At 51.5% G+C, this 139,256-nt stretch overlaps 5 protein-coding genes and 1 pseudogene across 6 annotated transcripts; 5 read left to right on the forward strand and 1 right to left on the reverse strand.

Moving 5' to 3' along the window:
* The first annotated feature begins 415 nt into the window (after positions 1-415).
* Positions 416-67,080, forward strand: BLM (BLM RecQ like helicase). 2 transcript variants are annotated; one of them, XM_056124532.1, is made up of 21 exons: positions 416-518; positions 3,424-4,097; positions 6,699-6,855; positions 7,220-7,344; positions 10,370-10,499; positions 10,785-11,461; positions 14,737-14,928; positions 16,064-16,182; positions 18,230-18,343; positions 18,570-18,668; positions 19,407-19,555; positions 32,342-32,448; positions 33,651-33,811; positions 42,412-42,607; positions 44,890-45,080; positions 52,153-52,300; positions 55,333-55,532; positions 56,680-56,872; positions 60,200-60,322; positions 62,499-62,700; positions 66,566-67,080. In XM_056124532.1, exons 1-21 carry the CDS (start codon positions 421-423, stop codon positions 66,732-66,734), a joined length of 4,224 nt encoding a protein of 1,407 aa, XP_055980507.1. In that variant the 5' UTR covers positions 416-420; the 3' UTR covers positions 66,735-67,080. The 2 variants fall into 2 exon arrangements, with proteins under 2 accessions (XP_055980507.1, XP_055980506.1); XM_056124531.1 differs by lacking the exons at positions 416-518; positions 3,424-4,097; positions 6,699-6,855; ... (2 more) ...; positions 62,499-62,700; positions 66,566-67,080 and having other exon boundaries at positions 10,385-10,499; positions 56,684-56,844.
* Positions 36,525-36,600, forward strand: LOC130033217 (uncharacterized; annotated as a pseudogene).
* A 30,810-nt stretch (positions 67,081-97,890) lies between the features above and the next one.
* FURIN (furin, paired basic amino acid cleaving enzyme) lies at positions 97,891-108,031 on the forward strand. Its single transcript, XM_056124435.1, has 16 exons — positions 97,891-98,006; positions 100,710-101,047; positions 101,345-101,443; positions 101,538-101,633; positions 101,786-101,914; positions 102,003-102,079; positions 102,167-102,255; positions 102,772-102,944; positions 104,179-104,391; positions 104,574-104,674; positions 104,768-104,871; positions 104,962-105,079; positions 105,167-105,346; positions 105,540-105,664; positions 105,740-105,850; positions 105,971-108,031. The coding sequence occupies exons 2-16, from the start codon at positions 100,871-100,873 to the stop codon at positions 106,558-106,560; spliced, it is 2,382 nt and encodes a 793-aa protein (XP_055980410.1). The 5' UTR covers positions 97,891-98,006; positions 100,710-100,870; the 3' UTR covers positions 106,561-108,031.
* A 600-nt stretch (positions 108,032-108,631) lies between these two features.
* On the forward strand, positions 108,632-116,379 carry FES (FES proto-oncogene, tyrosine kinase). The gene is made up of 19 exons (XM_056124499.1): positions 108,632-108,695; positions 109,038-109,259; positions 109,412-109,585; positions 110,707-110,803; positions 110,916-111,099; positions 112,012-112,149; positions 112,219-112,338; positions 112,437-112,559; positions 112,643-112,829; positions 113,153-113,236; positions 113,663-113,872; positions 113,961-114,083; positions 114,369-114,422; positions 114,768-114,886; positions 114,996-115,090; positions 115,362-115,485; positions 115,561-115,718; positions 115,814-115,936; positions 116,157-116,379. The coding sequence occupies exons 2-19, from the start codon at positions 109,047-109,049 to the stop codon at positions 116,297-116,299; spliced, it is 2,469 nt and encodes an 822-aa protein (XP_055980474.1). The 5' UTR covers positions 108,632-108,695; positions 109,038-109,046; the 3' UTR covers positions 116,300-116,379.
* Positions 116,380-123,071: 6,692 nt separating this feature from the next.
* MAN2A2 (mannosidase alpha class 2A member 2) lies at positions 123,072-135,029 on the forward strand. Its single transcript, XM_056124265.1, has 23 exons — positions 123,072-123,264; positions 125,686-125,827; positions 126,290-126,547; positions 126,630-126,774; positions 127,000-127,200; positions 127,371-127,511; positions 127,652-127,825; positions 128,046-128,232; positions 129,571-129,748; positions 129,824-130,026; positions 130,129-130,311; positions 130,393-130,507; positions 130,605-130,672; positions 130,765-130,930; positions 131,159-131,395; positions 131,527-131,649; positions 131,789-131,903; positions 132,136-132,269; positions 132,377-132,518; positions 133,256-133,392; positions 133,475-133,669; positions 133,764-133,874; positions 134,308-135,029. The coding sequence occupies exons 2-23, from the start codon at positions 125,696-125,698 to the stop codon at positions 134,458-134,460; spliced, it is 3,498 nt and encodes a 1,165-aa protein (XP_055980240.1). The 5' UTR covers positions 123,072-123,264; positions 125,686-125,695; the 3' UTR covers positions 134,461-135,029.
* Positions 135,030-136,195: 1,166 nt separating this feature from the next.
* Positions 136,196-137,497, reverse strand: HDDC3 (HD domain containing 3). Its single transcript, XM_056124638.1, has 4 exons — positions 137,354-137,497; positions 137,008-137,063; positions 136,705-136,945; positions 136,196-136,485 (listed from the first exon to the last, which is right to left on the reverse strand). The coding sequence occupies exons 1-4, from the start codon at positions 137,463-137,465 to the stop codon at positions 136,355-136,357; spliced, it is 540 nt and encodes a 179-aa protein (XP_055980613.1). The 5' UTR covers positions 137,466-137,497; the 3' UTR covers positions 136,196-136,354.
* Positions 137,498-139,256: the final 1,759 nt, after the last annotated feature.

Consider the following 139,256-nt stretch of genomic DNA (forward strand, 5'->3'; position numbering starts at 1 on the left):
GCTGAGTTTTTCAACAGATTAATTTCTGGATGAGGCTTGTCCTGAGCAGTGGGGTCTAGCCTGGAGCATGGTGGTGATTGTGTAGTATGCGGGTTTCTCGGATGCCAAAGCTCTGTTTGGGCAGGTGCTGGGCTTGCCCACCCTACTCCGGGGTGTACCGGATGACTCAGTCTTGCATGACTCCCCCATTTTTAATATAGAATTGTTGTACTGGGGCTGAACCCAGGGCCTCACATGTGCAAAAAAATGACATTACAAAATTTAAATGTTAGCATTTCTAAATGTCAAAACAGTTTAGTGGCAAAAATCGTTGTTTCTCTGGGCACAGTTGGGACAGTGTCTTAGCCTCTAATAAGAGTCGTCATTAAGTATATAACGTCTTTAATTTTATCTTGTGATTTTGCTTGGTTTTTCAGAACCATGGCCACTGTTCCTCAGAATAACCTACAGGAGCAGCTCCAGCGTCATTCTGCCAGAAAACTTCATAATAAATTAAGTGTTTCCAAACCAAGATCTTCGTAAGTGTGTCAGTTTGCTGTCTCATAGTTACTAACTCACCATAGCATACAAATGAGATATCTTTCTTGTAAAAGATGCCCTTTTATTGTAATTGGAGACAATGGTGGAGGGAAAGTATGATGGTGGTGGAACTGGTGTTGGAATATTGAATGCCTGTAGCAAATCATCATGATCAACTTTGTAAACCACAGTGTTTATGTAAAGTGTAAGGGGAAAATTTACTGGTGTGGGCCTTATCTATTCCATTATAAACTCCAGAATATATTAACACAACTGCCTTGAAAGTGTGAAGCATGATTATTACCATAACAAGATCCAAGTATAAAATAAAATTTAACATAACATACTTTAGATTCTAGAGTTGAAGACTTATCTATAAATGAGAATAGGTATTTTTTATACTGTATTAAATGGTTTAATTTCCTTTAAAAAATAAGAGGCAAAAAATAAATTAAAAAAATAAATCCTTTTATTGTATTTATGACAGTAGAAACTAAGGCATGTTTAGCAGTACAGGTAAATTATTTGGCCCTTTTCTTGTTCTTGCTCTTTGGCCATAGCCAGCAATGACTAGAGGCTACTCCTGGTGCATTGCTAGGGGAGCCATGCAGTGCTAGGGATCACACCTTTGGCTTCCACGTGCGGAGCATGCTCTCCCTGAGCCTGTTTGATACTTTTGCGTGATGCTTCACACATAATGCTTGTTCAGGAAATATTTTTGAATGATGAATGATGTATCTTGTAAATTAGGACTGTCACTGTCCTCCCACTGTTCATTGATTTGTTCGAGTGGGCCCAGTAAATCTCCATTGTGACACATTGTTACTGTGTTTGGCATATTGGATATGTCATGGGTAGCTTGCCAGGCTTTGCTGTGTGGGAGAGATACTCTTAGTAGCTTGCCAGGCTCTCTGAGAGGGTCGGAAGAATAGAACCTGGAGCGGCCGTATGGCCGCTTGCAAAGCAAATGCCCTACCACTGTGCTATATTGGGGCCCAGGATCGATTCTCATCATCCCACGTGGTCTCCTGAGCACTGCCAGGAGTGATTCCTGGATGCAGAGCCAGGAGTCAGCCCCGAGCATCGCCGGGTATGACCCAAAAAGTCAAAAAAAAAAAAAAAGAAAAGAAAGCTGAGTGTCACACGACTGATCGCTACTGCTCCTGGCCCTGGGCTCCAGCACCTCACATCTCTCACCTTTTCTATTAAAAGGAGAATGAAAAAGAGAAGAAAGCTCACAAGAGGGCCAGGGTGCAGTTCAGTGAGAGTGTTTGCCTCACATGAGTGGGACTGGGTGAATTTAATCTCAGGCTCTACAAGAAGAGAAGATGGTCTTCCGCTTGTAGTCCAGACGGTGTAGCATGCTACCCACCCCTGAAAGCGCCCACCTGCTGATGTTTTTATAGTTTCAGTGGACCAAGACAGAGCCAATGAAGAAATAGCTTCATATTGACTGGACCGTACTGGTTGGTGGAGCCTCCTCTGCCACAGTCATCTTTATCCTCATTGTCATATTAAAGAGTATACCCCTGCATGTTATTAACTATGATTATACCTGCAAAGTATGATGATGTTCACATGTTCACATGCTCACATTTTGCCCTTATAAATATGCATGCTTTTCCCCTGAAAAATGACTAAGAATAGGTTGTTACATCATCCTAACGCTACTCGGCATAAAATCGGACCCTCACTTCTTGAGGCTTGCTCAGTAGCTAGTGTTTGTTCAACGCTTACATTGTTTTCTTGCCATTAAAGCCCCTTTGTCTAATCATTAGTTCCTGTGCTATTTTAGGTGATACATCTCTTTCTAATTTGAGCTGCCTTCCTCTCCCCTCTGGAGATGATTTTTCTGCTTTGTTGTGTTGGTTACCCCAGGCTTGGTGCTGGAAGACCTGTAGTACTTACAGTACTGAACCTCAGTCCCAGGCCTCTGACTTTCGAAGAGTGTGCTTAATGCTGGGTTTTTTGTTCTGTTTTGTTTTGTTTTGGGAGGGGGCCCTCTTGGCAGGCTCGGGGGTTACTCCTGCCTCTGTGCTCAAGAATTACTACTGTTTTCTTCAGCACAAGTCAGGTATTAAGAACAGAGCAGAAATCTTATGACTCTTATCCTAAGGATCTATAGCGGTGTGTACTGAACGATCTGTTGACCCATTCTTGAGGCAAGATATGTTGGTGAATAATTTTATTCTGTTGACTTTTGTTTGTTTTTATTTGGGGACCACACTCAGCAGTGCTCAGGGATCTTTCCTAGTGGGCTCAGAGGTCCATATGGGGTGCTGGGGACCAAATCAGCATTGACTCTATGCAAGGCAAGTACTTCAGGGTTCAAACTAGAGTCAGGCCCATGCAAGGCAAATGCCCTACCCGCAGTGCCATCGCTCCAGCTAGTACTAAGTGTTGAGCTTTCCGGCCCTCTGGTGATGGAAAGGACTATTTGCTTGAGAAAGCAGTGGGAATGGCTTAAATACTCTCAAACTGTATAATTAACCTCTGAAATGGAAGGATTAGAGCCTCTGGTGATAATTTAAGTTGCTCCATAAATTTTACCCCTTCCCTTTGTTGACATTATGTCTGAGGGGAGCACATTTAGTTGTGTTGCACTGGAGATTGCACACTGGTGGTGCCTGGGATCCCAATGACCATGCCATTAGACTCACAGCTTGGCATATGGATGGTGCATGGGATCAAACTCGTAGCCTCATGCCTGAAGACATACCACTGAGCCACATCCTTGGCTTTTACCTTATAACTTGTAAAACCAGAGAGTAAGGGATACTACGTCTTTGCTTATCTTTGCTAGGTAACGTAGTAAAAAGAAAACAAAGTACAGTTTTGATTTGTGTGGTTGGTTGGTATATTAAAATGAAACCATCTTATTTGGATTTTCAATTATTTTTTCAGAGGTTTTACTTTTAAAAAGAAATTATCTTCAGCCAGCGATGTCTCTGTGACCACTGTCTCAGCAGCAGAGACACCCAAGTTAAGTGATAAAGATGTCAACATTAGTTTGGTATTTCCCAGTGAGCCCACTCTGCCCATCTCCAGTCAACCAATGAGGGTCAGTAACTTGAATGCTCCGGAGAGCCAGCGAGGCAAGACAGTTGATTCAGAGCCATCATTGCAGGAAATGTTGTCTGCTCCACCAGAGGAATCATATTCAACACAGAACACGCCGTTTATAAAGGAACCCCGTGATGCTACTTTCAAGAAATTAGAATTTAGCTCTTCTTCAGATTCTTTTCTTACCACCGCTGGTTGGGATGATATGGATGATTTTGATATTTCTGGAGATTCAAAAGCATTTATTACCCCATCCAGAAATCACTTCATAAAAGTTAGCACTGCTCAGAAATCAAACAAATCTAAGAGAAACCTTTCAAAGGCACCACTTCATAAAACAAATACATTAAAGGCTTATTTCACTCCTTCCTCCCCTGAAAGCATGCAACAGAGAGATGATTCAGAATGGTTAAATAGCGATGTGATTTGCATTGATGACCTCCATTCCAAAGAGCTTATAGATGAAGATGTTCAGGAGAGTCAGTATTTGAAAACTCCTTTCAAAGAGGAAAAAGGTAAAAGTGTTTTATTTTTATTTATTTATTTATTTTTTGCTTTTTGGGTCACACCCGATGATGCACAGGGGTTACTCCTGGCTCTGCACTCAGAAATCATTCCTGGCGGTGCTCAGGGGACCATATGGGATGCTGGGAATCGAACCTGGGTCGGCTGCGTGCAAGGCAAACGCCCTACCCGCTGTGCTGTCTCTCCAGCCCCTTATTTTTAATACATAGATTGTTTTCTTCAGCACGAGTCAGGTATTAAGAACAGAACAGAAATATTATGACTCTTATCCTTAGGATCTATAGCAGTATGTATTGAACAATCTGTTGACCCATTCTTGAGGCAAGATATGTTGGTGAATAATTTTATTCTGTTGACTTTTGTTTGTTTTTATTTGGGAACCACACTCAGCAGTGCTCAGGGATCTTTCCTAGTGGCCTCAGTGGTCCATATGGGGTTCTGGGAATCGAATCAGCATTGACTATATGCAAGGCAAACACCCTACCTGCTGTACTATCTCTCTGCCCAATATTTTACTCTATTGAAATACTTTCAGTTTGGTTTTTTTTTTTTTTTTGGCGGGTGGAGGCAGGGTGGTATTTTCAGTGCTGGGGATCAGCCCAGGGCCACATGCATGCACAGTATAAGTCTAACCACTAAGTTACATATCCAGATTATAAAAAAATTTTATTTGTGTCTTTTTGGACTACATTCAACAGTGCTCAGGGACTATTCCCAGTTTTATGCTTATTGCTGGTAGTGATCTCAGGACCATGCAGTGCTGGGGATCAGTCATGCTTTGGTTGCATACAAAGCAAGCCCCCCTACTTTGCTTATGGCCTCACTAAAATTTTTTTTGGCTTTTTTTGTGGGGGGGGGTGGTCACACCCGGCAATGCACAGGGGTTAACTCCTGGCTCTGCACTCAGGTATTACTCCTGGTGGTGCTCAGGGGCTGGTAATCGAACCCGGGTCGGCCGCGTGCAAGGGAAACACCCTACCCACTGTGCTTTCGAGCCAGCCCCTAAAATAATTTTTAAATACGAATGAAATCTCTGATTTTACACTTAAAATAAGGTTCGGAGAGGTTAAGATGGGCCTCTGAATAGCCTGATAGTAAGTACTAGAATTGGGAAAATAACCTCTCTGTGGTGATTTCTGTATGACTTTTCTATCTTATATTAATGTATAATGTGATCTACTCAGCTATTAAAGTATTGCAGGTTACATCTAAATTATTGTGTTTCTATTTCATAGTTCTTAGATATTTAGATCATAATATATGCAAGTTTACTACCCACTTTAATGAAGCAATTTTAAGTGTGAGACTAAAATATTCAAATATTGAATCCTAGGGTAAACAGACTGACAAATGATTATAAGAAAAACTATAGTCATATAGGTTTATGTGGTAAAAAAAAGTTGATGAAAAGTAAACTAGCAGGTCCAGAGAGGTAGTACGATGGGTAAGGTGCTTACCTTGCATGCAGCTGACCTGGGTTCAATCCCCGACTTCCATTTGGTCCTCTAAGCCGGCCAGAAGTGATCCCGGAGCACAGAGCCATGAATAAGCCCTGAGCACAACCAGTTTGACCCCAAAACAATATAAACTAGAGAACTACAGCTTGGCATTGTATTTTCCCTCAGTTAAGAGACACTGAATGAGGTACACCTGAATAACCAAGTCTCCATAGTAGCAAGCCAGTATTTGCACTGTTGTCAAACTTGTTCATCATACTATATTCTTACTTAGATGAGTGATTAATAGAAAAAAATGCTAAAACATGTTTCATAATTTTTTTTTTATTGAATTACCATGAGATACAGTTACAAAGCTTTCATGTTTGAACTACTTTTGGGCATTATAATTTGCTCGAATTTTCACACCACCATTTAAGCCTGCCTGTCGGGGTGAATGCTAGGTAATTTATTTTCTTTTGCTCACTTTGAATATGAGAGGTTCGCAAAAGCAGCCCCCCCCCCCGCCCGTGCGCGCGCACGCTTCTGGAATTCTAAGATTGTAACTGGTTTGGGGTTCAGTGACATCTCTGTAGGGGAGCGCTAATCCATTTTGGGATTCAACTGGGAATCCCTGGGACAGGGCTGTTGGGTGCTGAGATGGCACCCAGAGGCAGATTGTGGGCATGACAGCCAGGTTCGGGGACAGCTGCCAGGTGGCCTTAGTCCTGGAACCCACATATCTGGGCCTTGCTTGTGAAAGCTGATGGTCGCCGGGGCTTCATCTGGAGCAGGCAGGGAGCGCGCACTTGCTCCAGCTGAGGTGTCCCAGTGAAATTGGCTCAGTACGGGGCCCAGAGAAATCTCTCACTGCTGTGTCTCTGAACCAGAGGTGTCAGTGTGCTAAGATCTGTTTTATAATGTAAGTGAGAGAGTTAGGGAAATACTTTGCAAATATGCCTCAGTCCTGCATAAGCAGACTTGATCCAGTCGACTCTTAACCATTTGTGGGGAAAGAAGACAATGGTGATGCATGAGAGGAGAGGCATCAGAGGTGGGGTTGCCATGTGTGACTCCTGGAAGCATTCACTCCTAAGTTATGCTCTTTTCTTCATCTTGTTATTAAAGTATTCTGTATCACTTGTCTTATTTTAGGTAATAAGGAAAAGAAAAACTTAGAAGTAAGGGAATTACATTCAAATGAGAATTCTCCATGTCTTGAGCTGAATGAAGATGATTGCGGTGTAGATTTTGTTCCACCTTCTCCAGAAGGAATGCTCTCTAGCTCTTCTTCCTCTTTAAAATGCTCTAGGTAAAATGGCCTGTTTATTTATGAGCATTCTTGTTTGTTTCTGGGATATTGAAAGTATCTTATTATGTGGTATCATGTCTGTGTACATGTCATGTTTCTACACAATGTAATTTATAGTCAAATGAAAGTGTAAACATTTTTGTTTTAAATTTTGGGATTATACCTGATTACTGTTGGAAACTACTCACTGCTTTGTGCTTAGGGGACCATTCTAGTGCTAGGAATTAGACCTGGGGTTTCTATATGCAGAACACATGCTCAAGCGTTGAACTATATACTACCTAACAAGTTGTGGAAAAATATTAGAGATAAATGATACAGTGTCCGGCCTTTACATGATTGAATTTGTATTTTTAATTTATAGTATATTAAAGGACCTTGACACATCTGAAGGAAAGGCAGGTCATCTTAGCATGTCAGAGGGCTTGTCCAAACCTGAGAAAAGGACTACGCAGCAATCTAACCAAGGTAACAGCACAGATTGTGAGAGCATCCAAGCATTTTAGACACGTGTGTTTAGACTGCTTTTTAAAATTTTTGGTTTGGAGCTAAACCTGACTCTACCCAAGGGATATTCCTGTCTCCATGCTAAGTTCACTCCTAACATAGCTCAGGGGACCATATGGGGTGCCAGGAATCAAGCTTGGGTCGGCTGTGTGCAAGGCAAGTGCCTACCCACTGTAATATAGCTCTCAGTCCTCCTCTTCTTCCTTATTCTTCTTCCTTCTTTCTTCATTCTTTCTTCTTCATTTCTCTTTGCTTCATCTCTTTCACAACTTTGACAGGGTCAGAGGTACCTCACACATTTTTAGCTGCAGTGCTTGCCCACAAGTTCACAGGGTTACACTCTTAGTTGAGGCGCACAGGTTTAATGTCTGTGTTTGCCAGGGCTTACTGTACTACTCACCAGAAGTTGGATTTCCTGGCCATGGTGCTTGCATGTCTTTTTTAAATTATGTGGCCTGGGAGTTGCAATGATTTTTATTTTGTTTTGGGGCCTCATTCAGTGGTGCTCAGGGCTGGCTCTTGGTGGATTTGGGGACCATATGGGGTGCCAGGGATCACATCCAGGTCCGCTGCATGCAAGGCAAACACCTTACCTTCTGTCCTATTGCTCTGGTCCCTGCAGTGCTTTTTAGTGGTGCTTGCACACACCTCACTGTGTGCAGCCAGAAATTGTTTACAGTGTTTGGGATTGCAGAGAGTAGAGCCCCAAGCCAAAACAGCAGATCTAGAACTGGAGGGCTAGTATAGGGGTTAAGGTACTTGCCCTGTGTCTTGCTGCCCTCTGTTTGAATACTCAACATCACATTTGGTCCCCGAGCTCTGCCAGTTGTGGCCCACAAACCAAAATGAACAGCAAAGCTGCCAGTACTTGCTCAGCACACATGGACACTGGGAACATAAGCTCCTGACTGTACTGCAGGCTCTCAGAGAACAGTACCTCCTGTCTAGAGATCCTTTCAAAGGAGAAAATACATTGGGATGGCTGGCTTATTTATATGAACTCTTGGCTAACTTTACAATTATTTCCTCTCCTTAGAGTCACAAAGCAATCCTTTGATAACATGTTCTAGATTTTGCCTTGAATTAACATTAAGATCCCCAGCCTGTATCCTTTGGCAGTCTCTAGATTTTTTTTTTTTTAAATAAGAACAAAATTTGCCTGTCTTCACTCATCTGTCAACTTTCCGGTTCACCTATCAGTGATATCGTGTTTGCAGGTTTTCTTTGTATTCTGAGGTGTAATCTGTCTAGACAAAAGGAGACAGAGCTCCTCTCTGATAGCTGTATCTCTCCCTGAGCCTGTCTTGCTTTTCATTTCCTTCTAACCATTGTTTATTTCCCTTTCCAATCTAATACCCATTCTCCTTGGAAAAGAGAAAAAATAGAATCTAGCAATTCTGCTTTTACCATTTCATACCTTACATTCTAATTTCCATCATTCACTAAAGGTCATGTCTCCAAGGTTACCCTTTTACAGATGCTTATACCCATATCTGCCCTGGCATACTCTCTAGACCTTTCAACTCCTGCCCTCTCCAGCCCTTTCCTGGTTAGCCTCCTTCTCTTCCCTGGTCATTTTCTTTTATTTCTCTGATTGTGTCCTGGAAACACTTTGTGCTGCAGCCACCTAATCTGATTTCTCCTCATATACTTCAGGCCTAAGTGTACAGTGGGTATCTTCTTGCTTCCCATTGCTACCTTCTCCAAGATCTATCTTTCTTTCTTTCTTTCTTTCTTTCATATTAAGGAAATGGACGTTATACTTCTTTTTTTGGTTGTTTTTTGTTTTGTTTTGGGCCCAAATCAGCAGTAATTAAGACTGATTGACTGCTGGTTCTGCACTCAGGGATCACTCCTGACAGGACTTAGGGACCATGTAGGGTATTGAGAATCAAACCCAGGTTAACCACATGGAGGGCAAGAACCCTACCCACTGCACTGTCTCCTCGGCCCTAACTTTGGACTTCTTTACTGTTCCACTTGAGGAAACAAAATTGTGGAGTGAGCCGGTTGGGTCCAGATGTTCAAATACTGTCAGCATGAAAGTCTCTCAACACCCACCTTCTCTCATCTGTTCCATCACGGCTCTCCATTTATTTCTGTCTCTGCAACTTTCCTTGTTTTGATCTTATTTTCAAGCTGTTTTCCTGTGTGGTGGCAGAGAGGCAGCCATCTAGGTTTGAGAAGAGACGTTTTCTTGCCCAGTGCATTAAAAAACTTCTGATGTCATTGTCGTGGAGTTGCCTCCATCAGATGTTCACCGAGGAGTGTGAGGCAGACTCCGAGAGACCTTCATGGCACTGGGCTTTTTTGACTAAGAGGAAGCCTGGATGCTGGACCTTTCAGAACTGTTAGGGAAGTCCTTGCCTGTTGAGCTGTTTTTGTTCCATTTAGTTATTAGGGAGTGGGCGCCACACCTATCAGGTGTCACTCTGGTGGTGCTCAGGGAACCATATGGGGTGCCGGGAATTGAACCTATCTTGTCCACAGGCAAGATAAGCACCCTCCCCCCTGTACTATCTCTCTGGTCCTGTGTATTTTATTTTAATTTTTTGTGTCCATCCCTTTTAATGATAGAGTTGGTGGAGATAATGGTTAGATTTACACCTGATGTTAGTATAAACATAGCAAATTGATGTCATTTTATATCTTCTGATGATTACACTAAGAAATGTTGAAAATATGAAGTCAAATGATATTATAATTCTAAGTGCTTACATGTAAAATAAAGACAATCTAGTTCATATGGTATCAAGAACAATATGTAGTTGTTCTAAACTACTGTGAATCTTGTTTAATCTTGCTTCAATTACATGACTCAAAACCTTGTCTTTTTTTTTAATTAGTGAAGTAAAATAGTTGGATTTAACGAAATTTAGTGAAACTATGAGGGGAGAGAAAGAGAGATATGAGCCTGTGTTCAAAAAAGAACACAAGATTCACCAGATGGAAAAAGCCGAGTCATTATTTTTTAAGGAAAAATAATAATAGCATAATTACTTTGTAGTGAAACAGAGTTTACAGCAGCAGCTTATATGTGTGATGGACCACATCTGTAAATTAGTCGACACAATTTCTGCTGATGAACTTAAAACTTTGAGTTGTGGCAATGAACTACTTCAGCAACGAAACCTCAGGTACCTTGATTTTTCTTCTCTGGAATTTCGATGATTGTATCTCCACCTCTCTGAGTTAGAAATGGACAGGGCCCAGATTTTTCAGGCATTCCAACAAGGAAATGAACTATCATTATGTTTTAAATTATTAATTTTTCAGAGCATCCCTTTAGTGATTCTACTCAAATTTTGAGATTGAGGATGTATTTTACCACTATTTCTGTTTGGGAGGAAAACAAAAGATATGCTAGTGTGGCCTTTAGTCACAACTCATCTTTGGTACCGTGTTCTGTGTTCTCACTTCAGAAGGAGACTCCTACTTGAAGCAGATTTCAGTCCCAGCGATGCCACTGTTTGCTCAGGGTGGCAGTGCAGGCCTGGGTCCCTCGGCAGCCCTATGGAGGGTGCAGCACCTGTTTCCTCACCTTCTGCCCATCCTTCAGAGAAGTCTGTTAAGGAATGGAGTTTTCTACAACTTCCCTCGAATTCTGTTACTCCGGGAGAATGTTTACAGACAACAACCTCAACAAAAAACATACTCTCAGCTACTATGAAGAATTACCCTGAAAAAACGTTACTCAATTCCCATATACAGAGGTCCTCTGTGAGCAGCAACTGCGTTGAATCACCAAGGCCAGAAAAAAGAAACGAAAGTTCTTATTTCCCTGGGAAGGTTCTCACAAGCACTGCTGCTAAAGATCGGAATAAACATGCCACTTCTGTAACAGACTCAGAGAGAGAAACGAAGGCTTTCTCTGATATGGACAATTTTGAAATAGATGACTTTGATGATGATGATGACTGGGAAGATATAATGCATAATTTAACATCCAGCAAAACTTCTACAGCTGCCTATCAGCCCATTAAGGAAGGGCAGCCAATTAAATCATCAGAAAAAATTACTCCAGCCAAAACAAATTGTCTTCCAGTGGCATCTACTGCTCAAAATAAAAACTTTTCAGGGTCAATTCAGAGTTACACTGGTAAGTTTCAAATAATTGGGATGCTTATATATTATATGAAAACAAAACTATCCAAAATGGGAGTTGTGTAAGAAAAACCATCATTGCCAGGAAAGTACATTGTTTCGATGCAAATTCCCACTGATAATATGAATTACAAATCACAATTTCAAAAGCTGTTGCTCTTTTGTCTCGGTAGCAGCTGTAGATTTATAAAATGTGTAATTATGACCTATTGTAGTAAAGCTCTAAAGTCATTGTAAATGTGCCTTTGCCTTTAACACATTTTAGTCCCTCAAACAATGACTCTGGGGATGGGCAAAAGCAACATTGAATTTACATGTTAAAATGTAATTGTGTGCATTTTCTAAATTCTGGGTTAATGCGAATTTGTTTTTAAAGTAGAGGAACATACTATATGTTTTAATATGAGATTATGAAGTCAAATTTCTTAAAACTATTTTTGCATAGGATCTTTTCATTTTATTCAAAAGATACGTATTGAGTCCCCTCACTGCCATAGTCTATACTGATTCCTACTAGTAGAGAGAAATGAACCGACTCCTACCCTCTGGGAGTTCATGACTTAAGTGAGGAAAGTCTTTGGAGGTGTGAAATCACCAAGATAAAGACTGCAGAAAAAAGGCCAAAATCAATTTTAAAACCTTACATCAGCCCTATAAAGTTATCAATTTTTTTCCTTTTCCCTAATTATTTTTAATCTGATTTTTATGAAGTTGTTCACAATATTTGATTACATTTAATATTTGAACGTCAATCCCACTACCATTACACCTTCCCACCACATTTTGGATGTTTGCATACCAAACCCCAAACCCTGCCCCCAAAATAGAACCGAAATAATTTATTTTGTATTGCTTTTTCTCAATAACTGCTAAAAATGAGCCAAAAAAGGTTTTTAGATAAAAGTGTATGAAGATTGTTGTATTTCACCCAGGAGCCATTAAGCTCTTCTATAAGAGATTAGTAGATGTTGTTAAAGGTTGAGCCTTTGTGCTTATGTATATGTCTGTATAAATGTATTTCTCCCTAAGATTGATTGCCTTCTACTTTAAGCCGCATCAAATGTAATGTGATACTCTTGATATATTAGTGGTATAAAGTATTTACCTGAAATTCTATACCACTTTGTACATGACTTTTCAGTGCTAACAAATGAAGTTACGGTTCACTTCTCATAAACTTAAAAGATACTGATAATATCTGTAGAGAGATGAATTATTACTAAATGTATCATATTTTATATATATGGGTATACTCATTTCTAAGAGGGGAAATTTTTTTTTACAATGCCAGTAATCTTATTTTTCTTTTGTGTATGTCTATTTTTTATTTTATGAAGTAGTTAACAATATTTGATTACATTTAATATTCAAACACCAATCCCACTACCATTACACCTTCCCACCACCATATTTTGGATGTTTCCATCCTGAACCCCAACTCCTGCCCCAAAGCAGAACCAAAATAATTTATTTTATATTGTTTATTATGAAAAAACTGCTGAAAATGCTCCCAAAAACTTTCCTTACAGGAAAGAGTATGAAGATTCTTTATAAAATCTTGAACTTACTGTGTTTTTAAGGGAAAAAACTTTATATGTTCAAGATTTTATAAAGTACAACCCTCCCTATTTTTGTCATTGATGACCTAATAAAAGAGGTTCTTATAGTTGTACCATTGACCTTTAAAATAATCACTTATGGATTTATTTTTGTATCATGTTAGAATGTTGGTGTTCGCAATTATCTTTGAGAGTTAAATGTTAGGGTCCAAGGAACTGCCATGTTCTTTGCTGTTGCAGTGTCGTGAGATATAATGAAAGGACAGTTAGGAAGCAAAGATGACTCTGAGGTTTCAGACCTGGTGGCTGGAAAAGCCGACACCTAGAACAGAACCAGGGAGTCAGGAGGCAGAGACTGATTTGGAGGAAAGCTGAGGAAGGCTATTTTAAGATTAGTTGATCTTCAAATATTAGTAAGTCATTTAGATAGAAATGACTTTCAGGGCCCAGGAAGATTGGAGCAGGGGCTGGAGTGATAGCACAGTGGGTAGGGCGTTTGCCTTGCACATGGCCCGACCGGTTCGATTCCCAGCATCCCATATGGTCCCTCAAGCAAGACCAGGAGTAATTCCTGAGTGCATGAACCAGGAGTAACCCCTGTGCATTGCTGGGTGTGACCCAAAAAGCAAATAATAAAAGCAAGATTGGAGCAAATGATTCCATGTAGGTGCTCTGGGCTGGATTCCCAGTACCACATGGTCCACTGGGACCACCAGGAGTTAGGTGAGTATTGCTGGGCATCACCTAGAAGAAAGACAAAATAAAGTCTTGCAGACAAATGGAAATGCAGGATTGGAATAGGAAGGTGTGGGTCTGCTCTTAAAGAAATCTAGGAGAGATAGGTCTGAGCACATGCTTTAGATATGGAATCCAGGTATGGTCCCCAACACTACATGGTCCTCTGAGCACTGCCTGGATGATGCCTGCTCACAGCCAGGAGTAGCCCTCAGCACCACCAGGTGTGGGTGTACCCCAAGCCCTGCCTCCATAATGAAGAGATCTATAAACAACCTATGTACACTGGTGATGTTAAAAATTGTAAAACTAGAAAAATTACAAAAAGAAATGTCTAGAGGGATCAGAGGGATATAGTGGATAAGGCAATTTACCTTGCACACAACTGCCTGGTTCCCCATGTCCCAGGTATCCCATATGGTCCCCTGAGCACAGCCAGGTGTGGCCCAAAAAACAAAGCAATAAAAAAGACTTCTGGCATCAGGGAGATAGGACTTCAGTGGGCTGAACACATGCTTATATGCTGGATGCTCCAGTTCAGTCCCTGGCACTACATGGCCCTTTCGCACTAAGCCAGGAATAGCCCTTGAACACTACCAGGTACAGCCCCAAAACAAAATTTGGGAATGTCTGAAGTACTCACTCCCAAGTGTCTAAAGACTCCCATGTTTAAGGAGCAGGTAGAGAGTTGTGGAGTCCGGAAAGAGAATTTCAAGGTAGTGAAAGCTCATGGTTGTCTTGAAGATCTGGAGGAAAGAAAGAAGGGAATAAATAGTAGTGGTAGGTATTGCAGAAAAATCAAGGAAAAGACTTAAGCATTTTCCTTTGGAAATCTCTGGTTAGTTTGACCCCATTAAGTGATTAAAGGTTGTGTTGGGAATGATTCTGTACCTACCCAGTGATTTTGCTGGACACAGGCAAATGTTAAAATAAATTTGTATTAATGCACTGATTTTTCTTAACATTGTTTTCTTAGACAAGTTGGCGCAAAATTTGACACCCAGAAATCTGAAGCATGAGCATTTCCAAAGCCTTAGTCTTCCTCACACAAAAGAAATGATGAAGATATTTCACAAAAAATTTGGACTGCATAATTTTAGAACTAATCAGCTAGAGGCGATCAATGCTGCATTACTTGGTGAAGACTGTTTTATCTTAATGCCCACTGGTATGTATTTTTAGATAAGAATTGGCAGGAGTCCATTGGCAGATATTAAGTGAAAGCTCTTTAATAGAAATAAAAAGAACACCTACACAGTATTTCTGTCATTTTGGGACCTTAACCTCCCAATCCTTGGTAAGAAAGTACTTTCCTTCATTGGGGCTGTTGACGTGATAACATTCATAGCCCTTTAGAATTTCAGCACAAAGCACATTACACTGAATTGATCTAGAGTGTTTCTTTAGGAATTTTGCTGTTTCTTCCCCATAGTCAACACTAGAACAAAAAAATCACTGGGATCCGATCTGTTCCTGTCAGTTTACAGTAGAGTGGCACATGGCAGATTAAATCCTGAGCCCTACCTCTTAGCAGCAGTTTGATCTCGAGCAAGGCTGCCCCTTCCTGAGCCCCTTGCTCATGTACATGTGCAGTGAGGGGTAGTACAGCTCTGAGAATCAGAATTAAATGAAAAGTATTCTTTCTTGGTCCTAGTTTTGAAGAGATCCAGGACTTTTCATCTTACTATTAAAGTTTATGACAGCTGGTCATTGATTCTACAGTCTTCCAAGAGATAGTCTACTACCATCATATCATATCATTCATATCCAGAGAGTTAGTGCAGCAGGGAAGGCATTTGCCTTGTACATGGCCGACCTGAGTCTGATCCCCAGCATCACATATTGTCCCCTGAGCACTGCCAGGAGTAATTCCTGAATGTAGAGCCAGGGGTAATCTCTGAGCACTGTCAGGTGTAGCTCAAAATGAGAAAAGTAATAGTAATAAAATAATTAATGCTGATATCATGATAATTAGTAATCCTTTGTACTGCTAGAAATAAAGCTTATTTGGGTTTTCTGAGAATGTATTTAAATAATCACCATTGCATCTGAGTGTTCTGCCTAAAATTTACTAGCTTTTATTATATCATCATTGACTATATAAAAGATGTCCTGAAAGGTTATTATCACATTTAAATTACTTAAAAATTTTTGCTTATTGAAATATAGCAAATTGTTGGCATCCTGGGGAATATCACTTGGTGTCTCACTAGTTAAGTAATATATGTGGTTTTCTTTGTCATTTTTGCCTTTCAGTTCTCAAGATAAAACCTGACATTTTTCCCTCCCTATTTCTCTTTTAGGAGGTGGTAAAAGTCTGTGTTACCAACTCCCTGCCTGTGTTTCTCCTGGGGTCACTATTGTCATTTCTCCCTTGAGGTCACTTATAATAGATCAAGTCCAAAAGCTGACTTCCATGGATGTAAGTTAAAATACATTTAAAAATAAAATCATGATTTATAAACAGTATACTTCAGAATTCTTGAATAAGCACAGTAGTTACATTAGGTTGTCTTGTTTTGGGGGGGAGGGGCAGTGTAGGGGTCACACCAGCTGTGCTCAAACTTAATCTTGTTGACTCCTTGCTCAGGGACCCTCCTGGGGGTGCTGGGCGAGAATCATATGCAGCGCTGAGAATTGAACTGAGGTTGGTCACATGCATAGTGAGCACCTTACCCTTATCTCCAGTACTCTCTCTCTCTGGCCCTGCATTAAGTTTTATATTTGAGCAAAAGTCTGAGAATTCTGATTATTATCTTTTTTAATTGAATCTGATTTTATTTTAGAAAAAAGTATTTTCATAAGAGGGGGCTGGAGCGATAGCACAGTGGGTAGGGTGTTTGCCTTACACGCGGTCAAACCGGGTTCAATTTCCAGCATCCCATATGGTTCCCCGAGCACCGCCAGGAGTAATTCCTGAGTGCATGAGCCAGGAGTAACCCCTGTGCATCACCAGGTGTGACCCAAAAAGAAAAAAAATTTCATAACATGGGAATTTTTTTTTTTTTTGCTTTTAGGGTCACACCCAGTGATGCTCAGAGGTTACTTCTGCACTCATAATTACTCCTGGCGGTGTTTGGGGGACCATATGGGATGCCAGAGATCAAACCCAGATCTGTCGCTTGCAAGGCAAACACCCTACCCACTATACTATAACTCTGGCCCCTCATAAGAACGTTTAACCCATACTTTGATGTAGCTCTGTCCTCTCATTGTTCATTGATTTGCTTGAGCGGGCCCAGTAATGTCTTCATTTTGAAACTTGTTACTGTGTTTGGCATATTGAATACATCACTGGTAGCTTGCCAGGCTTTGCTGTGCGGCGAGATACTCTCTGTAGCTTCCCGGGCTCTCCAAGAGGCGCGGAGAAATTGAACCAGGCTCGGCCCTGCTGGCTGTGTGCAAGGCAAACGCCCTACCGCTGTACTATCGCTCTAGCCCATACTTTGATGATGGAAGTTTATTATTTTCACATTAGATGAATTTTTTTTCCCTGTCAACAGATAAACATAGTTCAAACTCTTTTATCTCGGGGCTGGAGCAGCAGTACAGTAGATAGGGCGTTTGCCTTGCACACGACCAAACCGGGTTCGATTTCCAGCATCCCATATGGTCCCCTGAGTACCGCCAGCAGTAATTCCTGAGTACAGAGCCAGGAGTAACCCCTGTGCATTGCCAGGTATGACCCAAAAAGGGGGAAAACAAAAAAAACTTTTATCTCTTAAAATGCACATGCACATGTCCTGTTTCTCCTGGCTGATGTTAAGGAAGTATATGATGCATTCTTCTAGTCTTGTGGATTGTGATAGTCACCTCCTCTCAACAGGACCACTTATTTTAGTTTTCTTCCAAAGACTGTATGAGTCCAGTATTAGTGGCCTTTGTTCATTCAGGGTGATACAGCCCCTCCCACTGTCACTCTGTGTCAAAATCCTGAAGATAGAGTTACCTGAAAATGAATGTAGCCATACATTAGCATTGGAATCTCTTGGATGCTGATTTCTTAATTACTTTACTTTATAAATAAGAAAAGAGAAGTAAATAGTAGTAAGAATATATGAGTTATGCATATGGGGGGATATTGGGGGGTTGTTTGTTTTGTTTGGCCCACATTCAGCAGTAGTGCTCATGGTTTACTCCTTACTCTGTGCTCAGGGGTCACTTCAGGTGGTGCTCACGGGGTGCCTGGAATCAAACCTGGGTTGACTGTGTACAAGGCAAGCATCATACTCTTTGTACTATGCCTTTTGCCCTGTTTTTGCTTACTTTTTAATGGTTATGTATTTATTTCAAACTAAACTGTACTGAGTATTTGTTATCACTGGCATAAGGATTTTTTAAAAATGTGATGATATTTTTGTTGAGATTGGGGGGGGCAGGTTTAATATATAACTTAAAACCCAAGGATAAATATAAACTCAAGTCATATTAATGTATAAAATTTATATTATTTACTACTTTATACTTAGATTCCAGCTACATATCTGACAGGTGATAAGACTGACTCAGAAGCAACAAGTATTTATCTTCAATTATCAAAAAAAGATCCAATTATAAAACTTCTATATGTTACTCCAGAGAAGGTTCGTATATTTATTGTTTTAAAATATGACATTAATGGCCACTAAGATACATATATTTTAATATAATTTTTAAAACAAAGTGAAAACTCTTTAAGGTGATGTGATATTTCAATGTTTTAGTGTCGGGGTGTAGCCTAGCAGTGGGGTGCATGCTTCCAGTCTTCAAATGTTTGAATCCCTGCATTTAATTCCTGGCGTGAAAAAAGTCAATGTGTTTCTGATCTAGGTGTGTGCAAGTAATCGACTGATTTCTACTCTGGAGAATCTGTATGAAAGGAAGCTGTTGGCACGTTTTGTAATTGACGAAGCACATTGTGTCAGTCAGGTACATATTTTGTCTTTCATTGTTCTAATGAAGTAAAATAATTTTATTAGAAAACTTGAGAAACATTTTAAACCCATGGAATAAAAGAAATTACACACACTCTATTGTTGGGATGTGGGTGATTACAAAGTGGAATTTACCAAATATTCTTGGCCTATCAGTGAAATCTTCATTTCTCTTTTAGAAATGAAGAGAAAATAACATGATATTCTATTCTTTCATTATAGAGTAGTAGGTGGCTCTCAACTCTTGGGCAGAGTTTGCTTTTAATGTAAGTATTGCTTTCTAATATTTGGAAGCTCCGTGGGACTGGAGAGATAGTACAGTGGGTAGGATGCTTGCCTTGACATGGCTGACCTGGGTTCCATCCCCAGCATCCCATATGGTCCTCGGAGCAGCACAGAGCCAGGAGGAACCCCTGAGCATCACTCTGTGTGGCCCAGAAACAAAACGAAAAACTGGGAGCCCCATAAAGTCTGCACAGCATTCTTTTTTTCTCCTCTCCTTTTGCTTCTCTTTGTTATTTTTGTTGTACCGATTGGGGTCTCACGCAATTGGTTGTAGTGCTCAATGAGAGTCACACACGAACTGATAAACACTTCTGTTGTGGCACCTGGGATTACAAACCGAAGTGCTGCCAGATTGCCGTCAACGTGTGGGGCAGTGCCTGAATCAGACTCATTTCCTCATGCCTGCTTTCTCTGGGCCCTGAAAAGCTGTCTTTTTTTCCCAAACTAGTGGGGGCATGATTTTCGCCAAGATTATAAGAGAATGAATATGCTTCGCCAGAAGTTTCCTTCAGTTCCAGTCATGGCTCTTACTGCCACAGCTAATCCCAGAGTACAGAAGGACATCCTCACCCAGCTGAAAATTCTCACCCCCCAGGTGTAAGTTATCAAGACATCATTTTCGTTTTGGAATGTTTTTGCTGTCATTGTTCTTGGGCCTCACCCAGTGAGTGAGGTGCTCGGTATACCATGCAGTGCCAGAGACTGAACCCACGCAAGTCTGGCACACAAAGTGTGCACTTCAGTCCGTTGAGTACCCTTATCCACCTCTACAAGCCATGAATTTTAAAACCCTAAAGCAGTGATTCCCAGAGTTTCTGCATATTGTAATCCTATAGAGATTTAAAAATCCCATTTCACGTTTTTGTGCCTAGACCAACTCGAGTGGGATCTGGGGGCCAGAAACCAGTATGTGTAAAGAACTTCAAGTAATTTCAATGGCCGAGCAAACTTTAGGCCACAGACTGGGGCTTTTTTGCTTCCTGCTATGCCAGCATCTGTCTTAGAAGGAGTAGGTTTCATGCTGAGCCTATTGATCCCGGTATTGTCCTAGTAATAAATTAGCTTTGATTCACCTCTATCTGGCTTCCTTATCATAGATTATACTTCATGAAATGAACAGGTGACCTTGCTCTGTCTTTTTTCCCCCTGAAGTACCAATTATTTTCACAGTGTAGAAAGCAGTTCAGAAATGATGTATTGCAGCATTTTTACTTGGTGATCATCTCAGCAACAAAGTGCTTCTTGTTGCTGCCAGGTTCATAATTGTTCAGTAGCAAACACTGTTGCAGACATCCCCAGTGGCATTCCTCGCCTGCATCCCAAGATGGACCATAGAGTTTCTTTTACTTCACGGGGCCCTCCCCTCTTTCTGGTGAAGCATGCTTTCTCTCAAGTGAATTCTCTTTTCTCTTTTAATAAAATTGCTTTGCTTCCCACACATGAACTGCCCCCATTTTCTGTGGCATTGGTTGACTTTACCTCCTCTAGATTTGTAGAGACAAGTGCAGTCTTTGATGGATTCATTACTTATACTCCGCAAATATTTGTTTAACATCACCTTGTAGTAGGGTTAAAATACATTTTTCCAGAGCATTTTCCAGACTGGAGAGATAGGGCAGCAGGTAAGGCACTTGCCTTGACCATTGCCAACTTGGGTTCTATCCCTGGCACCCCATCTGGTCCCCTGAGTCCTGACAGAAGTCCCTGAGCACAGAGCCAGAAGCAAGCTCTGAGAATAGCCAGGTATGGTTCCCAAACCAAAGTGTATATACATGTAGATGTTATTTTTCTTCTGGTCTATTAGTTCACGTGTTGAGTTTGAAGAGCAACTGGAGCAGTTATGACATTTTAAGTACCAGTTTGCCTAGAGTGAAATCAGCAAGTGTGCTCTGGGATATGCAGAGCAGTGAGAGATGAGCGTGTCAAGAACTGACAACTGCATGTTACAGCTCAGGGCAGCGTGAGGGGCTGTGACGGAAGAGCTGGCACTCCGAGCACAGGACTCACAGGGTTGTCACTATGTCGTGTATGTGATCACAGAATTGGACTGGAGGATTTTGTTCTATCTTCTTGCTGTTGATTTTTTGTCTTTGGGGGGTGGGGGCAGGTGTCATGCCCAGCAGTGTGCAGCAACTGCTCCCAATTTGGTCCTTAGAGGTTTGCTCTTGGTGGTCTTGCTCTTGCTCAAGGGATCATGCTGTACTGGGCATCAATCCTGGGCCTCTGCCTTGCGAAACGTACTGATTAGCCTTTTGAGCTACATCCAGGCCCAGAAATATTTTACTTAAAAAATTTTTTTTAATTTGATTTTGTTCTGGGGCCAAGCATTTTAATTTTTTTTTTTTAATTTGGTTTTGTTTTTGTGCTCAGGGCTTATTCCTGGCTCTGCACTCAGGGATCACTCCTGGTGGTCTGGAAAAATAATTTTGGATGCCAGGAATCAAACCTGAGTTAATCACATCCAAGGCAAGCGCCTCCTAGCTATACTTAGCTCTGGCTTCCTAGGAATATTTTAATTTCAGAGCAGAGGGTTTTGTGTAAAATTTGAGAGTAAAAATACTTTGCTTTATTATTGATAGCCATTGCATTTTTATTTAAAACTTCATATACTTTATGTTCTAATGAATATTTACTGATTTATGACAGGTGCAATCTGGTTTTCTTAATTTTAGGGCAGTATTACTATTAATTGCTAAAAACCCATAGTTAGAGGAAATAATATAAATTTAATACATTTAATTTATTTACTTTTGGTTTCGGGATCACACCTGCCAATGGTTGGGGGTTTACTCCTGGCTCTGTGTTCAGAGATCACTACTGACAGTGCTTAGGGGACCATATGAGATACCGGAGATCCAACCCTGGTCAGCCACATGCAAAACAAATGCCCCAGCCACTGTACTATTGCTCTGGCCCTGATTCACTTTTTTTGTTGTTGTTTCATCATTTTCTTTTATATATATATAATTTTTATGTTTTATAAAGTAGTTCATAATATTTTATTATATTTAATATTCAAACACTAATTGATTCACTTTCTTTTAATAAGATTCTTTTCACGGGAGCACAGCTGGCCATGCTTGGGGCCTCAGACACACACGCTCCATCTTCTGAGAAATTATTCAGCTGGTGGGTCAGGGAGATAATTCAAAGGTCCAGATCATGTGCTTTGCTTGTGGGAGCCCCTAATTTAGTCCTTGGTACTATGTGGGCCCCCAAAGCACTTTGGGAGCACTCCCCAAGCACTACTAGATGATCACTCCAACCCCAAAATAAAACATTTTAGCTTTTATTTGCATGAGCGTTGGAAATAAGTATTTATAGATACAGACGCCTTTTACCCCTTTGCTAGTTTGTGGAGATCATCCCAGAAGAGCAGTAGATTATACATTTCCTGAGTCTAGTACATGTAACTTGTTTATAATTGGCACTAAGAAATAAATTGGATGTTGAGGAATTTAATAAATGTGGGTAAAATATAAAGTCTTGGGCAAAATTCTTTCTTGTTTGCTTTGTTTCTTGTTTTGGGGCCATACCCAGCTGTGTTCATGTCTTCCTGGCTCTGAGCTCAGGGATCACTCCTGGCAGTGCTTAGGGGACCCTATGGGGTGCCGTGGATCAAACCCTGGTCGGCTGTATGCAAGGCAACCGCCCTCCCGACTGTACTATCTCTTGGTCTCCTGGACAGAATTCTTTACATATTTTGCACTTCTTTATTTGGGAGAGTATGAATGCCCTCGTCGAAGGAAAAGATTCCTGTGTTGTACTTGGCACCATTGGTGCTCAGGAGATGTTCCCAGCTCTCTTGAGAACCATGTGGTTCTGATGCTCAAACCTGGTGCTCCTATATGCAGAGCATGCCGTTCTGCCTGTTGAGCTGCTATCTGGCCCCAAGTCAGATTTTTAAGAAGTAAAAGATTTTAGTAAACTCTTCTGGAACATTATTTCCTGGTCTTTTCTGACATGTCTGGATTGAATTTGCTCAACTTCCAGTTATTCCACGGCCCTAGTAAAGACAGGCCTTATGAGGGTGACAGCTCTGCCCTGCATGGTCCTCTTCTGCCTGCTGTGAGAACGTTCTTCTCCGGTGGAAAATGGCAGCAGGATCACTTAATAACTTTTTTTTTTTTTAAATGTAGGAGTACTGCTACTTATTCAGCCACTGATTAGGCTGATTCAGTTGGGCATGAACTCCATTCACTTAATAACTTTTAAATATGGAGAAAGAGAAAAGATTCAGACATATAGTTTATTGCACAGTAATAATGGTGTGCCAGGCATTAACTTTGACATATTATGTAAACTAATTTCTCCACACAAGTCTTAAGATATATCCACATAAAGGGGCCAGAGTGATAATACATCAGGTAGGGCATTTGCCTTGCGCTTGGCCAACCCAGGTTTGATCCCTGCTATCCCATATGGTCCTTCGAGTCTACCAGTAGTGATCCCAGAGCTAAAAGCCAGGAGTTAGCCCCTGAGTATTTCTTTATGTGGCCCCAAAACCAAAACCAAGATTAGGTGCTCTTATTTTCCTCCATTTATGGATGAAGAGGCTGAGACACACAGAAATGAAATAATTTTGACAAAATCTTATAGGAAATATTGAAATGAGATCCTGAGCTCAAACGATCTGCTTTTAAATCAGGGAGTAGTGGGCTGGAGCGATAGCACAGCGGGTAGGGCGTTTGCCTTGCACACGGCCAACCCGGGTTTGATTCCCAGCGTCCCATATGGTCCCCCGAGTACCTGAGTGCAGAGCCAGGAGTAACCCCTGTGCATCGTCAGGTGTGACCAAATAAATAAATAAGTCAGTGAGTGGTGATTAAAGATGTAACATGATTTGCAGGATTCAGGAACTATGACTTAAAATGACAACTTCCTTAATGAGGAGGGGTCAGACAGGTTTTTATAAAGAAGCAGGTTTTGGAGGATGAGTCAGCTTTTAAGTACTTTAAATAGAGACATTGAGATATAATTTGTGTGCTATAAAATTCACCTTTGCAGGACTTTCTGTTTTATGGGAGTTGTGTTTGTTTATTCACGGGTTATGCAGTCGCCACTGTCTAACATTTTTGTCTCTCCTAATGAACCCAGTGCTCATTAGCAGTCCCTTCTCTTCTCCATTCTTCTTTGGGTGACCATTAATCCATTTTGTCTCTATAGAATTTAGCTTCTCTGCATTCCACATAAACAGGGTCATCCGTTGAGGTTCTTCATAATGTCATATATGAGAATACTTCATTCTTTTTTTTAATTGCCAAATAATATTCCGTTGAAAACTTTACATTTTCATCCATATGGTGGATATTTGAGTTGTTTCCATTTTGGGTTCTTAGGAATAATGCTGCCATGAGCATTTTGTGTTCAGATTGTCTTGTGAACATATGTTTTCACTTCTCTTGGCTGTATACTTAGGAGTGGAATTTTGGGGTCATGTAATAACTATGTTTAACCTTTTAAAGAACTACCAGATTGTTTTCCAAGCTGCTGCACCATTTCACTTTACCTTCCACACTGCATCAGGGTTGCAGTTTTAGGGTTACTTTGTTTTATTTCATTTACTTCTTTCTTTTTTCTCCTTCCTGATTTTTTTGTTGTGATCTCCAGGAGCTGTACATTTCTTTTTTTTTTTTCCCTATTTTTTTTTTTATTAGTGAAACACCATGAGGTACAGTTGTAGATTTACTATTTTTTGTGCTTGGGCTTTGATCACACAATGATCAGATACCCATCCCTCCACCAGTGCCCATTCTCCACCACCATGGATAATATCCCCCCCACCCCATCCCCCCCATCTCCCCCTGCTTCTGTGGCAGGGCAATCCCCTGTGTTCTCTCATTTTGGGTGTTGTGTTCTGCAAAAGAGGCATTGAGTGGCAACATGTTCAGTCCATAGTCTACTTTCGACATGCATCTCCCCTCCTGGGAGGATCCTCCAAACACCCTTTTTTTGGTGCTCCCTTCTCTATCTGAACTGCCCTTTCCCCTAGAATACCCGGCTGGCCTCTAAGTTATGGAGTAATCCTCCTGGTGCTGATCTCAGCTATTCTTGGGTATTAATCTCATACTTTGTTACCTTATATCCCCCAGATGAATGCAATCTTTCTATGTCTATCCCTCTCTTTCTGACTCATTTCGCTTAGCATGATACTTTCCATGTTGTACCACTTGTATGTAAATTTCATGACTTCATCTTTTCTAACAGAGGAGCTGTACATTTCTGTTGCAGTGCTTGCCAGGGGTCACATAAGCTTGTGCTACCAGGGATCACCAACACAGTGCTATTGGGATTGTACTCAGCAATGAAGGGATGTCTGGAGGTGAACTGGAATTTTGCCTCTAAGGCAGGCACTCCACCACTGAGTCAAATCACCAAGCCATTCCATAGGTCTTTTTTTAAGTAGGAAGTGCTAGAAGAATGGCGTTTCAGCAGGCAAAGTGTGAGAGTTCAGGACTGGGTTTTCTGGCATAAAAGTACAAGTTATGGGCCAGAGCGATAGTGCAGCAGCCAATATGGGTTCAATCCTTAGCACCACATATGGTTCCCGGAGCCCTGTATGAGAGATCTCTGAGTACAGAGCCAGGTGTAAGCCCGAGCGCCACGAGGTGTGGCCCAAACTACCCATCCCACTCCTGAAAAAGTAAGTACTGGTCAGGTCTAAGGAATGGTGAAGAATCGAGGGATTAAGTGGAGAAATAGGAGAAGGGGTGGTCAGGTAATGGAGAATCTTGTGTGTCTTGATAAGAAAGAAATTGAACTTCACTCTGTAGACAGTTTGACCTTCGAAATGGCTTGATCTGAAGTATGTGGTGATAATCCTGACAGTGGAGTGGAAGAGGGAGGGGGGCCTAAGATGAGAGTCATAGACGTAAACCCATGCCAGTCCTAGGCGTGAGCACGAGCATGGCAGCTGTAGAAGAGGGCCCTGAGTCTAGAGAGTAGTGTTGAAACAACAGTTCTCCAGCTGATGGGTTCAGACCAGTGGATGCAGTGGAAGTTTGTTTGTTTTGTTGTAGTGTTACTGATTCGGGTAACCAGTATTACTGACCCTGACTGGAAATGTGGGGTGTGTGTGCATGAGTAATGGAAATGACTTAGGTCTGTGGGATGGTTAAGGGATGAGTGGAGGTGGCCATGGCAGTAACCTTCATACTTTCTTTGATCACATGTCCTTCAAAAAAGGAGTTTGGAAAACTACCACTTGTACTATATTTGTTTTTTTTATTTGGAGGGTGAATATTAGAAATGCTCAGGGTCTACCAGGACCACAGCCAGTGATTTGGGGCTTCACCTGGCAGTTCTAGGGGGCCATCTAAACACCAAGGATGGGACTCGGGGCCTCACATCTGCAAGGCCTGTGGTTTATTACTTTCAGCCTTCTACCCACCCTTTTCTTGTATAAAAGGATGGGTAGAAGACTGAAAGTTTTCCCTAAAAGTTTTAGGTATAAATTGAAATAAAAAATATGTAGCTGGTGGTAAACATTAACATTTTGAAACAAAATTGTTACCATAAATGTAATAGCAATTCTGTCCCTATTGTCATCCTCTTAATAGGACACATTAAAAATTTAATCACAGATGCCAGAGTGATAGGACAGTAGGTAAGGCACTTGTCTTGATTTCAAGTTTAGTTCCCAGCATCTGATATACCCTGAGCCTGACAGGAGTAATCCCTGAGCACAGAGCCAGGAGTCCACTCTTGTGCACTGCCAAGTATAGCCCAAAATCAAATTAAGCACAGGTTTTGCATATAGGAGATCTGTGTTCAATCCTCAGCACTGGGGCTAGAGAAATAGTACAAAGGTCAATACTTCAAAAGGTCAATACTTCAAATCCCGACATGTGTAGACATGGTCCCCCAAGCACTGCCACATGAGAACCCTGAACACTGGGTGTGCCTTACCTCCAAATAAAACAGAAGCAGTCTCTAGCACTGCATGGTACCTTGAGCACAGAGAGGAGTGACCCTTGAGCACCACTGGGTGTGAGCCCCATCCTCCATCTTAATTTTAACCCAGATATTTTACATGTTGATGTTTTTTTCTATTTGAATGTATAATTTACTTAATTTCCCCCACAAATTTTATCCTAAAGGATTATATTTTTTGTGTTTATTTTTAGTCACACCCAGTAATGCTCAGGGGTTACTTCTGACTCTGTACTCAGGAAACCCTCCTTGCGGTGCTCGGAGACCCATATGGAATGCCAGGGATTGAATCTGGGTCGGCCACATGCAAGTCAAGTGCCCTACCCATTGTACTATCGCTCCGGCCCTAAAATACTGTATTTTATATATATATTTTTTTTATATATATAAAAATGTATATGAAAGGTGGTAGTGTTGTCTCTGGGCCATATCCAGCAGTGCTTAAGGCTTCTGGGTCTGTGCTCAGGGGTCACTCCAAGTGGTGCTTATGTGTTATGGGGGTTGATTCAGGGTCAGCTGTGTGCAAGGCAAGTACCTTAACACCTGTATTATATCTCTGGCCCTTGACTTGTTTTTTAATTTCCTATACTAATGTTCTCTGGATTGAAATATTATAATTATTAGAAGTATGAACTTCTAATATTCTGAATTATTTAAATATGTATATTTTAGTTTTTATGTTTGTAGAGAAAGCTGTAGTATCAAATGAAGTTTGTCTTCCAGGTTGATGTCATTAATGCATAGAAGAAAGAGTAGTTCTCAGTAGAACAGAGTGGAGGAATCAAGATTATCAACGCATATATTCAAAGATCATTGTTTTGTGGCCTGGAGTAATAGGAAGCAGCAGCAGTGATACTTGCCTTGCATGTCACCAAACTGAGTTCGATTCCCAGCACCCCCTTTGGTTTGAGTCCGCCAGAAGTGACCCCTGAGTGCAGAGCCAGGAGTCAGCCAGAGAGTCGGGAACGAGCACCATTGGGTGTGGCCCTCAAAAACTAAATAAAAAAAAAATAATTGTTTTGTTTTGCGATTCTGAGGCCTGACCCGTGGCCTCCTTCACATATGAGTGTACGTGGTGTATGCTACAACTGAGCTACAACCCTGGCAGAGACTTTTTCCGTAGTTTATAGATCTGTGTGTGAATTGAGTCAGTTCACATTTTTTATAGAAGTGACACTGAGAAATGTTGTCACATAAACTTGTAGATAGGAATGGGAGGCATTTATTGTAGCAGTAACACTCAATTATTTGAATTCCTTCTGACATATATGCCAAAATTACATCATGATCTGTCATCAAAAATTATTTTTAATGATCTGTCAGCTGACAACTCAAAGAGTTCCTCCAAATTTTGTATAGAGTAAAGAATTAGAAACTATCTGATTGGCAAAATAGGTCAGATCATTCATTATCTACTTCGCTTTTTCTGGGAATTATGTCTTATATAAAGTTTACCAATACTTTGAAGTCTAATGGCTATTAAATATCCATGTTATTCTTTAATTTACCTTGTATCCAACATATTTGGATGAGTTGGGGAAATTAAAATACTATTTTAGTTCACCTTTCGCAATTTATTTTGTCATATATTTTTACTCTGGCTATGCTTCTAAATAGTAGTTTTGTCAAAACTTTGTGGCTACAGATTCACTCTTTCAATTATAGGAAATGAATACAAAATAACCTAATTGGCAAAGGAGTTTTCATCGCCAATGCATCCGGCCAAATTACTTATTTTCTTATTTAAAAAAAATTCTGACTTCATTTTTTGTTTCTTATAAACTATTTTGTACACATTCCCCTGACAACTGTCTTAATTCCAAAAACAACAAAAGCAGAACACAAATTAATTCCACTGCCTGAAACATCACTTAAAAGTGACATGACTTTGATGCCCTGGACCTAATATTATATTTAGCATTTAATAGCAGCATCAGTGCTCCCTTAGTAAAGATACAGCGGAGTCCAAAGCCTTTTTTGAAAAATAAGTCTTGGGTCAGAGAGATAGTACAGCAGGTAAGATGCTTGCCTGCATACAACTAATCCTGGTTCAATTCTGATACCACTTACGCTCCCAGCACTGCCAGGAGTAAGCCTAAATAAACACTGCAGAGTGTGGCCCAAAAGTGATTCCCAGCAGCTACAGGGCTTTCCTTTCACCTAGTCAGCCCAGGTTGGATCCCTGAGCACAGTCAGGTGTGCCCCTTCTGCACTACCCCTCCCCCCAAAAGTTTCCATTTGTTTTATTTGGTGTCCTAGAACAGTACACACTAATAAAATAATTCGGAGGAGGAGAGAAATAGGGTATGTTTGCTTGTTTTTAGAAAGTGAGAGGGCATGTGAAATGAAACCTGGAAACAGAGTGACTGGAAGTCTGAATGCAAAAAGCATTCTTAGATCAGTCTTGAGGAAAAGCACATGAAGATAGAGGATTTGGGGGCCTGAGCGATAGTACAACCAGGACAGCACAACCTGGATTTGATCCCTAGCACCCCATATGGTACCTCGAGCACCGCTGAGTGTGACTGAAAAACAAAACAAAAAGATGAAGGATTTGGAATTGGATTCCTTTCAATACATGTTTTCTTACACAAGGGTTGCATGTTTGTAACCCTTTAGGGATGTGTCTATTCCAGTTTTAGTGCACTGATCGAAAATAAAGATGAACCGTGGTGTAGAAGTTTGTGAAGAGCTCTAAACTGGGAGCCAAAGTTAGGACTCAGGGGAAGCATGTTTTGGGTGCCGTTAAAAGCAGTAACAATGAGTCCCTGGAGAAGAGAATGTAGGACGAGAATAGAAGAGCCATTCATTTGGGAAGGGAAATGAGTGTTCTCATTTCTCTAGTAAGCAAAGGAGACAAAATAATCAGAGCGGTGAAAGGGGAACCTCTGGATTGTAATTTAGGAGCTCAGAGAGGATTTCAATAAGGTCAGCCAGTGTGTGGAGTGGTGCTGGTGGCTAGAGAATGAGATCTGAAAAAAGAGGTCAGGAAAAAGGCCCCAGCACATTCCACAAGAGAGACTGTCTTACTGCCTGTCGCAGGATCTTATCTGCAGCAAGACATGGCTGCCCTCCACATCACATGTATTCTCACAGGCATTCTCAAGTCCCCAAGCTGAACCAAGTTATCCTGCATGTCGCAGCAGAGAATGGACCCCTCGAGGGCCAGAGCAGAAGTACAGCCGGTAAGGCGGTTGCCTTGCACATGATTGACCCAGATTTGATCCCTGGCCTCCCATATGGTCCCCTGAGCACCACTTGGAGTAACTCCTGAGTGCAGAGCCAGGAGTAAATCCTGGGCATCGCATAGTGTGACCCAAAAAGCCAAAAAGGAAAAAAAAAAAGAAAAGAAAAGAATGGACCTATCTAGCTTGGATTTAGATACAAGGACAGAAAGTTAGTAGATTCATTCTCACTGTCCTGCCTCGGACACTGGCAACTTCCCTACTTTAGGGAGATATAAATGTTTGCTGCATTTATGACCTCTGTGATTCTTCCCAACATCGTGGCCCTTCCCATCGTGCTTCTCTTTCCAAGGGACCCAGAGGACCCTCATGGGCCAAGGACTGTAAGAATTTCCTAACCTGCCTTTGTTGGGGTTTGGTTTGGTTTTGGGATTATGGTTGTGCTCAGAGCTGTTCCTGGCTCAGTGCCCAGGTGCCTGTGGGACCTTGCATTGCCACAAATGGAGCCTTGGCCTCTCTCCACAGCATGTTCTCCAGCCCTTTGTGCTGCCTCTTCAGCCCTGCACCTGCCTGCCTGCCTGCCTGCCTGCCTGCCTGCCTGCCTGCCTGCCTGCTTCCTTCCTTCCTTCCTTCCTTCCTTTCTTTCCTTTTCTCTTTCTTTCCTTTTTTCTTTCTTTTTTAATATTTATTTATTTTGCATTTTGGGTCATACACAGCGATACTCAGGGGTTACTCCTGGCTCTGCACTCAGAAATTACTCCTGGTGGTGCTTGGGGGACAATATGGGATGCCGGGGATTGAACCTAGGTTGAAAGCATGCAAAGCAAATGCCCTACCCACTGCACTATGACTCTGGCTCCCACCTTTCTTTTTTTTTTCTTTCTTTCTGTTTTAGGTTACACCCAGCAATGCTCAGGGGTTACTCCTGGCTCTGTGCTCAGGAATTACTCCTGAAGGTGCTTGGTCGACAATATGGGATGCCAGGGATTGAATCTGGGTCAGCCGCAGGCAAGGCAAACGCTCTAACCACTGTACTATCACTCTGGTCCCCATACCTTTCTTTTTTAGTTCTCCTCTTTCCTCAACATTGTTGAATCTGAGGAATGGAGTTATGCTGTCACCCAGGCTTGCGCTCCTGTAGTTGTGAAGCATGCTGTATTCTGATGACATTGCTTGCTGGGGATCCAAGCTTCCTGGTCATGGCGCCTGTATGCACTATATAGTTGTGCTCTCCAGGAGTCACACCCCTGTTATGGATGCAGTGCTTGGATGTATCTGGTGACAGTGCCAACAGAAATGCCTGCAGACAACACAACTACCAGGCACAAAGCAGAATTCTTGGGACTTCATTCAGTACATAGGGATTGAACTGATAGCCTTATGCTAGCAAGGCAGATATTCTACGACTTCCCTCCTCTCTTGTTTTGATTTTTTTTTGTTTGTTTGTTTTTGGGCCACACCTGGCAATCCTCAGGGATTATTCCTAGCTCTGCATTCAGCGATCGCTCCTGGCAGTGGTTGGGGGACCATATGGGATGCTGGGGATCGAACCCAGGTTGACCTCATGCAAGGTAAACACTGTACCCACTGTATTATCTCCCAGGCCCCAGTCTTTAGTTTCATATTCTCTGGAAAAATAGTTGAGCTAGAGAGGCAGAGAGATAGCACAGAGGGTAGGGCACTTGTCTTGCATACGGTTGACCTCGGTTTGATCCCATATTGTTTCCCAGAGCATCTCTGGATATGGTGAAAAAAATAACCCCAGAAAACAAAACCAAAAAAAAAGTTGTGGTGGAATGGTGATAACCAAAGCCGGAAGTGATGAGAATTGAAGTTATGGTTGACTGGGGACCTAAGAATCTCCTGAGGAACTTAGCATCGGAGGGAAAGAAAAGTGGGATGCTCGCTACAAGGAAAACTTGTTATTTCTAAGACTGATGACCCTCAAACATACTGAGAAAGAAACAGGGAATTCATAGAGGATACTGAAATACGAGAAAGGCAAGATGCCTAGTAGAAAAGAAGCACTCCCGAAGAAAGTGGGAGGGAGGCGCTGGGGTACCAAGTTTGTATTATGTAAGCTGCCTGTGATGATGATCAGTTTACGATGACTCTGTAATTAGGTTGCATTGTGGAACATAAGTATTTGATTTAGTAGGAGGAGCAGGGATCAATCCTGAGATATAGCTTCACACATTAGAAACTTCTGAAGATGACTAAAACTAGTTTCTCATCACAAAATTTTATGTTTTGTAATTTGTTTTAGGTTTAGTATGAGCTTTAATAGACATAATCTGAAATACTACGTACTGCCAAAAAAGCCTAAAAAGATAGCATTTGATTGCTTAGACTGGATCAGAAAACATCATCCACGTGAGTACAGCCATGTGATAAATTATGCCCAGAAGTATAAATGTCTTTCTGATACCATTTAGATTAGAATATGTAAAATTGCATATTAAATACTTCTTTTTATTATAACACTAATTTGCTATTTATAGAGTAGAATATTGCAATTCTCTCAGTTCTGAAAATTATAAAGTCTAATTTGGTTTGATAATAATAAACCCTCACAAAAAATTATTATTAAATAGTCTCTCCTACATACCTATATTGTAATTCTTGGTTTCACTATCTTCCTCTGGCTTCTATGAATAAATTAATTATCAGCCCTTTGTCCTAGTGTCTTCTCTGGGTATGTCTGCTCTAGGCATAGTAACTAAACTTAGTTTCTAAAATTCCTGCCAGTTCTTTTTTTTTTTCCCCTCTGCCAGTTCTTCATATAGAACTTGTTTTCTACTGTTTCGTGGAGAATTTGTTGTTGTTGTTGTTGTTAAACATCTAGATTTTAGATCTTTAATTTTCTGGTTTTAAAAATAGTGTTGAGGCCAGAGAGAGAGAGAGAGAGAGTACAAATAAGGTGCTTACTTTGTATACAGTAGACACTGAGCTCCACCATGAGTGATCCCAAAGCTCAGATCCAGGAGTAAACCCTGGGTAATGCTGAATTTAGGCTTCCCAAAAACAGTGTTTAAGAATTTCTTGCATTAAATTTGTTGTCTAAATATTTCTATAATGTTGGAAAATTTTTTAAAACTTTACATTTAGTTTCGGTACCACACCCAGCAGTGCTCAGGGCTTACTCCTGACTCTGCGCTCAGGGGTCACTCTTGGTGGGCTCGGGACCATGTAGGATACCGGAGATCGAACCTGGATCAGCCACGCACAAGGCAAACACCCACTGTACTTTTGCTTTGGCTCCAATTTTTCTAAGTTTTAAAATTATGAGCAAAACTTTTTCCTAAGTCCTTTGTTAGAGTGACTTCCCAGTTCATAATCCATGAGAAATAAGAGCCCTAGTGCTCATCCAGGTCTGCTGAAGGAATCACTCAGAGGGACGTTTGCGCATTTTCAGTGCACAAAGAGCCCTTGCTTGGATCATTCTGCCTGTGTGATCTTTGTACTGTAAGAGCACTGAACTCTTCATGGTTCAGGCATTTCTAGGAACACTGTAAGTTGTGTTCTTTGTCATGTTAACAGTCCTTATTCCTCAGCACTGTTTGATCTCTTGGCAGATAACTCAGGGATAATTTACTGCCTCTCCAGGCGAGAATGTGACGTAGTGGCTGACACCCTACAGCGAGATGGTCTTGCTGCTCTTGCTTACCACGCTGGCCTCAGCGACTCTGCCCGTGATGAAGTACAGCACAAGTGGGTTAACCAGGATGGTTGCCAGGTAAATTTTAAAAGTGATGTAGACTGGGGCTGGAGAGACAGTCCAGCAGGTAGGGTGTTGGCCTTGCATATGGCTGACCGGGTTCTATCTCTGGCATACCATATGGTTTCCCGAGCACCCCACACAGTAATTCCTGAGTGCAGAGCCCAAGTAACCCCTGAGCATTGCCAGGTATGACCCAAAAAGCAAAAAAGCAAAAGAAAAATTACAAAATATATGCAAGCTATTTTTACCTCAAAGGTAAAACAGGGTGGGAGAGATCGCTCAAAGAGTTGGAGCACATGTTTCGTATGCTAGAGGCCCTGGTTCAGACCCCAGTAACTCACAGTTTCTTTAGTACTGACAACAATGACACTCTAGCAGCGATTTGGGACCAGCCACCAGCACCACCAGTGTGGCCTTAAGACCAATGAATAAAGGCAGTATGCAGGGACTAGGGAGATAGAAAAGGGGTTTGGGCACATGCTTTGCTTGTGCCCAATCCCCTGTTTGGTCCCCAAGAGTATAGGGTTCTGGCAGTGCTCAGGGGACCATATCGTGGCAGGGATTGAATCTGGATTTGCTGCTTACAAGGCAAGTGCCCTACCTGCTCTTCTATCACTTCTCTAAAAACATATTTTCTTTTTCTTTTTTTTTAATTTTTATTAGTGAAACACCTTGAGGTACAGTTGTAGACTTACAAATTTTTGTGCTTGGGTTTCAATCATATAATGATCGAGTACCCCTCCCTCTTTCACACTTCTCTTTTTTTTTCCTTTCCTTATATTTATTTTTTGAATCACTGTGGGAAAAGTTACATAGCTTCCAAGATTAAGTCTCGGTCATACAATGATCAAATACCTTTCCCTTCACTGGTACATATTTTTCACCACCAAGAACCCCAATATACCCCCCTCCCAATGCCTGTGAGGCATATGGTTTCTACTTAACTCTCTCTCTACTTTGATTACATTCATTATTTCAACAAAAGATTCACCATTATTGTTTAGAATTTCCCCCCAACAATCAGAATTGCTGAAAAGGCATTGTGAAATAATTTGATTTCTATAGCTGGTTATGAGAACCATAGCGGCTGTGCGATTTTGGATTTCTGATATTTTATTAGGTAAGTCTGGAGGGATTTCTGCAAAGATCCAGATAATTACGAGATTGGTTTCTGTGCGTCTGGTGTTATGGCCATGCCGGAGAGCCACTCGTAGGGGGCAACTCGTGGCCTCGGTAGGGCGAGAAGGACAAGCCGGTACCACCCCCCTTCCCATGAGACTGCAGTTGCCCCATCACTACCAGCTCATACCTGGCCTTCCAATAAGCTCTGAGGTGGTGGCCACCTTGCTGGGGGCGGGGAGGGGGGGGTGCAGAAGGGAGCAACACCCTTTCCCTCAAAAACATATTTTCTTGACACTTCTAAATTTGTTCTTTCACAAAATAAAAATAAAAATTTCCTTAAATATAATTCACATACTAAAAATTTTATTTTTTCAAAGTTTATAGGTCAGTGGTTTTTAGCATATCTTACAAGATTGTGCAGCCATTACTGTTAACTCCAGAACATTTTGTCTTCCCCAAATACATATACAGTACCCCAAATACAGTACCCATGAGCAGTCACTTCTTGTGACTTCATTCCCCTAGTCCTTCCATCATTAATCTGTTAACCACTCCTAATGCTTCTGTTGATTTTTTATTTTAGACATTTTAAGTAACTTTGCAGAATGCTTTTAAGAAGTAAGCTATTTTATTTATATCTTTGGGGAAATTTATTATTATGACAAAATAATACTTTATTATATAGGAATACCACTGCTCATTTATCCCATCATCATTTGGTATGCAGTTGGGGCTATTCATGTTTTGTTTGTTTGCTTTTTTGTTTCGGGGCCACACCTGGCTGTGCTCAGTGCTTCCTCCTGGCTCTGCACTCAGAGATAAACTCTTGGCAGGGTTCCAGGGATTTTATGGGGTGCCAGGAACCAGACCCGGTCGACCTCATCTTGGGCAAGTGTTGTACATGCAGGGCCTGCTGTACTATCTCTCCTACCCCAGTATCTACTTTTTTCCCTTTGTGAATCATTTTTCTGTGAATGGTTGTGTACAAGTTTTTCTATGCACATACATTTTCAATTTCTTGGGTACATACCTAGGACCTTAATTACTGAGTAATATGATACTCTCTTCAACTGCTTTTCAGGGAGGGCCTCTCAAGCGCTCTGGGAACTGGGGGTCATTTGCAGCAATCTTCAGCCAGCTGGGCATGATGCGTTGGTGCTAGCACCAAGAATGTGGCATTACATGGACCCGGTGGTGCTGGGGACCACTAGCAATGTTTTGGGGGTGGAGAGGATGAATCTGAAACATGGGTTCAACCCAAACTACTGGATTATCTCCCAAGCCTGATGGTTAGCTTTTTGAAAACTGCCAAACTGTCTTTGAAAGCATCTGTATAAAATCTACTTCCCCATCAGTGATGCCTTGAGATTCTGATGTCTCCATCTTTTGACAGCATTTTTGTTTCTTTGTTTTTTTGTTTTTCTACCATACCCAGCCATGCCCAAAGCACACCCTTGGCTCTGCCCTCGGGATCATTCCTTACAGGACTCTGGAGACCGTATGGGGTGCCAGGGATTGAACCAGGTTGGGCATGAGCAAGGCTAGTGCCCTACCAGCTGTTCTCTTTCTCTGATTCCTCTTTGACAGCATTTATTTTATTTTCCCTATCGCTTCTTGGCCTTTTGGCTAAGATCAAGTGTAATATCTGTTAATATTTTATTTTTCCCTTATGTTCATCCTCATGAATGTGGTATTCACAAGAAAATGGAATCTCACTAAGATTTTGACTTATTTTTTTTCTAATAACTAATGATGTTGAACATCTGTTTCTAAACTGGAAAATTTGTCACACAAGTCGATCAAACAGAGAAGCTGAGAACACTAGTCAGCCCACACTTTGATGGTATCATCCTTGAATAGATTCCCCTAAATAAAGAATGGGTTTGAGGAAAATACTGTTAGCCTGTGAATGCTCACTAACAAAAGAAGAAATCATTACCCTAAAGATGAGCACAAAAATATTTCTCAAAATTATTTTTGAAAAAAAAATTTTATTTTTGATTGGAAAACAAAAGGTCTTAAAATAAGAGATACAGCCCAGAAAGGTGTAAGGAAACTTATGTGATCTGGAAACCGTTTGCCGTATGAAAAGTACAGGACAAAATGAAAAAGAAATGAAAATACAGCTTATCCAAACAAGAAAATGAAACAAATAAAATCATATATGTAGACAAATGATCCTCTCAAGGCCCAACATTTGAATCAGTGATGCAGTGAATGACTGGAGAATACAAAAGAAAGAAGATGAAAATTAAAGTGAATAAAGTCAAATATGTGTTGGTGACAGGGCATATGTATCAACCTAAAAAATTATAGTAAGGGCTGGAGCAATAGCACAGCAGGTAGGGCATTTGCCTAGCACACAGCCGACCCGAGTTCAATTCTCCGCCCCTCTCGGAGAGCCCGGCAAGCTACTGAGAATATCTCGCCCGCGCAGCAAAGCCAGGCAAGCTACCCGTGACGTATTCAGTATGCCAAACACAGTGGCAACAAGTCTCACAATGGAGACGTTACTGGGCCCGCTTGAACAAATAGATGAACAATGGGAGGACAGTGCTACAGTGCTACCAAGAAGGAAGTCAGGTTAGTTAGATTTATTATAAATTTTTAACAAATGCGCATTTTAGAGGCCAAAGAGATTGTACAGCAGGGAGGGCACTTGTCTTGCATGTGGACAACCTGGACTCGATCCCCCAACACCCCATATTATCCTGTGAGCCCCTCCAGGAGTGAGAGTGACCCTGAGCACAGATAGGCATGGCTTGGGCAGGAGGGGTAGGGCTTTTTTCTGTCACACCTGGCCAAGCTCAGGGGTTACTCCTGGCTCTGCACTCAGGAATTACTCCTGGCACTGCCTGGGACCATATGGCATGCCAGAGATTGAACCTGGGTGCAGGTGCAAGTCACATGTCCTATCCGCTATACTATCACTCCATTACCATGTATGGCTTTTTTTAAAAAAAGAAAAAATACATATATGTGTGTGTGTGTGTGTATGTATGTGTATTAACAGATGTCTGCCAACCTTCAAAAAGTTCCAACATTCTTTTCCTTTGATAAACTTTTTCTGAAGTTTCCCTGAAAAAATACTCCAGTGAAAATAACAAAAAAATTTGACAAGAAAATAATAACAAACACTGGCTTTGCAATATGTTATAAACAGATCAATGCATCAAGTTTAGAAATAAAACAGAAAACATGTAAATACAATGTGTCATAAAGAAGGTATTAAAAATGCATAGGGGTTTGGGACCATAAGAGAGAGCTCAGTGGCCTGAAGAACTTATATGTGGGAGGCCTGGGTTTTATCCCAGACTCTGGGTGATCTCCCAAGAATAGAGCCAGTAGTAGTCCCTGAGCATTATAATGTGTGGCCTAAAAACAACAAAAATATTTTAATAGCATTTAAAAAGTAGGAACTAAGAAGGAAGATCTAATGAGTGGTATTGGTTACTTAGTAGAGTCTTTTTATATCCTCAATAAAATAAATCATAGGTACATAACAGTTTGGTACTTTCAGATTATGAACTGTGAGTGGAGAAGAATCTCAGCTTAAGTATAGCCCAGTGGGGCCAGAATAATAGTACAGTGGGAGGGTATTTCCCCTGCACTTGACCAACCTGGCTTCGATCCCTGGAACTCTGAGCACTGCCAAGAGTGATCCTTGAACACAGAGCGAGGAGTAAGCCCTGAGCACTACTGGGTATGACCCAAAAAACAAGGGGATAAGGAAATACAGGGCTGGAGAGAAAGTACAGTGGGTAGGGCACTTGCCTGGTGTGCATTTGATGCTGGTTTGATCCCTGACATCGAAATGGTCCCTAAGCCTGCCAGGAATGATCCCTGAGCATGGACATGACCCAACCTTTACCCCTCCTCATCCTGAAAAACTAGAATGATTTCTTGAAAAGGATTTTTTTATTTTATTTTTTTGTTTTGGGGCCATGCCCAAATGTGTTCAGGGCTAACTCCTGGCTCTGCACTCAGGAATCACTCCTGACTGTGCTCGGAGGACCATATACGGTACCAGGGATCGAACCCGGTCTGCTGTGTGCAAGGCAAGTGTCCTACCTACCGTAATGTTATAGTATTTATATGCTAGTGAGGGAAAAAGGTAGTTTAAGACAGAATTCAAACGTCTTAACGTATGATTTGAACCATAGAAAAGAAAATGAAATCAAATAACTGTCACTGTCCTCCCATTGTTCATCAGTTTGCTTGAGCGGGCCCGGTAATGTCTCCATTTTGAGACTTGTTGCTACTGTGTTTGGCATATTGAATACGTCGCGGGTAGCTTGCCAGGCTTTGCCTTCGGGCGAGATACTCTTGGTAGCATGCTGGGCTCTCCGAGAGGGGCGGAGGAATTGAACCCGGCTTGGCCGGGCTGGCTGCGCGCAAGGCAAACACCCTACCCACTGTGCTATCGCTCCAGCCCCGAAATAGAATAATAGACCAGAAAAAAGATAGCAGCCCCTAGCCCAGCATTGCTGGGGACAGCACTCACCTGCATTAGACCATGTGCAATTTGGAGCTGCCAACTAAGAAAATTAATAAAGCCAATTTTTTATAGTTGTTCATAGTCTTTATAGTAAAAATATCCTATAATGAAGATACATATGTACACATTTACATAGCCATTGAAAGACTCAGAACACAAGTATGGTTCAAAGAAACTGATTTTTTTTAACCTAATTGTTTTTTTCCTAAGACTAGCTAATCCTTACAGTCAACATATAATATAACCAGCTAGACAGCTTTGATCAGCTTAGATTTGTGAGGTGGAATAAAACGTGGTTGTTTTTCTTCACAAAGAAATTATTGTAACCTAAGTTTTACAGCCAACACAAAAGGAAATAACAAAGCAGGTTTTCCCAGTTTCGGGAAACAAAGGATTTTTTTTTCCCCAGAAGGGCTCGCATCATTGCCGACAGACTGCCTCCCCTTATGGGCTCTTCCAGCCTTGCAAGACACATCTGAGCTTCTGGGACCCCTGCCCACTGCACTCTTTGGGCCTGTGGCTGACATGGCTCACTCATGGCTTCCCCTTGGAGGATGCTATGCCTTGGTAAGAGTGCCATTGTCAGACGGATGACTCATCTCCAGAGCAGCACTGCCCTTCCCATGGTTGATAAGTGTAGCCACTGCTGTCCCCTGCACCGCTGCTTGCACTCACTGAAATCTGAAATCCTGTCTTTAGTCCAGTCTGGCTGCCAGATAGTTCAGTTGCTCTTAAAATATGGTTACCATAACAATTCACTTTTTTGTCATTTCTTATTTTGTTTCTGAGTCACACTTTTTCGTTTTGAGTATTGCTCGGGGCTTACTCCTGGCTCTGTGCTCAAGGATCACTCCTGACAGGGTTTGGGGGACCATCTGGGGTACCGGGAATTGAACCCTGTTTGGCCACATGCAAGGCAACCGCCCTCCCCGCTGTCCTGTCACTCTGGCCCCCTCCTCTCACGTTTGCAAATGTGGTGCTCACTGGGGTTGTAATGAGGTTGTTGTGCTCACACAGGACTGTGTGCTCCCTGAGGTTTGTACTTGTTCCATGTCAGGCCTGCACATGTTCACACAAGTCTTGGTTGTGGTGCTCACCAGAGGTCACATCTTCTGAGTTACAGTTGCCGTGCCAGGAATCGCAGGTCTCAGAGCTGCCCAAATCAGACTTAGCGCACATGGTACACCAGGGATTTGAACTTGTGGCCTTGAGCTTGCAAGACTAGTATTCATAAGCCCCTGAGCCATTCCTCTGGGCCATGGAGAGAAGTTTTTGTTTTTTTCAATTTACTTTTTTTTATTGAATCACTGTGAGATAGATCCTTACCAAGCTGTTCATGATTAAGTTTCAGTCGTACAGGTGAGTGCAGCAGCCAAGTGTATGCCATCTTCAGTCACCGCAACAGTTTCGGGGTTTTTCCTTTGAAATTCACTGACAATTCAAAAATGGGATAGAGGCGAACTTCTGCCAATCCAGACACTGGTAGGTGAAGCAGGGCAGAAAGCCGCAGAGAAGCTCATCAGAGAAGCTAATCCCTGTAAACTCCGCGCTGGTTCAGAGCAATGCTTTTTTGACCACAACCTAGAATATCGCAACGATGTGAACAGGGGCCCGAGAGATCGCACAGGGAGCAAGCACGGCGCTTGCCTTGCAGGCAATCAACCCCTGTTTGATCTCCAGCACAGAGGATCCCCAGAGCAACACTAGGTTTAACCTTTCAAAATTAATTTTTATTAAACAATGAGTTTATCTTATTATCTAATTCTTACTCTGGAGAACCTGGCAGGCTACCGAAAGTATCCTGCCTGCATGGCAGAGTCTGGCAAACTCCCCGTGGCGTCTTCAGTATGCCAAAAACCAGTAACAATGATGGTCTCATTCTCCTGACCCTGAAAGAGCCTCGAATGTGGCACTTTCTAAAATCTCAGGGCTAGGACGAAGGAGTTGTTACTGGTGCCTGCCTGAGGAAATCGATGAACAACAGGATGACAGTGAAACAGTGAGTTACCTTAATGGACTAGAGCACTTGTTTTGCATGTGGGAACCCCAGGTTAAGTCCCAGAAGTGCTGGGTATGACCAAAAAAAGAACCTGCAGTGACAGCACATGCACGGGCAATTATAGTTCATTTCATTATCTTGACTTATAACACCAGCCGTTTAAATAAGAAAGAGCCTGCCACACCAAACTTCTCTTACCTTTTGCCTTCTTGGAGCTAATTAAATCTCAAGTCCTGTCTTATGAAAACCTCTTGCTGAGCATGTTAAATTGGATCAGGGCTGGAGAGATAGTACAATAGGTAAGGCGCTTCCTTGTATGCAGCCAACCTGGAGTGATCCCTAAGCATAGAGCCAGTAGTAAACACTGAGCATAGCCAGGTGAGGCCCAGAACAAATGTGAATCAAATTAAAATAGTAGGCTATTGTATAGAACACTTCTTGGAGGCATAACTGGTGTTTGTAGGTCATTCGTGGTGGTGCTAGGAGGTTGGTATGTGGTACCAAGGATCAAACCCAAGCTTCCTGCATGTACTCCAGCCTGTTGAGCTAAATTTTTTTCATTGAATCACCGTGAGATAGTGACTTACAAAGCTGTTCATGATTAGGTTTCAGTCATACAGTGTTCCAACACCCAACCTTCCACCAGTGTATTTTTTTCTGCACCAGAGTCCCCAGGTTCCATCCCGTCACCCCATACTCCCCAGCCTGCGTGCTCCTTTCTCTCTCTCTCTCTCTCTCTCTCCCTCCCCACATCCTCCCTCTCCCTCTTTCCTCCTCTCTCCCCTATTTCCCCCTCTCTCTTCCCCTTTTGGGCATTGTGGTTTGCAATATTGACACTGAAAGGTTATCAAGAATATCCCTTTACTTTTTAACACTAGTTCTTGTCCAGCTAGAATATGTTTTAAATAAGAAAAGGGATAAAGTTCTAGAAGCATCTGTCATTAAAATATTCTTCAAGCGGATTATAAGTCTAATAGAAATTTACTTTCCTGTCAGGTTATCTGTGCAACAGTTGCATTTGGAATGGGAATTGACAAGCCTGATGTGAGGTTTGTGATCCATGCGTCTCTCCCTAAATCTGTGGAGGGGTACTACCAGGAATCTGGCAGAGCTGGGAGAGACGGGGAAATATCTGACTGCCTGCTTTTCTACACCTATCACGATGTGACCAGACTGAAGAGACTCATATTGAGTAAGAGACATTTCCAGTCTTGTGATAATGGTCTACTCCTGCTTTTGTGGTACTTTCATTTCATTCCACTTTTCCATACTCAAAAGAAAATAGAGGGTATAGAAATGAAAATTTCACTAGGGCTGGAGCAATACAGTAGGTAGGGCGCTTGCTTCCCTTTTACACGACTGACCAGGATTCGATCAGTGGCATCCCATATGGTCCTGAGCACCACCAAAAATTATTCCTGAGCACAGAGCCCAGAGTCAGCTTTGAGCACCACCAGGTGTGCTCCCCCCGTACACACACACACAAAAGGAACAAAAGGAAAGTTTTTTCTCCTTAATTTTTATCATAGAATTCATCTTACATAAAACTCAATTGTTATAAATGTATATGAAGCAGAAAATTTCCAAGTCATGTCTTGCATACTTTTCTGCAAGAAATAACTCTAGTTATTGGTTTCCTTTGTATTTTTCCTGACCCAGTTTCTTCATGTATTTTTATATATAATTACTCGGGATAAAAAGGCTGTCAGGGACCCTAAAACTGGGAAAGCTGTGCAAGAAAGAGACTCCTGTGCGGTCAGTGTGTGGAAGAGAGTGAAAGCCAAGTTGGAAGGCTAGGATGTTGATCCTAACAGGAGGATGTCAGTTGCTGAACAGGTTGACTCTGTCATTAAGGAAGCAACTAATCTAGATAACTTGGCTCAGCTGTCTGAAGGTTGGACAGCCTGGATGTGAAGGGCAAGCAGTAGATGAGTCTGGATAAGCGAGGTCAGCTGTCCACCAGAATCAACTCAGCCTCAGGCATCCAAAGCCACACCACAGTCGGTGGTGATGCAACTGGGGCCTTACTCTGAGGAAACCTAGGAAATCTCGGTGTGCTCGGAAGTGAATCCTGCAGGGCAGCTGCACTCAGGGATACGCCCCACACCATGGCCTGCACCCCAGAATCAAGGGTGAAGGAAAGCCAGCTCACCGCCTGAACACGGAGATTGTCTTTCTGCCGCGACAGAACAGCTGCACACGTGTCGGGAGGTTAGCTGCAGAAAGCAGCGGGGACTCTGGAGCACAGAGTGCCTCGGAGCTCCATTCCACCTGACCCTTCGTGTGCGCCCCAGGAAAACACCCCACTCAGAAACAGAAAACTGGGGCCGCGAAGAAATCACAGCCAAGGAAGATTGGATGCATGCAGATTCTCGTGTAACACTTTGTTGCTTGGCAGCAGTGCTGGTTGGGTTGACCAGTGAATACAATAAGGCTCCGCGCTATGAATTTCAGAAATGGACTGAAAGCGGAGAGTTATGTAACAGATACACTACGTTGGAAGAACTTCCGAAATGAAGGGAAAACAACATCAGCCCACACCCTCCTTCCCCACCCTCCACCTCCCTGCCCGCCTGCCTTTCACCAGATCCCATAGATTAGCCATCTTTTCAATTCACTCTCATTTCCACCCTTTTCTTTCTCCCACGTCTGTCTCGACACTGTTAACAGCCTACATTTGGAGCGATCAACAGCAGTTTCTCCAAACCCCACTGTTACATGGGAAATTCAAGGATGGTTTAAAGGTCTGAAGATCACACACAAATCTAATTCTGGCTATTCATTTCTGTGATTTTATCATGTACAGTTTCCAGAATTGTCACTGTGCATTCAAAAGTAACAACTCGAACAGACGTTCAATTTGCGGCATGCCTCCTCTGCTTACGTTGTGCATTTGGGAAGGTCATTCAAAATTTCCCTCTTCTGTTACAGCAGTAGTTTTCTTTTTTCTCCCTTAGAAAATAGCTAATCTCCAATGTAATCGTTTATCTTTTGAAAAACCAGGATGGAGAACCTACTTGAGTTTACATTGTTGATGACAGATTAATAATAAAGTGATGTTCTGATGGGGAAAAAAAAATCACGCAGGAAGGCAAAGAGTTGAAAATAATGACATTTCTATGCTGCCATCCAGATTAAGAAATAATAAAATTCCAGTCTTCTAGTTTTGTCCCTCTACTCTCGTTAGAAGTAGCAATAACTTGTAGTGTTTACCTTTCCCAGATGCATTTGTTTTATAGTGAGTGTAAATGGAATTACATGTTGTTTTTGTCTATTGGGATGGGACATGAAGGGTTCTGTTGGGCTACCCCTGGCAGTGCTCTGGAGGACCATTGTGGTGCCCTTAAACCATGGCTGCCGCATGCAAGGCAAACACCTTACCTTTCTGGCCCCTCTATGTTGTTTGAAATTTCTGCAATATATATTTTTTTCTACTCTGATAGTATATTTCACTACATCCTTCATCTCTTTTAGTGGAAAAAGATGGAAACCGTCATACAAAAGAAACGCACTTCAATAATTTATATAGTATGGTACATTACTGTGAAAATATAACAGAATGCAGGAGAATACAACTTTTGGCTTATTTTGGTGAAATTGGATTTAATCCTGATTTTTGTAAGAAGTACCCAGATGTTTCTTGTGATAATTGCTGTAAAACAAAGGTAAGTAAGAAAGTTTTTAATTCTCTGTAATTAAGTTAACAAGTTATTTTTTCCTAAAAATGCTTTGTTTTTATTTGATTAAATTATAATTATATAGGCTACACTCTACTTATATAAGCATAAAATCCTAATATAAAATTTCCATATATTATTCTTAAGTATAATATATGGAAATGTGATAATGATGTGATAATGATGATGAAGATGTAATTCATTAGGCTGATCTTGCAAATGGCACCCCAAGTTATCACTGCTACTGCATATACCCAGCTTCCTAGTCTGATCTATCACTTGTCCTGTTGTTCATCTGTTTGTTCTAGCGGGCGCCAGTAATGTCTGCATTCGTCCCTGTTGCTGGATAGAGTAGCCCGGTGGCATACTGGGGACTCTTTCAGAGTCAGAGAATGAGACCCATTATTGTTACTGTTTTTGGCATATTGAATACATCACAGGTAGTTTGCCAGGCTCTGCCATACAGGCAAAATACTCTCAAGCTTGCCGGGCTCTTCAAGAGGGATGGAAAGCTCCAGGAAAAAGTGTGTCGCTCTCTTCCGGGAGCTTTGTTTTATAGTCTCTGGATCTTGGCCGTTATGAGATTACATGGCACCGGGGGCATTTTTGTGGGTGTGGCTGCCAAGCTGCTGGAAAACTGGGGATCTGGGGAGAGGAGGCCCAGTCCTGATCCAAGGAGGCTTGGAGATCTCAGCCACGGGTCCCGCTTACCTGGGTTCCTCTGTTGGTTCCCTCATGGATGAGGCTCGTCCAAGTGTGTGGAGAGTGGCCTTGAGTCTGTCTGTGACTGAGTTCTGGAGGTTTCCGGCTGCTAGACTCTACTTGGGGTGGGGAGGGAAACTCAACCCGCCCCCCTCCAAGGGACCCTGGTGACAGGAGATTCTGCCAAGTCTGATCCATTAGGAAAAGGAAACAGAAAAGAACAATCCTAAATTTTGCCCCTTCAGGGGCTGGAGCAATAGCACAGCAGGTGGGGCATTTGCCTTGCATGCGGCTGACCTAGGTTCGATTCCCAGCATCCTATATGGTCCCCTGAGCACCACCAGGGGTGATTCCTGAGTGCAGAGCCAGGAGTAACCCCTGTACATTGCCAGGTGTGACCCAAAAAGAAAAAAAAAATTTTGCCCCTTCAGTAGCAAATGCCAAAAAGACTTGAGATAGGATAATACGAAATGATGTTATTTTTTCTTCTCAATTTAGAAAAGTTAGGTGAAGGTAGGTTACAGTGTTGGCTTTAAGGGGCCAAACAGGAGAAAATGACATCTTAGTAACTTAGGTTTGAAAAAATGTAATTGTACTCTGAAAAAAAAATTTTATTTTTTTAATGAACTGAAAGTTTTTATTGAAAGAAACACGAGAGATGTGAGAGGAAAGAGAGAGAGATGTGTTCAAGAGAGAACAAGCAACTGACTCTTCAACTCAGAGCTCCCTTGAATACGCATCTTGCTTTCTTGTCTCTTTGTTCCTTTGATTGCTTTTTCCACTCTGGAGAAGCCTGTGTTCTCTCTTGAATACGTTTGCCTTTTTTCTATCCTCTCAGATCTTTCCTTTTTGGTTTGTGTTTTGGGCCACACCCAGCAATGCTCTGGGATTACTCCTGGCTCTAGACTCAGGAATCACTCCTGGCAGTGCTTGAGGACCGTACAGGGTACTGGGGATTGAACCTGGGTCTGCCATGTGCAACGCAAATGCCCTCCTGCTGTACTATTGCTCCAGCCTCAGCCTTTCTAAATAGGTTTAGCTTAACAAAAACTACCTTGCTTCAAAAAAAAGTAAAAAAACACAGGTTTCTCCAGAAGGGGAGAAAAGCTTGAATATAATATTTTTAAAATACCATTAACCTGTAAATATTCAAAATGACCCAGTAAAGAGAGGTAGAATATTTTAAATTCATCTCTGGAGATTTCATCTTCATTATAATAATAATAACTTGTATACTATGTAATCAGATCAATTAGATTACTTAATAAATTTTTTTAAACTATAAAGAATAATGGGAATAACTTCTGGGTGAATTTTTCATCATCTGTTCTAAAAGTAACCTTGAGAAACTCTTAATTAGATCTGTATGGTACCTATCATTTTAATTCTGGGTAAAGTAAAGTAAAGGCCGGCCCTCCTGTTGATCATCGATTTGCTCGAGCGGGCCCAGTAACGTCTCCTTTGGAGACTTTGTTGTTACTGTGTCTGGCATATCAAATACGTCACGGGGAACTTGCCAGGCTCTGCCGTGCGGGCGAGATACTCTCGGTCGCTTGCCGGGCTCTCCGAGAGGGGCGGAGAAATCGAACTCAGGTCGACATGTTGGCTGCGTGCAAGGCAAACACCCTACCGCTGTGTTTATTGTACTCTGTAGAGTGTTTTTACAGTCAAAGTTAAAAATGTCTATCCTGAAGATTCATGAGTGGATATGGTATGGAGAGGAAACAGACATATATTCTTCTTTGTCTTTGTCTTGTTTTTTTTGGAGGGCTGCACCCAGGAGTGCTCACGGACTGTCCTCAGAACTGATCCCTGGCACTTCTGAGGGATCAAATGTAGTAGACTAGAGATTTGAACCTTCTTGGCAGGTGTGAGGCAAGTGCTTTAATCCTTGTGCTATATCTCTGGCTCTTTTTAAAATTTTTTTAAATTAGAAGCCAACACTGGCACAGTTTGGGGACCTGAAATCACTCCTAGCAGAAGTAGAATTCCACCTAGCATGGACCGGGATATTCAGAGGCCACAAGAGCCCAGGCAGTGCTGGTGAGGGCGGGGGATAGGGGCAGGTGGGAAGAGGGACATGATACTGGAGATCGAACTCACAGTCTTGCATATGCTGGACTTGTGTCAGCCCTCAGCTGATTATTCTCATCTTTGCAGCTCTATGCTTGTAACAGGGTAGTTGCAGAGAACTGGGGCATTAGCCAGAGCAGAGGGTCATAGACATTTTTGGTGTGGGAGCTGCAAGCTCCTGGCCCTCTCTACTGACCATGCCCCACCCTGTACACATTGCTAATCAGTTCTCTCATGCAACAAATATTTGTTGTGTCTGCTGGGTCACGGAAATGATTTGGAACAAGACAAAGATCCCTGTCCTTGTGGAACATGCATCCTAGCAGAGGGAGGCCTGAGTACAAGCAGTTAACAGGGAATAAGGGAAGACGAGGCCCTGCAGCATTAATGGAGTTAGAAGTGGGTGGGTTTCAGGGTGCATATCTATCAGGCAACTGAGCACAGGTCAGAATGAAACGGGAACAACCCTCTGGATCTGAGTGTTCATAGCCAAAGCAAAGGATAAAGGTCTCAGTGGGGTAGGGGCAGGCCTGGTATAATTTAGAAGTAACCGGGAAGTTTATATAGCTAAGCAGGCTGAGTGTTAGTGAGGGGCAAAGATCCGAAGGCTGAATAACTGGAGAAAGACGTGATCCTTCGCTAAGATGTTTCAGAAATGCTTTTTGGTGGGGAAGATCAGGAGTTTGGTTTGGCATGTACCAAGTTAGATTCAGAAACTCTGAAAAGAAGCTGTTAGCATATATAAATTTGAATATTTGGCATATACATGGTATTTAAAGCCTGAAGAACAGGGGCTGGAGCGAGAGTAGGGTGTTTGCCTTGCATGTGGCCAACCCGGGTTCCATCCCTGGCATCCCAAAGGGTCCCCCAAGTACCACCAGGAGTAATTCCTGAGTGTAGAGCCAGGAGTAACCCTGAGCATCGCCGGGTGTGACCCAAAAAGAAAAACAATATTTTTTTCTTTCTGGGTCACACCCGGCGATGCACAGGGGTTACTCCTCCTGGCTTTGCACTCAGGAATTACTCCTGGCAGTACTTGGGAGACCATATGGGATGCTGGGAATTGACCGGATCGGCAGTGTGCAAGGCAAATGCCCTACCCGCTGTACTATCACTCCAGCCCAATAAATAAATATTTAAAAATAAAGCCTGGAGAACATATAAAAACTTCAGGCTTGTACGTTTAGATAAAAGGGAGGAAACTATTAAAGAAGAACTAGAAAAAGAAAAAAATTAATGAGACCAGAGGAAACTAAAAAGTGCTGGAAGTGTTGAAAGAAGGAGAGGGAATCCCACCATGGCAAATGCCCACCAGGACTGAGTGGATTCAGCACCATGGAAATCATGGAGATCAGCATCAACTAATTTCAGTAAATACGGCGGATGGAGGCGTTGAATATAGAACTGTGTTTTTCTTCAGGAAAGAAATAATAGCTGCTAGGGGAAATAGAGTCAAGAAAATAGCTCTCTTGGGGGGGTCCTACCCAGCAATTATCAGGGGTTATTCCTGGCTCTGCACTCAGGGATCACTCCTGGTGGTACTCGGGGGACCATATGGGATGCTGGGGATCAACCCCGGATCTACTGCATGCAAGGCAAGCTCCCTACCTGCTGTACTCTCTCAGTCCCACATTCATTTCCTAACATGTTGATGCTAGCACTGCAATTTGTGTTAATTAAAACACATTCAGGCTTGGGGCTGGAGCGATAGCACAGCGGGTAGGGCATTTGCCTTGCACGCGGCCAACCCGGGTTCAATTCCCAGCATCCCATAGGGACCCTGAGCACCACCAGGAGTAATTCCTAAGTGCATGAACCAGAAGTAACCCCTTGTGCATTGCCGGGTGTGACCCAAAAAGCAAAAAAATAAATAAATAAATAAATAAAATAAAACACATTCAGGCTGGAGAGATAATATGTAGGTGAGGCACTTTCTTAGCACACGGCCAACCAAGATTCAATCCCGGGCACCGTCAGGAATAAGCCCAGAATACTGCATGTGGCCCCAAAACCAAAAAGTGGAAAAGGGGAAAAAAGGGAGGGTTAAAACCATATCCAAGTGTGAGCCACCAGTGGTATGTGCCATTGTCAGTGTGTTGATGTGTGTGGAGAAAGCGGAAAAAGGTCAAAGCTGTGGCCCCAAGTAGGCAAGAGCTGTTGGGATCTAGTTCTTAGTTAGGGAGGTTTACTTTAGGAGGTTGGAGCAGCTACTGTAGTGTTAGGAGGGAAAATAAGAAATGTGGTGTAAGGGTCTGGAGCGATAATGCAGGGGGGAGGGTGCTTGCCTTGTATGAGACTGATCTGGATTTGATACCCGGTCCCCCATATGGTGCCCTGTGCCTGCCTCCGAGAGTCATCCCTGAGTTTAAAGCCAGGAGTAAGCCCTGAGCACCCCCAGGTGTGGCCCAAAAACAAACGAGCAAAAAAAGATGTGGTGTGAGTGAGACACTATGGAGAATAAATACAGTGAAGGAAGGTCATGAAGTTTTTCTGTTGCTCAGTTTTCTCAGTGACGTCAAAAGTAGCATCATCGACTGATAGATATGAGAGATGATAGAAGGCAAGGAAGGAAATATGAAATGGTGATCCTAGGAAGGAGTCACCAGCCTTTACTATTAAATTGGTGGAGGAGGTAAGGGCTATACCCAGTAGTGCTCAGGGCTACCCTCTGCATTGCTCAGGGGCCACTTCTGGCAGTGCTGGGTGAATCATAATGGATCCCATAGAACTGAGGGCCTTGTTCATGCAAAGCATGTATTCAAGCCCACTGAACTGTCTCCCCAACGGATCTTTGTCTTAAAGGGCCATAAAGTAAATATTTTGGACTTTGTGAGGCTTAGAATTGCTCCCTTGCCAGGGATGTGCCTCAGCAGTAAAACACATGCCTTGTATGCATCAGGTCTGGGTTCAATTCCCTGCACCATGAAAAAGTACAGTAAAGTACAGAACTGCTGTCTCAGTCACAACCACTCAACTCTGCTATTTTAGCCCAAAGGCAAACATAAACAGTAAATACATAGATTTTTTCCATGACTTTGTTCCAGTAAACTGTAAGTAAAATTCATAGTGAAATTTAAGCAGTTGTACAGTTTAGTTTTGCTGACTGCTAGGAGAATGGGGAAAGAAGATAGAGGATATGATGATTCCTTGGCAGCTTGTGGCCGTGGACTGAATGTGAAAACCGCCGGTATGATGTGTGTGTGTTTCTCCAGCCAAATTCAGCTATACAGGCTGAGTGTGGAAGGCGAAAACAGGCTTGAATGTGCTTTGTCAGTAGTGTAACATCATGACCTAAAGGGGTGTCTAAAGTACTTTATTTGTGACCTGTGGGATTGGTCGAATTAAGAGAACATCTGAACATGAAGATTTCTGGTTTGGTTTGGTTTTTTTGTTTTGTTCTGTTTTTTCTTTGTTGTTGTTGTTGTTGTTTTTATAATTTTATTTATTGAATCACCGTGAGAGCAGTTAGTTACAAAGCTTTCGGGTTTAAGTCTCGGTCATACAATGAAACACCCGTACCTTCACCGGTGCCCATTCTCCACCCCCAAAAACCCCAGTATACCCCCATCCCACACCCCCCCACCTGTGGGGCAGATGATTTTCACATTACTCTCTCTCTACTTTGATTACATTCAATATTTTGACACCAGACCCACCATTATTCTTCAGGATTTTACCCCAACACTCAGATCTGCCGAAAAGGCAACAGTAGACAATTTGTTTTCTATTGATGGTTATGAAAAACATATGATGTCGTGTGGCTGCAGTAGTGGCTACGTGATTTTGAAATTCCGAAATTTTAACAATTAAATCTGGAGGAATTTCTGCCAAAACCTGCTGGATTCTGAGATTTGTTTCTGAGTCTCTGGGATCATGGCCGTTAAGCAGCTTGATCAGGAGCCAGAGAGGCCTTTCGTGTGTGGCGACTTGGGGTCTTGCTGGGGTGGGGAGGAAGGGGCCGGCTCCACCCCCATCCCGTGAGTCCCCTTGTGTCTCGTCACTGTGGGCCCAATCCTGACCGTCCAATTGCCTCTGGCGGATGGCAGCCACCAAGCCGCCTAGGGGGAGCAGGTGGAGGGATTTCTGGTTTTCAGTTTTAGTCTAGAAATGATTTTTTCTGAGACTACCATAGTACTAAACCTGAGCAATCTAGGTACTGTTATCTTTTTCTTTGGGTGGGGGAGGGTGGCCACACCCAGCAGAGTTCAGGGCTTACTCCTGGCTCTGCACCAGCTCTAGTCCTCATGATCTTAATTATAGCAACCTATAACCTCTTTATTCATAGGATTTTAAGACAAGAGATGTTACTGATGATGTGAAAAATATTGTAAGATTTGTGCAAGAACATAGTTCATCACAAGAAAGGAGAAATACAAAATATGCAGGTCCTTCTGGGAGATTTACCATGAATATGCTGGTTGATATTTTCTTGGGTAAGTTATTTGTTTTATTTGAGTTATGTAAGTTAAAAATTAAACATCTAAAAAAATTCATTAAAAAGTACATAGAAAGTCGAAGAAATGACAGAAGGCCTAGAGTTGATGGTTTACAATGTGGGAACCTGCCTTCAGTCCCTTGAATCATTTGGACCCCTGAGCACCGAGCTAGAAGTAGTCCTCACCCACTACAAGTTATGGCTTCAAAACCAAAAAATATATCATTACATTGGGAAAGATTTTTTCTTTAGACTTTTTTCTTATAGAATTTAGGAATATCTCAATAATAAAAGTGCCTTTTTCACTTGTATGAGACTGGGCTCAATCCCTAGCACTTTCCCCGCAAAAAGGGTTTTCAAAAAAATATTAGCAGTTTTTGAAAGAACTCTTTTTAAATCACTAAGATGAGTTTTCACATTTGAAAAAGAATGAAGCAGGGCCGGAGCAATAGTATAGTAGGGAATGCACCTGCGTTGGACACATCCAGTCTGGGTTGATCCCCCAGCACCTCGTGGTCCCCCAAGTCTGCCAGAGGTTACAGAGCCAGGGGTAAACTTCTGAGCACTGCCAAAACAAACAAACGAATGAATTGGATATGATTTTATCTGAGTGGGCTCTGACTTCCTTGGAGATTTACCCATTGACTAACTTCTGGTTCAAAATGGCAGTCTGGGCATAAAACTTCAGTGTGTCTGTCTCTTTCTCCCTCCCTCCTTCTCCCCCCCCCCCACTTTATTCCTCCCCCTCTTTCCCTCCTTGAGGCTTGTTAAAATTAAATAAAGGTGGCTGGGAAATAGCTTAAAGGGTGGGTCCCAAGTTTGGCAAGTCTGGCACCACATGGCCCCTGGAATACCACAAGAGTGCTCCACATGTGCACACGCACCACTGCCACTGCCACCAGCACCAGGGAGCCCAAGATTTAAATGATCTGTCTGAGTGCTAGCTGTGTGTCTCCAGGGTTGCCCATGGGTCCCCAGGTACTGCTAGGGAGGTCCACACAACCCCAGAAAGGACTTTGGAAGGGCCAAGGAGATAACTCAAGTGGTCAAGAATATGTCAAGCATGTAGAAGACTCTGAATTCAATCCCCTAACATCAGCCTCTGCCCCCCCAGGGGGGATAAAAAAGACCCTGAGTTTGAGTACCATTATTTCAAGGTCTTGGAAGTACTGCAGGTATAGTTGGTGGTTCCTGAGCACCCCTAGGGATGTTTCTCACAACACTGAAAATGGTGATGATGATTGAGAGGAAATAAAAGATAGATCAAACCCATAGCGGTACGGAGAAGTAGAGAGAGAGAGACCATCATGAGGTTAGAGGTTTTAATGAGAGCTTCCTTTCCTTCGTGCAAAGCATATGCTCGGCCCGTTGGGCTGTCTCTCTCACCTCTGTTTGCAATTTCATAACCACCAAATTAACAGACTTTGTAAAACATAATGCATGATGTTTCAATAGTTATCATTTCTTTAATACTCAACCTTTAGATAATATATACAGTTATTCCAGCTGAGGGAGCAAGTCTTAGAAGGATTTCTCTAAAACCTGCCCCATTGACTGATCTCAGCCCATTAGACACAGCAGCAACATAAGTTTTGAAGTTATAACTTGCACAGTGAGAGTCAGACTTCCTCTTCTATCACTCCAGCAAACTATTTCTCCTATGCCTCTCCAGTTAGCTGAGTAGAAGGCTCTGAAAATGGACTCTACAGGCCCACTTGGCTGTAGATACCACAAAACGAAGTCAGCATTTTAATTTGGGGGAATAGGAAGTGGACCATACCTGGCAGTGCCAGGGATCAAACTGGGATCGGCTACAGGCAAGACACTTGCCTTAGCCCTTGTGCTGTCTTTCCATTCCCAGCATTTTAATATCGACCAGTTTGTTGGGGGTTAGGGCTAAGTTTCCTAACTCACACTTTCTCCCCCTCTCCCTTCCCTTTATCACCCTTGTTACTGTCTTTGGTTAACCTCAGCTGTGGTGTTCATGTACTTAGTTGCTGTGCTTGCTGGGCATTGCTTGTGAATTACTCACTTTGTTGTGGCACCAGGATCATACTGGGTAATGTGTCAGGAATCCAAGATAATTTTACAGCTGCAAGGGAGACACTGTGCCCCAGAGACACATCCTGTAGCCCCAATACTGCTTTCTGTTTTTCGCCCCTTCTATTCCCTTCTCTTTGGAAACACACATGCACACTATCCAGTATTAAGACGTTTTGTTGGGGCTGGAGCAATAGCACAGCAGGTAGGGCGTTTGCCTTGTACGCAGCCAACCCAGGTTCAATTCCTAGCATCCCATATGGTCCCACAAGCACCCCCAGGAGTAACCCTTGTGCATCGCTGGGTGTGACCCAAAAACAAAAAAAAAAAAAGACTTATTAGTGTGGGCCAGACCCAATGTTAGTGTTTTGGCCATACCCAGTGGTACTCAGGACTTACTCCAGGCTTTATGCTCAGGGATGATTCCTGGTGGGATTTGGGGGTCCATATGGGGTGCCAGGGATCGAACGTGATTCAGCCAAATGCAAGGCAAGTGCTCTAGCCTCTGTGCTATCACTCCACCCCTGATAACTTTTTAAAATAACTCTAGCTAGGAGAGATAGTAGGGTACTTGCCTTGCATGCGGCTGACGTGGGTTCAATCCTCAGCATTCTATATGATTTTCAGAGTCCCACCAGGAGTGATTCCTGAGCATAGAGCCAGCATTTACCCTAAGAACCATTGGGTGTGGCCCAGAAACCAATAAAAATAAATAAAATTTTTATTTTATTTAAAACAACCTCTGGCTAGTTGTCTTTTCTCAGAGAAATATACTGTACACATGCTTTTTTTATCCAGTGTGCCTCATTATGGACTTTTTTCAAATATAAAACATGACATATAACATTGTTTACTTTCAGGTATACAGCGCAATGATTTGATACTCATATTTTTTGTGTGTGAAATAACCACTCTAATTGAACTTAGTCTCTTGAGAGAGTTTTGATGTATCTGCATTCACTAATCAGATTTATTGTTCCTTCTTATTAGGAAGTAAAAGTGCAAAAATCCAGTCTGGAATATTTGGAAAGGGATCTACTTATTCACGACACAATGCCGAAAGACTTTTTAAAAAACTAGTGCTTGATAAGATTTTGGATGAAGACTTATACATCAATGCTAATGATCAAGCAATTGCCTATGTGATGCCTGGACATAAAGCTGAAGCTGTACTAAATGGGCATCTAAAGGTATGGGGGTTTGGGTGAGTTGATTGGTGTTTGGTTTTCGGGTCCACACTGAGCTCTGTGCTCAGGGCTTATTCTTAGCTGTGCACTCAAGATCCCTCTTGGGAGAGCTAAAGGACCTGAGCTTGGCGGGCAATGCCAGGGATTAAACCCAGATTAGCTGTGTGCAAGGCGAGTACCCACTATCCTATCTCTCCAACCCCTAAAGGTATGGGTTTTTTAAATGATTATCTCTCAATGTCATTTTCTGAAGTTTTTGAGTACCGGGGTGTGTGTGTGTGTGTGTGTGTGTATGTACTGTCCTACTCTGTTCCATATAGTTTGGAAAAAATCATAATGTTGAACCCACCTGTGGTGCTTGGGTCAAAATGATTTTTTTTTCTTTTTTTTTTCTTTTTCTTTTTTCTTCTTTTTTTTTTTTTTTTTTTTTTTGTTGTTGTTGTTGTTGTTGTGGGACAATGGGCAAACACACCTGAATACCTGGACCTGGCAGTGTTCAGGAAGCCATGTAGTTCTGGGTATGAAAACCAGAGCTTCATATATTCAAGGCATACTCTTTGCCTCTGAATACATTAAACGATACCTGTCACTAAATGATCATACATTCATTATAAAAGTATTTATTAAGCTACTCTGGGACTGGAGAACTAGGACAGAAGTTAAAAGTGCTTGCCTTGTATGGGCCCGGTACCACTTTCATCCCCAATGCCAGATATGGTCTTCTAAGCACTACTGGATATGGCTCAGACTCTTCCCCGGCTCCCCAGAAGAAACTGTTCTATGCCAGAGGGTCAAGAATTAGAGACTAGGGGCTAGAGTGATAATACAGCTGGTAGGGTGTTTGCCTTGTGTGTGGCCAACCCATGTTTGAATCCCAGCATCCCATATGGTCTCCTGAGCACTGCCTGGAGTAATTCCTGAGTGCAAAGCTAGGAGTAGCCCCTATGCATTGCCGGGTGTGACCCAAAAAGCAAAATAAAAAAGAAAGAAGTAGAGACTAACAGTGTATGTGTCCCCTGTTCCCAAGGAACATTCTATTTGTCATATAATAGAAATACAAAAAAAGAAAGAAAGAGATGCGGTTAACCATTAGATACTGGGTTCATGTGTGCATGCACCCATGCCTCTGATTTCTTTTTCTCTTACAAAGGTAGACTTTATGGAAACAGAAAATTCTACCAGTGTGAAGAAACAGAAAGCTTTAGTGGCAAAGGTATCTCAGAGGGAAGAGATGGTTAAGAAATGTCTTGGAGAACTTACAGAAGTCTGCAAATCTCTGGGGAAAGTCTTTGGAGTCCACTATTTTAACATCTTTAATACTACTACTCTGAAGAAGCTTGCAGGTAGGTGTGTAAGTGTGATTTTCCGTTAACTTGGCATAAATTAATACGCCAAAGGTTATTCTTGTTTAAGAAACTTTGTAAGTATATAAAGATATTCTCAGTGACTCTTACTTTTATTTAATCTCTGAATTGAAAGCTTTGGAAACAGTTTGAACATACTTGAGATAAGTATTTGAGGGTAGTGGGGTGGTGAGCAAGGGACTGTGTAGTGCCAAGGATTGAGCCAAGGGCTTCTGCATGGAAAGCATGCTCTCCAACCATGGTGCTATCTCCACAGCCTGATAAAATATGTTCTCTTAGGTACATATAATACTTAATTTGAACATCTGCTATAATTTTGGAGGGGACCATTGTCAGTGTCACTGTCCTCCCGTTGTTCATCGATTTGCTCGAGCAGGCCCTGTAACGTCTCCATTTTGGGACTTGTTACTGTGTTTGGCATATGGGCGAGATTATTTTGGTAGCTTGCTGGGCTCTCCGAGAGGGGTGGAGGAATCAAACCTGGCTCGGCCGGGCTGGCTGCGCGCAAGGCAAACACCCTACCACTGTGCTGTCACTCCAGCCCTCACTGTCACTGTCCTCCCATTGTTCATCGATTTGCTCAGAGACCATAGGACCATAACCTGACCTTTTAGGTACTACTCCTGGTATGATTTGCTCGGTGACCAAAGGATCATAACCTGACCTTTTAGGTACTACTCCTGGTCTGGTGTCCAGGGGTTGTTCTGACACTGCTCAAAGGACCATTTGTCATGCTGGGTTCAAACCCAGACCTTCTGTTTGCCAAACATGCGTTCCAGCCCATTAAAGTATCTCACTGGCCTTGTCATTTGTGCTTGTTTCGGGACCATATCGGCTATGCTTAGAGCTTACTCCTGGTTCAACAACATTCAGGGATCATTACTAGAGGGCTCAGGGACCATATGTGGTGCCAAGAATAGAAGACAAGTTGGCCACTGAAAGCAAGCACCTTACCTGCTATCTTATCTGTCTCTAATTTTAATTTTATAGTTCCAATGCTGGGTATTAGAATATGGTTAATTGTTATCTCTTAACACCAGATGTCACTTGGTGATCTTTGTGTCCATCTGTTATTTACTGCCTTATATTGTTTTGCTATATTATGTACAAATGCCTTCGCAATGAGAACAAAATATACAAAATGTACAAAATGCCCTTTGCAAAGTTCCTTACAAAAAGAAATTGTTTCAGGCTTTCCTGGATCTGGATTTAATATACTGCTGTGTCTTTAGACCTGAGTTATTTCCATGGCTTAGATTACCTCAGACTGGAGTTGTTAGGTTGTTCTCATGATTGATTGACCAGTGTGCATCACCTTCACTTCTCCATAAAATATTAGAGCCACCACTTTCTCTCTTTTAGTCCTACTCCACTCCTTGGGTTGCTGGTAGCTAGTTTTCATCAGCTCTAAGGTGCCGTCTATTCTAAGACACTTTTTGGTTTGGGGGAACCACACCCAACAATTCTCAGTGGTTCTTGCTGGCTCTGTACTTAGGAATCACTCATAGAGTTGCTCAGGGAACCACATGGAATGTCAGGGGTTGAACCTGGATTGCTTGTGTGCAAGGCCAACACCCTTCCTACTGTACTATCGCTCCAGCCCCTAAGACACTATTTTTTTATGCTGGGACTCTCAGGTGGTGCTGTTGGCCTTCAGCTGTCTCCAGTGGTCCTCAGGAAGCTGTGCAATGCCACGGATCAGACCTGGGCCATATGCATGCCAGGAATGTGCCCTATCCCTTTGAGCTCGCCCTGACCCCAAGACATTATCATTTTGTGGACTATTATGAAAGAAAAAAGTTCTTGTTAAACTATGACACAGTGCTTCTACTGATAAAATTGTTTTTTACTTATTTGGATATAGATTTATATCATAAGTGCGTATATGAGAAATGTACGAAGTCAACGTAAGTTGATAATAAGTACTCATAAAATTTACATTTGGGGCTAGAGAGATAGTGCAGAGGTTTTGCACTTGCCTGGTATCTCACCAACCCCATTTTGAATTTCTGGCACCACATATGGTCCCTGAGCACTGCCAGGTATAGTCAGATACCTTAACCTCTGTACCATATTTTCCGGCCCAACATTTTAAATTTTTTTAAAGAGGTTTGCTCAAAACTACAATAGCACTCCAGATAAAAAAACAAATTATATCTGTGTCTGCATTTCTGCTTGCCTCTCCCAATTTTTCTTCCACTAACCCCCTTCATAAACCTGCTGGTCTCTCCCACAGGTCTGTTCTTTTTCTTTAAATACAGAAGTGGAAACGATGTGGGTGTTTTCTCTTTTTTAATTGTGGAGGCCACACTTTACATTCCTCGAGGGACATCAGGGCCTCACCTGAGTACCAGTGGGCCAGATGGTGCCCGTTTTGAAATGAAGACCTCCAATGTAAAACATTGTGTTCTACCACTTGTGCCAGATTCCCATCAAAAACACAGGCATTCATTATCACTGCCCCACTTTCTGATAACCAGTACATTATAACCTCCAAAGTTAACCAGGATAGGGGCTGGAGCGATGGCACAGAGGGTAGGGTGTTTGCCTTGCACACAGCTGACCCAGGTTCGATTCCCAGGATCCCATATGGTCCCCCAAGCACCGCCAGGAGTGATTCCTGAGTGCAGACCCAGAGTAACTCTGAGCATCACCGGGTGTGACCAAAAAAAAAAAAAAAAACCAAAGTTAACCAGGATAAATCTCTCTTCTGAGCACTTCTCTTCTGAGCACTTCTAACTCACTGCCTCCCTGCTTGATCTGACAATATCCCCAAGCCCGTGTCCCCAACTTTCCTCAAAGTATTTTCTAGTCAGTGGCCCAATCATCATAGAGACAACTTGTTTGTAGAAGACCCAACAGACTCCTAGTCAAAACTAAAAAGCGGTGAAGAACAGATTTGGGGTTTTAAGGTGTTTACTGCATAGGGTACAGATTTTGAGGGAGAAGTCAGCTGAAGGGGTGGGGGGGAGCTTCTTGGCAGTCTCACAGCTCAACAAGTTGCATCAGGAGAGCAACCAAGATCTGGTCGATCTCCTGGCCACCTTACGCAAACCCTACTAGGACCCTGGTGTTCTTTGCCCTCTCCCACTTGGCCCTGACTTCTACACCTTTGTTGGGATTGGATGGTTGACTCTGCCCTGGGCCTCTCCTCGCCTCTGTGGTCACTGCCTGCCCTGTGGAAAATTGGCCCCTGTGCCTGGTGGCCTGCAGTTAACAAGCATGTGCTGAGGATTGGATAAACTTGAGTTCAGCGGTTTTTCTACGGGTGGTAATTTAAACTCCTAATTTTATGTCCATGCACAGAATCTTTATCTTCGGATCCTGAGGTTTTGCTTCAAATTGACGGTGTTACTGAAGACAAACTGGAAAAATACGGCGCTGAAGTGATTGCAGTGTTACAGAAATACTCAGAGCAGGCATTGCCAGGTTCAGTATACATCCAGATACTCCTGTTCCAGTGTTAAGCGATGCACCTCCCCGGCTTGGAAGTGTGCAGTTTTTGAGTCTGTGTCAGTGTCTCTAGCCTTGTTTCACCGATGTCCGAGTGATCAGGGCAGGCCCCTCTCAGACCCCCAGGGGTTGCCGTTCCCCGAACCTGCTCTCTGTGGAGCGCTGAAGGATTCAGGCACCCCGGGTGGAGCCCACATCAGTCACCAGCTCTCGGTGTGATCCTTGGCAGGCCACATGACTTCTGTTTGCTTCAGTTTCCTTATCTGAGGAGTGAACATGATATCTAACAAGCATGTCTAAAGATAAAATTTAAAGAGTGGAGTTGAAATGTTTTGGAAAAACGAGCATGTAATCGGAATGCTAGATAGTCTTATTGTTATTGGCTGTCGGAAGAATCTGCCCAGAGTTAGTGCATCATTAGCAGACGTTCCCAGTGGCGGCTTTAGGCCCGTCACCTCGCACCTAATTAGGTGCCTCATCACTGAGCTGGCCGAAGCTCCTACTACGGGAAGCGGCAAACAAGGAAAGACTGTGCTGGAGGAGACAGGACACGTGCGAAGGTCGCCTGCCCTCCGGCGCCGTCGTGCAGCAGGCAATCCCGTGGCCGCGCCCGAGAGCTAGCCGTTTCCTGCCAGCCTGGGTGGGGGTGTCTTGTGCAGGCGAATGGAAGGAGCAGGATGAGAAATGCGTGAGCACATGTTTTAGGCGCTCACTCTGCACAGTCATTTTCCATCCATTAACAAAATGCTGAAAAGCAGGATTTAATAAAGCCCTCAGTTTGTCATGATTCTATCCAAAACCTTGTTTTGAATACACTAACAATCTCTTGGTAAGAACTGAACACTTACTTTGTATATAACTTGTCAGAAGAGGATTTTGCCCGCTCAGGACCAGCCGCTGGGGAAACAGCCCTGGGACAGTGAGGGACAAACTGTACCGTTGCCTGTGTGGTCTAATTTGAGGCCACAGCATGCACTGCTGGGTGAAAATGGGTGAGAGCTTTTCACGTCTCTGGAGTCTTCCCTCTAAGGGGGTCAGCACCTGAAGCCGCTGCCTTGTGGACAGTGCAGTGCTGAGCGGTTAAGGAGCGAGCATGGCACCTTCGGCTTATCAGGCAGCAGGGTTGCACGAAGGGCACCAGACTCCAAGGAAAGATTTTTTCAGAAAATGGAGTTGGGACCGCTGCCGACCTACAGAGAGCTGTCCTGCATTTGTGGTATCTTGGGGTACAAATAGCTGTGAAAATCACCATCTTCTCTGCAAGTGTCGGCTTTTATACAGACCCATTTCTTGTATCGTGCGAGGAATGTTCACAAATAGTATGCAGAGCAGTGAGCTATATCTTGAAAGAGTTAAAAATACGGTCTACAATAGTGCTCCTCGCCCTTCTGCCTGTGCTCTTCCAACACTGTACTTCCTGTGCACCCTGTCCTACGAGTTAGCCCCCTACTCTCACACCAGGGCCATTCACGAAGTCTTCACCTAGGACCCCCTTGGAATATCCTGGGGGTCTAGCAGGGTCAGCATCTCCCCTGGTTGGAAACACTGGTCTCCAATAGTTGCCCTGAGCTGAAGTGAAGAACAAGATAGTTTTATTTTTCTTACATTGGGCTCAAATTTGGCATGTGTAAATTGGTAAATGTTTCATGCAGCATGCTATGCTTTTCAGGGCTGGGGCGATAGCACAGCGGGTAGGGCGTTTGCCTTGCACGCGGCCAACCCGGATTCGATTCCCAGCATCCCATATGGTCCCCTGAGCACTGCCAGGGGTAACTCCTGAGTGCAGAGCCAGGAGTAACCCCTGTGCATCGCCGGGTGTGACCCAAAAAGCAAAAAAAAAAAAAAAGGCATGCTGTGCTTTTCAACTCAAATTGATTACCCTAACAATAACAGGAACTTCGAAAGTAGTACAGAGTATGAATTAACCTTGACATCTCTAGTTAAGTTAGCATGTCATAATGAATTCTGACCTTCTTTCTTTGAAAATAAATTGCTTTTGGGGCTTAATGAAATGAAGATATGTTTTATATCCACTGAGTCCATATCATAAGGAATAGGAAGACCTCCAGGTATGTATTGTATGTCCCTTCTAGACTGTCATTGCACTTAGCAGCGTGGCCTCGCCTGCTTATGTCTGCATTGTCCTTTGTAGCTGAGGACACTTCTGCAGAGATGAACCCTTCCTACAGCAGGGGCCCTGGACAGAAATCCCCTGAAGAGTCTGATGAGGAAGCACCCATATCCTCTCACTACTTTGCAAATAAAGGGAAAAATGAAAGGAAAAGGAAAAGGATGCCAGCCTTCCAGAGGTCTAAGAGGAGGAGAAGTGGTTTCAGTGGTTCCAGAACAAAAGGGTATGTATATTCTGGGGCCAGGGGGCAAAGCAGTTGCACACTCTTTGGATTTCATTCTTATTAAATTGAACTACAATTAAATTTTGCCTCCCCCATCAAAGGAGTCGCATTCAAGGTTTGATCCAGAACGAGTCCCCTTATGTCCATTTTGTTTGGGGGCCACATCCAGTGTGCTCAGAAGCTACTCCCCCTCGTTTTCCAGAGTTGCTCCTGGCAGTGCTTGGGGAACCATTTGGTGTCAGGGATCAAACCTGGGCCTCCTCCCGTTGAAGTAGCTCTCTGGGTCCTGTTTCTAACTTTTAAATTCTACTCGTAAGTTGATATCACTAAAGTTTCCTAGTTTGCAAAATCATTTCTGACTTTTTTTTCATGGTGGGGGGGAAATCTTTGTAGTTGCTCTTTTTGCCAGATTTTGCCTCCTAAAATTCTGCCAGTTAGATACTAGCTTAATAAACACAGGGCTCTATTCATCACCTTTATGGTTCTTTTGGTGCTTACCACCCAGCTTTCCTAGCTGCAGGATCCACCAGCTCCACCTTTGGACTCTCCATCCTCTCTGCCTCTCTGCTACCAGGGAGAGCCCAAACCGCAGCCTTCTCTGCTGTGCAGGCAGCAGCAAAGAGGTCACAAGTGAAAGGTCACTGTTGGTCATGCCTTGTCCCCATGTGGTCCGTGCCATATCAAGCGGAGCCCAGACTCTACCAGGTCTGGTGCTGAGTTGGGCAGCCTCCTTGTTCCCTGAGAAGTACCCTGTGCCTGGACATTTCTTTCACCTGCCATGTGGACAGCGGTGGCCTATACCTGGTAGGACAGACCTATCAGGATAGGGACCACCCTGTTCTCTAGGAGGCATGGCCCCAAATAACTACAGGTTGTCACAGGAATACAGACAAATGGAAGAGGGCCCTCCATGAGCTTTTGCAGGTGACTTTGTTTTTTTGTAGCTTTCTACCTCTTCTCCCCTGGATAATAAAAACAAAAATTGAGTGGGGGAAGAGAAAGCAAAGGCAAATGTTACTAAATTGTCATTTTCTTGTTAAGTCCATAAACAAACATCTTGCATGTGCTAATCAGTCCTTCTGCCAGGGTACAGAAATTAAAGCCATTAGTAAATGTTAGTTTAATTTTGTGGTTTTTAGTGCGCAAGTGACCAGCAGATGTTCTCCTGTGGGGACATTTTCTTATGTTCTCTTTATTCCTCTGCTTTGAGAAACACTCATTTCCTTAGCTGTTCAGAGCAGAGAACGACCTTAAAAGGCATCTGGTCGACCCCCTTGGTTTATGAAGACATTGTCGCCTGGCCTGGAGATGACTGCAAAGCTGGGCCCAGCCCAGCCCACAGGTGGAACTAGGCACTCGCCCACCCTCAGCATCCCAGACTTTTTTCATTCCTGTGCATGTCTGTGGAAATTGCTTAATTATTGTCTCCGCATTTATACTTGTTAGAACAAAGTAAACCATATTTTAGTGCCTATTGCCATTGACTCTTTTACTCTTTTCACAACTTTTATTTATAAGATTGACTGTTCTGTCACTGCTGATCTAATCTAATAAGTAGTAAAGCTCACATTTAAACTACTAAGCCAGTGCTAATTTGTTCATTCTCTCTCTCTTTCTCTCTCTTTCTCTATCTCTTTCCTCCCCCTTTCCTCACTCTCCTTTCTCTCCTCTCTATTTTCCTCTGCCTGTCCCTGTCCCTGTCCTTCTCATCCAGTAATGCATCCTGGCTCTGTTCTCAGAGATCATTCCTGATGGTGCTCAAGAAACCAGGCCAGAGATTAAATCTGGGCCTCTCCCATGCAAAGCATACATTAGCACCTTGTGCTAGGAAGATGCTTTCTTTTTTGGTAGGGGGTCAGTGGAGATTGGGGCTACACCCACAGTGCTAGGTGCTCGGGTATTGAAACTGGATCAGCTGCTTGCTAGGCATGTGCTTCCCCCCACCCCTTCTATCTCTCTGTCCCCTGATGCTTCTTAATTAGTCAAGTGTTTGTGATAGAATATTTTTCTAATTCCTATAGGCTGCCAAAACCAGTATATTGTGATTGTGTTTTTCTCCTTGTTGCGGCCTTTCTGTATCTGCTTTTCATTCAGTTTCTCTCAGAAATACTCGGGAAAATCCTTCCCACGGTCCCCAGCCTGCTCACTTGGTTGAGGCCTGCACAGTGACAGTACCTTTGGTTCTTTGCCAGAGGCCTTACTCCCCACACCTACCTATGTTTTACATCTGCAGAATCACACAATGAACTGGTTGTGTTCAGCTCCAAAAGTGGGAGTGAAGTGAATGGCCAGGTGAAATGGAGGCTGTTGGCAGATTCTTTCTGTAAATCAACAGAAACAGCAGGTTTTTGCTCGCGGCTTAGTTTCTCCACAGGAAGCCCAGCACCAGGGAAACTAGAGGTGGCTTCTCTTTGCTCTGGCAGATCTTTGCCTGTTCTGCAGTAAAACTGCCCTCAAGCAAGTGTGTCAAAATATGGGAGAACCGCTTTTAGCTGTATCTCACCAGAATGTTGTGGAAGGGACCCTAACCCCGCACCCTCCCCCAGAGATGAGTTCAGCCTGACTCAGGTGCAGGGGGAGCACCGCCTGCCTTCACCCGGAGCCTCCTGGTTTCCTTTTCTTGTCTTGTTCTTATTGTTGGGGGGAGAGGAGGGGCATTGGAGAAGTGAAGTAGAAGGTTCTTTGTGGAAGTTTTGTTTGTTTTTCCTGTGGTTTTTGTTTGGAGTCACACCCAGTGCGGGGAGCGGTGTCATGGGACCCTACAGGGCCAGAAAATGAAACTGGACCTTCTGCATGCAAAGCATGCATCATCTCATTGAGCCACATCTCCGACCCCTTATCCCTAGTTTAGTTTTATGAGGCCGGGGGTGAGAGGAACCCACTCTAGCGGTGCTCAGGGAACCTGGTGACCGTTTCTAGCAGTTAAGTTCTGGGACCAAGGATGCAGTGTTGGCGAGCCTGTTGATGCTCAGGGGGCCGTGTGGTGCCGGGGTTCCACCCCTGGATGAGTGCTGAGTCACCACAGTAGCTCATATCCTGCTCCCCCTGCCCACTGGTTTTCAAGGGAGGCAAGAAGCCAGGATAAGTCCCTGCTCTGCTCTGCTCTGCTCCACTCAGCCCCATCTCCACTCACCACAAAGCCACCTTTCCCCGAATGATACAAGAACAGTAATTCCAGGTGTCTGATCTAGGAATTTGAGCCTCAACACAGGGTCATTCTCACTTCCTTGGTTCGGTCAGGACAGACAGGAATATAGACATTGTCTAGAACAGTGTTTCTCAATCTTTTTCCAGCTAGGGCCACCTTCCAACCTTGTGTTCTTCCTGTGCTGCCCCCCCCCACACACACACACACAACACCCATTCTACTGGTTGGCTCCCTCAGTTTTTGCTGTGGCCCCCTTGAAATATCCTGGAGGCCCACAATATGACACCCAGTTGAGAAATACTGGTCTAGAGGACTTGGCTAATCTCAAAGGTCAAAATTAAGAAACAATCTTTGATATTTTCGGCAGACAAATTTAGCACAAATTTGTGTGAAAGGTAGCAGTCCTGGGGTTCAGGTGCTGGCCTTGCATACCGCCCACTGGGGTTTCATCCCCAGCACAATTTATGTCACTCTGAGTACCACCAGGACTGTGAGCTCTGAGCACTGTCAGGCTCTTTCATCCAAAAAAAGGTCGCATTGCAATCCTGTGTTTCTTGAATTATAAAGGAAATTTTGCTGACTGAAAAAAGAATTCTAGGTAGGAAGTACACAAAACCACACAGAACACAGTGGACTGTAGCTCTCTTCAAGTTATGAGAAAAAAGATGACTAACTTTTGATTTCATTTGACATTTATTTTCCTTTGTCACGTTTCAGGAGTTCTACCACATGCAGAAAGCCATCGTCAAGAACTAGATCCACCAACAGTTCTGGATCCCCTTCAGCTTTTCAGGCGGCATTGGGAGCCAATAGGAAATTGGGGATTATGGCTCCACCAAAGCCCATAAATAGACCATTTCTTAAACCTTCGTATGCATTTTCATAACAACCAGATCTCAATGTACACGGATGTTCTTTCTTGTTTGTCAGCATCTGACCATCTGTGAATATAAAGCTGTTCGTTTTGTTTTGCGATTTGTAATTTTTACCCGTATCTATTAATATTTAAATAAATGCTTAGGGTGACAGTTCTTATTTTTAAAATAAATGTTTTCTTTTGAATAAGCCTGATTTGCTGCCACTGCAAACCTTGTGGCCGTTTTTTTTTTCTCAGAATGTCTGAGGCAGCAGCTGAATCATCTCAGTAAAATTCTCAGTACAATGTGAAACAGAAGCCGAAGAAGGTGTGTTAGGACACAAAACGTAAAATACTTTGGAGAAAACCGTGGAAATAAAATTAAGGCAAGTGACAAAGGAGTTGGAAAAAAAAATATGACAAAGGATTGATATGTATAATATAGAAGAGACCCTTTATTTATTTTTTTTGTAATTTTATTTCATCAGCCACAAACAGAAGTACTACAATTTTGTATCTAAATTACAAGAGGAATGTTTTTGGGTACTTAATATATCACTGTCACTGTCCTCCCTTTGTTCATCAATTTGCTCGAGCGGCCCAGTAACGTCTCCATTGTGACAATTGTTACTGTGTTTGGCATATCGAATACGTCACGGGGGGCTTGCCAGGCTTCGTCGTGCGGGCGAGATACTCTCGGTAACTTACCGGGCTCTCCAAGAGGGGTGGAGGAATCGAACTCGGGTCAGCCATGTTGGCCTCTTGCAAGGCAAACGCCTTACCTGCTGTGCTATCGCTCCAGCCCAGAAGAGACCCTTTAAATTATTGAGAAGGTGAAAAATCAGCAGAAGTGAACAATGAATGTGAATCAGCTCTTCTCAGAATTAAAAATACAAATGGCCCATAGTAAGTGAAAAATGTTCTATCTCCCTAGAGACGTAAATTAAAGCAATGTGATGCCATTCTGTGGCCATCAAATAAGTGTTTGACATTTGAAAATGCCTCAATTCTAGGGTCAGTGCGAGAATATGTAAATGATGCAGAGCCTGGACTGTGGAGAAGGCTTAAGTGCAGAGCACGTGCCCAGTGTATGTCAGGCCCTGGGTTTCATTCCCGGTTCTGCATGCCACCACCCCACCCAGGCACTGTGATGAGTAGCCTTGCTGGCCCCCAAGTGCTATAACTCCTTGCTTTACCAGGACCAGCCTTTGGAGGGGGCACAGCCAGCAATGCTCAGAGATTAAACCCAGGTCAGCTATGTGCAAGGCAAGTTCCCCAGCCGGCCCTTATTTTTAAAAGAAAATACCTGAGAGGGCTAGGGCACATGCTTTGCATGCAAGAGTCTTTTAATCCCCAGCACCTATTGGGTGCCCAAGCATCATCATGTGCAGGCCCCCTCTTCCTAGAGCCTGAATGCTGCACATGTGTCAGCCCACTAAATTGACTCTCTAACCCTTAGGGTGAAATCTTCACACCTTTTTGGAGCTTCTATGCCTCATTTTTAAAAATGGCCCCCAGCTTCTGGTAACCTTGGCAGGGGGGCTTAGCACCTACTCTAAGGCGTGGTGCACACCCATGTCAGCCCATCTGCCACTAGGGCTTTACCTTCCAAATCTGACAGACCCGCCAGACAAGAGACAGCCTTGGACTGCGGAGCTGAGCGAGGCTGGACTCATGACCTGAAGGGTCTTCTGGAGTGAGGAGAGTAAACAGGACAGTCGCCCATGGTCAAGGCTGCTCAGATTTAATCTACTGGCTGCCCACCAGGAATCTGAGCCCCTGAGATCTCGGACTGGCAAAGCCAGGACAGTCCAACTCTGAAAAGCAAAGGCGAGACCAAAGCAGACTGCTTGATAGATCAGGCACCACCAGCAGGCACAGAAATTGCCAGCAGCTGCCTCCAGATCAGCCACCAGACTTAACTCCCGCCAGAGGCCGCTCTGTTGACAAGGGACAATCTCAGAAGGGCCAGAATTCACAAAGACGGGATCTCTGCCACCAAGGACAAATGGTGACAGCAAAGCCAATTCAGACTGGGCTTTCTAGGAGCGTCAAATCTATCTCCAGTTTCAAGGAAAAGATAGTACCAGGAGTGCCAGCCCTGGCCTAGGTCCCATCAGTGGCCCACCCTTCTCTTCCTGGAGATAAGAAGGTCTGGCGGGTCAGGGTGTAGACTCCTGTGAGAATCACTGGAGACCCCATTTTTCTTGCTTACCTGTGGAACAGCAAACATGGAGAGCCTGCACAGAGCCACACTGTTCCGGGAACTTTCACATTATTTAATTCACTCCTTGAGCCTCTCCAACAGCCCTCAGAGGCAAACCCATGACATGAACCTCTTTTATGCGGAAACCAGAATTCAGAGCGGTTACGAAATAGACCCAGTCCACATGGCTCGAAAGTGTTGTAATAAGTAGGGTAACAAACATCTGGGTTTGTCCCAAGGAGGCCCAGTTTACATCTGTTGCCTTGGCGTAATAAATGCTCCCTGGCCAGAGCTCAGCAGGCTTTGATCTCCTGGCACCTCCTGGTCACCAAGCACCACAGGAGTGGCCTCCACCACCAAGCACCCCCAAGGATGTTCCTCCCCCGCCCCTTCCAGAAAAGGTGGCTGCCTTTCATTCTCAAAATGTTCCAGTTCGGATGATAGTTGATAAGGAAACCAGGTCTGCACTGACCCCCCACAATCCCACCTGCTCTCTCAGCTTCATTTTCTATGGCTACCCAGCGTGGCTCCAGGGAAAAAGCTGAGATGATGGGACCGCATTGCCCAGATGGAGAATTGGACACTGCCGAGCCCCTGCCCTTCAGAGGCTGATGAAGCTGCTCTGGGCCCCCTAAGGAAGCACCCCAGCACCGTGGATCCTTCCTGTGGACACTTTGTGAAGATCAGGATGATGCCCCAGCCAGGGTCAGCAGTCATGGCCTCTCAGCATCCTAAGGAGTCCACTGGTAATGTGTCTGGAGGGCCCTGCCGGTGCTCAGCTGCCCATGCTGGGAGAAAGGTCCCTTTCCTGTTGACACCGCTGGGCCAGGAAGCCTCAGCCACTAGAAAGCTCCTGCATCCCCCCCAAACACTCTCCTGTGCTTCCCACCACCACCACTGTCACCCCCCACACACACACACACACACACACACACACACCCGCAATGACCTTTCCCAGCTGTACCTGTTCTCTGTTGTCAGGGGAGGAGGAGAGGTGGCGGGCAGAGAGCAGGACACGGGATTCTTAGGGCCAAGGCTGTAAAAGACGAGGTTTGGGGACTGTCACGTCCAGCTCCATGCTGCCACCATCTCACAGAGGGTTCGGTGATGCGATGGCTCCCTGACCTTCCCAGAATGCAGGAGTTTGCCCAGGGGTCATACAAGTGGCAACCACCAGCCTGGCCTGCCAGGGGTCTGGATGTCCCCATGATGGCCAGCCTCTGACCCTTCGTCCAGCTGACCAGAGTGCCTGCTTCCCCCAGGAAAGACTCTTGCAGGGGGAAGGGCCTGGAGGACCCCCAGGACCTGCTGTACACTGACTTTCCTCTCTCACGAGTGTTGGAGCTTCTTGTCGAGATTCTTGTCAGTGTCCACTGTGGTTTCACAGTTGGTGCCAGAGTCTACCGTGGGCACCACCTGCTCCCTCCCTATCCATGGAGGCACAGCTTTGGTGAGCTCCTTGGCTTTGCTGAGCCTCAGTTTCGTCGTGTCCGCTTGATAAGCTGACTGCCATGGCACCCTGTTAGTGGAATCTTCCACAAACCCTCATGGGTGTAGCACAGCCTGTTGGTGGCAGTGAAGGAGGGAAAAGAAGCACTCAAACCTTTGAGGAGAGGCTGGTCAACAGGAGCCAGTATGCAGTGGGAGCCCAGGTAAGCCCTGGTTTAGTCAGGGCGGGAGAAGTTGCAGCCTTGAGGGAGGACTGAGAAGGGGATTGGAAGTGCGGAGACATGGGCAAGCGGGTGGCACTGAGATGGAACGTGGCCTCTGAGGACCTCCCTGGACTCAGGGAACACTTGGGAGTAAAGGACAAGCCAGCGTGTCAAATGTGCGGGTGCCTCCCTGGGGAAAACTGAAGCAAAGGAGAGGCATGATGTGTGGGAGTCCGGAGAGCCTTGGCAGATCGGGGCGTCCAATGCAGAGCAGGGGAGCCAGAGAGTAAGGGCAGGCCATTGCCTTGCTTGCAGTATATCTTGGTCCCCTAAGCCCTGCCAGGAGCAATCCCTTAGCACAGAGCCAGGAGTAAGTCCTGAGTACTGCCAGGTATGCCCTCCCCACCAAAATGTGTGTGTGTGTGTGTGTGTGTGTGTGTGTGTGTGTGTGTGTATTTGATATTTGTCTAGACTGGTCTCCCCAGGAGAGCATAATAGGAGGATGGAGATGGGTTTTGGTGATCACTGGATCATCTTGAAGCCCACTTGTCCTTGCAGACCTATGCAGGGGTAGTCACGTGGTTCCTGAGGGTGTCCCTCCCTCACCACCTCTGATTTAGCTAAGACAGGTGAAAAGTAGTCCTCTGGTTGGTTGTATTGGTATTCACTTAGATGGACTTTCTGTGAGTGTGTATGTTACTGTCTGGTCATGAGTGTCTTACTCGTGCTCAGAGAAGTACTCTGTTATCCCATTTACTGCTTTGTAAAGGCTTCCTGTACCATGGACACAGATTTGCAGACTTCCTAATGTTTGTTTCCAAGCTCAGATCCGCTCACTGCTGCAGAAGGCTGGGGATGTAGGTGGGGGGCAGAGAGGCACGCAAAGATTGGAATAGAGACCAGAGTCATTCCTACCTTGCAGAGCTTCAAATCTAACTTCAATCCGCTTCAAATCTAACTGCATAGGGCCAAGAGGCTCCTGCTCCCTACGAAGCTACTTAAATTGACACAGTTTCTGGGGCCAGGGCCACAGCTCAACAGGCTAAAGCGCATGCTTTGCGTGTTGAAGCTCCAGCCTCAGTCCTCAGCACCCTTTGGTCCCTGAGCACTGAGCTAGGAGTAGCCCCAACTGTCAGGTGTGACCCACCATTTGTGGGGCTGATGACACAGTTCAGGAGTAAAGCACATGACTTACACGTGTGAGGCCCCGAGTTCCATCCCCAAGGCATTGCACTGGGGCCGATATTGACACATTCTCTGACCCAGGGCGGAGGGGTGGGGTTCCTGCTCTGTGCCTCTCAAACTCTCTCATAATGCTGGTACCACCCTCCTGTCCAGGCCCCTCACTGAGAATCCCTTGGTGGAGCCTCGGAAAGGGCACCTGGACAAGCACTCGGGAAAAACATAAATTCCATCCAAGCTGCGGGGAATTCTGGCTCCAGGCATTGTGCAGGGCCTTGCCTTCTCCCCTCTGTCAGCATTGCTTTCCCACAGGTGAAAATGAGGGGGTTAGACACCACAGTGGCCACAGTGATGGGGCTAAGCTCTACCACCATGTTCAGCAAGCCTGTCGACCAGGCAGAGCCATTTAGAGAGGCAGAGGAATGTGCAAATGAAAGGCCCAATGTGGCAGGAAGGGCCTGGTGTCAGGAGAGAGGAAGAAGTTCTGAAGCTTCTCCAATGGCAGGGACGGAGCTCAGTGGGAGGGCACCTGCCTTGTATGTGTGAGGCCCAAGGTTCGATCCCCAGCTCCACAAAGACAAATGAATAGGGGCCTTAAAGCATTTTCCAGCAGCGACAGGCATCCCAAGAGACTTGGCAGAAAGAAGAAACACTCCCAGCAAGCATTTGGCAGAGCACACGGGAGGCAAAGGAAACCTTTACAACTGGAAACGAGTGTGAGCTGACATTTCCCAGGCTCTGCCAGCCGACCGGGTCACACAGGTCACATTTCCACCCAGATATGCCTGGGAGCAGCTTTCCGTCCCCCTTCCAGGCCAGCCACATGCCACTTCGCCATCTGATCTGCTGGGGACTCCTCAAACGGAGGCCTTGGGCAACCTGAATCTTTCCAGCAAAACACTGTTTCCCTGTTGTTGCCTTCCAGCCTGGCCCTGCCTCGACCCAACAAGAAGCAGTGACCATGCTGGGAATTGTCCAGAAGAGGACAGGACAGCCTCCTCAGGGGCAGGCTGAGAGTTTCTCTGTTTCCAGGAAGGAGGTTCTGGAGACAGGTCACTTAGATCACTTAGTCACTTTGGTCAGCTTTCATGTGACTGTAAGTTATTCAGCGTCATTGGGCCGTGGACACAGAGCATGTCCCCCTGGGAATGAGTGCGCATGGGGCTGTCATCCTTATCACACAGACCCTGCTCGTGGGATTGCAGTTCTCAGGGCCTCGGTCTTTCCCAGGCAAACCCTTTCCAGCACTCACTTTCTAAGATAAAACAAAACACCTTCATCAGGAGCTGAAGGATATCCTGATAGGACAGTGTGGAGGGTGTTTGCCTTGCATATGACCCACCTGGGTTCAATGCCAGGCATCCCAGGTGGTTCTTGGAGGCCTGCCAGAAGTGATCCCTGAACACAGAGCTAGGAGTCAGTCCTGAGCACTGCCAGGTGTTCCTCCAATCCCCCCAAAAATGCCTCCTTTAGGCTCTGCCATTCCCAGCAGGCCAGCTATTAGAAATATCAATATTTCAGAATTCTAGAGTTTCATGAGGTCTCAGGGCAGACTCGGAAATCCTAGGAGATGCAGGGATGGAAACTCTTACATCTTAAGTCTAAACTATCTGGGGACTGTTGTTTTTCAGGCTGCTGTCTGCAGAGGCCCGCACACCTCAAAGGGCAAGAGACCCCAGAGCCCATCTCAGAGTGCTAAAGATCGGCTCAGCAGCTGAAGTCTTGGGGCCCCAGGAAACCAGGGTCCCCAAGACACTCAGCTCTGTGTGTCCTTCCAGGAGAGCCAGGCTCCTGCTGAGAGGTGAGGATGCGGTCCCGGGCAGGGTGTGCACTGATTTGCCTCAGTGACGAGGGGCCAGGGCAAGAAACCCATCCCCCAGACTCCGGAAGCCCAGGAGAGGAGAGTGTGGCCTGGTCCCAGTGCAGCCCAGCCGGTGGCCGAGTGTCGGCCCTGCAGCTTCGCTCAGCCTCGCTGTCTCCTCCTCCTGTCTCCCGTCCAGGGTTGCTGGGAAGGCCAAGAAGCCCAGGAATGTGGGGGATGTTCAGAAGTGCTGGGCCGGCCTGAGCTCCGATCTGCACTTGGCACGTCCTCCTGGACGCTCCGCTTCCCCTGCTCTGGACTGTTTAGCGGGGGCATGGCCGGCTGTCACGGGCATCATGCTTCACACACTCCCAGGACACAGAGGGGGGCCCCTGCCAGCCCAGCTGCGCAGACAGGACCAGGTGCAAGGAGAGGAGAAGGAGGAACCCAGTGGGAAGCATGAGACACATCCAGAGAGAAATGAAATGGCAGCTCTTAGGTGAGCCACAAGAATCTAAGTTTCAGCAGCATTCAGGGAGTGTGCCTGGCTCTGCTCGAGGCTCGCTCCCAACAGCCCTCAGAGCCTGCTGCCAGGGGTCGAACTGGGCCCCTTCCTATCTCCGGGTCCTCACATGTATTTCTCATGACCTTATGAGTGGCTCTGAGGTTTTGTCTGTTTGTTTGGGGGCCATACCTGGTGATGCTCAGGGTTACTCCTGGCTCTGAGCTTAGGGCTCATATCTAACACTGTTCAGGGGACCATATAGGGTGCCAGGAATCACACCCAGGTCACCTACATGCAGAGCAAGGGCCTACCCTCTGTCTGTCTCTCCAGCCCCATGAAATAGCTCAGTGACTCCTGGTTGGAGAGGCCCCAACTTCCTGTGTGTCTTACCTGCACTGGTCTTCCCCACACCCGAATACAGGGGACCAAGCAAAATCAGGGTTTGGGTGCTTCTGCCTCCATACCTCGGTGGCAGAAGAAGGCTGATGGAGGTGCCACCCCTGCCCTCAAGGCCAGAGACAGCACAGCGTTTTTTGCCCTGCATGCAGCTGTCCTGGGTTTGATCCCTGACACCTCATATGATCCTCTGAGCCCACCAAGAGTGATTCCTGAGTGCAGAGCCAGGAGTCAACCCTGAGTACTGCCAGGTGTGTGCACCCCTGCCCCCCTACACTCGCACACACACACACACACACACACACAGCAGGTTGTGTGTCCTCCTGCCCCCCTACACACACACACACACACACACACACACACACAGCAGGTTGGAAACAGCACAGCCTCCAAACTGCTGTGGGGCCCTGATGTGTGTGCTCCATGGCTGAGGGCCTGTCAGGCATGCTGAGTTCCACCCCCAGCACCACAGAAGAAAACTAAACCAAACCTCCGTGTCAGAAGAAACAGAGACATCATTCCTGTCATTTCTCATGAGCAAGATGAAAGGACTCTGCTGACACTCCTGCCCCGACTCCAAGAAAGGGAAGGAAATCACATGAGGGCATGAGATCTCAGGCATGTCCTGGACACTGACGCGCATCCCAGAGACAGTTAAGGCGGGTTTGAGTCAGAAGAGCAGAAACACATGGTGGGGGGTAGGGGGAATCCCAAGCAATAGGACAGTGGGGAGTGTACTTGACTTGCCTTGCTCAAGACAGACCCAGGTTCGATCCCTGGCATCCCATCTGGTCCCCTGAGCACTGCTAGGAGTGACTCTGAGTGCAGAGCCAGGAGTAGCCCCTTAGCATTGCAAAGTAAAGCAAACGAACATAAAAGGGGCCAGAGCTATAGGACCTCGAGGAAGGCGTTCCCAGTCCTAAAATTACTTTTAGTTTAAAATACGGCAAGTGTGGACCCAAGCCATCGTACAGTGGGAAGGCCTTTTGCCTTAGACAAGGCCGGCCTGGGTTTGATCCCCAACTTCCTGTTTGGTCCCCCAAGCACCACCAGGAGTGATTCCTGAGTCCAGAGCCAGGAGTAACTCCTGAGTGTCTGTCATCAGATGTGGTCAAAAACAAAAGCAGACAGGCCCCACAAAATTCATTGAAATATAGTTCGAAATCTAATTGAGTTTGTTCAGAGATTCATGAATTGGGCAGTATCCCATCTAGCCAGCAGAAAAGTCCCACAAGGCAGGGCTGAAACAATAAATAGTATAGCAGGTAGGATGTTTGTCTTGCATATAGCCAACCCAAGTTCAATCCCCAGCATCCCATATTGTGCCCCAAATTCACCAAGTGATTCCTAAGTGTAGAGCAGAGCGAGAAGTCATATATATATATATATATATATATATATATATATATATATTTAATTTTCATTATTCATTTAAATGAATCTTTAAAATTCATATGTTTTTCTCCTATAATGTCTATGTGATAGCACAGCAGGTAGGGCATTTGCCTTGCACATGGCCGACCCGGGTTCAATTCCTCCATCCCTCTCGGAGAGTCCGGCAAGCTACTGAAAGTATCCTGCCTGCACGGCAGAGCCTGGCAAGCTCCCCGTGGCATATTCAATATGCCAAAAACAGTAACAACAAGTCTCACAATGGAGACGTTACACAATGTACCCGCTCAAGCAAATGGATGAACAACGGGAGGATAGTGCTACAGTGCTCTCTATATATATATATAAAATAGTTATTATATATGATAGTTATATATATAATATAGTCATTATATGCACACATATATGGCAAGTATGTCTACTCCCGTGTTCTATTAAATGATGTGGCCCTATTTACTTTTTTCTCTGTGCCGTCTATCTCTAGCGATCTCTCTCTGTGTAAGACATTCACCCAATGTTGACCCTGTGTTGGCTGTGCCCCCTGTGCCAGAAGGCACCTGGTGCTGGGCCTTGTGCTTGAGCAGCTGAGAGCCCTGCCCCTGGGAACTGGCCTGCTAACGGTGAGTGCTAGTCACTTTCTTCTTTGCACTTTTCTGTGGGGTTTATTTTGTTCATTTGAAAATCAGTGTGTATCCTTTTTTGTGAAATCATAGTCATTACCTATGCAAACACACACACACACACACACACACACTCACACACACACACACACACACACCTCAGATGATCTTTAGGACAGCCCAAGGGGAGAATCAAGCCATTTTAAGCTGAGTGACTCACTGACACTTCAGGCTGTCAGGAAGTCAGTGTCGGAGAGCCTTGGGGCTCTGCTGGCCCCAGCCCAGATGCTGAACCCTGGGAAGAGCTAACGGGGAAGCTGGGCGTATAGGGCCCTTGGTTCCTTGGCCCTGCTTGGCTGGGAGAACCATTGTATCAGGGGCTGGAAAGATAGTACAGGGGTCAGGCACTTGCCTTGCACCCCATATGGTTCCCCGAACCCTTCTAGGAATGATCACCGAGCACAGAGGCAGAGTAAGCCTTAAACATTGCCGTGGTGTCCCAAAAGCCAAAAAATGAATAAAGAACAGTTGTTTCCAGAGCCTTCATGCCAGAGCTTCTGTCTCTGCCCTGGATCCCTGATGTGAATACTCCTTCCAGCATGCGTTGGATCCAGACAGCAGGAGGGTCCCCTCTGCCCCCCGACCTGTGTCTCCCACTCCCTTTTAGGGAGCCCCGAGCTTCAGCCAGGCTGGTTTCTGGGGTGGAAAGTCTCTTGGCAAGGCTGGGTGCTGGGCCCATGTCTTCACTGCCCTTTCCTACATCTGAAAATCAGACACCGAGTGACGCGTTCCTCAGTGGGGTCCTTGGGAGGAAGGAAGGGACACAATAAGGTGCCTCTTGATTTCAGCTTAGCCTGAAGAATGATGAAGAGCTGGAAGGAGGAGACGGAAATCGAATTAGTTGACAAGAAAGGTGCAGATAGTAACTGCCCTCTGGTGTGAGCTAAGGGTCTCAGAAGCTGTGGGGTCTGTACCCTGAGAATGTTGCCAGCCTGGTGGGGCCTCCAGGTTCAGTGCCCCTACCCCACGCAGCCTTGGGAACCAGCCCCCACACCAATTCCCCAGTGCCACACAAGCCCCGTGTCAGACTCTTCGCTCAGTACTCCCTGACAGAGCGGCTTCAGGCAACTACTGGGTGAATCGGGGTCATGCCCACCCCCAGCAGGAGGGTGAATCCTAGGGCAGACGGGGGTGCAGCCAGGCCTGTCACTGCCATGGTGCCTGATGCCTCCTCCCCACGCAGGAAATAATTGTGTGCACTCCTCTCCTCCTGACCGCAGCCCTGCCTCTGGTCTGCACCCCACCGTCCCTCTGGAGAAAATCAGCCACATTCGCTGTTACTGACATGGGTCTGCGTACTGGGCTCTCAGCTCCCCACTTTACAGGTAGAACCCCAGGCCTCACAGGCCTGCCTTCCAGGAATGCAGGGGGATGCTAAGTCAGCATGGCTCCTCCCCTCCATGCATACCCCAGGGAACCTTACTGTTTTGGGGGGCGGAGGGGAGCTTGTCTACTCCCAGCAGTACTTGAGAGACCATGTATGGTGCCAAGTATCAAATTCGGCAGTCATGTAGGTAACGCCCTCCCCACTTGTGCTACCTCTCCTGTCTGAACCTCATACCTTTAAAAGGCTTCCAGGGGCTGGAGCAATAGCACAGCGGGTAGGGCGTTTGCCTTGCACGCGGTCAACCTGGGTTCGAATCCCAGCATCCCATATGGTTCCCTGAGCACTGCCAGGAGTAACTCCTGGCAGCAGAGCCAGGAGTAACCCCTGTGCATCGCCGGGTGTGACCTAAAAAGCCAAAGTAAATAAGTAATAAATAAATATATAAATAAAAGGCTTTCAGTGTCTGGTGATGTGGAATCCCCAATCCTCACAGGGCATGATGGTGTGTCTGCCTCTGCCCAGAGCAGCCCGTGCATTGCTTCCATCCAGGTGCTGCTCTGTGCACAGATTCAAGGTAGCCCTGCCCCAGGACAAGCTCACATCACAACCTGCAAGAGCCGCTAGTGGGCCTCTTGCAAGAGCTTCCTTGGGTTGGCTGGAAGGTTGGCCAGCTGGTGGGTTGCTTGGTGGGATGGACAGTTGACTGGCTACCTTGGCTGGGTGGTAGGTATTTGGCTGGTTGTTTGGTTGATTAGTTGGATGGTAGGTTGGCTGGTAGCTTAGTGGGTTGGCTGGCTGGTTGGTTGATTGGCTGGCTGGTTGACTGAGTATCTAGTTGGTTGGTTCATTGGTTGGTTGACTGGTTGGTTAGCTGATTGGTTGGTTGGCGGCTTTGGAGTCAGAGGACGGAACTGGGGCACAACCCTGGGTGCAGAGAGTGGAAAGCTGGTCTAGGCAGATTGTTATGCAAATCAAACAAGGAAGTAGAGCTTGGAGAGCTCAAGGGTTTCTGCTGGACTCCTTGCTCTGGAAAGAAGTTGCCACTGCCTTCTCCTTCGGGAGGGGCTGAGGGAAGGGCTCACTGAGCCCCAGGCCTAGGGAGTGGGCAGTACAGCCATTGCCTCCCCGCCCCCACCCCTGCTTTCCCTGGCACCCCTCCAGTCTCCACTGCCATGTGCTGGCTGGTTCCACTCCCCTCACCACACTGGTGCCTTTGTGTCTGCCTCTGTCCCCAGGATGCCCTCTCAGACCTCAGCCCCAGGGTACTCCTCCTGTCCCTGCCCTCTGCCTGGCAGTGAGATTTGTGGGAGAAGAGTGGGTCCTGGTCACCCAGCACAGAGCCTGAGCTCCTTACTGCCCATGGCTGACATTGCCACCCTGGTGTACGGGGAAGAAGAAATGAAGAGCCTGCCCTGCTACGCACCCTACAGTCGAGGCCAGGCACTCGGGCAAAGCTGGTGGAGCCGTTGACACTGCAGAACATTCCTAGATGGAGAATCTAGTTTCCTCTCCCCTTTTTTGGAGCATTTCAGGAATTTGTTAGCTAATTGGTTAGGATTGGGCCCAGGGCCTAGGATTGCCAGTTTTGTGCCTAGGATTGGCAGTTCTCAAAAGCAGAGATGGAATCTCCTCATCTCAGACCCAAGAGTGCCAGTGTCCCTGATTACCCCATTTTCAGAAAGATCTGCTTATGTTTGTGTGCAGAGCAAGCAGAGTGGCCCCTGCAGGGTGCTCGAGGTCCGCTCCAGTCTCAGAGCCAGGCAGCAGAGGTAGACGGGCGGACACCCCAGTCCTGCAGACACCCCAGCCACACACACACAGTGACAAGAAGTGTGCTGTGCCTAGTGGCACCGGCTTGCCACGTGCAGGAGTGGATCCTGGTTTCTTCCGTCATACCCATCCCAGCTGCCTGGTCCGGGGGCCTGAGCCACACTCACAGGAGCCCAGGACACCATGGAGAGGCCTCGCACGCAGGCTCTGCAGCGGGGTCTCAGCCCAGCCTCCAGAGCAGGCAGTGCCTTCCCTCCTCGGCTGGGGTGACAAAGCACACACTCTCAGCATCTGGTGGGCAGCAGACACGCATCCTTGGGAACCATGATGGGAACATAGCTCCGAACGTGCAGACCCACAGACAGGTTGTTTCTCGGGCCTGGGAAGGTGGCTCTGGGCAGAGTGTAGGTTCCTCGTGCACCAGGCTCTGAGCTCAGTTTAGCGTTACTATCATTACTATCGTGTCTGTCTGCCAATCTCTATAGGTTGGAAGATGACTGGATAGCCTAAGGGCTGTCCTCTATAATCCAGAGAATGCACCGTTTCCCCACAGATATACAAATACTTTCTGCATCCCTGACCACCACCTGAAACCTTTCACTATGCTAACCCAGCACAAGTCTCCTCCAGGAAACCTTCCCTGGCTGCCTAATCGAGGTAGGTGCCACTCACCAGTCTCCCCAGTTTAGTCTCACCTTGATGAGACTTTTGAAATCCTTGAAACTAAAGGAGGGAGGAAGGAGGGAGAAAACCACAACGACACCTCGCATCTGCAACTCCCCCTACGGTAGATTGGCCAGAGCCCATAGATGCACAGGCAGGTCCGCTGTACCTTCCTTGCCATCTCGGACGCCCTCACTTAAGTCTCTCAAGGCTCAGGAGTCAGAGCAGAGAGCCAGCCCGCTAGGGAGTGCTGGCGACAGCCCAACAGGTAAGTTCTGTTTCCTTTTAGCTGCAGCCCTTCTGAGTGGCACTGACCCACCGAGAGCCCAGGGACTCTCTCAGCATCCCTGCTGCAGTCCCCATAGCTGCTGGGAGAGCAAAGTGGAGGACCTTGGAGAATTCCGAGATAGTCCAGTTTGCTTACGAGGTCATCCTCGCCTGGCTGGGGACTCTGTTCCACTTAGTTCCTGTGGCCTTGGACAAGAAGTGTCCATTGTTGTTGTTGTTGTCTTCATCTGCAAAGCAGCAGTAAAAGGAGCACTGGCGTCAGAGCTGCAGGGGGACGGGGTGAGTCACTGCGGGAACCCTCAGTGCAGGGCCGGGCAGATGGTGTCCTCTGCACGCAGTCCCTGTGTGGTTGTGGGTGGCTGTATCCACATCATATCACCCTTCACCTCCACCAATCCCAGCGCCTTGAGGAAGAGGAGCAAGAGGAAAGACAGAAACACAGGAAGCCAGGAGGTAAAGTCCTGACCCAAGGCCTCAGGCTGGTCATAAAGTCCACCAGTAACAAAGATGCTTTCTTCCTCTTCTTTTTTTTTTCTTTCAAAAGTTTTTGTTTTTGGCCACACCTGGTGATGCTCAGAGGTCACTCCTGGCAGTGCTTGGAGACCATATGGGGTACTAGGGATCAAACCTGGGTTGGCCGCATTGCTAGGCAAGTGTTCTACCCACCACACTATTGCTCTCGCCCCAAAGATGGCTTCTTCTACCCTGCCCTCCTCCCTTCTTCTCTTTGGCCAGGAGGCAAGCTGGTCTGTCTCCAGGTCACCCCTGGCTTAGGTTATTGCCCCATGCAGAGAATGGACAGTTTTCTGCGAGGGGCCCAAGTGGGGAATGTCAGTTCCCCAGGAGCCTGGTCCTACCCTAGGCCACCACCTCTGACACCCATTCCTCTCTTCCCTGTCTGTCCCCAGCCTCCTCCTCTCCTCTCCACTATTTGGGGACCCAAGAACTCAGATCATCCTGGTGTCTGGACGCCACGCTGGCTTGACGAAGTCCTTAAGCTCTTTGTCAAGTCAGTGAGTGGATGGGAAAAGCCATGGCATGGACTGGCCAGGCCCCCTGGGTGACCACAGGGTAAACACAGACCCACACCTCCCAGGCCCCAAGGGAGTGACTCTGAGGTGACTCAGCAACCTCACCAGATGCCTTTCCACAGCGGACCCCCCCCAACACCCGGCCAGAATCTGAAGGCAGGAAAGATATCCCTCCCTCCACAGTGCCTGAGGGGAGCCCTTGCACTTGGGGGAACCTGACTCAAAGGCACTAGAACAACTAAAGCTGTGAAACGAACTCTGTCCTCCCTGAGAAAGGGGCTTTGTTGTTTCCATCCATGCCCACCCCTAACAGCCAAGCTCTTCCCCACTCCAGCCTGTGAAACCCTGCTCCAGCCAGGACTGAGCCCTACCCCTGCCTTGACTCTTGCACCCATTCTGCTCCTCACAGGGATTTATTTGTTTATTTGTGACTTTAGCCCCTTCAGGGGTACTGAGACTACTCCTGGTTTCTTGCTCAGGTCATGCCCATGGGCTGGAAAGATCAGCAGCCAGGGCATTTAATTGCTTTATACCCCCTGCAGTGCCTGGAGGGTCACTCAGGGCCATGCTCAGTGTTCCATGCAGTTCTGGGGATCAAACCTGGGGCTCCTGGGGCCAGAGCGAAGGCAGGACCTTAGCAGTTCAGGTGCCTGCCTCACATGCAGTACACCCATATAGTCCCTCAAGCCCTACCAGAAGTAATTCCTGAGCACAGAGCCAGGAGTAATCCCTGAGCATCACTGGAGGTGGCACAAAAACCAAAATACCTTGGGACTTCTGAATGCAGAGTATGTGCTACAGCCCTGTGGCCCTACATGCTGGAACTTCTCGAAAGGACTAAGGTGGCCCCTTGGCTTCAAGTCAGGCTAGACAAGGAAGCCCCAGGACTGCACAACAGCCACAGCCAGGAGCTGGAGCAATAGCACAGCGGGGAGGGCGTTTGCCTTGCACGTGGCCGACCCGGGTTCAATTCCCAGCATCCCATATGGTTCCCTGAGCGCCACCAGAAGTAATTCCTGAGTGCAGAGCCAGGAGTAACCCCTGTGCATTGCTGGGTGTGACCCAAAAAGCAAAAAAAAAAAACCAGCCACAGCCAGTGGGAAAGAGACAGGTGCTATAAAAATGGTACAGGACACAGGACGTGGGGCTGGAGCAATAGCACAGCGGGTAGGGCATTTGCCTTGCACACGGCAGACCCGGGTTTGATTCCCAGCATCCCACATGCCTCGCCCCCACTCCCCGCCAGCACCGCCAAGAGTAATTCCTGAGTGCAGAGCCAGGAGTAACCCCTGTGCATTGCCAGGTGTGACCCAAAAAAATAAAAAAAAAAAACCAACATGGTACAGGACAAGTGGTGATCCATATGGAAAAAGTAAAATTAGATCCCCAGCTAACACGCACACACAGCTCCAGGTGGATCAGAGGCTCACATATGAATAATGTTTTAACGCTTTAGAAGAAAATCTGGGAGAAAAATCCTTCTGACCTCAGAGCAAGGAATGGTTTCTTTTCCAAACAAACTTAGTTGCATCGACCTGTGTATAGGGAACAGGGAGCAGTCATAAGTGTGGCATTTCACAGAGTAAACTCATGCTGGCACACAGCCCCCTGGACCAAGAAGCAGGATGGAGCCACTGGCTCTGAGGGTCTCTTCAGTGCTCCTGATGGGGCAAAATATTTGCGTTACAAAAAGCATCAGCTCAAAAAGGACCCTCCCACCCAAATTTATTTTTTAACAGGGTCAGACATAGTACAGCAGAAAAGACTACTTGTCTTCCATGCGGTGGACTGGGGCTCAATTCCAGGTACCACATATGGTCCCCTGGTCCCTGAGCAGGGTGTGATCCCTGAGCACAAAGCTAGGAGTAAACCCTGAACACAGTTGGGTATGACTGACCCAAAAACAAAACAAAAAATTAGCAATAAAGGAGACAAAGATAAAACAAAAAGGATCAGTCATTAAGGAAAAAGATTACTGGAACTGTAGCGACAGTACAATGGTGATGGGCACTTGCCTCACATGTGTCTGACTGGAGCTCGACTCCTGGCAGCCAATATGGTCCCGTGAGCCCGCAGGAGTGATCCCTGAGCACAGAGCCAGGAGTAAGCCCTGAACTGCCAGGAGTGGCTCAAAAGACAAACCAAAAAATAATGAGCCTCAGAACATTAACCTTTGAGCCCTCAGTTGGGCAGGGAGTGGCTCGGGGCAGACCACATGTCTGTTTGTGCGAGACCCACAGCCGTTTTGAGCATCACTGGGAGTAGCCCCCTCCCCCACAGTCAACTTCAGTTAAGGAAAATAACCAAGATTTTTGAAAAGATATGGGAGGGATTTTTTAAAATTTTTTTTTTAAAAAAAGGAAAGATAAGACATGGATTTGACTCAAGGGACTTGCATTTGAGCCGCCCTGAGCTGGTTTCTGGTCACCCATGAGCCCTGCCCCCAGCACAGCTGGGTGAGGCCCACATGCCTTCCGAGCACTGGGTGGGGGTGGGGTCTGGGACAGAGAAAATCTGTGTCCAAGACTGGGAGAGACAGGAACAGCCCATAAAAACAACATGTACAGGACGGCCGCTCATTAAAAGAAAGCCCAGGCACCCAGCAGAAGACTCTGGCACGATGCGCCTCCAAGGCAAACTGTGATCATGTGAGGAAGGAAACTGACCTTGCTGGTATCCGAGACACAGTTCAAACAGCACTGACTCCACCATCAGATTAGCAGAAAGTTGGAATGAGAAGGAGCTGGAGGAAGGGCCGGGGACGCAGCTGGGAGGCTTTGCATGCAGGAGGCTGGGCTTCATTCCCAGCACCTCGAGGACCCCAGCACTGCCGGGGGCAACCCCCACGCACTGCGCCAGGACTAACACCAAGGGTGCTGGCTGTGGCCTCGAAATGAAATGGCAAAGAAGCTGATGCTGCCGATTGTCAGGGAACCCCTGAGCCATAGGTGGGGGAGCCCCAGGGCAGGGCACACTCCTGTTCTGCCTGAGCTTCAGTGGCCTTTAAAATGAGCTGAAGGGAAGTGATTAGCGTCAAGACCAGAAGAGCCGATGGGTGCCGGAGCGACAGCACAGCAGGAGGACGCTTGCTTTGCGTGTGCCCAACCCAGGTTTGATCTCCGGCATCCCATGAGATGCCTGGAGCACTGCCAGGAGTAATTCCTGAGCTCAGAGCCAGGAGTCAGCCCTAGGCATGTGGGGTGTGACCCCAAAACAAAGCGAAAGACCAGGAGAGCTGTGAGGGGGGGAGCACCCTAAAGGGGCCCGAGCCTAGGCTGAGATAAGGCTGGCTGCTCCTGGATAAAATCTTCCAGGAAGAAAGCAGAGGAAGGAGCGCTGACCATTTCAATTACCCAGTGTCCTGCACAGCTCTCCTGCAGCCCTCGGCCTTGCCGCTCGTGTTCTTTCCCACAGAGTCTGTGCTCCGAGTCTGCATGGGTCCAGAGCAGAGCCAGGGTTGGAGCCACAATGTCTGGACCTCAGCTGGAGTCCTAAAGGCGACTTCACTCCACTGGGGTAACTGGCACTGGGATTCGACCAGCAGCATGCAGTCTGTGCTGGACACTGGTTTGAGCCCTGCTCGTGACCTTGCCAGCATCCTGGGCACCGGCAGCTTCACAAGCTGATTCTGGAGGCCACGCGGCTTCTCTTGTGCCTGTGGGGTGCAGGATTGTTGAGGAGCAGGAATACGGATCCCACAAGGCATCGGGGAGGCTGGAAATACTAGTCAAAGCTGGGCCTTGAACAAGATCCAGGGGTCAGTGGTAGAGCGAGGAGTCAGGCTGCCTCTCAGTCCCGCCTCATGGCAGAAGCCAGTGGTGGGGGCAATTGTGGGTGCAGCCTGGATGTCGCCTGGCCACCGATGTGCCCAGTCATTCACTTTGGGGGTCCTGTTTGTCACCTGTAAATGGAGTGAGCCAAGCCCAATAAACCCACAAAGGAGCTTTCCCATTCCTGCCATGGACATCTTGAGAACTAGTGGAAGGAATTCCATCCCAGGAGGATCAAGATGCACTCGGGCCCACAAAAGTGGGCCCAGCTCAGCAGCCAAGGAGTGGTCTTGGCACACAGCATATCGGGATGTGAATGCTGCTGCCACTCCTCACCAGGGAGGGGTTCTTGGGTGACACACAGACCTCAGTATCCCCACCTCTAGTAATCTGGAATACCAATAACTAACTTCAGTGACTTCAGCACAGTGACAGCCCAGAGTGTGTGGTAGCTGGGGCAGCCCAGTAACTTTGAACCTCCCTGCTTTAGACATCACCCCTCCCTGAAGATACCAGAGAGCATCATTACACCAGCTGTGGCCAGCCCGCCGGGGCTGTGCGTGAGGCCTGGCCCAGACCTGAATGGCAGCACTGCCAGGAGTCGTACAGGAAAGGTTTAGGTTGACTCAGCACAGGTGTCTATAGGAGGTGACCGCCGCGTAGAGCTGTCTGACAAGGAGTAAGCCAGGAGACTGCAGAAGACTGGCTCAGGACTGCCTGGTGGACACACATGAGCTCCACTTTGGCTCAGAGTTTCCTGCCACTGTGTGCAGCCCAAGAGGGACCCACACCCTGTGGGATCATGCCACTTCCCGCCACCAGTCCCCAGAGGGACCCTGAGTCAGCAGCAGACTCAGCAGGCAGCACAGCAGCGCAGGTGAAAGGAAGTGGGGAAAGGTTAGTGGGGCTGAGCACTGTGGCCTCCACGCCCAGAGACGGGCAGGCTCGAGTGCGCCCAAACCGGGGCTCCTCCTTGCAGTGAGACCAACAAGCACCCTGCTGCCGGCGCTGACATGACAGGAGTGAGGATGGGTCCCCAACGGCAGAAGCCTCCCCAACGCTGGGGTTCGCCACCCCTGCCCAACACTGGCCAGGCCTCTGGCTTCCATGCCCATGTTGTTTCTATTCTGATCATGCTCACTGGGGGACGGTCCACAAGATGCCGCGGAAGCGATTTGAATCTGGCTCCAGTCCCTGCAGGTCTGCCTCAGCCCCAGTGCATGTGAGCTGAGCTCCATCGCTACATTCTGGCCTGTAACCCGCTTCTCTTGCAAAGACGGGGGCCAGAAGGTCAACCCTAGCACCATGGAACCTCACCCTGCGTTCACCGACATGTGGGATGGATTCTTCTGGGACGCCTAGGTGTGGGGAACACCCACGGGCTGTCTCCCACTGGTGGTCTAGGAGTGGGAAGGCCCCATCCCACTACCCTAACAGCCCGGCATTTGCCCAGGCCCCTGCCTCCCTGAGCCTGTCTCCTCATCTGAAAACCCTGTCCCTGGGATTCCCCGAGGGCAAAATGCAGGAGACAATTTTTATTCTGTTTCAAGTGGTCTTTAGGTTTGGTGGTGACACGTGGCAGTGCTCAGGGGCTACTCTCAGCAAGTGCTTGGGAGAACCAGCTGGCGCTAGGAATCAGAGGGGCTGAGGCTCACAACTTGTCATCCCAGCCCGCAAAGGCACGTTTTATTCACCCCACCCTCACAGACAGCTGCCCAACACACTCACGCCCACCTCCCTCCCTCCCAACCTCAGGAGACTTCTGTTTCCTTGCAGGTACCAGTGGTAATGGATGAGCCCTGATTTTCTGGACTGCGTGGGGAGCAGGATTCCACAGCAGTGAGGGAGAGGTGAGTGGTGGATTAGCAATGTCTGCCATGTGGTCGAAGTGGTGGTGCGTGTTAGCCGTGGCGGCAAGCCCCCAAGTGTCCTACCTCGTGTGACCCTGCAGGGAGTTCCCCGAACGCTCCCCTTAGGTGAGGTGCCCCAGTAACCCCATTTCTGCAAGACCGAGTCCCTGGAAACATTACGCAGCTCTCAAGAGGGGGTTTTGCCTTTTCGTGCTCCTCCTGGCCACTTCCTGTCCCAGACAAGCAGCCCCTGGGTTCAGAGCCTCGTGAGGTTCTTCTGTGGGCTCATGGCTACCGTGATGTGTGAGGAGAACATGCTCAGGCACCAGCTTCCCCACAGGACCTCCTGCTTCCGATCACCCCTCCACCCTCAGCACCCAAGCTCACACCCTCGGGCCCCAGCAGGGCTGATCTGCAAGTCTAGTCACGCTTTCCGTGGCAGGAGGGCGAGTGCCTGAGAGCAGAGACCTGAGTCTAGTGGCGGAAGCCGACGCGAAGCAGGTGGACAGAGACACGTCCCGGGTGAGGGAGCCAGCTGCTGGCCAGTCCGGCTCTCCGGCTCCTTTGTCACGGTTCACCCAGCCCCGAGGAACTTGCCACTGGCTCCCTCCTGGGTCGCCCTTGCTTGCCTCTAATGCCACGCCACCCTTTTCCCAAGCAGCTGGGTGTAGGGCTCCCCAGCCGATGCCAAAGGCCATCAGAGATGCCCTTGCTGATCAGCCGGTCTGAATCGCAGAGAATGGGTGAGGGGGTGGGGGCAGGGATGGATGGGAATTATCAGGATTCCAGAATTCTCCTGAGCGGGAGGCCACCTCTCACAGTCCCATCCCAGATGACCCCTCTGCTCCCATTTCTGTGCCCCCAGAAATAAGTACTCTGAGAGAGGCCAGAGGCTTTAGACATCTTTTATTGCTTCTTTGGTTCTTTTGGGGTTTGTTGTTGTTGTCATTTGTTGGTTTAGGGTGGCCACCCTGCAGTGCTCAGGAGTCACTCCTGGCCCTGCACTCAGTAATTACTCCTGAGATAGGACAGGCAGTGCTCTGTCCTCTCTCTCTGGCCCTGCTTCTTTCATTGTTTTGTGTATTTGAGTTTTCTACAATGAAATTACTCACTTGTGAATCCTCACGAGCCGCTGCTTTGCGGTCAGTGCTGCTGTGGCCATCGGGAATACAGCAGAGAGAAAACGCCTACCCCAAAGACAGCTGGTATCCTAGGGGGAAGAAAAGTACAAACCAGCCAATGAGAAGAGTGCAAGGTAGGTGCTGGGGAGGAAGTAGAGGCAAGGAGCAAAAGGGGAAGCCCTGTGTTTGCATGCAATGAAGAAGATGTTCACGCAAATACTCAAAAATCTCAGCAGGTGCAGGTCTATAGGCCCATGGAAGTGGGGTCTGTATAGAACCAGCCGGTGCAAAGGCCCTGAGGTTAGTACTTCCGGAAGAAAAGAGGAGGTGTGTGTGCTGGCTCCAAAGATCAGGGAGAGGTAGAGGTGAATGGGACAAGTCGGAAAGATTTGGGTTGGGGGGACCTGACAGGCAAAAAAAAAAAATCTTGCTGGGCCAGAGCAGTAGTATAATGGGGAGGGCACTTGCCTTGCACACAGCTGACCCAGATTCTATTCCTGGTTCCTGGCAGGCGTACCAGGAACATGGTTCCCCTTGTACCACCAGGTGTAATTCCTGAGTGCAGAGCTAGGAATTATCCCTGAGCATAGCCAGATATGGCCCAAAATGCAAAACTAAATAATTAATTTTTGTTGTTGTTTAATAGGAAAGGGTTGGGATCTAGTAGAAGCACCGACCCAAGGGGCAGGAGTGATAATACAGGCGGGCAGGGGCACTCACCTTGCATGCGGCTGACTGAGGTTCAATCCCCAGCACTTTATAGAGTTCCCTGACTCTGCCAGGACTGATCCCTGAGCACAGAGCCAGGAGTAAGCCCTGAACACCACCAGGTATGCCCCCAAAACAAACAAATTAATTTTTTAAAAAAAAGTGCAGCATGGATTCAAATGAAAACTCGTCCAAATCCAATCCCAATGAGTTGCCGACAGGAGTTGGGCCAGATGGGCCCAATGGGTCTGGGCACCTGCAACCAAGAGACTGGAGGGAGTTTCACTCCCATGACAGGTGGCCTGGACTGGGAAGACATGAACCAAGTGAGCAGGAGGACCATTGGTCTAGTGGGGAGCAGTGTCTGCCTCTGAGGGCTGCAGGGGAGGGTGTGGTGCCCTAGAGATTCCCAGTAGGCCCTGGGGCCTGTGCCCTGTGCTTGAGGCTGGACCCCCGCCCAGCAGCCCTGGGGTATCTACGGGGTCATGTCTCCACCTCTAGCTACTGACATGTCCGTTGCCCAGGAGGCAAATGAAGCTCAGGCACGATCTGGACTTGGTGACTAAGTGTGGGCCAGGCTTCCGGATCCTGTCTCTTTCCTGGACGGCTCAGATGGTGAGAAGCCCGGGAGGTGATTCAAGGCCTGGAGCATGCCTGAGGAGCGGGCTGCCAAGCGACAGGACCCTGTGGCCTTGGTGTCTCTGCTTGGAGCCCTGCTGGGACAGCTCATCTAGGGGCTCTGCTGGAGTATCCAGAACCCTCAGGCTTTCGCCACAATGTCATTATTCCAGTCACGGACATAGATCATTATCTCCTAAATGGTATTTTTGGCGCCTGTGAGTGTGTTTATTTGCTTTGATATTGAGAACCCGGAGGTCAGACCCGGTGAACTTTCTCCAGGACTCTGGGAGAGAGAGGTCCCCACAGAACCTGACCCTTCACTTCCCCTCCACTCTTAACCCCTGCATCCACCCAGGGGAGCAGCAACGTGGCCTGGAACTGACAGCGAAGAGCAGCCGAGCTTGGCCTCTGGCCAGCCACCAGGGCTAACAGGGTCCCAAGGACCAGCCTGGCCTGAGCAGCTTCGGATCCTGATTGTTCCACTTCCTGTCCATGTGACCTTGAGCAAGTTATGCAAGACCGGGTATTATGGGCAGTGCTCGCTTCATCTGGGCAGTTCAGAAGGTCCTTGTGACCCCTGCCTGTAAGCCAGAGCTAGGACTCCAGCAGCATCAGCCAGCAACATGACGGTCATCGTCCCAACTGACGGCCTGTCCACTTTACAATCGGCCTGTTGACATAGGGTTTCGCTGCCCTCGTCTGCATTTGTGTCTATGATTGTGTTGGCATCAGGCGATCCCTTTTAATTGCTGCTGGCTAACAAGAACAGAACAGAGGCGGATTTAATGTGTAAATGATGCGTTGAAGCCAGGAGCCGGCCAAATGATGTAACACCCGTCTCTGCAAACAGAAGAGCCAGGGTGATCCTCAGAGACAGAAGTCGTGAGGTTGAGTCAGTCCCCACACAGGGTGGCCCGACCCCAGGGGATCTCGGCCTCGCTGGTCAGCCCCTGTGTCTGCCAAAGGCAACTGGATTAGCCAAACAACTCCATCCTCCCCGCTACATGAACGTTGTCACTTGGAAACGTTTCAGATTTCACGGTTCTGTTTATATTCTTCATATAAATTTTCTCCAGGATGTATTGTGAAGGGAAAATGATGTACAATATGCCACCTTTTGATTCAGCAAGGGACTATAGGACCAGGGCACTGGCTCCAGGGGCAGAGCCCACACTTGGCTTCCGGGAGCCCCCAGTATGGTCCCTGGCACCACATGGGTTATGAATTTTGCTGGGATTGACCCCTAAGCACTGCTGGGTGTGGCCCCAAAACCCAAAAACAAGGGTGGGGGAGGAAATCTAAAAAGAGGGAGAGGAAAGTGTGCATATATGGATATGTATCTTTTTCTTCCCAGAAAGCAGCATTAGAAGGCTGATTCCGCTGGCATTAAAAAACCTGGTGTGAGGTGTGCAAGAGGCCCACTTAGGAGGCAGAGGTAGGAACAAGATTCCAGGTGTGCGTTTCATTTTGGACTGACAGCTGCGTGAAGAGGATGAGAAGGAACGTTTCCCTAATGGAATAATGGAATAATTTCTGCATGGAACAATGTCTCGCAAAATCACCCTGGCAGGGCATGCAAGGGTCGCTGACATGTCCAGGGCAGGCCCAGGCTCAGCTCAGACCCCAGCTGGCCGCAGCCTCCTATGGGACCATCATGCCTGAGTGCCCAAAAAGGGCCTCATCAGGACTCTGAGGAGGAAGATGCTGAGTGATGAGGCCATCTGGAGCACCGGTTCCCCATCTGTCCCCAGGGGGCCTGACCGCTGCTGTCCCCCAGAACACTGCCCAATCAGTAGGGAAGCGGGTCCTGGTCCATCAGTCCAGAAGCACCTCTGTCCTCTGCGTCACATGACGCAAATGCGCACTACCTCAGAGGTGAGAGGTCAGCTCCAAGGGTCGAGGACCCAGGCCAATTCTCAGCCTGCGGACATGTGGCACCTCTCTCCCTCCTCCCCAGGTGTGCTTAGGAGTCTCCAAGCCTGTACCCGCAATTCAGCTGAATGCAGAGGATCCCTAGTGATGCCTCCTGTACAGTGCCCCATACCCTCTCTCCCTTTTACTCAGAGTCCTCAGGAAGCTCCAAACTGCCCTGAGCTCTGCAGACCCTGGTCATGTGGCCATCTCGCCTTGCTCTCGGCCACCCCATTTCCCCACAAACAGAGGTGTCTGCTCCCCACCTGTATCCTGATCCTCTATCTCCACCAGCTCTTTCTTCTTTTTTTTTCGCCTCTGGGGGAGCCTCACTTAGATGTCACCTCCAACTGGAGACCTTCTCTGACCACCCCTGGGCCAGGACTGCCTCATTTCCTTCCTTCCTGTTTCTTTCCAATAATGTGAAGGTTTCGCCCCACCCCTACCCACACAGAGCCTGGAGGAGCTGGCAGGGGTGCTCCCAAGGTAAGGGGTTAAGTGTCTGCACTTTCCTATCCCACTTGACCCAGCCCTACCCCTCCTCTCCGGACCCTGTCTGTCTCACTCAGGACTCCCACCCCACCCTGGGGAGCAGGGACAGCGGCTCCAGTGTCCACAGCTGGTTGAAACTCCAGCTGTTCACCTGCTGGGGGAAAAGGCAGTTCAGATAGAGAAGGGACCACCAAGTAAAGGGTGCTAGGAGGATCCGCTCGAGATGGGAGACACACGCTGAAAGCAGACTACAGACCAAACATGATGGCCACTTATTACCTCTATTGCAAACCACAACACCCAAAAGGAAAGAGAGAGCAAAAGGGAATGCCCTGCCACAGAGACAGGGTGGGATGGGTGGGGGGGGGGACAGGGTGGGGGTGGTGGGAGGGATGCTGGGACCATTGATGGTGGAAAATGGGCACTGGTGAAGGAATGGATACTCAACCATTGTATGACTGAAATGCAAGCACGGAAGTTTTGTCAGTCTGTAACTGTACCTCACGGTGATTCACTAATAATATATTTATCTTAAAAAAAAAAAGAACTCCAGCTGTTATCACTGGCCCCTCATTGCCACCCAGAGCCTTGGCCTGTGTATGTGTGTGTGTGTGGGGGGGGGGGGCAGCCCCTGGGAAGGTTCCTGACTGCCACTGAGTGAGTGGAGAGAAGAGCCTGACTGCCCCTCCATGGGGAGTGACTGACTTTTCTCAAGCACTGTTTGTCTTAGGGATTAGAGTGAGTGCAGGAGCCTGTAATTTCCAGAATCATCTGTTGGTTCCCTGGCTGCTGGCACTGCATTTGTTATTCTGTTTTCCCCAACCCCTGATAATACTGTTCCACACACGCTGCTTTCTGAGCACCTTCCTAGGTCCCAGCCGGCAGCCCTGCCCAGCCTTCTCCCTTTCCTTTCTTCCAGCTAAGCCCTTGGGTCCAGCCCACCTTTCCTCCAGATTCTTTTTTGTTTGGTTGGTTTTGGTTCTGGTCACACCCAGCAGTGCTGAGTGGTTCCTTATAGCACAGCGCTGACCCCTCCCCCCTCCCCCCACCACACACAACACAACTGCATCAAGCAGAGCTGGGGACAGAACTGGATAGCACAGGTCTGCAGGTGGTCCCTACTTCTGTCTTTGTTTTGTTTTGGGTCACATCCAGCGATGCTCAGGGGTTTCTCCTGGCTCTGTGCTCAGGGATCACTCTTGGCAGTGCTCAGGGGACCATATGGGGCGCCGGGGATTGAACCCAGGTGGGCCACATGTAAGGCAAACGGCCTCCCCACTGTACTATCGCTCTCCAGGCCCCTACTTCTGTCTTTGAAGCACTGCAGTGCCCTGGACCGCCCCCCCCCCCCGCCATTTACCCGGAGAAGCTGCTACTCTACCCTGTGCCAGCCACCTTCTGAACCATGCCTTTCGGGTGCGTCCTGCCACCGGTCACAACCACTTCTGAAAGGGCTTCATCCAAGGCTGACGTGCACAAGCTGTGTCCGGCCTCATCTGCTTGGACATTGTGTGTGTCCTCCAAACTGTCACTAAAGACAGTGAGCCTGGAGCTGCCTCCCCGCCCCGCCCCTTCTCTACAACCTCCTCTCCCTGGCCACCCCCCAGCCACACCCACCATTCCCCTGTCTTCGCCTGGAAAAAGCACCCAGCAGGACTGTCCCTTTCCTTGACGCCTACCGCCTTATCTTAAAGGCAAAGGAGAGCCACTATGTCCTGGGGACACAGAGGCTGTGTGCCCTGGGCGCTTAAAGGCCCCATTGTTGGCCGCAGGGCCAGGCACTAGGCGGTTTGGGAGCTGCCCCTCCCCCCCGCCCGGTGCCAGCTGCTCAGGTGCAGAGCTCCTGGCATACTCCGGGGCTCGGGGTCCATTCCTCACTCTGGATCAAACTTACCAGTACCTGGGGACATTCCAGGTTGTCCCCCTGTTGGGGGTGGATCACCACCCGTGTGGGGGATGTTTGGAAACCGGGGCTGCCGCTGACCTGCCGAAGTGCCCTCTGGAGACAGACCGCACCCCAGAGGCTGCGGCTGAGAGCCCCCCATTCTGGGTGAGGACACTAATTCTGCTTTTCTGAATGCAGGGGATGGAAATGCAGAGGCTATTGGAGCCACGGGGGCGGTACCAGCGGCCCCAGAGACTAGCCGAGACATAGCCGCTTCCTGTGAACAAGCCCAGGGCTTGACCGGAGGCATCGGTCTGACTTCTCCTAGGTGCTGAGAGCACTGCGGTCAGACGGCCGGACAGCACCCAGGAACGCTTCCGAGGTGCCCGCTGGGAGGTAAGCCAGGACGCAGAGCCAGCACCCTGCAGCTGGCTGTGCATTCACAGAGCCGGCAGGGAAGAGGGAGTGCCCACCTGCCCCCCAGCTGGGGACATGAGAAGGGCTGGCACCTCTGGGATGCTGTCCCAGCGTGACCAGATATGTCAGAGCACATCTCCTGCGGCTCCTCCCCCCGCCCACAGGCATGGGTCTCTGCCTGTCATATAAGGACCTTCCCAGTGGCCGGGCCAGAACTGGCGGGCCCTGCCCTGCGGTGGGACTGGCGGAGCGCGGGGCGGTGAAGTCGGGCACGCTCAGGGGCTCCGCGGCTTGACGGCAGAACTTAGCCCAGACTTCCCCAAGAGGCAGGTAATGAGAGACGGAGACCTGGGCTTGCAGCAGCCTCTGTGAAACAGAACCCGCCGCGCCTGTGTGCGTGGTGCTGGTGACATTTTGATTGAAACCAGGTGTGGCTGCTGCACGGGAGGCTTTGTCTGAGGTGCCTGAGCCAGCTCGGCAGAGGTTTGGGGAGAGGAGATCTGGGGAGTCTGTGTGGGGTCAGCGGGGAGGGGGGGCGGTGACTGCTCCGGGGAGCCCCCCAATCCGAGTGCAGAGACTGCAGGTGGAGCCCCGAGGTGCCACTAACAGCTGTGTCAGGCTGAGGAACTAGCTGCCACAGAGACCCGGGCTCCAGGGACAGGTGGAACCCCTTGGCGTCCAGGAAGGAATGTCCCTAACCACAGGGTTTGTTTCCGGGAGATGTGGAAGGCCTGGCCAGCGGCCATCAGCTGTGGCCCTCAGGGCTTCTCTTCTGGGGGGGAGGGTGCTCCAGGGAGTGGAGGCCAGTCAAGATGCCACAAGTGGAACACCTGAAGCGAGGGGGGCCAACCTGGGCAGAAAGGAGACGGAGGAAGCCAGGATGGGCGCTCTCTCTCACCCTCTGCCGGAGGGGATGCAGCTGAGCCCTGTCAAGGCTTCTGCTTCCCTAGGCAGGACGGGAAGGGCTGGTCAGAGCTGATCGGAGGGGAGGCCCACATTCGCTCCCCTGGGGCCAGCCTCCAGCCGGGGGTGGAGGCTTTCCAGGCAGCCGGCCTGACCTTTCTTTTAGGCCAACGACAAGGGGGAAGGGCGAGGGACTCCTGAGCTAGGTGGGGCCAGCCCTGCCCCTTCTTCCCCTCCACGGGGTTCTCTTGCTCAGACTGAGGAAGACCGTGACTCACTTCCGGCCTCCTCCTGGTGGCAGTGCCCGGCACAAGCATTGTTCTTGAGGTTGGGTTGAGCTTGGCCTTGCTGGGGCTCCCCCTGGGGCGGCTCCGTGAGTCTGAGCGCTCCTGGAGTGGCAAGTGGCTTTAGGGTCACGTCAGCAGCGAGGGCTTAGCCGAGACCAACCCCTGAGAAGTGAGTAACTTGACCGAAGGTGGGATCTGTTGCCCTCCCTTAATCCAGGGCTCCCTCAGGGATATTACTCAACTCCCTGGGCCTCCCGGGGAAAACGCAGATAGTGGGACAGAAGCGGCCTCCAGGGAAAAGTACTGCACCCACCTCACTTGGCAGGAAGAGTGAATGCCTGGAAAGAGCTCAGCGCCGCAGCAGCTGACAGGAAGCTGGCGCTGCTGGTTCTCCCTGGCCTGTGTCGGGGAGAGAGGCCTCCTGGGCCACAGGCTGTGTCACGGGGGCGAGAAACCCCGGCAGAGATGCGCTGTGACCTTGGAGAGGCTCCTGGCGACGCTTTCTCCCTCTTCTTTCTCAGCTCCAGCAGCCATGGCCTCAGCCAAGTGGCACAGCCGTTTTCTAGGGCAGGAGCAGGAAGGGCCAAGAGCCGCGGTCAGCGTCAGCAGCTCTGTCTTGGCCCCACAGCCTGCCTATTGTGGGGCTCTGGCAAATTATTACTACAGTTTCTTTTAATTATTTTGGGGTCATACCCAGAAGTGCGCAGGGCTCTGTGCTCAGGGATTGCTCCTGGCAGGCTCAGGGGACCACACTGGACGCCAGGGATTGGACCTGAGGGAGCCACGTGCAGGACAAGCTCTGTACTGTATCTCCAAGCCCATTTTTGTTTTCAGGGAAGCAAAATCTTTTTTTTTTCTTTCAGTTCCTCACCTGCCAATGCTCAGGGGTTACTCTGTCCTGATCTCAGGGATCTCTCCTGTGGTGCTAGGGGGACCATACGGGATGCCAGAGATTAAACCCAGGTATAAGGCAAATGCCCTCCCCTTTTGCCAGTACTATTGGTCCAGCCTGAAAAAACACTTTTTACTGAAAGGAATTCAGAAACATGTTGAGAGGGAAGGAGAGAGAAAGGTAGGAAGAGAGAAGAAACAGAGAGAGATTGTTCTGGAGAGGATGTGGACTTCTTCAGAGGGGTAAAAGCTAGACAAGTTATTTAATGTGGTGTGCCTCAGTTTTCTTATCTGTAAAATGGGATTAATTGTGTCAGCCTGGAAGGATTATGTGGATTAAATAATGTACATAAGGAGATAATGTGAAGTAACTGGCCTGGTGCCTGGCGGGAGTTTTTTTGTTTTTTTCCAAAAAAAGGAAAACAAGGGGCCTGAGTGGTAGTCTAGGTAGTACAGAGGTATAGGGGTGGGCCCTAACCCTTGCATGCCCTAACCCAAGTTCAAGCCCCAGCACCCCATGTGGTCCCGCAGCAGGGCCAGGAGCGATTCCTGAGTACGGTCAAGAGTAGTAACCCCTGACTGTTGCCTTGTGTGTCACAAAAACAAAATCAAAAATCAAAAGTGGGGGGCGAGGAGACAGTACAGGGGACTGGGTACCTCCTTGCACGGTCAGACGCTGCTAGACCCCCCATCCCACACAGACCCCCGCGTGTACCCCACACACCTAGCTGGCCAGGATCCCACACGGGTGACGCCCTCTTCGGTTTCTTCGTTGGTCTTTCTTTCAGTTAACAAAATAAGGAAGGGCCGAGCTGGGTTAGTCCAGGGGTGAAGGCGCTTTTCCTGCATGCGGCCCACCTGGGTTCAGTCGCTGCCCTCGGCCCCAAGCACCTCCAGGAGCGGTCCCTGAACACAGCAGGGTGTGACCGCCCGCTCCCCCCAAAAAGTGAGCGGCTGGAGAGACCTTGAGGGGCTGGAGCACTGGGCGCGCATGCCGGGGGCCCGGGTCCAGTCCCCGGCACCGCGCGGCGGCGGGAGCACCGAGCTGGGAGTAGCCGGGGGGCCGGGTGCGGCTCAAACGCGCCCGCCCGCCCCCAGCCCGCAAAGGGGCCGCGGGCAGCTTCCGCGCCGCCACCCGTCCGGGGCCGCGCGCCGAGGTCCGCGGGGCTCGCGGGGCGGGGCGGGAAGGGCCGGGCGGCCGGGCCGCTCCCCGGCCCGCCCACCGGGCCGCCGGGCGCCGGAGGCCGCGCAGGCCGCGGGGCGGGCGGCGGCGGGGGCGGCGCGCGCGGCGGGGAGGGGCGCGCGGAGGACGGGAGGAGGAGCCGCGGCCGCCGCAGCCGCTGACAGCGGCCGAGTAAACAAGCCGCGCGCCCGCCGCGGCCCGGCCGCCCCCGCCGCCGCCGCCCAGGCCAGCCCCGCCGCCGGCCGGGCCGAGGCGCCTCCGCGCGGGGACGCGGCGCCGGGCGCGGGACGCGAGCGCAGGGCCCGCGCCGGCGAGCGGGCCCAGCCCCGAGCCGCGCGGCGCCCGCCGGAAAGTTTCCGCCCGCCCCAGGGTAAGCGCCGGCCCGGGCCCGGGAGGAGGCGCGCGGGCCAGGGCCGGGCCGGGCCGGCGGCGGGCGCGGGCGCGGGCGCGGGCGCGGGGCCGCCCTGCCCTGGGCCCCGGGCCGGCGGCGGCGGCGGCGGGCGCGCGGGCGCGGGCGCGCGCGGGCCGGGGGCGCCCCGCAGCCCACCTGAGCGCCGGCGCTTCCCGCCGGGCCCGCCGACCGCCGAGACGCGGCCGCGTGCGGGGCTGCGGGGCTCGGCGCGGGGGAGGGGAGAGCGCCGCGCGGGCCCCGGGCGCGGGGGCTCAGGCGCGCGGCCCCGGCGCGGGGCGAGGCGGGCTCGGGGTCGTCCGCCGGCCGGGACCCCGGACGGGCCGACAGCGCCGCGGGGCGGGCGGGCCCCGCGCCCCGCCGCCCCCTCCCGCGCGTGCGCCGCCCCCGGGTGCGGGGTCTTTCCGGCCCCGGGCCGGGGAGGGCGGGCAGGTGCTGGCCGGGATGGGCACAGCCCGGAGCGTGGCCGAGCCGCGCCCGGCCCCGCTCTCCAGGCTCCGGAGGGGCCGCCTTTCAGACGAGGACCCCGTGGCTGCGGAGGGGAAAGAAAGTTTGGAGAGCGCCGGGCCGGCAGCTCTCCCGCCGAGGGTACGAGGCCCAGAGAGAGGAAGTGACTCGTCCCAGGTCACACAGCGGGGGGCCTCGAAGGCCTGGGCTGGGCCCGGCCTGCGTCCGCTGGAAGCAGAGGGATCGGGTTTCCTGGGCAGCCCGGCCGCCCGCCGCCGCGGACCCCAGGGCCCGTCTGGGCTCCTGCCAGCCCGTGGGGGTTCCTGGGACTTCGCTGGCTCTGCGAGCTGGACAGGGCAGCCGCCCTCTGACCCCGGCGTCAGAGGCGGGACCGGCCCGAGCTCCAGGTCGCACCCCGCCGGTGCCCGAGCCAGCGCGAGTCGGTGCGGGTGGAGGTGGTGAGTGCGGGCTGCCTCCTTCCTTGTTCTCCCCCTGCTCTTTGAGGAAGGGGCTCCTCTCCCTCCCGCCCCCCTCCCTCTGAGTCCCCGGCTTCGCCACCAGGGGATTTCTGAGCCCTGGGAAGACCCTCCCCAGGACTGGGGGCTTGGGCCAGGTTTGGGGCTTTGCCCAGAGCGCCCCAGCCAGGTGCTGCGGATCATTGACTCAGGATGGACCCTCCACCCTAGGTAGCCAGGGATTGCCTGCCGCTCGCAGCCCTTCCGTCAGGGGTGTCTGTACTGACACCTGGGTCCCAAGGGGCAGCTCTTCGTGGCAGGGGGGGACTGTGCCCACTCCCGCCCACACACACATCCTCTGCTCAGTGCCCTGGGGACCTGGGCATCTGAGTGCCGGGCTTTCGCTCCGCTCCGTTCCGGAACTTGGCCTCTCCAGGGTTCCCGGGGCCGTGACTTCCAGGCCCCGCTGGAGGCCTCTGGACTCTGCCCCCAAGAGGCACGGAGGCACTCTGGGCTGCTGGGCCTCTTGCTGTCAGCTGTCGGGGTTATTTTGGTGTAAACCGAAAATACGCCGGGAATTGTGTGTGAGTCCCCCAGCCTATGGGGTGGGACTATACAAGGGGTGGTCACAAGTCGCCAGGGCCGCCGCGACGATGCCTCTTTTGTGCCCATCTGCCCAGCCTCTCAGGGCCTGGGGGAGCCTGGGGGCTTGGTTGTGCCTTCCTGCAGAGAATGCTCTCTGGGGACTGGGCCTTAGGGTGTGGGAGCATCCACACCCTGAGGGGGCCTCCCCTGCCTCTCCCACACTGGCCGGGGCTTGGCTTCTGGCTCTTCCGGGGAGGCCCGTGTGGGAACAGTTATGTGGCCCCCGCAGAGAGGTCCTGCTGTCTGTTTGCTGAAGGAGGAAAAACACCGCTGGGATATTGATTCTGCCTCACCTTGGAGCTCCTGGCTTGGCAGGCCGCAGGCGGCCCTAGCTCAGGTTACGCAAGGCGGGTGGGCGTGGAGTGAGCGAGGGGGCTGCTGGGGTGTCCAGGCCCAGGCCGGGCAGGGCCCCAGCGTTCCCCGGGAAACTGTGAAGTCAGAGCCGGGCGCTGACTGCTGACAGCCTCCGGCTGGGCCCAGGGAGGAGAGGCGCTGTGTCCTCGTCCCCTGCCCATCCTCGTCCTGCGGCCCCACCTGCCCCCTCCCTTGCTCGGGCCTTGGTTCTTGGCGGGTCACACCCTGCGGCTGGGTGCGCTTTGCTGGTCCAGCAGACTCCAGTGAGCTGGTAGAAAGCCCAGCGCCTGTTCCTCTGCGCAGCAGACCTGGGTGGGTGGGGAATTACACACAAAGAAAACAGCCGCTCCTCGTAAGGCTCACCATCCTGAGGGGGACCCGCGGTCCACAAGTGAGCAAGAGCCCTCCCCGGTCCCCGGCTTGGTGGTCGGATGTGACTGCGCCCCTGGAAACATCCCCTTAAACCGAGGACGGGCATCGGCGTGGGCTCCGGCGCATGCTCTGCCCCGTGGCCCCTCTTTCCACATCCACGGGGTGAGCGCGTCTTGGGTTGTCATCTCTGAGTGACTCAGGTCTTGGTTCTCTTCGTCCCACTTCTGTCTTCACCGGCGGAGGGAAGCTGGGAGCTGTTTGTGGGCAGAGTGTCCCTGTGTCTGTCTGCCCCGTGCCCTGACAACCAGGATTGAGCCACGGGTGAGGGGTCAGCTTCCGCCCATGGCTGGGGAGGGACTGACCCTCCCCCCTTCGTCTTTTGTCCCCTCAGAGCCGGCGGCCCTCATCCTCCTGTGCCAGCCCTGCCCGACCCGGCCCCATGCCCCCTCCCGCCAGCCCTGGGCCACAGGCAGAGAGCAGGCGTCCGGGAGCCGAGGCCCTGTGACCAGGCCCAGGAGACAGGGGCTCGGGGGCCCGGCCACCTGCCCCTCCATGGAGCTGAGGCCCTGGGTGCTCTGGGTGGCAGCAGCGGCAGGAGCCTTGGTCCTGCTAGTGGCTGATGCCCGTGGCCAGAAGGTCTTCACCAACACGTGGGCCGTGCACATTACAGGGGGCCCGGCCGTAGCTGAGAGTGTGGCCCGTAAGCATGGCTTCCTCAACCTGGGCCAGGTGGGTGTCCGGGGCCGGGAGGATGGCCAGTGCACATGTTCTGGGGACTGGGGGTCGGAGGCGGTGGGGGCCCGTGGCAGCTGAGGTTGCTCGGAGGGCCAGTGCATCCCAGCGGCTGGAAGCCCCCTCGGTCCCCCGCGAGGTCCCCTGCTGGATCTCAGACACAGAGCGGGTCCCCCCGCTCCCCCCTGCCCCCGCAGTAGAGAGCCTCCTCGCAGCCTGGTGTCCACCCCCGTCCCCCGCCTCCCCGGGGACTGGCAGATGGAAGCCCAGCTCCGTGTCCCTGCTCTCCCGCAGATCTTCGGCGACTATTACCACTTCTGGCACCGAGCAGTGACAAAGCGGTCCCTGTCACCCCACCGCCTGCGGCACAGCCGTCTACTTCGGGAGCCCCAAGTGAGCGTCCCTCCCCCTCCCGGCCTGCTGCCCCGCTCCCCCTCCACCTGTCCACCCCAGCAGTGGCCCCCACACTCACCACCACTCCCCCCAGGTCCAGTGGCTGGAGCAGCAGGTGGCCAAGCGGCGACCCAAACGGGACGTGTACCGGGAGCCCACGGACCCCAAGTTTCCCCAGCAGTGGTACCTGGTATGTGGCCCCGGGTGCTCTTTGCCCTCCTCAGGGGCCTGCCCCTAGTCCAGTTGTGGCCCCTGGGAGCCCGAGTTCCCGGTGGTAGCAGCGTCTCAGGAGGTTTGGGGCAGTGAAGGGGTTCTCGGATGTCACCGTGGGTGTTTCCACAGTCTGGCGTCACCCAGCGGGACCTGAACGTGAAGGAGGCCTGGGCCCAAGGCTTCACGGGCCACGGCATCGTGGTCTCCATCCTGGACGACGGCATCGAGAAGAACCACCCGGACTTGGCAGGCAATTATGTGAGGAGAGCGGCGGGTGCGCGCAGGGCGGGGGGCTCTGATCTCCACGGTCAGGGGCTGCTTCTGACGCTAGCCACACCCTTCCCAGGACCCCGAGGCCAGCTTCGACGTCAACGACCAGGACCCCGACCCCCAGCCTCGGTACACGCAGATGAACGACAACAGGTAGGAGCACGGCCCGTGGCAGGTATTGGCGGGGGTCCGAGGAGGGGGTGCTCCCCTGCCCGCTCCCACTGATGCCATCCTCTCCAGGCACGGCACCCGCTGCGCAGGGGAGGTGGCTGCTGTCGCCAACAACGGAGTCTGTGGTGTTGGCGTGGCCTACAATGCCCGCATCGGAGGTGGGTGTGGCCACCTGGGTGAGGGGGTCCTGCGGGGTGGGTGGGGGATCGTCTCTCCTCCCGCTTTCTGCCCGGCCACCAGTCCGCTGCCTTCCCCTCAGTGCATCCTTTTGTTTGGGGTAGACGGATGAGGGTCGGGGAAGTCCCAGCTGAGGGACCACCCCCGGGGAGCCTGCGCTATGGGGAGGGAACCTGTGTGCTGACCGCTGCCCTCTGTTGAGCCTCAGAGGGTGCTGGACATCTTCAAGTGTGTGCAGCAGGGGCTCTCCCCGAGCCCCCCCTCTCCCGCCGTGCCAGATCCCCAGCCGCGTCCCCATGTGTCCCTGGGTGTCCGTACCCGTCTCGCTCCCTGGCTTTTGTCTTTGCAAGGCAGGTCAGGCCAGGCAATTAGGGGCTTGGGTCATCGTCCCCTTCCCAGCGTCTCCTGCTGTTCTCGGGGGTCCGGGACTACTCCAGGGGTGCCCCCGGCAGCGGGACCCACGCAGCCTCCCTCTCCCTGCCCCCCTCCGTGGCCAGGGGTGCGCATGCTGGACGGTGAAGTGACGGACGCGGTGGAGGCCCGCTCGCTGGGCCTGAACCCCAACCACATCCACATCTACAGTGCCAGCTGGGGCCCCGAGGATGACGGCAAGACAGTGGACGGGCCTGCCCGCCTGGCCGAGGAGGCCTTCTTCCGGGGGGTCAGCCAGGTGAGAGGTTCCCGGACCTGTGTCTGGGGGCTTGCCGGGTGCTGGCTTCTTCCAGCTCACTCTTTCAGCTCTTGCTTTATCTTTTTTTTTTTCTGCAAGAAACCATGTTTATCTGTCCTGCATGACACAATTGTTTATGATATGAAAGTCCAAAAGTCACAGTGTGAAGTTATTATAATTATTATATTAGTGGTAACATGGTTTACAGTAGTATCCACATTTACACCTCTGCTATTTCCGCACCCCCCCCCCCCCCGGGTGTGTGTGTGTGTGTCTGCTATTTCCGCACCCCCCCCCCCGGGTGTGTGTGTGTGTGTGTGTGTTCCCGTGTGTGTCCGTGTGTGTGTGTGTGTGTGTGTGTGTGTGTATCCATACTTGGTGATGCTCAGGCCTTACTCCTGACTTTGCACTCAGGAATTACTCCTGGCATTGCTCAGAGGATCTTTGGGATGCCAGGGATGGAACTCAGGTTTGCCACCTACAAGGCACACGCCCTCCCCGCTGTCCTGTTGCTCTGTCCCTGAGGTCTAAACTTTCTTTACTCCTGTACCACCAAAGTGTCAAGGACCTTCCACCACCATCCGTGTCATTTCCACATACCCCAACTTTTCCTCCTTCTGCCTTCCTTCCCAGCGTATGGTGCGCTTGTCTTGCACGCTGCTACCAGGTTTGATCCCTGGCATCCCATATGATCCCATAGATGTGATCCCTGAGCACAGAACCTGGAGTAAACCCTAAGCATAGCCAGATGTGGCCCCAAAATAAAATGTTTTGACTTGGCAAAATATTGATTGAGGAGCTGGGGAGGTTGTACAGAGGACAGTGTGCTTGCCTTTGCACATGGCAGGCCCGGGTTCGAGCCTTAGCACCCCATGGGTTCCTTAAAGCTTCAGCCAGGGGGAAGCCCCGAGCACCTCCAGGTCTGGTCCAAAATGCAACAGCAAACAAAGCTTGTTTATCGAACTGTGAAAGGGGGAAGTCCATAAATGATTAAGGGACTAGAGGAACTGAAATGGGGGACAGCCCATGGCTCAGCGTGGGGAAGCCCTCGCTGAGCACGGACGACTAACTCGGCTCGGTGGCAGTCTGCGTCTGTTCTGAGCACGCACGCCGGAGCGGGGAGACCCTGAAGCCTCACAGGGAACCCGGCCGGCCGTGGCCTTCCCGGCCCCGTCGAGTCCCTCAGGACCTGGAAGTCTTACTGGCCTCTGAGCTGTGCCGTCTCTGTCCACAGGGCCGCGGGGGGCTGGGCTCCATCTTCGTCTGGGCCTCGGGAAATGGGGGCCGGGAGCACGACAGCTGCAACTGTGACGGCTACACCAACAGCATCTACACACTGTCCATCAGCAGCGCCACACAGCTGGGCAACGTGCCCTGGTACAGCGAGGCCTGTTCCTCCACGCTGGCCACCACCTACAGCAGCGGCAACCAGAACGAGAAGCAGATTGTGAGTGAGCCCCCGGGAAGCAGGCACTGGGGTCCCCAGCCTTCAGCTCAAGCTCCTGGGGCCCAGCTGGACAGGGCACTAACGTGTCCACAGTCGGGCCACGGGTAGGGAGGGGACGCAGACAGGGGGCCCCCGCCAGTCCCCATCACCCAGCATGGGCCTGATCCTGTGTCTTCCTGCAGGTGACCACTGACCTGCGGCAGAAGTGCACCGAGTCCCACACGGGCACCTCGGCCTCTGCCCCTTTAGCAGCGGGCATCATCGCCCTCACCCTGGAGGCCAAGTGAGTTGGGGTTGGGGAGTGCAGAGGGGCTATCCTGGTGTCCAGCGTCTCATGGGCACTGAGTCCTCGGCTTCCCCCCCCCGTCCTTGGCAGCAAGAACCTCACCTGGCGGGACATGCAACACCTGGTGGTCCAGACCTCGAAGCCAGCACACCTCAACGCCAACGACTGGGCCACCAACGGCGTCGGCCGGAAAGGTGTGAGGGCGGCCCGGGGGTTGGGCCAGGACTGGGGTGTGGGGGTCCCTCCTGCTCACCGACTCGCCTGCCGGCGGCTCCTCCCCGCAGTGAGCCATTCCTACGGCTACGGGCTGCTGGACGCTGGCGCCATGGTGGCCCTGGCCCAGAACTGGACGACGGTGCCCCCTCAGCGGAAGTGTGTCATCGACATCCTCACGGAGCCCAGGTGAGGGCCAGGCCCTGGCTGCGTGGGGCGTACATGAGGGGTGGCAGGGGTAGGTCAGGTGATGGACGCCCTGGTGCCCCCCCGCAGGGACATTGGGAAGCGGCTGGAGGTGCGGAAGTCGGTGAGCGCCTGCCTGGGAGAGCCCGGCCACGTCAGCCGGCTGGAGCATGCGCAGGCGCGGCTCACCCTGTCCTACAACCGGCGCGGGGACCTGGCCATCCACCTGGTCAGCCCCATGGGCACTCGCTCTACCCTGCTGGCTGCCAGGTGCCTCCCTCCCTCCCCGCCCCTCTCCGGGGGGCTGCTCCGCCCCGTGGGAGTCCCCTGACCAGCAGGCAGTGCCTTCCTCGGGCTGAGGGAGATGGACGGCCTGGGAATCAGGCCATGGGCGTTCCCGACCCAGGGGGTTGGTGCTGCAGGGCTGTGGGGGGTCTCATGCACCTGACCACCCTCCCCGCAGGCCGCACGACTACTCGGCTGACGGTTTCAACGACTGGGCCTTCATGACCACCCACTCCTGGGACGAGGACCCCGCTGGCGAGTGGGTCCTGGAGATCGAAAACACCAGTGAAGCCAGCAACTACGGTAGGGAGGGCACTGCCAGGGCTGCCCGGAGTGGGGAGGTCCTGGGGACGCGCCTCTCACTCTCGCCTCCCCCAGGGACACTGACCAAGTTCACGCTGGTGCTGTATGGCACCGCCAGTGAGGGGTCGCCCACACCTCCTGAGAGCATCGGCTGCAAGACCCTCACGTCCGGCCAGGCCTGCGTGGGTCAGTGTGGGGCCTCGGGGGCCGTGGAGGGGTCTGGCGGTGCCGTCCCTGAGCCCAGGGGTGGGTGTGGCGCTTCCTGGCCGCCCGCTGAGCCTCCCTCGTGCCCCTCCCCCGCTGCAGTGTGCGAGGAGGGCTTCTCCCTGCACCAGAAGACCTGCGTGCAGCGCTGTCCCGCCGGCTTCGCCCCCCAGCTCCTGGCCACGCACTACAGCACCGAGAACGACGTGGAGACCATCCGGGCCAGCGTCTGCGCTCCCTGCCACATCTCGTGTGCCACCTGCCAGGGGCCGGCCCCCACGGACTGCCTCAGCTGCCCCAGCCATGCCTCCCTGGACCCTGTGGAACAGACCTGCTCGCGGCAGAGCCAGAGCAGCCGGGCCTCCCCGCCGCAGCAGCCGCCGGGGCCTCCCGCCAAGGCCGAGGCCGAGCCGGACCTGCGCGCCGGGCTGCTGCCCTCACACCTGCCCGAGGTGGTGGCCGGCCTCAGCTGCGCCTTCATCGTGCTGGTCTTCGTCACTGTCTTCCTGGTCCTGCAGCTGCGCTCCGGCTTCAGCTTCCGGGGGGTGAAGGTGTGCGCCATGGACCGCGGCCTTGTGTCCTACAAGGGGCTGCCCCCCGAGGCCTGGCAGGAGGAGTGCCCGTCGGACTCGGAGGAGGACGAGGGCCGGGGCGAGAGGACCGCCTTCGTCAAAGACCAGAGTGCGCTCTGACGCCTCGGCTGCCCCGGCATCCACCAAAGTATTTTTTCTATCTTGGGACTCTGGGTTTGCACCCCGGTAGGGAGGCAGGAGGGCTGTGACCGCGCCCCTCCACCCCGCCACCTACACCAGCCCTGGGGGGTCCCCCCATGCCTGAAGTGGGGGCCCCAGGGGCCTCCCGGCTCCTGCATCTCGTGTGTGGAGACGCACATGGGTGAGACGGAGTGCGGCTCTCCCAGCCCGCTCCCTGCATTCCCTGAGGAGTGAGGGGGGCGGCCCTTCTCTTCCAGACGCCCACCCGGCTGCAGCTCCCTCGCCCCTCCCGACCCCCTACAGCAATAATGGTCCCCTCCAGGCAGCAGGGGGGCTGGCCCCTCTCCAAGGGCTTTGGCACCCCGCCCTGCCCCCCTACCCCTCCCCACCCCACCCGCCTCCCTGGGGCGTCAGCGGTGAGCCAAGAAGGGACCAAGGCCAAGCACCGGTGCTCCGGGGCGTGCGTCTGTGTATGTGCACGCCCCTTCACCCACCTTCACAGCCGCCCACCGAGCAAGCGGGGCTGCAGGGGGTGGGGGGCACGGCCACACCCCGCCCCTGCCAGCCCGGGTCCCTGTTTTCTGAGCCCGGGGCTGCCTGGGCTGTTGGCACTCACAGTCCCAGAGCCCCTGGGTGGGAGGTGGGGAGGTGACACGGCCCAGCCAGCCTCTCGCCTCCCGCCCGATGCTGCTTTCCCCTGTGGGGATCTCAGGGGCCGTTTGAGGATATATTTTCACTTTGTGACGATTTCACTTTAGATGCTAATTTTTCTTGGGGGGGTGTGTGTGTGTTTCATTTTGTATTTTTTAAGGGGGGTAGCAGCGGGACCACCCACCTTCCCAAGCCCAGAGTCCATGCTGCTGTCCCCCCAGCTGCCCTGGCCGTGAGGTGTGTGTGTGGGGGGGTGGGGGGGCTGTAGCAAGTTGCTGAGGAGTGAGAGGAGTTGAACCCCACTTCTGGGAGGGGCAGGCAGGCCCCAGGAAAGGGGGGCGCTGGGAGGGGCAGGCTGTCGCCCACGCTTCAGCCGGGGCTTGTTGTGCCAAGGGCTTGTGGGCTCTCTAAGTGCCAGGGGTGGACAGGAGTGGCCCGAGCCCCCTCCAACACTGTGTCCTGGTAGAGAAAGCCCTGACCTATCGTCCTCCCAAGCCCCCCCTTCTGACGTGCCTTCTGCACCCCTCCCATGAGGACAATCAGGCCCCCCCATCTGTCCGGGAACCCCTATTCTTTCTCCTTCCCTTCCGGGTACCCAGCCACCTGCCCAGGGGTGCCCCTGCCCTCCCACCCCGCCCCGTGGCCAGCCCGGCAGGTTTTGTAAGATACTGGGTTGGTGCACAGTGATTTTTTTTTTCTTGTAATTTAAACAGGCCCAGCATTGTTGGTTCTATTTAATGGACATGAGATAATGTTAGAGGTTTTAAAGTGATTAAACGTGCAGACTATGCAAACCAGACCTGGGTGCCGTGTGCTGATACTGTTTGTCCTGGGGCTCTGGGGGTGGGCATGGGGGGGGGGCGGGGAGTGGACGGGGAGGCTGCTGCAGACTAGGGCACTGTGATGTCACCCTGGACAGGCCCAGAGCTGCCCAGCACAGGCTCGGGGCCAGCAGGGGCTGACATCAAACTCAGGCCCTCGCCATGGGCCTGAGACCCAGGAGGGCCTCACCGCAACCCTGGTGACTGGCCCGAGTGTCCGCTTGGGAGGGCCTCAGTCCCATGCCCTGGTTTCCCTGGGGCAGGAAGGGAGCAGAGCCTGAGACAGGCTTGAAAAGTGGCTGCTGCAGAGGCCAGTGGCTGAGCATTCCTGGGGCTCCCCTTGCCGCTGACCTGCCCCAGCCCCTGCCGCCCTTGGGCTCCCGGGAGCAGGGCAGGGCGTGGTGGCTCCTGCCATTCTTCCCCGCCCCTCCTCCTTTCCGTTTCCTCAGGGCTAGTCAGCAAAGGGGGGCTGGGGGGTCGGGCTGTGGGGGCCGCACTCCTGCCCGCCCCTTCCCCTCTGCGGCCCGCCCCAGGCCTGGCCAACTGAAACCACGGAGGAGGAAGCGCGGAAGCAGGAACTGGCTGGGGGTCGGCCCGGCCGGACTCCGTCTGCAGCGGCTCCAGGAACGGCAGCCAAGGGAGGTAACTCGTGCTGGGGACTGGCAGGCGGGGGGCAGCGCGGGCCTCGAGCCATTTTGGGTGGGACACGCAGCGGGGGCTCTTCTGGCCCAGCACACGCCCATCCCTGCCTCCCCCGAGTTCAGGGGGAAGCCTGGGAGAGGACGCTTCCACACAAGCCCCGGGCCTGGCTGGGAGGGAGATCCTTAGTGCCAGGGCTGGGCTGGACACCGGAAGCTGGAGAGTCAGGCGCAAGGCAGGCCACCGTTTGTCCCTCTGGCCAGACACCAGGGACCCATCACACCCAGGCCTCTGCCATCTGCAGATGTTGCCTCACAGCCTCTGCCTTGGCCCTTCTCTGTCCAGGGCGGTGCCATGGGCTTCTCCTCGGAGCTGTGCAGCCCCCAGGGCCACGGGGCCTTGCAGCAGATGCAGGAGGCTGAGCTGCGGCTGCTGGAGGGCATGCGGAAGTGGATGGCCCAGCGGGTCAAGAGCGACCGGGAGTACGCTGGGCTTCTGCACCACATGTCCCTGCAGGACGGCGGGGCGCAGAGCCGTGGCCTTGGCCCCGAGAGTCCCATCAGCCAGGTGGGCCACAGGGGGGACCCCCCACACCCCCGGGCCAGCCCAGAAATCCCAGTGGGCGGGCCTTTCCCTCCCAGGGCCCCAGAGGTGGGGTGTGGGTTGTGGAGGACTGGGCAGGCGCAAATGTTACGTGTCCCCCTCCTCCCCCGTCGCAGTCCTGGGCCGAGATCACCAGCCAGACGGAAGGCCTGAGCCGGCTCCTGAGGCAGCACGCGGAGGACCTGAACGCGGGGCCCCTGAGCAGACTGAGCTTGCTGATCCGGGAGCGGCAGCAGCTACGCAAGAGCTACAGTGAGCAGTGGCAGCAGCTGCAGCAGGACCTCACCAAGGTGGGAGCCCCGGGAGGGCCACTGGGGAAGTCAGAAGCCCTGACCACAGGCCCCGCTGCAGTTCCCTCCCTGCCCTGGGCAGGCACGACCCACTTCCCACACGCCCCAGCAGGCTTCCTCCAGACTCCCTTGACAGCCCAGACTATCCGCCTGCCTGGGTCTGTCGAGCTGGGGCCCCAGTCTCCTTTTTCAGGGAACTGCTCAGCGCCCCTGGACCAGCGGACTCCAGCGGCCCCTAGTGGCCAGCCCCGCTCTGTCCCCGAAGTGCTGCTGCCTCAGTCACTTCTGTATAAGATTTTCCTTGAACAAGGGAAAACCATGCGCTCTCCAGTTGCGGGAGGCCCCCTCAGCCCTCCAGCTGCGGAGATGAGTGATGTCCTCAAGAGGTCCGTGACCTATAGGGCTGACATGCTCATCACCTGGATGATCCCATCTGTGTTGTTTCCAGACGGAGAAACTGAGGCTCAGAGGAGTGTCAGGGGGATGTGTGGCTTGCCACGAGGATGCCAGGGCATAAACATCTGGAATGAGAACTCTGGTTGAGACCCTTTTGTTTTGCTTCTTTTTATTTATTTATTTATTGGTTTTGGTTTTTCTGTTCTGTGCTCAGGAATCTTCCCTGGCAGGGCCTGGGGGACCACACGGGGTGCTGGGAATTGAACCTGGGTTGGCCACATGCAAGGCAAGCACGCTAAGCCCTATGCTCTTTCTCCAGCCCCTCAACCCTCTGTTCCACCAGCAGGAAGCAGAATATGCAGGACTTCATAAAAATGGAAGATGTGGGAGTCCTGGTTAAAAAAAAATGATGGATTTGGGGGCTGGAGTGATGGCACAGTGGGTTGGACACTTGTCTTGCATGCAGCCAACCCAGGTTTGATCCCGGTATTCCCTTTGGTGCCCTGAGCACTGCCAGGACAGAGTCCTGAGGATCACTGGGCATAGCCCCAAGACAAAAAAGTTAAATTTAAATGATGGATTTTCTTTTTTCCCTACAAGAGCCATACCCCGAGCACAGGGTCCTCAAGGTATGGCACCTGGAGGCTGGGCCCTCTCCTTCAGGGGCCAGTCCTCCCTGCAGCCACTTCCACAGTTAACGCTGCCTCACTGGACCCCCCCTTCAGACCCACAATCAGGACATCGAGAAGCTCAAGAGCCAGTACCGGTCACTGGCACGGGACAGTGCCCAGGCCCGGCGCAAGTACCAGGAGGCCAGCAAAGGTGCGTGGACTCCCTCAGGGCCGGGAGGACACGGGTTGCAGGGACCCTAGGCTTGGGGGTCGGCGGGTTCACAGTGCCGTCCCCAGACCTCCGTTCTCCCCGCCCTGGGCAGACAAGGACCGCGACAGGGCCAAGGACAAGTACGTGCGCAGCCTCTGGAAGCTCCTGGCGCACCACAACCGCTACGTGCTGAGCGTGCGGGCCGCACAGCGGCACCACCACCACCACCACCAGCTCCTGCTCCCTGGCCTGCTCCAGTCGCTGCAGGACCTGCACCAGGAGATGGCCCGCATCCTGTGAGCCCCACCCTGACAGCTCATTCCCGTGGCTGATGCCCCCCGCTCCCCCAGGCTCTGGGCCTAGGCAGAAAGCAGGGCCCAGAGGCGCGGGGTGGGTGCTTGTCTTGCACATGGTTGACCCAGGTTGGATCCCCGGTGTCCGATACGGTTCTCTGAGCCCTGACAGGAAGGATCCCTGAGTGCAGAGCCAGGAGTGACCCCTGAGCATTGTCAGGTGTGGTCCAAAATCTAAATAAATGGGAAACAATTGCTGTCTAGGACTGTCTCCGAAGGGAGAGCGTACGAGCCGCCTGGAGAGCTGGATCCATGCTGTAGCCAGAAATGGGGGTTCTAGGGAGGGCTTGGGGTGGGGAAGAGGCCCAGGCCGCTGAGGGACCTGGGAGGGTGGGCCACAGGTCTGCAGTGGAGAGTGGCTGGAATGGGTGTGGGCAGTGGGAGGCCAGGGCAGAGACGGCCAGGCAGGCACTGTGTTGAGGACTCCGGGTGCAAAGACCAGTGGGCACACGGCGTGTGAGAAGGAGCCACAGGTCTGTGAGTCGGAGGGTGGAGTTCATCGGAGAGATGGCAGGGCACGTGTGGCTAGGCCGGTATGGGGTTGCTTTCACAAGTGGAGTGGTCGGGGCTGCGGGGACAGTCGAGCAGGGACTGTCCTGTAGTCTGGAGCCTGCCACAGGTGGGTGTCTTCTGCCTTTTGGGCTGCTGTGCTGGGCTGACTGCCCCGAGCAGGGCCCCTGACTCTCCCTGGCTCCCAGCCACGACTCCCAGCCTCTGCGTTTCAGTTATCGGGAGGCCACACCAGGTTAAATAGTAGCCGTGGGCCTTTGAGATAGGGGTCAGTCCTAAAGCTGAGTCCCCAGCACTGTGGGCACTGCACTGCTTGGCCTTGACAGGGGGTCTTGCCCGGCCCAGGAAGGACATCCTGCAGGAGTATCTGGAGATCAGCAGCCTGGTGCAGGACGAGATGGTGGCTGTCCACCAGGAGATGGCCGCTGCTGCCGCCCGCATCCAGCCTGAGGCCGAGTACCAAGGCTTCCTGCGCCAGTATGGGTAAGGCCCGGGCTGCTCCCGCCCCTCAGTTGCGGGCCTGGAGACTGACAGGGTCTGTCCCCGGCATAGGTCCGCCCCTGATGTCCCGCCCTGTGTCACCTTTGACGAGTCGCTGCTGGACGAGGGGGAGCCCCTGGAGCCTGGGGAGCTGCAGCTGAACGAGCTGACAGTGGAGAGCGTACAGCACATGTGAGGGGCAGGCTGGCGGGCAGGGGCGGGGGGGTGCGGTCTGTGCCCTCGGCCAGGGCCCAGGGCTAGACTAGTTCTGCTGGGACGCTCCGGTACAGGCTGACCTCAGTGACGGAGGAGCTGGCCGCGGCTGCCGAGACAGTGTTCACCAGGCAGGCGACGGTGGCACAGCTGCAGCAGGAGCTCTGGGATGAAGAGCAGAGCACGCCCCCGCGGGAGCGGTGAGTGTGGGTCACCTTGGGACCCCAGGGCCCGGGCATTCCCCCAGCCCTGGGCTGAGCCCTACCGCCTCCCCCCCCTGCAGGGTGCAGCTTCTGGGCAAGAGGCAGGCGCTGCAGGAGGCGCTGCAGGCACTGCAGGTGGCGCTGTGTGGCCAGGCCAAGCTGCAGGCCCAGCAGGAGCTGCTGCAGGCCAAGGTCGAGCAGCTGGGCCCTGGCGAGCCCCCGCCCGTGCCCCTGCTGCAGGAGGACCGCCACTCAACCTCGTCCTCGGTGAGGGAGCGAGCGCGGCCCGTGTGCGTGCCCCGGCCTGCCCAGCACCTGCCGTCCGTGCCCTGCCTGCCGGCTGCCGCGGTCCACGCTCCCACCCTGCTGGTGCCTGCGTGCCCGTCCCACCCTTGTTCACCACCTGTGTGCGCATCCTCGCCCCCCCACCCTAGCATTGCCCCTGCCCGCCACCTGCCCGTCTGTGGCCCCTGCCTGCCGCCTGCTGTCCGTGCCCGTGCCCTGCCCGCCTGCCGGCCCGGTGTGCTCCTCATTTTCGCCCTCCCCCTCCCCAAGCCTGGCCACCCGCTGACGTCTGTCCCTGGCCTCAGGAGCCTGAGCGGGAAGGGGGAAGGACGCCCACCCTGGAGCTCCTGAAGAGCCACATTTCTGGAATCTTCCGCCCCAAGTTCTCGGTGAGTGGGGCCTGGCCGGGCCGGCACCTCTGCCTGGCTCCAGGAGCTGGTCCAGGCTTGGAGCTCCCCTCCCCTTAACTCCTCTGCTTTGGATTTAAACTGGGAGAGTCCAGGCTGCTTTGGTGGGGGGGTACCTCCACTATGGCGGGTGTCCCCAGCTCCTTCCACCCTGCGCCCCTCTCTTCCCACCGCCTCGTGCCGAAGGGATCTACAGCCTGGGTTATAGCTCCTGTCCCCCTGGGGGTGGCGGAACCCAAAGCCCAGGTCTCTCGTCCCAGCGTCTGGGGGGGCTGATGGGCGAATCTACCGTTAGCCAGGGGCCCCTGACACGCCACTTGGCCATCAGTATGCATGGGGGAGCGGGAGAGAGACCCCCAAATGGCTCCAGCTGGCTGAGTGACCCCTTCTCGCCCCTTCTCTGCCCAGCTCCCCCCGCCCTTGCAGCTGGTCCCCGAGGTCCAGAAGCCCCTGTATGAGCAGCTGTGGTACCACGGCGCCATCCCCCGGGCCGAGGTGGCCGAGCTGCTGACGCACTCGGGGGACTTCCTGGTGCGGGAGAGCCAGGGCAAGCAGGAGGCTGTGCTGTCCGTGCTGTGGGACGGACAGCTGCGCCACTTCATCATCCAGTCGGCCGACGTGAGTGGGGGCCGGGCTGGGCTGGGGGGCGGCGACTCCCTCCCCCCACAGGCCACCCCTCAGCCGCCACCTGCACCCCCGCCCCCAGAACCTGTACCGACTGGAAGGGGATGGTTTCCCCAGCATCCCACTGCTGGTCGACCACCTGCTGCGCTCCCAGCAGCCCCTCACCAAGAAGAGCGGCGTCCTCCTGCACAGGGCTGTGCCCAAGGTTAGTGCCCCACACCGAATCCCCTCCTTCCTTCATCATTGTTTTGTCCCTCTGGGAAGTGCTCCCAGCACAGTGCTCACCAGTTGCTCCTGGCAGTGCTCGGGGACCAAGCCCAGGCTTCTGGCATGCAGGGTCCACACTCCAGCCCTTTGAGCTGTCTCCCGGATCCCCATCCATTAGACTCACAAACGCAGGGCCCAGACCTGGAGTCGGGGGGAGATTCCGTCATCCCCAGGGCCCAGCACACCTTCTGGGGTGCTTCTGACCCCTGCCCGACCTCTGCAGGACAAGTGGGTGCTGAACCACGAGGACCTGGTGTTGGGGGAGCAGATTGGGCGGGTGAGTACCCCCCAGCCGGCTTTCTCACAGCCGCTGGGCCCTCAGCAGCCCTCACATCACAGCATTCTCTGCCTGACCCATCCAAGCATGCTCAGGGACCACGGGGCATGTGTGGGGAAGCTGCCCCGGTTGCTTGTACCCTGGAGTGGCTCTCAGGGGCTCAGGGTAGCAGTCACTCCCCCAAACCCAGAGAGCTCCCCAAACCCAGTGAACTTTGTCCTGTGCCACCTCTCTGTTCCCCACGAGAGTCCAGAGATCCAGGATGAGCGGCGGAGGCAGTGTGGGGGCAGTGAGGGAGGGCCGGTGCCCCCAGGGGAGCTGGGTCGGAGCCCCTGACCTTTCCAGGGGAACTTCGGAGAGGTGTTCAGTGGGCGTCTCCGGGCTGACAACACCCCTGTGGCTGTCAAGTCCTGCCGAGAGACTCTCCCTGCCGAGCTGAAGGCCAAGTTCCTACAGGAAGCCAGGTGGGTGCGAGAGCAGGGCAGGAGCTGCAGGCCGGGAGGGCGCCCTCCTTCCTTCCACATGCCCCCCCCCCCCCCCGGGAGGTGACCTGCAAGGTGCCCTTGCCCCCAGGATCCTGAAGCAGTACAGTCACCCCAACATCGTGCGTCTCATTGGCGTCTGCACCCAGAAACAGCCTATCTACATCGTCATGGAGTTAGTACAGGGTGAGTGCAAAGAGGTGCGGGGTGTGGGGGTCCTCCGCCCACCCCTCCCCAGAGTGCTCATGGGGTGGTAGTTTCCCCGGCTTTATTTATTTCTGTCTTTTGGGACCATACCTGGTGATGATCAGGGGTTACTCCTGGCTCTGCACTTAGGAGCCACTCTTGGCGGTGCTCGGGGGACCATATGGGGTGCCGGGGATCGAACCGCATTGGCTGCATGCAAGGCAAAAGCTCTTCCTGCCGTCCTGTCACCGGCCCCTTCTTCCGGTTTTAGGGGGCGACTTCCTGACCTTCCTGCGCACGGAGGGAGCGCGCCTGCGCATGAAGACGCTGCTGCAGCTGGTGGGGGATGCGGCGGCGGGCATGGAGTACCTGGAGAGCAAGTGCTGCATCCACAGGCGAGCGCCGGGGCAGGGGTGGCTGGCGGGGGGCAGGGACACGCCAGCTCATCCGCCCGCCGCCCGCCCCCGCAGGGACCTGGCTGCCCGCAACTGCCTGGTGACCGAGAAGAACGTGCTGAAGATCAGTGACTTTGGCATGTCCCGGGAGGAGGCCGATGGCGTCTATGCAGCTTCCGGGGGGCTCAGACAGGTGCCCGTGAAGTGGACGGCACCCGAGGCCCTAAACTACGGTATCTGGGCACGTCCTTTCTGGCTGCCATCTGAGGGTATCTGGCCAATGCCCCCCCCACGTAACACTCATAAGGCCCCACCCACGTCCCCTCAGGCCGCTACTCCTCAGAGAGTGATGTGTGGAGCTTTGGGATCCTGCTCTGGGAGACCTTCAGCCTCGGGGCCTCCCCGTACCCCAGCCTCAGCAACCAGCAGACTCGGGAGTTCGTAGAGAAGGGTAAGACTGACCGCGGGTGCAGCCGCCCCTCGGGCTGGGGCTGGATCCCTCCCTGGGGGCGCTGAGGCAGAGTGCGCCCTGCTCCGGCCCAGGCCTGGGCCATGATTCCAACATGAGACGGAGGGTCTGTCAGCCCCTGCGACAGGCGCCCCAACTGAGCGCCATCAGGGACGGAGGTCTCAGCCTCCGGCCTCCCTCCTCCTCACCCGTGTGCCCACAGGAGGCCGGCTGCCCTGCCCCGAGCTGTGCCCGGACGCCGTGTTCCGGCTCATGGAACAGTGCTGGGCCTACGAGCCCCGGCAGCGACCCAGCTTTAGTGCCATCTCCCAGGAGCTGCAGAGCATCCGGAAGCGGCATCGCTGAGCAGGACTCCGGCCACGGGGGTGCAGGGGTGCAGCTTGGGTCAGCTCCTGTCCTGGGGGCACGGGGGGCTCGCACGTGGAAGTAATAAAACCACTCATGCCACAGGTGCCATGGCCACGTGCGCTGCTCTGGAGGGCCAGGCAGAGACCAGGTCGGGGTCCTGAGGTCTGGAACGAGGGCGCGGGGCGGGGAGCCTAGTGCTGTTGCATTGGGAGGTCTGGCATCCCATGAGGAAACCACTCAGTGCACACCAGCACCACATGCGCCCATGAGGAGACCGAGGAGAGAGGAGACCGTCTCTCAAGATGAGTTTGCTCACAATGGGGCTGCTAAATGAACCCCCTGAAATCTCAGGGAAGCTGTCCCGGCAGCCACGGTGCAAGCAGAAGGTGGCAGGAAACTGGGTGGAACTGGTGGCAGTGGAGACAGCGTGGTAGAAGGCAGAGGACGGGCAGCTGGCCCTGCAACGGGTTTTTGTGGCTTTTTTTTTTTTGGCTTTTTGGGTCATACCGGTGATGCACAGGGGTTACTCCTGGCTCATGCACTCAGGAATTACTCCTGGTGGTGCTCAGGGGATCATATGAGATGCTGGGAATCGAACCCAGGTCGATGTGCAAGGCGAACGCCCTACCCTCTGTGCTATTGCTCCAGCCCCCACAGCTGGTTTAACGGGGGGGTGCTGGGCTGGGGAGGAGGGGGGCCCAGCAGTCAAGCACTTGCCTGCAGGTGTGAGGCCCTGGGTTCCATCCCCAGCACCGTGAACGACAAACAAGGCTGACTTCAGTGGGAACGCTGAGGTGCTGAGGTGCTGAGGTACATGGCCCCTGGAAGCGCTCAAAGCAGGGCTGAGGAACTTCTGCTTCTGGGCAGACTGGTGTCCCTCAGGTTACCTCATAGCTACGAGGAGGAAGCATAAGAGGCAAACATGTTTCTGTTTTGTTTTTATTTTACTGGGTTAGGGAGCAACACCCAGCATAGCTCAGGGGTCACTCCTGGTGCTGCAGTGCCGGGAATCAAACCCAGGTTGGGCCACATGTAAGGCCACGCCTTAACCCCGTACCCTGTACTGTCTCTCTGCTCACTCGGACCCTCCCCCCATACTGGGTGGGGCTGGAGACTGAATCCAGAACTTCATGCAAGGCAAATACTTTGCCACTAAACTACATGCCCGGCCTTAAAAGCATGGTGTGTTTTTTTTTCTTTGCTTTTTGGGTCACACCCAGCAATGAACAGGGGTTATTCCTGGCTCTGCTCTCAGGAATTACTCCTGGCTGTGCTCAGGGGACCATATGGGATGCTGGGAATCAAATTCACATCGGCCACATGCAAGGCAAATACCCAAACATGGTGTTTTTTGTTTGCTTGGTTTTTTTTTTATAAAGTAGTTCACAATATTTTATTACATTCAATATTCAAACACCAATCCCACCACCATTACACCTTCCCACCACTATATTGTGGGTGTTTCCATCACGACCCCCCCCCCCCAATCCCTGCCCCAAAGCAGAACTAAAATAATATATTTCCCTCTAAGGTAGGTTGTCTCCTACTTTGAATCCCATAGAATGTGGTGCGGTATTCTTGGAGTATAGGTAGGGTGTGTCCTATGAAGTGTCTCATGGCTTCTGAGGCCGAGCGGTCCAGGAAAAAATTCACTTGTGGGTGAGGCTTGGCCCGAGTGTGTGGAGAGCGGCCGTGGGCATGGCGGTGGTTGAGTTCTGGAGGTTTTCCACTGCTGGGGCTGGGTCCCTTGGGGTGGGGAGGGCTCTCACCCCCCCTCGGCAGCACCCCGAATGAAACAGCCTGGCATGGGGTCCGGTGGCATGGTTATGGCAAGCGTCATGTTATGCTCCCTTCTGGAAGAGAAGGACGTGCGTTCTAAAAACATGGTTTTTAAAGTTGAAGGGATGAGGGCGGCTGGGGCCAGAGAAACAGTGGGGCCCACTTTCATTCCCAGTACCACTAAGCACTGCCAGGTGTGACCCCAGACTATCACCAACAGAACACAATGAGCAGGTGAAGTCAAGTTCCTGGGAGAAAGAACGAGCCCCTCCAAGGAGTCCCGAGACGGGCGTTGATGGTAGTTTGCTTTCCAGAGGAAAGCCGGTCTGAAGGAGGTGTCCCAGAGTCTGACCTGTCTCAGAGTGGGACTACCAGCAGGGAAAGGAAGTGAGAAGTTGCTGGAGCTTGGTGGGTCTGGAACAGAGATACAGTTCACACTCTTCAGAAGACAGACTCAGACTGCTGGGACTCTGCCTGGGTTAAACACACAGAAAGTGCCTGCAGAGGCCCCTGCAAGACACTTTTACTCAAAACCCTTGCTGACTTGTGGAGCCTTCTGGTAGGAAAGGGCTGGGCTGGAAGAGCAAGTCCAGAGGGAGTGAGGCCTGCAAGCCCTGAGCTTAGCCCTCTGAGTCACATCCGGCCTGATTTCCTCTGAAGTGGATTCCAACCCCGTTGCAATTCTGTTTGCTTTTATCTTGTCTATCTTTTTCTCCATGCAACACAGCAACCATCACTCGTTGGACTTTTCTGTTTGGAGGCCACACCCAGCGATGCTCAGGGCTTACTCCTAGTGGAGCTTGGGGGATCCGAGGGATGCTGGGGGATCAAATCTGGGTAGGCTGCATGCAAAGCAAGAGCCCTACCCACTGTACTATCATCACTCCAGCCTACCATCACTTTTTTTTTCTTTTTGGTTATGGGCCATACCAGCAGTGCTCAGGGTTTATTCTTGGGTGTCTACTCCCGAATCACACCTGGCTGGCAAGTTTGGGATGCTGGGAATAAAACCTGGGTCTTATTCTGGGTCAAGGTACTATCACTCTGCCCCCCACCCCACCCCACCAATGGTTATTTTAAAATCCATCCTGCCAACCCCAATATCTTAATTATCTGCGGATCTATGTCTGTTACTTATCCCTTGGGCATCAGCCCCAGGTAAAAGTGGAAAGACCATCTCTGAGATGATAATCTCGTCATGTGAACTTCATAGAAACTCATCAAACTAAAGAAGAAGAAAGTTCCCAGCAGAGACTAGACACACCAGAAGACAGGACTAGTGAACCTGAAGATAGAGTAATGCAAGAATTTAAGTGAGGTACAGAGAGGAAAAAAACACAAGGAATGGGAAGAAAAGCCCCCGCAAAATGTGGAACTCCAGTTTATAAGTCATTAAAATTACAGGGGGGCAAGTTGGGGCAGAATAAACTGCAAATGACCCAGATTCTGTACAGCAATTAACAAAATGAAAACTTGGGCAAGAGAGAGGGAGTAGAGCAGCTACAGAGCTTTCCTTGCATCCCACCAACCCCAGTTTGTTCCCTTGTGCAATTCCCAGCATCCCATATGGTCCCCTGAGCACTGCCAGGAGTGACTCCTGAGTGCATGAGCCAGGAGGAACCCCTGTGCATCGCCAGGTGTGACCCAAAAAGCAAAAAAAAAAAGTCAGATGTGAGGTGGGAGTGATAAAACAGTGGGTGTCACACAGGCTGTTTGGGGCAACCTGGATGCGGAAGGGTGAGTTCCCCTTGCTGCCCTCCCTGCCCCAACGGAGCCAGCCCCGGCAGCCAGAAACCTCCAGAACGCAACTGCTGTCGTGCTCATGGCCGATCTCCACACACGCAGACGCGCCTCGCCCATGAGTGAATCTGTTCCTGGACGGCACAGTGGCCGCGAATGCCTCCCTGCAGCATCTCATACTTCACGCCACCGATGTCCTAAGAGTAGCACACCACGTGATGGGGTTTAAAGCAGAAGTAACCAATCTTGGGGGAAACATATTTACACAGATATAGAATAAGTACACAAGACTCAACCTTTAACAACATGTTACTAATCTCTTACAGAAGGGCTTAATGGCTCCTGGGCGAAACATGACAATCTTCACTCACCTCTAAGAAAACTTTTTTGGATCATTTCTAGTGGATTGTTCATAACAAGCAATATAAAATAAATTCAGTTCGCTCTGGGGGCAGGGTTTGGGGTTCGGGATGAAAATACTCAAAATATGGTGGTGGGAAGGTGTGATAGTGGTGGGATTGGTATTTGAATATTAAATGTGATCAATTATTATAAAAGGTAAAGGTAAAGGCCCTCCCGTTGATCGTCGATTTGCTCGAGCGGGCCCAGTAACGTCTCCATTGGAGACTTTGTTGTTACTGTGTCTGGCATATTGAATACTCTCGGTAGCTTGCCGGGCTCTCCGAGAGGGGCGGAGGAATCGAACTCGGGTCGGCCATGTTGGCCGCTTGTAAGGCGAACGCCCTACCCCCTACCGATCAATTATTATGAACAAATTTATAAAGATAAAAATAAAACTGGGTGGGGTGCTTCCTTACATGCCACTCACCTGGATTCCATCCCTACATGTGATCCCCAGAGCCCCACCAGGAGTGATACCTGAGCACAGAGCTAGGAGTAAGCCCTGTAACTGCAGGTGTGGCCTCAAAACAGAACAAAAGGCTCTGTACTATATACTGCAAGTTTGCTAACTGATAACATACACACGCACACTCAGAGAACAGTCCTGAAAATCAAGATTATGATTCCCAATCTGAAAAATTCAGAAGGAAGGGACACTAAGTCACCCAGGACACAAAGGAAGGAAAGATCCTGTCTAGGTCTAATACCTCGGTGACTGCTGATAGTCTTTCCAGCCAGCAAGTAAATCCAGACAAGTGATTTGGTGGCGATGCCAGAGATGGGAATGGAAACAATGAGTCAGCATTTTACATCTGTTTAATCAAACCTCAATCTGTTTAAACAATTTTCAACAGTTGGGCAGAGACAAGAGCCTTTCAGACCTTGTTCCTTTTGCTGTCAGCAGTTAGACAGGGAAGGGCCCCTATGGCAATGGAATTCGTAGGAAGTAATAAAACCAACAGGATCAAAGCTGCAAACACAGGAACCAAGGCCTGGTAAGACCATCACCTGGCCAGCAACAGACCCAGAGAAAGCTGGACCCTCTTCCGGGAGAAGTTCCAACAGGAACAAAAGGCGAGGAATGGAATTTCAAAGAAGGTCATTGACCACTTCCAACTCTACCCTCTTGGCAACCTCCCTAACAACTGACTTACCACCTAGTCCGAAGCTCCACATAGGGGCAGGTTGGGAAAACCTATAAAGGCCTCCTTGAACAAAGGAAGGGCGCACATATGCTGCCAAGCCCATGAGCAGCTTGTGCCCACATGGCCGAGCATATACGGCGCCGGAGCACATGTGTCACCCTCATCTCCCCTCCTGAGATGTGCATTTTCCTATCTAACGCTGGGATGCATGTAGGGGCTCTCTCCCCCTTTGGAGAAGCCCGAGTTCTTTCTTAGCGCGTTCCTCTCTCACTTTCTCTCCCTCCTTCCCCTTCCGAAAAACCTCCAAATAAAATCTGTTTTTACTTTACTGCTACTCCCGAAATTTTTTTCTGCGAGGCAAGACAAGAACCCTGAAACCTTGGGAAAGGCCTACAACTGACTTTCCTTCGCTGCAAAGAGCAATGCCTGGCTCCAACCTGAGTCCATGACTGCCCGAGAGCAACTCCCATATCTAGCTGACCAAGTGGACGTCAGGTGTGACTTGACAGCTAGCTGGGGCAGCTGGCGGGACTCTAAGCTATGGTGCATAGGGGCTCATCACAGACCTAGTCTATCAGTCCTAGTCCTCCAAGTCGGGTCCCGGGTGACAGAGGGTGATTGGTAGAAAATGACTCTCTTTCCTCCTCTCTTCACAGAAGCCACCTACGGGACCACTGACTTCACTTCCTTTTTGTCCCCCTTGCTTTGGGGGCTAAGTACCCAGTGGGCTTACTGAGTTTAGGGCTTATTTAGGGTTTACTCCAGACTAGGTGCTCAGAGATCACTCCAGGCCGTGTTTGGGGACTGGAACCAGAGTCAGCTGCGAGCAAGGCCAATGCCTCAATTTCTGTACTATCCCCCCAGCCCCTCACTCCTTCCTTTTGAACCGGTAACAAGGGACCAGCAAAGAGGCGCTGGCGTCCCGGAAAACATGCAGCAACGCAAGTGCCCCAAGTCAAGTGCCTTGACAAATGTAGACTTCACGCGGATATTCTCTGTGGAGACGAGCGTTACGACGAAAGATTATAACCCATCTAGGTCCAGCCCCTGCAAAAGACGATCTTCCTTGCTGGGTGACAAGCGGAGTCAGTGAACGTCCGCAACCCGCGCCCCTTTTCCAGGGTGGCATCAGTTGGCGCGCAGCAAACGTGCCCATCTGTGGCTGGTGGGCAGGAGGCAGGGTCTCTACTCGGCTGCCACCGCGCTCGCCGCCTCTGGCTACTGCCAGAAAAGAGCGTCGGCGGCCCAGGGCGACAGTGCGCGCGTGCGTGCGGCGCCGTCCGCAGCGCGGAACACGCGGCGCAGAGGCCAGGCCGGCCGCGGCTGCGCACTGTGGGGCCGGCGCGGGGGTCCAGTCCCGCCGAGCCGGGCCTGGTGGAGGGGCTGGGCTTTGGGAGGCGTGGCCTCGTTGCGGACCCCGCCCCGGCGGTGGGCGGGGCTTGCTAGGGATTGCGGTCTGACGGCGGGGCCCGGGGCGGGGGGGGCGGGTCTGACGAGTGGGTGGCGTGGGTGTGGCCTATAGGTGGGTGGAGTCTGCGAGGGCGGGGCGCATGGGGCGGGGCCTCCGGGTGGGCGGGACCTGGACGAGGCGGGTGGGCGGGGCTGTTGGTGGGCGGGGCCTGTCGGTGGGTCGGGCGCGCGGGGCGGGGCCTGGCGGCGGGGTGGGCACAGCGCTGGCCCCGCCCCCGCGCTGCCCGGCCGCCGCACGACGCCGCGCGCGGGGGGCGGCGCGACTGGCCGCTGTGGCCCCCGGAGGGCGCGACGGCCGTGACGCGCCGAGGAGCGGGGGCGACCGGGAGCCGGACTCGCCGCTCCGCCTGCGTCGCTGCCTGTGCGCTGGCTGCAGCCCCCAAGGATGTGAGGGCCCCGAGCGGCGCGGAGCCGGGGCACGGACTAGGTAAGGCGTGGGCAGGGCCCGGCAGGGCCGCAGACCCGGACCCGGGCTCCGAGCGGCACGTCCGCCCGGGAGGCCGCGGCAGGTGCCCGCCCGCCCGCCCGCCCGCCCGGGAGCCCCTGGCCTGCGCCCCAGATGCGAAGGGGGCGCCGCGGGCCCCGAGCGCGACCCCGCTCGCGAGCAGCAGGACCAGCTGGGTTGCGCCCGAGGGCGGGGTGTCCCCTTGGGGCGAAGTTACCTCTGCGGGCAGCCCCACTGCTGGGGGCAGACTTGGGGAGTGCCAGGGCGGCAGGAAGGTGCTGGACTAGTCCAGGCTCTGCCTCCCGGGGACAGGCCCCCGCCCCCGCCCGCTCGCGTCTCCGTGGGCACCGCCGTGCCCTTTGATGGACACAGACAGTTGATTCATCTGGAAGCAGATGCGCGCACGTGGCCCGTCTCCGGTGGCTCTCACCCCTGTAGGGCGGCACGGCCAGCGTCTGGGCACTGGTCCGGCGAGTCCAAACCCCAGAGAGGGGAAGTTTGCTAGTAGGTGATGGTGGGCTCTGTGTGTGTTTGTGCGCGCGTGTTGATTTCTTTTGTCCTCCTGCCCTCTCTGTTGTTGGCAAGTCAGACCAGCAGTTCCATTTGTTTATGGTGCCAGGGATCCACACGAGATTCACAGACTCTAGGCTCACGGTTCTCACGGGCAGTTGTGAGCATGGCCAAGATTCTCCTCGGTGCAGGTTTCTCATCTTTGGTGGAGGTGCGGAGGCCCAGGCTGGCTGCCAGACTCTCACTGGTGCTCACCACGCCTCGTGTGCTTTTCTTTTTCTCTTTTTGAGCCACACCCCGCAGTGCTCAGGGCTCACTCTACTCTCAGGGATCACTCCTGGTGGTGCTCAGGGGACCATAAGGAACATTAGGATCCAACCCAGCTCAGATGCATGCAAGGCAAATCCCTTTCCCGTTGTCCTATGACTCTAGCCCCGTGCCTGTATGTTTTATAGTGCTGGCAGGGTCCATGCCCCTTCCTTATGGTGCCTGCACACTCCTGGCCCCAATGTACCTGGAGGGTGCATGTGGCTTCAGGGACCATGGATGTCAGTGCATCAAGACTCCCCCTGTGTTGGCAGTGTGGGTCAATGTGGGTCAGGGTACTTGGACCCTGTCTGCTGCTCCCAGCCTTGATCCAGGTTGGGACCAACAGCCAGAGGGGAGATGTGGTGCTTAGGAGCTTGTTGTGTGTGTGTGTGTGTGTGTGTGTGTGTGTGTGTGTGTGTGTGGTTCTGGGGATGGAACCCAGGACTCTTGCATGCAAGACTGGCACCTTCCCACACAGCCACATTCCCAGGCTGGTTTGTTTCTCAGGAGTGGCTGGGGCATTGCAGACCTTGCAGTTTGCTGCTCTGGTCTGGTGGCACCAGGACTTTGCCCAGCACTGTTGAGGCTCCCTGGGCTACCTGGACATGCTGGGGATCATGCAGCGTCAGGGATCAAACTCGGGACCAAGTGCATGCTAGACTGCACCACAGGGTTATATATTTTTGTTGTTCTTTTTTTGTTTTTGAGCCACACCCAGCTGGTGCTCAGAACTTACTCTGGCTCTGCACTCACTTATGACTGGTGGGGATCAGGATAACCTATGGGGTTTCGGGGATCCAACCTGGGTCAGCCGCGTGCAAGGCAAGTGCCCAACCTGCTGAACTATCTCTCTGGCCCCTGGAGTTTATATATATATATATACATATATATATATATTCATTCTTTGTTTCATTTTGTTTGTTTTGGGGCCATACCTGGCAATATTCAGGGATTACTCCTGGCTCTCTGTTCAGGGTTCACTTTTGGAGGGCTCGGGGAATTGAACCCAGGTTGGCCACATGCAAGGCAAGCGACGGTCCTGCTGTACTATCATTCTGGCCCTTATATATATTTTTTTTATTTTGCTTTTTGGGTCACACTTGGCGATGCACAGGGGTTACTCCTGGCTCTGCACTCAGGAGTTACTCCTGGCGGTGCTCAGGGGACCATATGGGATGCTGGGAATTGAGCCTGGGTCGGCCACATGCAAGGCAAACACCCTACCTGTGATATCTCTCCAGCCCACTAGCCCTTATATTTTTATAATAATATGATAACATAATAAGTTCTTACCCCAGAAGCTTGTGTGTGTGTGTGTGGACGCGTGCGTGTGTGTGTGCATGTTCGGGCCACACTGATTGGTACTTGGGCTACTCAGGGCTCCATGGTTGGAGGCTCATTCCTTGCCGTCCTCCAGGGACCACAAGGTGCCAGGGTAAAGCCCAGGCCTCTGCATGCAAGGTGCTGCAGCCCTTGTAGTCACAGAGCATGGCAAATAGGTGCTCTTCGAGCAACCTGAAGGCACCTCTGGGCATTTGGCGGGAGACCAGAGGAATTTTCTTGTCATCCTCCTGCCAGGTGTGGGCCGCCACTATGAAGCTGAAGAAGCAGGTGACTGTGTGCGGGGCTGCGATCTTCTGTGTGGCCGTCTTCTCGCTCTACCTCATGCTGGACAGAGTGCAGCATGACCCCGCCCGGCACCAGAACGGAGGCAACTTCCCCCGGGTGAGTCAGGCCTGGTGCTGCTCCGTAAGCACACAGGCGCGCGCGCACACACACACACACACACACACACACACACACACTCACTGTCATACTAATTAGGCTAGGGACACACACATACACAAGCTCATTAGGCTGTGCCCATACTTCACTTGGCTGCGTTTGTTCAGCCTCGGGCAGTACTGTTCCTTCCCACTGGACAGTTTCTAGAAACCTTGAAGCTAAAAGCCAAAAAGGAAATGAGAGTAAGAGCGGGATTCCAGGAAGGCGTTGCTCATCCCTGGCAGCGTTTATGGGCACCCGCAGGGCGCACCACCTGGGTGGGTTTCTGCCTTCACACTTGCGACTTCTCTGGACCTGGGCGCACTGTAGCCCAGGGGGTCTGTGCCTCTCCTGTCACGGGTTCCATTGGCCTGTGCGGGGGCCGCCAGGCACCGCGACTGACTGCCTCTGCTCTCGGGGCAGAGCCAGATTTCTGTGCTGCAGAGCCGCATCGAGCAGCTGGAGCAGCTGCTGGAGGAGAACCACGAGATCATCAGCCACATCAAGGACTCGGTGCTGGAGCTGACTGCCCACGCCGATGGCTCGCCGGCGCTGCAGCCCTACCCCATGGCCAACGGCTCCTGGCTGGTGCCGCCTGAGCCACAGCCCAGCTTCCTCTCCATCTCCCCTCGAGATTGCCAGTTTGCTCTAGGTGGCCAGGGTCAGAAGCCAGACCTGCAGGTAAGAGCCTGGCACCCTTCTCCCCTCTCGCCTCACCCCTCGTGCCTTGGCTGGAGCCCTGAGTCCGTGCCCTGCCTGGCAGATGCTGACGGTGTCGGAGGAGCTGCCCTTCGACAACCTGGACGGGGGCGTGTGGAAGCAGGGCTTCGACATTTCCTATAGCCCCCACGACTGGGATGCTGAAGACCTTCAGGTTTTTGTGGTTCCCCACTCACACAATGACCCAGGTGAGCCTGTGCGGCCTCTGCCCTGCTGGGCTGGGCTTTCTTCTTGGGGATGAGCCGCTCCTGGCTCTGCTTAGGGTCACTCCTGGCGGTGCTCAGTGGCAGCAGGGGTTGGGCCCAGGCAGCCACCCGCATGCAGCTGTCTCTCAGTGGGCTTTCTGGTGGCAGGACGGAGGCGGGCGGGGACGCAATGGGGCCATCCCTCAGGCTCCGTTTTCGGCCCCCCAGGTTGGATCAAGACCTTTGACAAGTACTATGCAGAGCAGACGCAGCACATCCTCAACAGCATGGTGTCCAAGCTGCAGGAGGACCCGCGGCGCCGCTTCCTCTGGGCCGAGGTCTCCTTCTTCGCCAAGTGGTGGGACAACATCAGTGCCCAGAAGAAAGCTGCCGTGCGCAGGCCAGTGCCGGGTGGAACTGGAACAAGGGGTGCCAGAGAGGGGAGAATGGCAGGAGAGGGTTCTAGAAGGAGAAGGCCCAGCCAGCGAGTGGGACGTGGGTGTTAGGAGACATCAGAGCCGCATGAGTGTGTCCCCTGGAGCTGAGACGGAGGCACCGGGAGGAGGGTCCCCGGCCAGGCCCTGCCCCTGCTGACTGAGCCCTCAACTCCAGGCTGGTGGGGAACGGGCAGCTGGAGATCGCGACGGGCGGCTGGGTGATGCCGGATGAGGCCAACTCACATTACTTTGCGCTGATCGACCAGCTCATCGAGGGCCACCAGTGGCTGGAGAGGAACCTTGGTGAGTGCGGGTGGGCGGGGACAGGCCTGAGGACAGACCCGGAGTGGGTCCTTTTGGGCACATCGCCACGTACTGGCCAGGTGGGAGCCGCCGCCCAGGGACCGGGCCTTTAGGACCTGTGTTTTCCGCGCCCCGCCCAGGTGCCACCCCGCGCTCAGGCTGGGCAGTGGACCCCTTTGGCTACAGCTCCACCATGCCTTACCTGCTGCGCCGTGCCAACCTGACAAGCATGCTCATCCAGAGGGTGCACTATGCCATCAAGAAGCACTTCGCTGCCACCCACAGCTTGGAGTTTATGTGGAGGCAGACATGGGGTGAGGCGGGGGAGGGCAGGGCAGGGCCCCGCGTCCTCAGCTGGCCCCAGAGTCTGCCTCTGGCCCCTTCAGGCCTTGCTGCCTGGTCCATGGGTGCCTGTCCCCACAGCCCCCATGCTCGCCCAGAGGCCTAGCCACCCAAGTTGGCAGACACCCCCCATCCCACCCCCACTCGGCCCCTGCCTTGAGCTAGTAACTCATGCCTGTGTCTCTACCCCAGACTCAGACGCCAGCACGGATATCTTCTGCCACATGATGCCCTTCTACAGCTACGATGTCCCCCATACCTGTGGCCCGGACCCCAAGGTCTGCTGCCAGTTTGACTTCAAACGCTTGCCCGGTGGCCGCATCAATTGCCCCTGGAAAGTGCCGCCTCGGACTATCACGGAGGCCAACGTGGCCGAGAGGTTCGTGACACTGCGGAGTCTGGCCTCAGCCTCTGGCAGGCTCTGCTGCCTGGGCCTGGGTCCCAGTACAAGGGATGGGTGCAGGTCGGCACCGAGACACCCTGTGGTGGAGGTCAGTCAGAACTGGCTGGCTCACACAGAAGCGAGGGGCTGTAGTGATAGGACAGTAGGGAGGGGGCTTGCCTTGCACACGGCCGACCGGGCTGCATCCCTGGCACCCCACGTGGTCCCCTGAGCACAGAGCCAGGAGGAGCCCCTGAGTCTCGCCAGATGTGACCCAAAAAACGTAAGAAAAAAGAGTGATCCGAACAGTGATTGGGCCAGAATCCGATCTGCTTTCAGAACAGAACCAGCCAAACTGGTTTTCACATTGTGACAGTCTGATCGCCGCGTATCTGAGAGGTGAAACCTGGCCGTGGTGGAAAGAAAGTCTCTTGTGCTTTCCAAACCCGCAGCTCGAGTCCAGCGGGGCCTGGGATGGGGCAGCAGGCCAGGTGCTGCTTGAGGTGGGAGCGGCCTGCGTAGCACCCACACGCATCACTGTCGTGGCTCTAATCCCCCACAAACTGCCTCTTTCCACCGTCCTTTTCTTCTTCCTGGTCTTTGCTTGGCTCACCAGTCTCGTGCCCGGCCCCCCACTTACGGGCCCCTCGGAATGTCATGGGGGCCCATGTAAGAGGAGTCCCTGTTGAGAAACCCGTTCTTGAGGAACACTGGCCCAGTTGGGTTCAGTGGAGCTGGGTGGGGTGAGCGGTGGCCTCTCTGGACCAAATGCGAGGTTGGTCTGCAGAGGTCAGGCTCTGGGGCTGTGTGCTCCTGCCGACTTGGCCTGAAGTTTAGATGGGAATGAAGGTGATGGGTGTTACTCCTGCTGTGTGCTTTGATGCAGTTCATTGTGACTCATCTTACAAGCATGGACGTTTTCCTCAGTCTCCAGAGCTTGCAGCCAGGGAGGTTAAGTTAGTTGCCCTGGTCCCTCTATGAGGGGCTCAGCCCCAGACCCCATTGCAGTGAGGCTGGAGTGTCAGAATTCATGGCCCAGAGGCATCACCAGATGAGGCTCCCTCCAGATGCAAGGGTCCATCCCCTTCGTTCCAGACACAGAATAAGAAGGTTTCTGGGGAGGGGACTCCCCAGGGGAGCAACGTCAGGCCCAGTGGGGCGTGGGGGGGGGCTTCCAGTCCCTGGCCGGCCCTCCCTGGGCTCCCATGTTCAGTGCAGTGGAGACCCCGGCTCGCAGCCTGCCTGCCCGTGGTGGGGTCTGTGTTGGTAAGGGGCAGCTGGGGGCCTGTGGCCGGGCTCGGCTCACGGGAGCTCTGTGTTCTGGTGGTTCTTCAGGGCCGCCCTGCTGCTGGACCAGTACCGGAAGAAGTCGCGGCTGTTCCGCAGCAACGTCCTCCTGGTCCCGCTGGGCGACGACTTCCGCTACGACAAGCCCCAGGAGTGGGATGCGCAGTTCTCCAACTACCAGCGGCTCTTTGACTTCCTCAACAGCAAGCCTGAGCTGCACGTGCAGGTCTGGGCCCTCCCATCAGGCGGGGTGCCCCTGTCGCGGCCCTGCCGCTGACCCCCGTGGGCTTGGCTCCTGCAGGCCCAGTTCGGCACCCTCTCTGAGTACTTTGACGCGCTGTACAAGAGGACGGGCGTGGAGCCGGGCGTCCGGCCTCCTGGCTTCCCGGTGCTGAGTGGGGACTTCTTTTCCTACGCTGACCGGGAAGACCACTACTGGACCGGCTACTTCACTTCCCGACCATTCTACAAGAGCCTGGACCGGGTGCTGGAGGCCCACCTGCGGTGAGGAGCCCCTCCAGGCTGGCCCACAGGGCCAGGGGCAGGAAGACACAGGGTCTGCGGGGCGCGAGCAGGCCGCTGACCTCTGTGCCTCTGGCTCCACAGTGGGGCAGAGATTCTCTACAGCCTGGCTGTGGCCCATGCCCGCCGCTCTGGGCTGGCCAGTCAGTACCCGCTGTCCAACTTGGCTCTGCTGACAGAGGCCCGGCGCTCGCTGGGGCTGTTCCAGCACCATGACGCTATCACGGGCACAGCCAAGGAGGCCGTGGTGGTGGACTACGGGGTCAGGTGAGGCCCGAGCGAGCGGCCGTGCAGGGTGGTGGGCACGCCCATGGGTGGAGGGTTCTGCTACTGTCCACTCCCGCCCAGGCTGCTGCATGCCCTGGTGGGTCTGAAGCAGGTCATCGCCAACGCAGCCCACTTCCTGGTGGTGGCGGACAAGGACACCTACCACTTCGACCCCGATGCCCCCTTCCTGCAGATGGTGAGCTGTGGGGGCACCCCCTTCCCTTCCCGCTCCTGGGGCGGCCGGTGGGGAGGAGGGCTGAGCCCAGCACCATCCCCCCTGCCCACGGATCCAGGACGACAGCCGCTCCAAGCACGACGCCCTGCCTGAACGCACCGTGATCCAGCTGGACACCTCACCCCGGTGAGCCCTCACCCACTCTGCCAGCTGCCGGGGGCGGGGGGGATGGGCCTGACCCGCTGGGGATCAAGGATGAGCTCCTGTCCCCCACCTAGGTCTGTGGTGCTCTTCAACCCCCTGGAGCAGGAGCGGCTCAGTATGGTGTCCTTGCTGGTCAACCTGCCCCATGTGCGGGTCTTCTCGGAGGATGGGCAGCCCCTGGCCGTGCAGGTCGGTGCCCACTGGAAGTCGGCCACCGCCACAGTCCCCAATGTCTACGAGGTGAGGTGGGAGTTGTTGGGCAGGGCCGGGTGCCGACCGTGGCTGTGGCAGTTGCATGTCCACCCTTGGTCACTCAGCAAATGCTGCTCAGCTTTGCCAGAAACACAGCTTGTCTGCCCCCAGCCCCCGTGGTCAGCGGTGGGAGGTCGTCCCCACACCCTGCATGTGAGGGACCGTGGCCGGGGTCCCTGGCTGGCGCAGGGACTAAGGCCCCCGCGCTGCCCATAGGTGTCTGTGCCCCTCCGCCTGCCCGCCCTGGGCCTGGGTGTCCTGCAGCTGCAGCCAGGCCTGGATGGGCAGCGCTCCCTGCCCTCCTCCACGCGCGTCTATCTCCACGGCCGGCGGCTCTCGGTCAGCAAGCCCGGGGCCTTCCCGCTGCGGGTCCTCGACTCCGGCACCGGAGACTTCTCCCTCAGCAACCGCTACCTGCAGGTCTGGTTCTCAGGCCTAACGGGGCTGCCCAAGGTAAGGGCGGGGCGGATGGGGTTCCGGAGGGAGCCCAGCAGGGGGGTGCTCCAGGGGACGTTGGGCCGCCTCTGTGGGCAGGCCTGACGTGCTGCTGTGGGGCCAGGGGTCAGGGCTGTGTTTCTCGGCAGAGCATCCGAAGGGTGGACGAGGAGCAGGAACACTGGCTGAGCATGGAGCTCCTGGTCTACGGCACCCGTGCGGCCAAGGACAAGAGCGGGGCGTACCTCTTCTTGCCCGATGGCGAGGCCCAGGTGAGGAATGCCTGGGGGTGAGGGACAGGGGTCAGCGGAAGGATGTGGGCTGGGGAACCTGGTCACAGCTGGTGTGCTGGGCCGCAGGCCTGTCTCCACCACTGGTGGTCAGTGATGTTCTGTCCCCGGCTCTCCATAGCCCTACGTCCCCAAGGAGCTGCCCGTGCTGCGCGTCACCGAAGGCCCGTTCTTCTCAGAGGTAGAAACCCACTACGAGCATGTCCAGCTGCTGTTCCGGCTCCATAACCTGCCAGGTGAGCCAGAAGGTGGGCCTGGCCCCATGGTCTCAGCTTGTGACCACCCCCTCCAGTCTTGGGACCCCCCAGCCGTGACCTCCCAGTCCCATGTCCCCCCAGCCCTGGTACCACCCAGCTTTGTGACCTCCCAGCCCTAAGATTGCCCCCAGCTCCATGATCCCCCTGGCCCCGTGATCCCTTAGCCCCATGGCCTCTGAGCCCAGCTGTTCAATCCCCATCCTGTGCCCAGGGATAGAGGGGCTGTCCCTGGACGTGTCGTGCCTGGTGGACATCCGGGACTACGTGAACAAGGAGCTGGCCCTGCGTGTGCACACGGACATCAAGAGCCATGGCACCTTCTTCACGGACCTCAATGGTTTTCAGGTGTGTCCTGGGGCCCTGCTGAGCCGAGCTGGAGGGCAGGGGGCTGATGGGAGAGCAGAGTCAGGGCTCCTGTGGACCCAGCCCTGAGTCCAAACCCGATCCCCCAGGTGCAGCCCCGGCGCTACCTGAGGAAGCTGCCCCTGCAGGCCAACTTCTACCCCATGCCCACCATGGCCTACATCCAGGACGCGCAGAGCCGCTTTACCCTGCATACGGCCCAGGCCCTGGGCGTCTCCAGCCTCAGTGATGGTGAGTGGGCAGGGGCCGAGGGGTGCAAGAAGGGGAGCCAGTCCTGCCCCCTTCCAGTTCAGAAAAAGAAGAGAGAACGTGGGCTGCTCTAGAGAAAAGACTGAAAGAGGTTGGTAAAGATTAGAAACCAGACCAAAACAAAAATCTGCCTTTCTGTTGTCTACACCGTCAACTCCTGACCGAGAAAAAGTGCTCGGGGGGTTGTTCTAGCTGCCAGGGGGCCCAGCCGAGGTTTGGAGATCTCCTGGGATGACCTAGGAAAGGGACTGACTTAGGTCTCAGCCTGGGGCCGTGAGAGCCGCAGGGTGCAGCCAGGTGTCCCTGGGCTGGAGAGAGTGCACCGGGTAAGCCTTGCATCCTGCCAACCCCCTTCCACTGCCCACACATTATGGTCACTCCTGAGCACTGCTGGGTGTGGCGCAACCTCCCCACCAATCCCTACCCCCATCCCACCCCCCAAGACAAGCAGAGGTCTTGACCTAAGACTGTCCTTTCCCTGGCTAAGATGTCCTCTATGCAGTTCTCTGCACAGCCACTGTCACAGCCATGCCAGGCTGTCCCTACTCAGCCCCGTTGAGGGCTGAGGCAGGCAGGACGCCAGGTCGCTGTGGGGCAGGCAGAGGGCACGTTTGCTGCGTGCGCCAGCCTGGAGCCGAACCCAAGGCACAGGCCCCCCATGGCCTCGGGACGGCTCGGCTCCTGGCACTGTTCTGAGCCTTCACAAGTCACCTCCCCAGGCCAGCTGGAGGTGATCCTGGACCGGCGGCTGATGCAGGATGACAACCGGGGCCTTGGCCAAGGACTCAAGGACAACAAGAGGACCCGCAACCACTTCCGCCTCCTGTGGGAACGCCAGGTGGACTCTGGCCGCCAGGTGACAGCTGGGCCCAGCTCTTTTGGGAGGGAGGGACTTCGCCATGGTCCCTTCCGCTCTCACTGTCCTCTGTCTCCCGCAGGTGCCCGAGCTCCTCCCTACCAGCTTCCCGTCCCTCCTCAGCCACCTGACCTCAGTGCACCTCAACACTCCCGTGCTGGCCCTTCCTGTGGCCACGAGGCCGTCGCCAGGCCCGGTCCTGCACTCCTTCCACCCTCTGGCTTCCTCGCTGCCCTGTGACTTCCACCTGCTCAATTTGCGGGCGCTGCAGGCTGAGGTGAGCCCGAAGGTGCCCCCACCCCCGTAGGTGGAGGTGAGCTGGGTGGTTCCCTGCCCCCCAGCCTTGCAACGTCTCACTCCCTCCCCCCCAGGAGGAGGCCTCACCCTCAGCAGAAGCTGCACTCATCCTCCACCGCAAGGGGTTTGACTGTGGCCTTGAAGCTAAGAATTTGGGCTTCAACTGTACCACCAGCCAAGGCAAGGTGAGGGGGGGGGCTCACCCCCATGTTTGGGGGATTCCGGGATCAGCTGTGGTAAGGTGAGGGACGCACAGAACCTGGTGTGTGGCACACAGGTGAGGCAGCGAGGCTGGCAGCAGTGCGGGGCTTGCCAGGGCTCTGAAGGGAAGGGGCATAGATGTGGATGTTATGGCTGGTGCTTACTGCGGGCCACAGGTCTCGGTGTCCTGGCAGAGGGCCCCACCAGGCCCATTCTGAAATAGTACCGTGAAGATCCAGAGCCTTTCGAGAAGCTTCTGTCTCCCTGGCAGCAGATAGTACACACCAGGCTGGCCACGAATCTGCATGTGGCTGTGGGGTGTTGCCCCAAGGGCCAGAGCTTCTGGTAGGTTCTGAGCAGTGTGCAGGTCTGCAGAGGGAGCCACCCACAGACGCACCTTCACCCTTCTCTCTACAGGTGGCACTGGGGAGCCTCTTCCAGGGCCTGGACGTGACCTTCCTGCAGCCGAGCTCCTTGACCCTGCTCTACCCGCTAGCCTCACCCTCCAACAGCACCGAGGTCCACCTGGAGCCCATGGAGGTGGCCACGTTCCGCCTGCGCCTGGGCTAGGCTTGGGGCACCGAAAGGCCTGTCCCCAGAGACACCCTGCCCCCAGGTTGGGCTGGCACCTGTCCCATCTACCTCTCAGCACTGGGGCGAAGAGCCTGCCCCCACCTGTTGCTGCTTCTGCCCGCGTGGGGGCAGCTGGGCTGTCTGGAGGCTCTGGCCAGCCTCCACTCTGGTGAGTGGCCGCCCCCCCAGGGCACAGGCCCCAGCACTGTCCCCTCTCCACTGTGGCAGTGGAGGAGATGCCTGAAGGGAAGGAGTCACCAGTGGGGCCACTGGACATGAGCCGGCTCAAGGGCCCCACTGCCTTGCGGGGCCATGCGCCCTGCTGTTCTGGGCTGCAGAATAGATGGAGCCGCTGTGTGTGGGCTCTTCTCTCAGTGCTCCGTGGCTGCGCCTGGCGTCATGGACATGGCAGGGAGCAGAACCCCTCTTGGTCTGGGTGCTGATTTGGGGGTCGGTGGCAAGGGTGGGGGGCTCTCCCTGACCCCGCTGGTTCCTGGGCTCCGCCCCACTGACATCTGGGGTGTCAGACTTCTCTCCTTAGCACAAGGCCCTGGTGCGTGGTAGTCTGGAGTGGCAGCCGGGTCATGGAGCTGAAGCAGGGGAGGGCTGCATGGCGCTTGTCTCAGCTGGAGCAGCAGAGAAAAGGTCTGGTGGTCTTCCTAGACGCGGGATCGCTACTTGGTCAAGGCTAGGTCTTTTGTGGAAACGCTGAATGAAACAGTGAATGTCAGATTTCCAGACACCCTGATCTCGATGAAGGGTGCGTCCAGAATCCAAGTTCAGGATGCCCAGGCTTGCCCACGAGCCAGACTTTCACCTGGGGTCATTCCACTACATCCCGGCACCGACCTTCCAACTCCAGACTTTGCGCGACTCCTGTAACCCAAACCACACCTGCCGTGTTTCTGTCAGAGCCTGCTGCTTCACAGCCCATAAACTCACTGACTCGTGGGCTCCGTCAGGTTCTTGTCGCCATTGACCAGACCTCACAGTTCCTGTGTCCGTGTGTGTACTGGGGGGCAGTGGGGAGTGTGGGGTGGATGGGGGTGGATGCTCTCCGTGTGTGGGGTAGACGGCCAGGTATGCGGACAGCCGGTGGGATAAGGCGCCCCCTTCAGACACAGCCTTAGACGCGGAGTGAAGAACCTTCCTTACCACTGCCCCCGAAATTGGTTCCAGGGAAAGTCCCCAAGGACTGGAACTCGTGCCTACCCGTGCCTACCTTGTACAGGGGGCAGGGTTCACCCTGGCACCACTGCCTGTGGCCCTGGCTCCAGCAGCAACCACCAGACCACCGACCCAGGCACTACCAGGGGTGGGTGTCCTCCCAAAATACTGAGTTCTTGTGGGCCAGAGCCAGACAAGAGTATACATAGGACATGAGGCACTTGTCCTGCGTGTGGTTGACCTGGGTCTGATCCCCAGCATCATGTATGGTCCCATGAGCACCACCAGATTTTGGCCCCAAAGAAAGTTCTCCAAAAAGCTGCCAAAGCTTGGTCTGCCTAGAAGGATTACCCAGAACTTTAAGACTTTCCCCACTCATCTTCATTTCTTGTCCTTTGTGTAGCCTTCCACTTGTTCTGGGCATCTGTGTGGCATGCAGCACGTGGCACAGGGCTGCCACCAGGATCCCCAGGGACGAGGCCCTCACCTTCACTACAGAAGAGCAGATATCCTGCTCATTGGCTCCCTGCTCTGGAGGCTGGGCAAGGAGCAAAGACAACTTAAATCTTTTATGGCAAACCTTTATTTCCCAGAAAGACTTCCCGAGGCAGCTCCAGGCTGAGGCCTAGAGAACAATAGATTCAGGAAGGCTGCTCGGTGGGAATATCCTTCAGGGTAGGAAAGTCTCTGACCTCAGGCAGCTCATGCACTCCGGCTAGAGGGCTCAAAGGCTCAATCCTCGTTGCTTAAACAGCTGCCTCAGGGCCTCTTCCATTTGCTGGTTGGTTCCCTGCAGCCCCCTGACCACCTGCGCTGCCCACTCAAAGTACTCCTGGACCCGCTGTTCAGACCAACCTGCGGAAGCGTGGACAAAAATTCGCTGCTCTTGTCCGGCACGGGTTTCAGCCCTTTAGATGGACAAGGCGCCCCCGCCCAGCTATGTGCTACTCTAAGGAAGCACATGCGGGCCCTGAGGCCCAGAAGGCTGGATCCGGGAAATGGGGGGGGGGGCCACGACGACGACAACACACAGCCCAGGGGCTTCCCCTTCCAGCGGCAGAGGGTGGGGCTTACCCTTCGGGGTGCAGCGGGCCAGGTCCCTCAGGTTGTAGAGCTTGTCGGCCAGCTTCACCAGCTTGGCCCCGGGGCTGCCGTGGGGCGCCCGCTCCACCTGCAGCCGCTTCCTCTCCGCCTTGGCCAGACTCTTGTCGTCCGTCACCTCCTCCACCAGGCCCCGCACCTGGGCCCCGAAGCGGCGCTCCAGCTCCTCCAGGCTGGTGTCCGTGTCCTCCACGGTGTCATGGAGCAGGGCCGCCTGTGGACAGCGCCCACTCAGCCGCGGCTGCGGCGGGGTCCCCCACCCCGGGCGTCACTTACCTGCAGTACCGCGATGTCGGCGATTCCTGCCTCGTGGGTCAGGATCCGAGCCACACCTGGGGGCGGGAGGGCGGGGCGGTCAGACCCCACCTGGGGGCGGGGGCGGGGGCGGGCAGACCCCGCCTGGGGGCGGGGGCGGCAAGACCCCACCTGGGGGCGGGAGGGCGGGGCGGTCAGACCCCACCTGGGGGCGGGGGCGGCAAGACCCCACCTGGGGGCGGGGGCGGGGGCAGGGGGCGGCCTGGCGGTGGCTCTGGTCGAGTGACCCGAGGAGCAGCTCCGACCTACGGCGGCTGCTCCCGGTCCCCCCGAGTCCCACCCCCACCCACAGGGCCGTCGCGCACACCGATCGGGTGGTTGATGTAGGGGGTCTCCTCGGGGTCCTTCCGCCGCTGGCTCCGGTGCTTGCGCGCCGCGAAGTCGGCCGCGTCCAGCAGCCGCGCCGCCTCCGACTCCATCGCTGCTCGCGGAAGCCCACAGCGCCCCCTGGCGCCGCGGAGGTCTGGCGCCACTGCCCGGGGAGCTCCGCCGGGGTCGCAGGAACCCGCAGGAACGAACCCGCGGTCTCGCAGCCCGCTGAGTCCCGCGCTGGAAGCACCGTGCCCGGACGCCTGGAAGGAGGATTTTGTTTTTTTCTGCTCTTTGGGTCCAAACGAGGATGCTCAGGGGGTCACTCCTAGCTCTGCACTCAGGAATCACTCCTGACGGTGCTCGGAGGAACTTGTGGGTGCCGGGGATCGGCCCATACAAGCCCTCCCCACTGTGCTATCTGCTGGCCCCACAAGTGCATGTCTGTCTTGGTGGCTGCTTCAAGTCCCCAGGTGCCAGCCAGGGGGCCCCCGGGAATGAATGTCGCCAGGGCTGCCCTGGGAGTTTGATGTTGTTGAACTTGGTGCTTGACCCACTCTCCGCCAGGCTGCGAGCCCTAAGCTTCCCTCAGATGAAGTGGGGCGGGCACGAGAGGTGACCCCAGCAGAGCACCCCCCTACGAAATTGGAGCGTGTCGGGCCGGTAGCATGGCAGGGCCCCTCCTGAGGGCGGAGGGCAGGTGAAGGCAAGGACTGCCCTGGGTTTCCCGCTAGGCTAGGCGGTTGCCACGCTGCAGGTGGTGGGGAGGGACGCTCCAAACGCTCAAATGAGGTCTCGGGGGAGCAGGGGGATGAAATGGGGCGGGCCAAGCCCCCGGGAAGCCCTGCTGGAGCCCAGAAGCAGATTAGCTTCAGCTCTTAGGACTGTCATCTCTTCTGTCCTCCTCCGCTGCCCGGTCCAGCAGGGGCTCCCCCTCCAAAGCCCAAGACAGAGAAACTCCAGGTTTGTGTTCCTGGGGCCCCTGGGCATTGCCCTTTTATTTCACCCCTGTCAGCAGCAGCGGCTTAGGCCGACCAATGTGGGGGTTCCTAGGAGCAGTGCCAAGATCAGGAGGTGCCGCCATGGGTTTCCAGAGGAGCCGGTGCCCTTTGCTGGTGGGCCTGAGTGGGGGGTTGCTGCTACTCCTCAACTGGGGGTCCCTGGTGCAGCCCATTGATCTCTCAGGTAGGACACTGTCCCCCAACCCCAGGTCCCTCTCTGAGAACGCCTGGACGGGAAGGGGGTGATGTTGGCTGCGGGTGGGCGGGGGCAGCCCTGCCCCCAGCTCTCCAACTCTGCCCTCCCCCCACCGTGTCCCTCCCTACAGCGCTGGCGCATCACCCCCACTTATGTGAGACCACCCGGGCAGCGGACGGCCGCCGCTTCCCAGGCTTCTTCTGCCCCAGGCTCTCTGATGACCCCGAGCAGGCTTACTGCTGCCACATGCAGGCCGCGGGGGGTTCCTGCTGCACTCTGGCAGAATTCGAGGCTCTGTACCAGGTCAACCTGTCTTCCTTGCCGTCCCCGCCCATCTTCCGGTGAGACCCGGGCTCGGGTCAGGGGGCTCAGAACTACGAGCAGGGGTGGCGGAGTGGCGGGGCAGAAACGCCCGCGAATGCACGCACGGGATTGCACACAGTGCATTCCTGTGTGCGAGGGGGAGTCGGGCACGTGAAGGCAGGTGACAGCGTTGGAGCTGCGGGAAGGGAAGTACCAGCGCGAGCGCCTCGCAGTCCGGAGGTCGCACACGGGGCCCGCCTCTCCGCGGGATGGCTTTAGGATACCGTTGGGCCCCCGTATTTCTATCGCAAAGCCCACGTCTGTCCGCGCAGGGGAGCCCCAACTTTTCCGGGGCTCTGCAGCAGGGCCAGTACCCGAAAAGTCCACTCTGTCCCGCAGGG

This window comes from Sorex fumeus, unplaced genomic scaffold (assembly GCF_029834395.1).
Source record: "Sorex fumeus unplaced genomic scaffold, SorFum_2.1 ptg000051l, whole genome shotgun sequence".
NCBI classification, from domain to species: domain Eukaryota; kingdom Metazoa; phylum Chordata; class Mammalia; order Eulipotyphla; family Soricidae; genus Sorex; species Sorex fumeus.

Coding starts and splice junctions, on each gene's coding strand:
- BLM (XM_056124532.1), top strand. CDS start 421: ATGGCCACTGTTCCTCAGAATAACCTACAGGAGCAGCTCCAGCGTCAT. Junction 519..3,423: donor GTTTCCAAACCAAGATCTTC/GTAAGTGTGTCA, acceptor TTATTTTTTCAG/AGGTTTTACTTTTAAAAAGA. Junction 55,533..56,679: donor TACTAAATGGGCATCTAAAG/GTATGGGGGTTT, acceptor TCTCTTACAAAG/GTAGACTTTATGGAAACAGA.
- FURIN (XM_056124435.1), top strand. CDS start 100,871: ATGGAGCTGAGGCCCTGGGTGCTCTGGGTGGCAGCAGCGGCAGGAGCC. Junction 104,675..104,767: donor GCCCTCACCCTGGAGGCCAA/GTGAGTTGGGGT, acceptor CGTCCTTGGCAG/CAAGAACCTCACCTGGCGGG. Junction 105,080..105,166: donor GACATCCTCACGGAGCCCAG/GTGAGGGCCAGG, acceptor GCCCCCCCGCAG/GGACATTGGGAAGCGGCTGG.
- FES (XM_056124499.1), top strand. CDS start 109,047: ATGGGCTTCTCCTCGGAGCTGTGCAGCCCCCAGGGCCACGGGGCCTTG. Junction 111,100..112,011: donor CAGGAGATGGCCCGCATCCT/GTGAGCCCCACC, acceptor TGCCCGGCCCAG/GAAGGACATCCTGCAGGAGT. Junction 114,887..114,995: donor AAGTTCCTACAGGAAGCCAG/GTGGGTGCGAGA, acceptor CCTTGCCCCCAG/GATCCTGAAGCAGTACAGTC.
- MAN2A2 (XM_056124265.1), top strand. CDS start 125,696: ATGAAGCTGAAGAAGCAGGTGACTGTGTGCGGGGCTGCGATCTTCTGT. Junction 130,027..130,128: donor GTGCTGGAGGCCCACCTGCG/GTGAGGAGCCCC, acceptor CTGGCTCCACAG/TGGGGCAGAGATTCTCTACA. Junction 131,396..131,526: donor GCCTAACGGGGCTGCCCAAG/GTAAGGGCGGGG, acceptor GTTTCTCGGCAG/AGCATCCGAAGGGTGGACGA.
- HDDC3 (XM_056124638.1), bottom strand. CDS start 137,465: ATGGAGTCGGAGGCGGCGCGGCTGCTGGACGCGGCCGACTTCGCGGCG. Junction 137,064..137,353: donor CTACATCAACCACCCGATCG/GTGTGCGCGACG, acceptor TCCCGCCCCCAG/GTGTGGCTCGGATCCTGACC. Junction 136,946..137,007: donor CCGACATCGCGGTACTGCAG/GTAAGTGACGCC, acceptor CGCTGTCCACAG/GCGGCCCTGCTCCATGACAC.